At 32.5% G+C, this 144,179-nt stretch overlaps 7 protein-coding genes and 1 long non-coding RNA gene across 40 annotated transcripts; 3 read left to right on the plus strand and 5 right to left on the minus strand.

Annotated features, from left to right (window-relative positions):
* Window positions 1–27,243: 27,243 nt before the first annotated feature.
* On the minus strand, window positions 27,244–29,831 carry LOC107926096 (WAT1-related protein At3g28050). Its single transcript, XM_041091912.1, is given in 9 exon segments — window positions 27,244–27,729; window positions 27,826–27,977; window positions 28,063–28,221; window positions 28,325–28,589; window positions 29,037–29,067; window positions 29,070–29,102; window positions 29,105–29,134; window positions 29,269–29,369; window positions 29,480–29,831. Coding segments are annotated over 9 exon segments (1,125 nt in total). The 5' UTR covers window positions 29,677–29,831; the 3' UTR covers window positions 27,244–27,572.
* Window positions 29,832–36,442: 6,611 nt separating this feature from the next.
* LOC107926027 (WAT1-related protein At5g40240) lies at window positions 36,443–38,839 on the minus strand. Its single transcript, XM_041091911.1, has 7 exons — window positions 38,583–38,839; window positions 38,084–38,149; window positions 37,865–37,978; window positions 37,470–37,695; window positions 37,224–37,382; window positions 36,976–37,124; window positions 36,443–36,901 (listed from the first exon to the last, which is right to left on the minus strand). Exons 1-7 carry the CDS (start codon window positions 38,771–38,773, stop codon window positions 36,775–36,777), a joined length of 1,032 nt encoding a protein of 343 aa, XP_040947845.1. The 5' UTR covers window positions 38,774–38,839; the 3' UTR covers window positions 36,443–36,774.
* A 14,932-nt stretch (window positions 38,840–53,771) lies between these two features.
* Window positions 53,772–56,138, minus strand: LOC107925990 (WAT1-related protein At5g40240). Of its 3 annotated transcripts, XM_016856757.2 has the most exons (7): window positions 55,875–56,138; window positions 55,391–55,456; window positions 55,171–55,284; window positions 54,780–55,005; window positions 54,534–54,692; window positions 54,305–54,453; window positions 53,772–54,230 (listed from the first exon to the last, which is right to left on the minus strand). In XM_016856757.2, exons 1-7 carry the CDS (start codon window positions 56,063–56,065, stop codon window positions 54,104–54,106), a joined length of 1,032 nt encoding a protein of 343 aa, XP_016712246.1. In that variant the 5' UTR covers window positions 56,066–56,138; the 3' UTR covers window positions 53,772–54,103. The 3 variants fall into 3 exon arrangements, with proteins under 3 accessions (XP_016712246.1, XP_016712247.1, XP_016712248.1); XM_016856758.2 differs by lacking the exon at window positions 55,391–55,456; XM_016856759.2 differs by lacking the exon at window positions 54,534–54,692.
* A 6,386-nt stretch (window positions 56,139–62,524) lies between these two features.
* On the minus strand, window positions 62,525–64,505 carry LOC107926036 (WAT1-related protein At5g40240). Its single transcript, XM_016856804.2, has 7 exons — window positions 64,266–64,505; window positions 64,111–64,176; window positions 63,865–63,978; window positions 63,468–63,705; window positions 63,191–63,349; window positions 62,948–63,099; window positions 62,525–62,830 (listed from the first exon to the last, which is right to left on the minus strand). The coding sequence occupies exons 1-7, from the start codon at window positions 64,454–64,456 to the stop codon at window positions 62,692–62,694; spliced, it is 1,059 nt and encodes a 352-aa protein (XP_016712293.1). The 5' UTR covers window positions 64,457–64,505; the 3' UTR covers window positions 62,525–62,691.
* A 9,893-nt stretch (window positions 64,506–74,398) lies between these two features.
* LOC107926055 (uncharacterized) lies at window positions 74,399–97,731 on the plus strand. 26 transcript variants are annotated; one of them, XR_005912465.1, is made up of 9 exons: window positions 74,427–74,643; window positions 74,920–75,091; window positions 75,818–75,940; window positions 78,808–78,874; window positions 79,015–84,847; window positions 93,853–94,080; window positions 94,456–95,671; window positions 96,015–96,725; window positions 96,796–96,992. It is a non-coding gene; the product is annotated as an uncharacterized lncRNA (long non-coding RNA). The 26 variants fall into 26 exon arrangements; XR_005912448.1 differs by lacking the exons at window positions 74,427–74,643; window positions 74,920–75,091; window positions 75,818–75,940; window positions 78,808–78,874; window positions 79,015–84,847 and adding exons at window positions 88,396–90,238; window positions 90,748–90,958; window positions 97,513–97,731 and having other exon boundaries at window positions 94,456–94,496; window positions 95,537–95,671; window positions 96,015–96,048; window positions 96,530–96,725; window positions 96,796–96,892; XR_005912470.1 differs by lacking the exon at window positions 74,920–75,091 and having other exon boundaries at window positions 74,409–74,643.
* Window positions 97,732–100,807: 3,076 nt separating this feature from the next.
* Window positions 100,808–105,643, minus strand: LOC107926078 (potassium transporter 8-like). The gene is made up of 7 exons (NM_001398623.1): window positions 105,101–105,643; window positions 104,519–105,014; window positions 104,387–104,440; window positions 102,875–103,135; window positions 102,700–102,752; window positions 102,236–102,614; window positions 100,808–102,141 (listed from the first exon to the last, which is right to left on the minus strand). Exons 1-7 carry the CDS (start codon window positions 105,137–105,139, stop codon window positions 101,087–101,089), a joined length of 2,337 nt encoding a protein of 778 aa, NP_001385552.1. The 5' UTR covers window positions 105,140–105,643; the 3' UTR covers window positions 100,808–101,086.
* Window positions 105,644–129,810: 24,167 nt separating this feature from the next.
* Window positions 129,811–130,755, plus strand: LOC107925998 (uncharacterized). The gene has a single exon (XM_016856764.2). It carries the CDS (start codon window positions 129,811–129,813, stop codon window positions 130,753–130,755), a length of 945 nt encoding a protein of 314 aa, XP_016712253.1.
* Window positions 130,756–135,208: 4,453 nt separating this feature from the next.
* Window positions 135,209–138,624, plus strand: LOC107926098 (uncharacterized). Of its 6 annotated transcripts, none has more exons than XR_001692145.2 (4): window positions 135,209–135,456; window positions 136,334–136,650; window positions 137,625–137,683; window positions 138,230–138,624. XR_001692145.2 is itself a non-coding variant. In XM_016856896.2 (4 exons), the coding sequence occupies exons 2-4, from the start codon at window positions 137,514–137,516 to the stop codon at window positions 138,471–138,473; spliced, it is 336 nt and encodes a 111-aa protein (XP_016712385.1). In that variant the 5' UTR covers window positions 135,228–135,456; window positions 136,334–137,513; the 3' UTR covers window positions 138,474–138,624. The 6 variants fall into 6 exon arrangements, 5 of the variants coding, with proteins under 5 accessions (XP_016712385.1, XP_040947849.1, XP_040947850.1 ...); XM_016856896.2 differs by having other exon boundaries at window positions 135,228–135,456; window positions 136,334–137,546; XM_041091915.1 differs by having other exon boundaries at window positions 135,228–135,456; window positions 136,334–136,450.
* The last annotated feature ends 5,555 nt before the right edge of the window (window positions 138,625–144,179 follow it).

A 144,179-nucleotide genomic window follows, 5' to 3' on the forward strand; every position in this document is an offset into this window, starting at 1 on the left:
ATTAACCATAGCGTGTTTCGTGGACCATCTTGTCCAGGGTACATCATTCCCGCAGATGTAAATGTTTTTGACAAAGGAGGGTACTCTATTGGTTCCCATTCTGGTTCTCGGCCCAAAGTTCTTGCAATCCTTCTTTCCTGATCTTTTTTCCACTGTCTTCTTCTTTGACGCATGTCAGGCTAGAACCCCAAACCGTATTGGGCCCTGTGGTGCACTGGCTTTAAAGCCCTGACTATTCTTTGCAGATATCTCCCTAAACCTCTTCTCGCTCGAGCTCCCCTTCCTACGGTCAATTTGACACCCATTCTAGTATTTCTCGACAGTTTTGGCATCGGAATTCTGTTTTCCTCAACAACAAAAGTGGCATTGACGAATTCAAGGGATCGGAAGGAACATTCCAATGCGTCTTTGTTCGCTTCCAAGTACGGTGCATCGGCAGAGACAGATGCGACAATGTCTTCTTCTCCCTCGACAGTGACCAAACAGCCATCCATGATGAATTTCACCTTTTGATGAAGGGATGATGGGATCGCTCCAGCAGAATGAATCCAAGGTCTTCCCAAGAGACAATTGTATGATGGTGTAATGTCCATGACTTGAAACTCAACATCGTATATGTAGGGACCCACTTCTAAAGGGATCTCAATTTTTCCCATAACTTCTCGTCTTGTTCCATCGAATGCCCTTACTGTAGAATGGTAGGGCCTTAGATAGGACAAATCCATCGGAATCCTGGAAAGTGTGGCCAAATGCATGACATTGAGTGCCGATCCATTGTCGATGAGCACGTTCGGTATTATATAGCCCTTACAACGGGTTGTGATATGCAATGCTTTCACTGAGCCTCTACCATTGGGCAGTATTTCATCATCATTAAAAGAAATAAAATTATCCGTAATCAAGTTGTTCACCCACCTATCCAGTTTTTCAACGGATACATTGTTTGCCACATAAGCTTGATTTAACACTTTCAGCAGAGCGTTCCGGTGTGGTTCTGAATTCAACAGCAGAGATAATACCGAGATTTGCGCTGGCTGCTTACTCAATTGTTCTACCACGTTGTACTCACTGTGCTTGATAAATTTTAAAAATTCTTGTGCTTCTTCCTCGTCCACAGGCTTTTTAGCTTCTTGTTCAGGCACAGTTTCATACTTATCTTCAGTCACATATATCGGTGCTTTTCCTTTCTGTTTCAAGTTGTTGTTCTTTTTTACTGATTCGACCTCTTTCAAATAACATCTTCCGCTACGAGTGAAATGACCTACTTCCCCAACGCTTCCAGTCATGGCTTTGGGTTTTTCATCTTCAAGTGTGACGATATTAACGTCATATTTCCATGGTACTGCTTTATTGTCCTTGTAGGGGAAAGGAGATGGTACCTCGATTACCACTTTTGGTTTCACTGGTTCCTTCTTCGCGTCATAATAAATTATTAACGGTCGGTCGGTGCTATACGAACAACCTGACGATTGATTGTCGGAGGCACATACTTCTTTCTCATTGGCCTCTTCGCCTTTATAAAAAATCCCAATCTCCTTATTGTCCATCATATTTTGCAGTAATCTCTTGAACTCTTCACAGGATTGAATGTCGTGCCCCTCAATACCATGGAATTCGCAAAAACTTTGATCTTTTGTATTCCTTCCCTCGAATACTCTGTTAAGATGAAAAAACAAGCCCTTTTCAACTAGCACCTCCCAGATTTTCTGCAGAGGTGTTCTTATTTCAGAAACCCATCTTCTACTTTGTCGTTTGTCCTCCTCTCCTACTGCGCTCACATTCCTTTCGGCGTGGTTTGGGAATGGGTTCCCGGATGTACCGCCAGTACCATCAAATCACAAAATGCCCGCATCGATGAGCCCTTGAACTTTCATTTTGAAAGCAAGACAGTTCTCCGTAGAATGCCTCTGATTCCCAGCATGGTATGCACAACTAGCGTTTGGATCGTACCATTTCGGGTATGGAAGTTTAAGGGGGGCCATGTAATGGAGAGATATCAATTGTTTCTCCAAGAGTTTTGGGTACAATTTCCCATACTACACAGGGATAGGAGTAAATTGTGGCCTCTCGGGGTTGGGCCTTGTTGGTCTTGGTTCGTTTCTGGGTTGGTTTTGAACTGGTACAATGTTTTGTGAAAAAGTGGTGACGGGTCTTTGGTTGTTCATGGCATATACGGGGTAGGACGGATGTGGTGCTTGGTAGTAAGGGGTTTGAGGAGGATAATAGAAATTTGGAAGTGGATAATTTCGAGGTCGGGGTTGATTTGGATATGGATTAGGGGCATAATGGTTTTTCATTCCCACCATATGGGCTTCTGGTTCTTTCTTCTTCATAGGCGCTGCCCTTTTTGAACCTTCTGAACCTTCCATTCTACCGCTCTTGACGGCATTCTCTATGAGCTCACCAGATATTACAATATCCGCAAACTCCTTCGTGGCACTTCCCACTAGTTTGTCATAAAACGGCGCCTTTAAGGTGTTGATAAAGAGAACGGTTATCTCTGTTTTTGTTAGTGGGGGCTCCACTTGGGCCGAGACATCTCTCCATCTCTGCGCATACTGTCTGAAGGTCTCTGATGGCTTTTTCTCCATCATTTGCAAGGTCATCCGGTCTGGCACCATGCTTGTACTGCTCGCAGAATGCAGACGGCAAGTCCTTCCAGGATCGAATCTTTTCTCTACTAAGTTGGTTGTACCATCGAAGAGCTGACCCTGTTAGACTATCTTGAAAGTAATGTATGAGTAGTTTATCCTCGTTCACATAACCGGTCATTTTTCTACAGAACATAATGAGATATGCTTTTGGGCACATTGTCCCATCATACTTCTCAAAATCAGGCACTTTGAACTTCGGAGGCAAAATTAGATCAGGTACCAAACTGAGTTCCTTGGTACCTAGTGCGGAGAAGACTTCAGTGCCTTCTATTGCTTTGAGTCTTTCCTCTAGACTCTTATATTTTGCATCATGGTTATCCAATTTCAACTTGGCTACCTCTGCTGGGTCATCCAGATCTGGAACTAGTGGATCAGCAGGACTAGCCCCTGTGTTCGACGCGAATATTCCTTACCCTAAATTAGTGGGTAGAGCGGGTGGCATAGGTCGATGTTCCAAACCTGTGGGTTCCCCTTGAGTATACCCTCTTTGTGTTGTATACGCGGGCGGTGGAGTGAATCCCGGGGGATAGAGTGGATCCTGATCGTGGTGAATTCTTGACCGAGGTTCTATAACATCGGGGTTCTGCATGGGTCCTTTTCCTTTGACCAAAGTTGTCATCATCTCCATCATTTTAGCCATCTGATCTCTTTGCTCGAGTGATTCCTCTCGATATCTCACCATTAGGTCTCTCGTCTCTTGTTGCGATTTGGCCAGTTGCTCCTGTAATTCCTTTTGAGCCCTTTCCATCCTTTCAATTCTCTCATTGAATTCATCCTCCATTACTCTAGCTTGTCGGCGCATTTTATACAGATGACGTGGTTCCAGTCTTGTGGTATTACAACTGCGAATTATATATTTTATCTTCAGCGACCGAGTATGGGATATGCAATGAATGAATGGATGCATGAATGAATGCATGAATGTCAGTCATGAATGAATATGCAAAAATTTGGTGTTAATTTCAAGATAGCCCCTATTTAGGCATTTCCTTAATAAAGGAGTCTATTACACAACGTTTCGGTCACTCGTATAATTGACTCCTCCATTAGAAACCCGTTTTTGGCAACCAATCTCTAATCAACACATTTCTAACAAGATGCCTTCAATGCATGATGAAAATAGAAATACAGACAAATGACCTTGGTTAGCGCAACACATATAAACAGAGAAAAACTGTGGAAAATCTAACAAATTAAGCTACTTGGTCTAGTGGACTCGATTCCCTTGCTTAGAAAGCATAAATGTAAAAGAAATAGAAGGTAAGATGTGCTTTTCCCGTGTACTTATTTCGGTGACTACTAAACGAGCGGAGGTTCGGCATGGCTCTAGTTAGGTGGCTCGTATGGTTCATTATATGCGGTTTTGGTTCTAGATAGGTACTCGAATTGCCCGTACTATCATCTGCTAAGATTAACACGGAGCCTCGGCCATAGCCTATCACAGGCTCACGAGTTCAATTCGAGGGGTTACATTTACTTATGCCTATACGGAGGGACAAGTTAACTCACGAAAGTATAAGTCATATGTAACCCGAAAGTATTCACTAGCCTGTGCGGAGGGACGAGTTAACTCACGAAGGCGTAGCGTTTACTTTCACTTAAACGGACGGAGCCCAGGTAGAGAGCTCATGTTATGCGAAAATGCAAGTACACGATGTGTGGGGAACAACTCATAAACCTTTACGTTTCACTTAAAGAAACTAAGCCAAAATTAAAACCATAAAAATTGAAAACTGAAAAATAACCAAATAAGCAAGTTAGAAGAAATATTTACAGCACGATACAAATGCATGAATTTTGAAAACGAGATTTTCGGATCACGACCAAATATTTACTTTGAACAAGGAAATTTGAAAATTTTGACAAAACGTGTTTAATTCCAGACACGACTCTCAAAAAGGCTATCCCCAATGGAGTCGCCAGCTGTAGCGACGTAAAAATTTCTGCTTTCGGTCGCTAATTAAGGCGATTATTTGAAAATTTAAACCGACTTTTGATTTTATTAAAAAAGGGAGTCGCCACCAATCTTTTTTCTAGGTGTGACCGGACACCTAATAAATCATCCTTTTTTAGAAAAGAAAACTTATTCTTGCACAAAAATGAAGGCCGAATTTAGGTCTACGTCAAAAGCCAGAGTAACGTTGGGTTCAGGAGTCGGTTACGCGCGAGGAAGGTATTAGCACCCTCGTGACGCCCAAAATTGGTATATTATTAAACATGCGTTGTCTTTAATTCCAAAGAACGAATTCAATTTAATATTTAATCATGATCCAATTGAAAAATGAGGATTTTTAAAACACGAAAATTTTGAAAACACGAAAATTTTGAAACCTGAATTTTTTTAGAAAAACACGAAAAATTTTGGAAACACGAAAAGTTTACAACACTAGAATTTTGACAAATTACCTATCCTCATCTGCATTTTAAAAATAAAATTTGATCACTTACCAATAATCACAAAAATAAATATCCTATTTCAAAACATGAGAATTTTTAAAATTTTCGATTTTTTTTAAAAGGACGTCCCATTTTTAACACGAGCCAATGATATTCACTCAACATAGTGATGAAATCAACGACCTTATGTTAAATCGATACGTTGCCTTATTTATTGAAATTAATTAGAACATGAGAAAAAAAATATTCCTAAAGTGAAAAATTAAAAATAGATAAAGGACGCAAAAAATGATATCATTAATGAAAATATTAACATGGAATACTAGAATATTAGAATAACAATAATAATGATATTTACAAAAAATAAAAATAAAAACAAATCATGTACTAATAATAAAATTGGAAAAATGATATATTTGGTAATAATAATATAAAATAATAATATGTACAAAAAATATACATATATATAGGCATATAATAAAAGTATGTAATAATAATATCTATAATAAAAGAAAATATTAGGAAACGTACATAAAAAATATATACATAATATAAATATAATATATACAATATACACATATGATAAAAAAAACTATTAATATGTACATGTATATCTATATACACATTAAGTAAAAGTACTAATGGTAACAATTTAATAATAAATATAATAATAGATATATATGCATATAATTTTAAGAAACGAAACATAAAGAATATAGATATATAGCTAAATATAATATAATAATAACAATATATAAAAATAATAGTGATAACAATATTACATATATAACATGATTAATATTTAAAGCTGAATTAAATAGCAAAATAATATGAAATCCAAGGTAAATACGAAAAATAAATGAAAAAGGACCAAAATTGGATTAAAATCAAAAGTTTGGGGCTAATTTTTTAAAAAAATATAAAGGAGAAAGGACCTATTAGAATGCGCATAAAACTGTGGGGGACTAAAAACACAATTAATCCTCCCCTCAAAACATAACATAGCAAAAGGACTAAATCGCAAAGCGCTACATGCTTTAAGGCCAATTTTTGACAAAAAAATCATTTTGAAGAGAGAAAGAAAAAAATGAAAAAAACAGAAGGGAGAAAGAAGAGAGAAGGGAGGGCGGGAAAGGAAATCCGGCCAAGGGGGGCCGGTCACCTGTCGATCGTCGGCCACCGCCCGTCGCCGGCCACCGCCCACGGTGGGCAGAAAAGGTAAAATTTTTTTTAAAACAATATATGTATATATAAAGAAAGAAAAAAAACACAAAAAAGAAAGAAAAAAGATTCGAAAGAAGAGGAAAAAAAGAAAAATGCAACCTTTTTATTGATGTTTCTTTTGTGTTCAAAATTTGAAGGATTTTTGTGTTTGTCTCCTTTTTCAATCTTTGTAAAATCCCCCCCTTTACATGATTTTTGAATGGCTTTTTATAGCCATCTTTTACATGATTTTCTATTATTTCTTTTTCTATTTTGTAGGTGGTGGTGGTAGACAATGGATATCAAAAATGAGAGGAAAAATGGGGCAAGTGAAAAAGTGGGTAAGTGGCTAGGGTTTCTTGGTTTTTTTTGGGGGGGTTAGGTTTTTTTTTGGGGGTTAGGTTTTTTGGGGGGCTTAATGGGCTTTTGAATTGGGTTTAATATTTGGGTTTTGTAATGGGTTTGGGTAGATGTAAATGGGTCGTGGGTTAAGGGTTTTAGTGGGTTTAGAGGTTTGGTTGGGTTGTGATGAAATCGGGCCCGGCAATTTGGCTTCTACAATGTGAAATTGACAATATCTCCCTAATTCTAAATTTTGGAGAGGGAAGAAAGATTTCTCGGAATTAGTAACTTTCATTCACCGCTCTCAAACATTGGATAGATGCTTTAGCTTTGTTCTTCTAGCTATGTGCAGCACTTCAGTTAGTTAATGTAGGTGTTCGTAAAAATTAAGTATTCGATTTAAGTTTTAAAATATATTTGATAGTTTATTTAAAATTAAAATTTTAATATAATTAGTAGGGACGTCAGTGAGACAGATTTTGTAGGATCCCACCCCATTTTGCACCTAATTGGGTGGAAATGGGTACAGGCTTCACGAGTGATGGGACAAAGATAGGGAAAAAAATTAGATCAACCGTGGGTGATGGGACAGACATGGGTATAACCTTGTACTCACCTCATCCCCACTCGCCCGCCCCATATAATATAATAACCATATTTAAAAATTTAATTTTGATAACAGTAGTTAACTCATATTCACTACTCTTTTTTTTTTTTTTAAAAGAAGAGCATTTCACATTTTCTCACCAAATTTTTTTTAAAGAAAGGAGAGTACTCAACACAGTTTCTCATATGCAGGTTTAGGTAAAATTAAAGAGATATAATGCTCACAATTGATAGAAGAATTAGAAGATGAATGTGATACAGAAGCAACGGGAGTGACATGTATTGATTCATTTTTGGAATTTTTACACTTGTGTTGCATTTGAAGACATTTATGATGTATTTAAGACATTGTTTGTATTTGGACATTATGTAAAGACTTTATTTTCTGAATTTTTTAAACTCGTGTTGAAGTTATATTTTATTTACTAATTAAAGGGTCGCGACGACTTATTTTTTTTAAATGGTGACAGTTGGAATAATGTCACATATGTTATAGGAGTCCGGGGACAGATATTTCATACTTTTTTCATAAAAAATTGATTTATATTTATTTCACTAATACTTATAAATATATTATATGAAGTGGGTTGCAAGACGGGGTATAACGAGGATTAGGTGGGTCTAGGGACCCACATGGGTGATGGGGCAGGGATGGTTTTAGTCTCGTGGGTCATGGGGCGGGGATGGTTTTGGGTTTTGTATCCGTAGCGGGGTGCGGATGGGGATGAAAGGCCCAATTGACATCCTTAATAATTAGATTGTTTGATAACGAGTAATATAATCTTAAATGAAATAGAATAAAATAAAATAAAAATCATTGAATTATTCTCTATTAAGCTACCTACTTATCATTTTCTACACTTTTTTGTAGAAAAAAGATCTATCTAGTAGTTTTCATTGTGATTTATCAAACATATGTTTAAAAAATTAAGTTATTGAAAATATTAATTTTTAGTTGATTGAATTTTCTCTAACACTTTATCAAATAAACCCTTAGTTTTTCCAATTGCACAAGTTGATTGTTCATTCCTGTCATCGAAACTAGTAATTTGGTTATTTGTTAGTGCAAAATTATGGTATACAAATTTGAAAGTTAAAATATATTTTAATCCTACTTTTATTTTCAAAAATTTAGACCCTTCACTTTTTGGATTTAAACATTTAGGCCCAGTTGTTGCAACTATTAAAATTCATCTGTTAAATTTATCGATGTGGCTTTTTGAAATTTTTTAAAAAATTATTTGGTAGTCAGGTAATGATAAAAATAGCATTAATTGAAAATATTTATATAGATTTTTTCTTAAAAACATTCATTCGAACTCGTTATGATAAAATAATTTTTTTGTTGGAATAGTGTTCCTAAAAAAAATTCATATCAACATTTTGATTGAAATAGTTAACAGTACTAAATATTTAGACTAACTAAAAACATTGTAAAAGTAGAATAATCAAATTATGTAAAAGATAAGCTACATAGATTAGATCCAAGTTTCAGCATAATATAAAGGGCTAAAATTGAAGTTTAGTCACTCCCTTATAATATCAAAAAATAAAAAGCAAGGCAAACCTAAAAGTAATAAAAAGTTATATATTCATCTCTAAGACTCTTAGGGCATCAAATTATAGATAACCACATAATGTTTTAATTGAAAAATGAATGATATTAACTTTTAGACTGATTAATAACATTATAAAACTATAGGACAAATTGCATTAGAAATTAAGATGTGACATTTAAATTTCAAATTTAGGTATAATAGAGGAATCATAACTGAAATTTAATCATTTTTAAAACTGCAAAAAAAGGTTAAACACTTACGTAAACCTAAAAAAAAATGGGAAGTCACGTATCAGTCTCTAAGATTATTACGGTATTCAAATTATGCATAACAACATAATGTTTTAACCGAATTATTTGGATTAGTTAAGAATATTATAAGAATATAGGGACCCAATGTGTTAAAATTAAAGTATATAGATTAAATCTCAAATTTAAGCATATTAGAGGGAGCAGAGGTGAAATTTAACCATTTTCTAAAATGAAAAAAAGTAAGCATGTTGAGAGAGACGCGTGTCAGCATATCCTTTTATATATAGTCATGTAGATAAGAAATGACGTATTTTATTTAAAAAATAAAATTTTTATTAAATTAAATTAAATTATTCTTATTCTATTTTCGTATTTATTCATATATACATATAAATCAAAGTTTTAATATTTACCAATATTTATTTTTACATATGTTTTATTCTGTTATTAATATTTAATATTTAATATTTTTATTAAAATTATTATGATTTAAGAAGTATTTAAAAAACATATTCCCATCTGAAGCTGAAGTTGTTTTAATTTTCGATCTATCAGATAATAGTTTATAATTAACCAGGCCCTCTTCTTTAATGAAGTTAAATTCCCCACTGCTTAGTTAACAAACGGTTCAATTAATTGAATATCTAATTCAATTGAGGATGTTTATATATGTGTATATATATATATATTAAATGAGTACCAAATATAATAAATATTTTAGAGGTGAGCGTTCGGTTGGATTGAGTCGAATTGAGTGAAAATTTTCGAGTTAATTAAATTGATGTGTCTTATTTTATTATCCAAACTCGATTTAAAATTTTTTCGAACCGAATCGAGTAAAATGAAATTCGACCCAATTGGAGTCAAATAAATTTGCTCGAGTTAAATTAAAAAAATAAATTGGCCATGTTGAAATATTGTTAATAGTATAAATTAATTCCGAGTTAAAGAACATAGATACCACATATATTTGAAAATTTCTTTTAAAACAAAATAAGAGGAGGAAAAAAACAAGATAACTGATATGAGAAACTTAAATTGATAATTTACTTATTTAATGTCTCAAATTTTCATCTTGGATTTTTTAGAAAATATAAATTAACATTTTTAATAATTTTTAATTTTTTGAATTTATGTATATTTATAAATTTTGAAAAAAAATATTTTATAAATATTTTAAAATTTGTAAAATTATTATGATTCTTTAATTTCTTTTAAAAGTGATCAATTTGTAATAACACGACAGGTATTTACATGACTGTGTTAGTTAAAATCAAGTATTTGTTAAAATAAGTGCTTCTCCCATAATAAATGGCTAATTGAGCTAATCCGATGGAAGCAGTCTGATTTTTGTTCATTTGTCAGCTTAAAAGTAATATTGTATACCTTCTCTGTTTGATGAACAGGCATAGTGTTCCTGCCAAAGAAAGATCCTTGGCTGCCAGCTCCATCATTGAAAGGATCATTGTAACTTCCATCACCTGTTCTGTACGGATAATCCCTGGACTAAACCGAACACCGGATGGAGTTTTTCCTACATTGCTGGTGAAGATGCCAATGTACAACCAGATATATTAAACCTAAGATAACAGGTAACCGGTGCCATATCCCTATTTATCCACCAAAAGAACCATCTGATTAACCAAAAATAATTTTTAAGCTTAATAGCAGCCGGCAACATGATGTTATGACTTAAAAAAACGTTTGGGGTCGTAATTTAAATATAGGAGAAAAATGAGTTATTTTACGAGGAAGAGAAAAGCATCAGTTATGGTCATGGAAGAAACAGCTTCATGGAAATCTTGATGAGTGAAACGACGTAGTATGTTGTTGAAAAGGGTCTTTGTAACAAATGCTGTTGTTTCCCTAGAGAACCTAGGTTTTCCTTTTTTTTCTTTTGGGAGGGAAGGGGGTGGCGCGTAAAGCTATTCTTTGTAAGAACTGTGTATATGTTATAGTGCTAGATCTTTTGTCTCGCGATCCGTGCGGCCTTAGGAGATCCGTTCGTTCCAAACTTGTCTTAGTCAACCTAACCACCACAAGTGAGGATTCTTTTAGAATTTCTCCAAGGCACCAATTTATATAACGGAAGCAATTATACCAAAAGAAGCCACAAAAGAACAACAGAAAGCTGCAAAAAAGGATGCTCCAGAGATGTTTGAGTAAATGTTCTCCAAGAATTCTATTACTCTTAAGAATTCAAGATATAAGGTGTACAGCCCAATTTCAACAAGCAGAGACCCAAAAAAATCAAATTAATTAAACCCAAACTAAATCTACCCAAACAGCCCTTTACAAATCCAAAAACTAGCCCAAAACCATATTACACCCAAGCCCGGAGCCCAAAAATGAGGCCCAACCGGCCTAATCCCAAAACAAGGCCCAATTCTGAAACCAAAGTCAGCCTAGGGTTTCAGAAACCTAAAACCCTAAGCGCCGCATCTATGGTCTTTAGACCCTCGGCCTTCTGGCGCCGTCGTCGTACCCCGCACCCTTGGCCCTATCTGCCACCGCCGTTTGTCGTGTCACATCTGCCCCTACTCTCTGCCTCTATAGCCCATCATCAAGCGCTGCAAACAAGTAAAGAAAGGGCCATAACAACAGTAGAAAATAATAACTCAATCAGCTATAAAAACCAAAGCAAAATGTAACCTTTTTCTCGGCTGGATACAAACATATTTTTAAAGAAATAAAAAGAGAAAACAGTTCAAAGGTGATTCCTTTAGCATTTCCGATTCACATTTCTCTTCTTCTCTGTTTATCTTTTCCTTTTTTACTTCTTTACATACGAAATAAATAGAATAAAAGGGGAGAAGAAAAGTACCGGAGTCACCGTTGTTTATAATGTCGCCGGAGTCTTTCGGGTCACCAAAAATGGACGGGGAAGGTGACGTTTGGGGTTTCTTCCCTCAGCCTTAAGGCCGTGAAAGCCTGATCTCCGAATGGCTTTTGAAGTAGGGTAAAAAAAGCTGACTTTTCGGCTTCTGACCGCTGCCTACGGCGGCGTCGGTGCCAGTGAGCGGCGACCGGCACGGCGGCGATTGGCCGGATGATAAGGCCGGAGTCTGGGCCGAAAGAGAGGTGGGGAGAGAACTTTAAACCTTTTTTTTGAAATAACAAGGCAAAATGTTTTTTTTCTCTCTAAAAACTAGGCTTTTATAGGCCCCCAAAACGGTGTCGTTTTGGGGCAAGCCTCTCAGGCCAAAACGACACTGTTCTGTATGACCCGAGTCCGACCCGACTATTAGGCCCAGGATCCGCGTGTTTTTGGATAAAGGGGTTATTTACGCCTCCAGTCCTTCCGTGTTTGAGGCTTTTTGCAACCGGGTCTTTCTTCCTTTTTTATTATTATAATTTTTGCCATAAGATTTCACCTTTCTCATAACTTGGTCCTTAACGAAGCTGCGCGTTTTGGAGAGGGTGGGGATATTTCCTCCTTTAAGTCCCTCCTTGTTATTCGCGTACTCGATGGGGTTCCCTTTTTTATTTATTTTTGAATTGGCCACCAGATTTCTGTATTAAGTTCAAATTAGTCCCTTTTGTTATTGTTGCTATCAAATTAATTAATTTTAACAATATTGCCCTTATTTTCGCTATTATTATTATATCTGATATTGCTATTATTATTGTATTATTATTACTTATGTTATTATTATTATTACTATTATTTGCTCATTTATACATTTTTAAGTTTTAGATTTAATTATATATATACATACTTGTATTTTCTTCTATATTTTATAATCTATATATATATCTACATGCATACTTTACTTTCATATACATATATACTTATATAAATTTTTATCTAATATGTATATACACGTACATACTTTTTATTTATTGAATATTTTTTATATTCCATATTTTTATACACACATGTAGACGTATAAATATCTATGTTTTAATTCATATACATTTATATGTACATATACATATTTATGTGTTTTATGTATATATTATAATTTGTTTACATATCTATATATATATTTTATATTTCATGATAGTTATATGTATATATGTACATGTTTACTTATATATATTTTATATAATAATTTTAGAATACATATATATTTTTCATGTTTTTGTGAATTCATGTGCATATACTTGTTTTTACAACATACATACTTATAATTCATATATTTTTTGTACTCTATAATCTGCATACGTATACATGTAAATACTTATATTTTTATATCTTATAATTCATATATACATATTTTATATTTCCATAATTTTGTGTATATACATACATATTTCCTTATATGTACCTACCTTTTTATATTTTATAATTTTCATATATTTTCCTTTAATTTTATGTTCAATTATGTATTCATTTATATGTCCATCTTTATGCTTTAGTTTATTTATTTGTTTATTTGCTATGATATATGACATGATTGATTTATTTTATTATTCGTTTTCGTTCCTTTTTTTATTATTTCACACTATCATGTTTAATATTCCATTATGCATATAAAGATCATATTTCAAAAGGAAAAATATTTCTAATTGAGGCAATATTTAGCGTTTAGAAATTCGAGAAAACTTGCCCTAATGTGCTGGGTTTTGATTTTTCTTGTTCAACCAAATAGCTAAGTATCCTTTTAAAAATTTCAAAATAGGGCAATGTTTTGCATTTGGAAATCTGAGAAAACGTGCCCTAATGTGCTGGGTTTTGATTTCTCGTTTAATCAAATAGCTAAATATCCTTTTAAAAATTTCAAAATAAGGCAATGTTTTGCGTTTGGAAATTCGATGAGCGCGCCCTAATGTGCTGGGTTTCGATTTCTCGTTTAACCAAACAGCCAAACATCCTCTTGAATTTTAATCCATGCCATTCATTTTTTTTAGGATCGTATTTTAAATTTCTTTAAAGTTTTCAGTTTTTCGACACTAAGACATTAAGTAATCAACTAGGTACCAATTTTGGGCGTATCGAGGATGCCAATCCTTCCTCGTGCGTAACCGACTTCCGAACCTGTTTTTCTGAATTTCGTGGACCAAAACCGTTGTTTTAATAAAATCAAATCATTTATTAAAAACAACCTTTTTCAAGGTGACCCAATCACACCTTAAAAAGGATTGGTGGCGACTCCCGTTTTGATTTTCAAAATCCAAGTCGACCCCGTTTTCTATCAAAAAAAGGGTGTCAACACAAGGGATGATTTACAAGTGAGGGGGAGACTCTCTATTTATAGTTGAACTCCCCAAAACCTACGGTCTGGATTAAGTTACATCGATGGACGAGATTAGTCTATCCCTTAAATCATGAGATTTACAAGATACATAATATCAAATCTAATATAATCTTTACAAGATTTGATTCTTATCAGTCTTCTAAGATTAGTTCTCATATTTACCAAGGTAGCCTATGTTGTCATATCTTCATCGTTGGGCCACCCAAACTTCAATCTGACAGGTTTGTCCAATAGTTCTTTGAATCGGGCTAGTTCTTGTGGGTTAAATGATCCCCATCTAATCGATAGACTTCCATGGGGCGCATCTTGTGTCATGATCATGGGCTTTGCACTTTGGCTCGTGACACATACTTATAAACGAAATTATGAAGACAAGTAGGGTTGAAGAACAATAGAACACCACGTGAAAGTCGTTCTAAAATTGTTCGACCACAAAATTATTAAGATGTTATTTGATATCTGAATTTTATATATGTTGTTTAATGTGAGACTTTTGTTATTTTTTGGATTAATTTTTTATTTATATTTGACAAAAGTTATCTATTTTAGTATCAAAGGTAATGTGTTAAATTTTTAGTGTTCAATTTAGTTTTAAGGTTGATTTGATGAAAGTTAATTTCTAATATTATTAACTAATTATGAATTTTTATCAAATCAACCCTAAAACCCGAATTAACATTAAAAAATTAACATTGTTACTTCATGTACCAAAATGTATAACTTTTGTTAAATACGAGTTTCACATTGGATCAAAAACTAACAAAAGTACCACATTAAAGAAAAGTCTCAAACTCGTGTACCAATTATGCATTAAGTCAAATTATTAAAATGTAAAAGTTTATATAAAAAATTGCAAATACAAACACAAAAATGTTCTCTAAATTAAAATTCTATATATGAAAAATATGAAAGCAAATATATTCTCAAAACTAAATTTATATAGGTAAAAAATTTAAACAAAAATATATTTTGTAAACTATATATATATATATATTAAATATCATGAATGCAACCACAAATATTTTATAAATTGAATCAATTGGAATACATCATATTGATATTATTTTGTGGCAATTTTTTTAAGGAATTATCTAATTGTTTGTTTAAATCACAACTGGAATATCGTATAGTATATTTGTTGGAAAATTTGCATTTTATGGTAACTTTGTGGCATAATCTCAACAGGTAAAGGTGGAAAGTTGAATCATATTTTTATGGTTTCATATTATACTCCATGATACCTTTACAACGGAATATTATATGCTCGAAATGGTTGAGTGATGAATGAGAAATTGATGCTCAAAGTAAGCTATTTGGAAATATTATTGAGGAAAAATAAAAGGCTTAGATCTCACATTGGTTAAATACCAAGTGTGGGATGTGTTTATTTATGTGAACTCTCTTGAAAGATAATTAAATGACTAAGCTTGTAATTTTGCCTCGCGTGCAAGGGGGTGCAGGTCCAAACCCGACAGGGTTATAGGGTGCACTCGTACGACGTGGGCGATGCGAAATGTTTGGATCGGTCAGGCCTAAATAAGCATGTGAATATTGTAGTTCAACACGAATTTATTTTCCTTAGTAGACCAAATCTGCTTATATATGGAAACTTATCTTATTTATTTGATTCTAATAAATCTGTTTAAATTTTTTTATTTAATGGCAGATTTTGGGGATATTTTCTTTTCAAAATTCCAACACTCTCCATGCCTATAAAAGGCCATGATTCAGAAGGGTTTTTGTACACTTTCATACTTAGAATTTCTCTTGCCTAAATTCTGTTGCTCTCAAAAATCTCTTTTTGCATCATTTGTGTTTTATAAATATTCCGGTGATAGAAAAAAGTATTGTTCATTCGATTGATCATGGTAGAAGTGCTACTACTTTGATCACTGCTGTTGTATCCTGAGAGGCTTTCGACCAACGTTACTCCAAGTACCGTAGGAGCGGTCGAATCTGTCTTAAGGAAATCGTGTTTCACGGGCTTCAACGTTTCGTAAAATCTCAATTCTCCTTTGTTTCAATTGTTTATTATGGTTTTATTTGATTTTCATATTTGATAAATTAACTATAAATAATTTTGTTCATATTTTATTTTATATATGTTTATTTATAATTAATTATTATTATTCACTAACTCGTTTTGTCAGACAGTATTTAAAAGTTATTTAATAAAACGTTAACGAAAATGAAACAAAAGCGAACAATCATAGAAGTAAAGAAATGGAAATGAAAGTTTGATTAATTTAATGTCTAACATTATAAAATCAAAAATTAACTAAGTAAGAAAATGTGGATTCCATTGTTTAGAACAAGAACACCAATACGCAGAAGAAAAAAATTCAATTTTATTGTAAATTAAAACATAAAATCAACATCAACAATAAATATTAGAGATGAAAATAATCATAAGAGTGATGGGATTGCAACCGTTTAGAGAATGGTATCAAAAGAGAAGCCCTATGGAATTGATTATATCTTGCAATTTTTCTTTCTCTAACCTTATCATCTGTGTCGAAAACTTTTTTGAAATAGATTTTTATTTTAAAAATGAAAACGAGAGTCGCCACCAATTCCTTTTAAATAGGTGTAATCGGATCACCTCAAATTTTTGTCATTTTAATAAAATGTTCGATTTATTAAAATTATTTTCAGTCGACAAAAATCCGGGAAATGAGTTTAGGAGTCGGTTACGCATGTATAAAGAAGGATTAACACCCTCATAACGCCCAAAATTAGTAACTAATTGATTAATTGATATCTTAGTGTCGAGAATTGAAAATTTGAAGAGAATTTAAAACACGATCCCTCTTTGCATAATATTATTTAATTAAGACATCACTCAACTTAATTAAATTTTATGGAAAATGCCTTATTTCAAGTTAATCGAAAAGGAAAGATCATGCCCCGTAAGTTAGGACACGATCCCTCGAATTCTTGAAAAACCAGAACAATCGCCATTTGATCATTACCTAAATCTTTTTTTTTGTTATTTTAAATAGGATATTCAATTACTTTGGTTATAGGAAGATGTCATACTCCGTAGGTTAGGAGCACGACTTCCTCAAATCCTAAAAATAATAAACATTGTCTCGGTTTTAAATATTTTCTATACGTTACATAAAATGAAGATAACTTTTAAAACATGGCGGTTGACAAAATAAGGTAAAATAGTAGAAAGTAAAAAAAATGAAATGATAATATAAATTAATTAATTAATTAATAAATAAAATAAATAAAAAGGTAAAATAAAGTGTCATGCTAGTGAGTAATAATAACGCAAATATAATGAAAGTAAAAACATCAATTTATAACAACGATATCATGTCATGATTACTATCATAATATTAATGTGAATAATAAAATAATAATAATAATGAAGGCAAAAAATGCACAATAAAAAGGAAATATGAATAACATAAATATTAAATATTAAAAAGGTAAAGAAATAAAAAAAAACGGTTAATAAAAGGGTGAAATTAAATAAATGAAGGATTGAAGTAGAATTTAAATGACATTAAAAGCATAAATCGTAATAAAATAAATTAATTAATTAATAAGCCAGAGTAAAAGACTAAAATAAAACGCGCGAAAAGGAGCAGGGATCAAATGGGAAATTATTCCCAAGCCCATTAAACGCATCGTTTTCAAGAGGGACCAAACTAAAAAAACACAAAATTAAATGGTACAAATTTTTAAAAAGAAAAAAGATCAGAGATAGTATTGTATTGAAAAACATTTAAAAAGTGGAAGGACTAGGGCTGCAATTAGAACCTTGTGACGAAAACACGCGGATCTCAGGGGATCCGGATCAAGTTGATGGGTCTAGCTTGAAACGACGCCGTTTTGGCGTCTAAAAGTTAAGCCCAAAACAACGTCGTTTTATAGGGCTATATGAACCAAATAATAATAATAAATTCATTTGTACTAGTTTTTGAAAAAAAAATTGCTCTATTATTTTTCGCTCAAAACTTCCTTGGGCCGGCCATGGGGGCTGCCGTAGCTCCACTGCGACCACCGGTCATTAGCGACAGCGACCGGCGCCTTTGATGGTTGGAATACCAAAAAAAAATTCCTTTTGGGATCCTTCGACTGGTTGAAAGCGGATCTAGGATAAAAAAATCCCTAAAACACCGTCTTTCAAAAAGAAAAAAAAACTGGAACATCTTCCGACTAATCCCTCACCGAATCCCATTGGATTCGAAAGCCTTTCGAATCAGCGAAGGCCACCGCGACAATGGTAATCGAAAAACAGGTAAAGACCTTCTTTTTTTCTTTTTTCTTTTATGTTTTTTCTTTTTCATATTTTGCTTCAAAAGTAAATAAAAAACTACCTTTTTCAAACTTCTGTTCTCTTTTTTTGTATTATATTTGATTGCCTTGTTTGAATCTTACAATAGTTTGGTTTTATAGCCATTGCAGTATTTCGTTTTTTCTTTTCTTTTTGTTTCTGTTTTGTTTTCCGTTTCTGTGCTTTTCTTTCTCATTTTCAGGTACTCATGGCAGTCAACGACGATGGGAGTTGCACCCTTGCCATTTCGGTAAAATAATTGCAGGGGAGGTAGTCCTCGAGCAATGCAGCCGCTGACGTGGCTAGAAGCAATGACGCATAGGGATATAGGTTTTTTTTGAAAAAAGTTTAGGTCATAGGTTTGGGCTTTGATTTTTAGGGTTTTGTATTGGTTTGGGCTTCTAATTTGGGTTTTATTTATTTTATTTTTATTTTGTTTGGGTTTATGTGTTGGGATGAACATAATTGGGTTGCTACAGCTGCCCCTTTTTGCTTATTGTTGTGTAACGGAAAAAGAGCAAAGACTTTAAATAAGCACCAACTTTGTCTGGTCCCACTGAATCTCGACTTCTCTGGTGTTTTTCTTCTTCAAGTAGCCCATTATTTCAATCCTTGGTTACTTTACTTTATTGTATCCATTTGCTACCACTTCAAGAAGACAAGATTTTGTATAGCAGCTTCATCTTCCTCCATTGCAACTTCAAAGAGATAAGATTTGTTGTTGTAGCTTCATTCTAACCTACTGCAACCTTAGGGTATAGGAATTATAGTTTTAATCTAATCCACTAAAAATACAGGATATAGGAGTTGTAGTTTCATCTTCGTCCACTACAACTTCAGGAAAATAAGATTCTCTATAATAAATTTAATCCAACCCACTACAACTTCAGGGTATAGGATTTTTAGTTGTAGCCACATTTCAACTCATTGCAACTTTAGAGGTATAGGAATTGTAGCTTCGTCTTGTTCCACTGCAGCTTCAGGGAGATAAAATTTGTTGCTTCAATCTGCTCCACTATAACTTCAAAGAGATAAGATTTGTAGCTTCAATCTGCTCTACTACAACTTCAGGGAGATAAGATTCGTAACTCCAATCTGCTCCACTGCAACTCTAGGGAGATAAGATTCATAGCTCCAATCTGCTCTATCGTAACTTCAGAGAGATGAGATTCGTAGCTTCAATTTGCTCCACTACAACTTCTGGGAGATAAGGTTTGCTATGGTGACTTCAATTCGACCCATTACAACTCCAGGGGTATAGGATTTGTGGTTTCACTGATCTGTTACACCGTTCTCTGGAGAACATAACCTGTAGAATCCATTTCATAGTCCGATATTTATGCCAAACGATTAGGATGTTATAATGAGAATGAATGAAATGCTCCTAACTAGATGTATATGAATGATATTTGTATGAATGCATAATGTCATTTTCGAGAATGATCCTCTTTTTAGTGCTTGAGTTGACATTGCTCGTTGTTCGTCAAGGTTTTATCACTGATGTGTTACCATGCCTTATTGTTCAGATTTGGTATCTTTGACAGGAAACCCGAAGAAGTAATCACAATTTAAACTATTTTTTCCCAAAAATACCAAAATAGCAATCGATAGTGTGACGAATTTCTCTGACGATCCCCGAGCTCATAACTAGCTTCCAAAATCTATAAAACAACGAACAAACACACACACACGGTAAGCTTAAATAGCTTAGTAAGTCATAAGCAATTAAATGATTTCAATATCATACATAATTAAATTAAACTAGGCCAAATTAAGAAAACCTTAACCACATATACATTTATCATGCTTGCAAATTCATATATCATCACATGAACATTAACCTTATAATGTCATTTGGCCGAATAAGAATAATCACATGTACATATAAGTAGCCTTTTATAACATGCAAATTTCATATCTTCATCTCAAATACTATACTTACCTTACTTTCATAATCATTTAACTTCGTACGTACCTGAACCATTTAGCTCATTTTCACATTTGATCTTAACTCGATATTTCCGTTGAACCTTTTGGAATTAAATAGGATACTCGGATAACTCAAAAAGCTCGTACAATGCCAACATCCTAGACGTGGTCTTATATGTAATCGACTATCGATGCCACTATCCCCGACAGGGTCTTACACGAACTCATATACGATACCAATGTCCCAGACATAGTCTTACACGTAAATCACAAATCGATGCCAATGTCCCAGACGTGGTCTTACACGTAATTACATATTGGAATCCTATGTCATGACATATGTATCCTAACTATTCCTAAGGTTCGTACAGGGTTTTCGGGCGTTGTAATTCGATCGATTCAAACTCATAAGTAATACTCCCATGCTTAATTCAATTCGGCATATACACATGCATTTGTAATAATTCAATTCGACACTTATAAAATATATACATTCAAATTTAACGACATTTATTTACTTATGTACTTACCTCGGACGAAGACGAACAAACCGGGACGACTATTCGACAACTTTAGATTTCCCCCGATCCAATTTTGATTTCCTCTTTTCTTGATATAAATTAATACAAATTTGACTTTTTTATTAACATATTCAGTCAAATTCATCCATAAACACATAAATGAGTAAATTACACTTTTACCCTTAACATTTCACAATTTTCACAATTTAGTCCCTATTTCACAAAACACAAAATACACATAATTTCACTAAACTCTAGTATAGCCGAATTTTACTAAGGTTCATAGCAGCCCATTTATTTAATTTATTTCACATTTTGACCCCTCAATTTATAAAATTCACAATTTACTCCTTAATACACATTTTTACCAAAAATCACTTAATTAAACATAATAACCTAACAATATATTTTTATTTTTCATCATTGAACACAAAAATAATCAAGCTATCAACAATGGCAATTCATGAATACATCATCAAATTAAAAAATTCAACATGGGCTAGCTAGTATTCGAAGCAACGATCTCAAAAACATAAAAATTATAAAAAAAACGAGCAAAAACGAATCTTGAATCAAGCTTGAACCAAGGTTGAATGTTCAAAAGCTTTAAAACCCCTTTTTCTTTTCTTGTTTCGGTGAAAGAAAGATGAACTAATGCATTTTTTTATGTTTTACTATATTAACATATTTTACTAATTTTACAAAACTAACCTTTACAATTTAATATGAAAACCATATATTATAAACCCAAAACCGTCCACTCAAATAACCAAGGGTCAAATAACCACTTAAGGACTTCATAATTAATTAATCATATCAAATAAACACTTTTACATATATCATGCTAATTTTGCATCTTACGCAATTAAATCCTTTTAATTAAATCGAGCACACAAACAATAAAATTTTCACACGAAACTTTCATACACATAAATTAACATACTGTAGACTCCAAAAATAATATTAAAATATGTTTCTGACTCGGATTTGTGGTCCCGAAACCACTGTTCTGAATAGGGTATAAACCAGGCTGTTACATTGAAGATAGTGTTAGCTTCAAGACAATATGGCTTGATGCGCTCCGCAAAGTGACAATCTACAAGGAAAAGGACAAACAAATTGGGTAAGCATATAGTATGCTTAATGAAACTAAAGCTTACATTGATCATTAAGGTATAATCAATTATTATATTTGACTACCAGTTTAATTATCATTGGCACATTAAGACATATCTCTATATGCAGCATCACCATAAATCGAATGCATTAGTTACGTTCTCGAATCGTAAATACTATCAACATTGAAAATCGCTAGATGGAACTATAGTAAAATGGATTCAGATACACGGGAATGTAACAGAAGCTGAAAGTAATTCAAGGTTTCTCACACAAGCTGGCATTATACTAATATTACTCGTCCGGGCTAAATCCACGATACATATAGTTCGAGAATGACAACAAATGCTAGATCTCTAAATAACATATAAAATCCCTAATTAATCACTCGTATAACCCTAATTGTATGTCATACGTATCCTAACCTTTTACTGAGTTCACTCAGGCATCATTTCCGTAAAAATGACATTATCAATTCCTGTACACATTTTAATTTCTCATATGAGACATATATTTAGTCAATAATCTCATTTACATCTTATTATATTTCCATATAACCAATATTCTCATGTATTTACAATTCAATCTATTTCGAACCATTTGTGCCAATTCATTAATTCACTTCAATCTAAAGCACAAATGAAATAGAACACAAATCAGTATAGCATAAAATAAAGTAGTAAGCTCCATATGAACTTACCTGGTCAAAACACCAAACAAGCTAAAACTTCAATGATTAATCTACAATTTTTTCTTTTTCTAGATTATCTCCGGTTTGATCCAATTCTTGATCTATTCAATTATTTCATTCAATCCATCAATATAAAACATCTATACATTATATCTTAACATGAATGGACTTATGAAATCTTATTTTTTGATACCCCTAAAGTTTTACATTTTATTGAATTTAGTCCTTTAAACCGAAATAGCCATACCTTTAAATTTTGAGCTTCGACTTGAAAACCAAACTCAATTACATTCATTATAGACCCTCTACTATCTATTATTATTGAAATTTCACAATTTATTCACTTAAATCCTTATGTACAAAACTAACAATTTAAACATTATAATCTAGTCCTTTTTCATATCTACGCTTGAAATCTATCAATTTAACACCAATTTCTTTAAGAAATCAACAATGGAAACTTTCAAATACTTTAACATCTTTGCAAGTTGGTACATGGGCTAGCTAAATCAAGCTCCAGTGACTTAAAAAACATAAAAAAATATACAAAAAGGACTTGAAATCTCTTTCCAATTGAAGGACCTAATGTTGAAACCCTTAGAAAGTCTTTCTCCTTTCTTTTCTTTGTAGAAATCAAGTATGGAAAGATGGAGAAGATGAACCTTCTCTTTCTTTCCACTTAATTCTGGTTTTTATACATATTTTATACTTAATTAATTTAATTATAATATTAACATTAATCATGCTTAAGGAATTTTCACTTATCGTCAACTATAATCTCTCCAAGATGGTCTATTTTCCATTTTAGACCTTGGTTTAATTGCAATTTAAGCTATTAAGTCTTTGTTCAATTAAAAACCAATAGTGATAAGACTTTTACAATTTAGTCACTATACCCTAATTAAGCAATTAATAGACAAAATTGAAAGACCTAACTTTAATATACTTTTATACTAACTCTGTAAATATTTATAATTAATATTTACGAACCCAGTTTACGGAAATAAGGTTTCGAAATCGCCTTTTTCAGCACCATTGAAAATTGAGTTGTTACAAACAAATTTTTTAATTATTATATAACATGAAAATTATGTGTATTAAAAATAAATGTTAAAATACAAGTCATTAACTTAACAAGCCAATTGTTAAGTATTTAACGGTTTTAGACTTAAAAAATAAAAAGGTAAGTCGGGTGATTATTTTGTAACTATTTAAAGTCAGGTGACCTAATAAAAAAGTTTCCAATAGTCGAGTGATCATTTATGTAGTTTACCCTTTTTTACATTCGAAAAATAAATTAAAAAAGGCTTAACACATAAATTGGTACCTAGGTTGACACTTTTTCTAATGTGATACATGTGTTATTTTTTGGTCAAATAAGGTACATGTATTCGACAAAAGTTATATATTTTGGTACCTGAAGGTTAAGAGTATTTATTTTTTTAGTGTTTAATTCGGGTTTATAGTTTATTTGATCAAAATTCATAATTAGCTAATAGTATTAGCAATTAAATTTCATCAAATCAACCCTAAAACCCAAATTAAATCACATCTATCATAACGTAAAATTAAACGAATCCACAATTAACACTAAATTTATTCTATTAGAAAAATCATGAAAATTTCAAACCTAAAACTATTATTAATTAACTTTTATTAAATAAACCTAAAATCTGAATTAAACACTAAGAAATTAACATCGTTACTTTTGAGTGTCAACATATAAAACTTTTGTCAAATACAAATACTAGATTGGACCAAAACATAATACAAGTACCACATTAGAAAAAATGTTAAACTCATGTACTGAATTATATATTAAACCTTTTTAAAAAAAAAGTCAAACTTAAGTAACTTTAATGTTGTGACATATGTGTATTCAAAATCGAATCACTCGTGTTATATATTTGTATACTCATGCATGAGTTAATTATGTATATTAATATAATATTATTAAATTTTGTTAATCTTTCTTATTTAATTAGTTTTTTAAAATTAAAAATGCATGATTTACGTTGCTCTATCCATATATACCAAAAAAAAAACTAAAATCAATCTCAAGCAATTTGAACTAGAAATCCATATAGAAATGATTTAAGATAATTGGAAGTCGAATTAAAGTTGAATTGACATTGCCCCATAATTCGAAACAGGGCTAAAGTGGCCATATATTGTTCCACTGAAACGCCCAATTGTAATATGCCTAACTCTTCCTACCCATATAGTTGTCCGCTAAAACCCACAATCATAGGCCCAAATTAATGAATTACAACAGTTAAATCTTCGATATTTTAGTCAATGGAAGTCCAACTTTATGCTTATACCATTTGTCATTAAATTACAAATAAGTTCTCATTTTGACTACTTAATTAAAATAAGTTACAAATTGATCACTAAATTATTCAAATGTTTTATTTAAGCCATTGGGCTGTTAAGCTTTAAAAAAAAAGTTTCGCTAGCGGATTCCAAGTGATGATTCAACAATTAGTACAGTGAATCAGTACCTGATGGGCGTCAAAACCACCAAATATAATTCCCTATGCTCTAACTTAATTAAATAGTAGTATAGAGTAGTAAGGTTGATCCCATAGGGACTAGGACTCATAATTTTCTTGCTTACGTAATTAGATTCCTAATTCTAGGCAACTGTCATGCCCACAATTTGTGGGTTGTAGAGCTCAAAAAATAAAAGGGGGATTTTAGTTGATAAAGAAAATAAATAAAAGAACAAATATAAAATGAAAAGAAATAATAACAGAATTATGATTGAGAAATAAAATTAAGGAAATTAAATTAAATTGGTGAATCAAATATATTAATGCTTAGCCTCAGCTTCGGCACACTCCGACATCAAATTGATCCTTGAAAGTAGATTTCTTTTCCAAACGATAAGCTGGTTATAGCAATTAAGGATGCCCCAATCGCCAACTTTTCCTTGTGTAGTTGGTTCCGATACGACCTACAAACCAACCCTTACAGATTATTTAACCACGTAACAGCGTTCGCGATTCAAGATCTCCGCAGCCTTACGATCTAGAAAAGCCCAACTTGAATCAACAGCTTCAACCGCGTGGGTTGTTTAAATTCGATCACTACCCCCTTAACGGAACCCAACTAGCTTTTTTCAATTGGACACGCCAATTTGTTCGCAGGAACTCGAATACGGTAGACAACTGACCCGATTTCTCAACTTTACACCAATACAACTCCCACCCAACATACACTTTGAGCTGAAATTGGATCAATTTTAAAGGATGATTGGGACTATCTCATATACCGGAGAGATAGCGAATACCTTGTTGAAAGATTTTTTTAGTGTGGGCTCATATCTCACGATATTTTTGTTAAAATAATAGACGGGCTAAAGCTAAAAGGAAATTAGTTGAGCATGAGAGAGTACTTAGGAAGCGATTGAAATAAAATGTGAAGAAACAAGGAAAAGAAAATGAAATTGTAGAATGCTCACAAACTTTTGCTATGAAATAAAAGAAAGTAATTTTATTTTTATTCTAAGGAAAAGAAAATGAAATTGTAGAATGCTCACAAACTTTTGCTATGAAATAAAAGAAAGTAATTTTATTTTTATTCTATTCAAGTATGTTTTTTCATGCACCCAATACAAGGTATTTATGTACTTTCCACATGCTAAATTTAGCATGATTCATCCTAAGAATATATCAACTAAAAATCAGATTTTTTCTATTTATAGAATTTGACAACTTCAAAAATCTGATTTATTCAGCCACTAATTTTACAATCTTTTTAATTCGGCCCCTTTTCTTGCTTCTTATTCCAATTTAGCTCATTTTGCTTGATTTTGAATTTTGTTACTTCAATTTCAACCTTGATAAGGTTTAAGCAAGAAATCATAAGTTTAGTATTATTTTATTCAAAAATTAGCCAAAAATAGATACATTAAAATTATAAAATTAACTTGCTATCAGTACTCATCAATGAGTAGAAGAACATACCTTAGATCCAAGTTAATCTGATGGTCAATGTTAGAGATCGGAGAAAAAAGTTGTTTGAATTTTGGTTTACATATTCTTGACGTCCAAAGTTATTTTATGAAAAAAAAAACTGAACTATAGAGGAGAAAGAGAGAGAGCTTTCGATTGGTGTAAAGCAGTGCGAACAAAGAAAGCCATATAACAACTATTTTAACAGCCCAATAACTTAAATAAAAACTTTTGAATAGTTCAGTGACCAAATTATAATTTTTTTAGTTAAGTGACCAAAACAAAAACTTATATATAGTTTAGTGACTAATGGTGTAGTTTACCCTTATCTAAATTGGCCTTAAAACCCTAATATTGTAGTATAAGCCCAACATAGGCCGAAAATCATCTTCTCCAACTCCAATCCCTCTTACCGGGGAATGTTTGGATACTGCAACTGTTAACAATTTGGTATAATGTGTTTGGAACATTGTTTGATTATCTCAAAGACATTGTAAGAAGATTAAGGTGAAGCCATATCATATCAATTTAAAGGTAAAACGAAATGACATTAATATTGTATCATTTCGACTTTTGTACCATTCAATACATGTAGAAGTCTGAAGTTATAACAAACTACACCAATTTATACATATTTGGTACCCAAATCCATCTAGGGTTGGTTCTACTGTCTGTTTTCTATTCACATTAAGCCACAGTATCTCTATATCAGTACACCCTTTTGCAGGGAAATGGATTTGGCATTGAATTTCTAACTTTTCTGCACATCTCCAAAAGGTTGATTGCAGATTTTACCATATTTTGATTTGATTTTGCTTTCACAATTCATATGCATGTCCTTGAATTTGATTTCTACACTTGTTCGTTCTTATAGCTTTGAAGCAGGGGAGCCTTGTGGGAAGATGGTGAGTCCATGATGGTTTCATTGCCACATTCAGCCATCTCTTCTTTTGCTTTTCCCCACATAACTGTGTAAAATCCGATCGATATTATTGTTGCCCCGATGAGACTGTGAATGTACAAAGGAAAACCAGTCATTAGGGTAAAAAGAAAAGAGAAAAAAAAAACAGATAAAATTATGCACGATACTAATTTTTTTTGATACCTTCCAAGATACAGTGTGTCACCTAGGAACATGACACCCATGGCAACAGCGATGGCGATTGACAATGGCTTAAACATAGCCACAAAAACAGGTCCTTTCAAGCGCAGAGCCCATGTATGGACCGTGTTGTTCAAGCAAGAACCAAAGAGTCCCTAAACAGGATCATACAGGGTGAACAATAAGATAGGAAATTCAAAGAGTTTTGGGACTATTTTAACCATGGCACAAGTTTCTTACTGAGCAAACAACCGAGGCTAATGCAATATCTGGTTTTAATCTCCAAGCACTTGCGTTTCTCTCAGTAGCTAAACCAACAATTGCAGCTATGAAACTCACACATAAATTATAAAAGCAAACAACAGTCATCTCATCCGGGTACTCCTTCATGATTTGCGTCTGCAGAACCATAGAGAATCGATTACATTTCATCGTATTTCGACAAACTTACAATTGGAATGAAAGCATATAACTTGTAACCAATCTGGCAAACTCTTTATACCTGAACAATGTACCAGAGAGGAACTAGAATGTACTCAGCAGTGAGGAAAATGCCACCAATGACCCAATTAGTGTTTGAAGAGTTACGTCCAACGAAAAGCCGATTCGATGGATTAAGGTGTTGTTGAAGAGACGATGAAGGCGTTGAAGCAATGACTATGGCTGGACCCTTGTAAAGAGTCACCACAAATGCACCAGTGATTGATATTATGGTGCCTATGACTTTAGCTTGACTGCTTGTTCTTTTCCAAGCTAGCTTCTCCATTCTTTTTTCCAAGTTGCGAGAACAAAAGAAAAGGAATCAAAATTAAAGAGCGAGCAGCAATATTACATCAGAGAATATTTCACAAAAAAAAAAACATTTCTTAGCATTTAGCAACTGAAGTACACTGTTAAATGATGAAAATTAAGCCTGAAGTACACCAAATTGAGCAAATAGGTATTGGGTCAAAGAGTGTTGGGGCCCAAAGTAGCTTTGGTTACCAAAGTGAACCCCAAGTACCATCCAAAAGCAAAAAGAAAAGCATAATTGATAATCCAAGGGACAGAATTAACTGATGAAATTCTATCAAAAACTCTGACCAAAAGGGAGTTTAACTGTCAGTCCAACTTAACCAGAAACCAAACAGGGGTGGAACCAGTTTTTTTTCTTCTTTTTTTTTCCAGATGAATAATCCATCGAATTTTGTGCAGTAAAGCGTGCTTAAAACTACCTGAAAATGATAGCCAAGATGAAGGTGAAAGCGGTGTGAGGTTACTGATTGCAGAAGCAAGAGTTGAGAACTGTAATTGATGCCTGTATACCCATGATCTGAGATGAACTCCTGGAATCCAAAACAATAAAGAAATGGAAAACACAAGATTTTTCTGTGAAAATGAAGCAAAAGTCGTAAGGATAAAATCCTCTAAAAGAAAAAACAAAATCATGGGTTCTTGTTTTGAAACCATGTGAGGTGCATGAGTCGAAAAAAAAAAAGCTACCCTATAAGCCAAGCAGACCAATCTTGCATAGTATAGGGAAGGTCAGTGGAGGAAGCACTCTTGATCTGCAATAAAACCAAAGAGAAACATATCAGAAATGAACAATTTGAGCTTTAAAATACAAAAAAGAAACACTTAAAACTGGAGTTGGAGTTGGAGTAGTAATAGAAAGGACCTGTAAGAGAAGAAAGGAGCAGGAAGGAGAACAAGAGCAGCTATGGCATAAGCATAGATAACAAAAACATGGTAACTCATGCCCATCAAAGTAGCCGCTTTGAAAAGTGTGTTTAAACCCACGTTTATACACTCCATTGTCACCATAGCTGAAAATGGCAGAACATCCTTGTAACAGTGCCTCCATCTCCACACCATTTTTTCCCCTCTCAAAACGAAAACTGAAACCAACACACCAGAAAGAAAGAAAGAAAGAATACACAGTAAACTTCCAAAAGAATTAAAAAGAGTTTTTGTTGAAAAATGGAAGGTAGTGTAATTTGTGAGGGATGAGTAGACAAAAAACTTTGATGGGAATTGCTGATGAGTTACTTTATAAATACGTGATTTCCTATGTGGTATAATTATTGGTAAAATGGACCCTTGTGTTTTCTTTTTGGACAAAAGCATAAAAAAAAGAAAAAAAGGAACGGAGATCAGGCAAAATTAGGAAGGTGCAATTTGCAACGGTATACAGTGTATTGTAGGAGTGTTAACCCGAATTATTATTAATCGAATTAATCGATCCTTATAAATATTTAACTATTAATCGAATTAAAATTTATATGTTTTTTATTTTTAGTTAAAATAAATATAAAACATATAAAAAATTAATCGAATACTTCCAAAAAATTAACCAAATAGATCGACCCCGACCGAATACTTATATATTATAGTATTATTTATTAAGTTCGGTTAATTTAGTTAACCAACCGATTTTGAACCAAATTAATAGTTTGCCGAACTTTCAAAAAATTATTAACCAACCCCGACCGAATTAATTCGGTTAACTGACCGATTAATTGAATTCAGTCAGTTAACCGAATTAATTCGTTTTACTTTAAATTTACACACCCTTAGAGTATTGTTGTAGTTTTATGGTTTATTTATTTTATTATTTTGATTTTTATTAAATTTTGGGTTATTTTTGCCCCAATTTTTAAAATTAATCAAATTGTTTATTAACATGACAATTCATGTAGCATTATACATCTACTTCACTATTAACATGGATAAATTTTTAAAATTTTTTATAAACTTTTTTTTTAAAATTTATTAGATGTAAATAATTTTATTATTTTTTTATGAATTATACATAACAATAGTAGTCACATCAATGCCATCAAAATCTTAACAATTTAATAATTTTTCGTCCAAAAACAAACAATTTAACTAAATTCTAAAAGTTAAAAGGAGAAAATTACCAAAAAAAATAAAAACCAATATATTTAAATGAGTATATCTTTATGCTTTTATTATGAACCAATTAAACTAAAAATTGGGAATCTGACATTTTAACCATTAGCCCATTTCTTAAAACATTAGTTTTTAGATATAAGCTGTATTATTTATTAAAAAAAAAGATTATATTTGATACATACTTATAAAATATATATTTTAACATTCTCATTAAAAAAAACATGGATATAAAAAGTAAATTTGATAACAAAGTTGCATGATAATAAATTGGGTTTATAGTGTGAAAAGTATATTTTCTCTCATCAAATAATTTAGAGGTTATTATATCGTTTGACATGACCACACTTTATTATAAATAATTACATTATTTATGTCACAACAGTGTCCAAAAATTATGATCTTGTGCTTATATACTTTATTATTGCGTTTACCGCTCAAACCTATGTGACAAAACAAAATATTTAATATTACAAGATAGAGTGTGATTTTGTTCTACCAAATATAATAATATCTTAATATATCAACCATTCATTTAATTTTTAGGAATTTTTTTAGATTCCTTACGTCCTTGCTGGGGAAATTATGGGGAGTTCGTAATGGATTTGGGATTTCGATTTGTAGTTGTAGAAAGTGATTTAAGGTCAGTTAATACAAAAATCCAGTCAGTAGAAACGAAATATTCAGAAATTGGTTCATTCATCTGGGATGCGAAATTGTTGGCCCAAAACTTCATTTCCTGTCATTTCAACTTCAGCGGCGCATGCAATGACCCTAGTAGGCATGAGAAGATTCGACGATCGGTTTTGGGTGGAGATCACCTTGGAAAGTTTTCTTGACCCTCCTTTTGCCATCGAAAGTGGTGCTTCCCCTTTTTTACTTTCTTTGACTAGTGTTCTTTCAAAGGGTTGAAGAAGGACTGGTAATTTTTATTTTGTATTTTATCTTTATTTTAATAAATGAACCAATCGATTTTTATTCAATAAAATTTTTATAGGTATTTTTAGCCGAGAGAATGAATTAATGACACTAAAAAAAGCATAGGAGCATTGGAGGGGATGACTTTTCGAGGATAGAGTTGGCGAAATTGCGAAAGTAAAATTTGAATTTAACCTATACAGTTTGATTTTTTTTGAAATATTTATGTAAAATTATCGTTAATGCCATTGGCGTGCTTTACTGAAAACAATATGTGTGGTGCGCATCAGGATTCTTCGGCCCAACCACAATCAAGCATCTTATCATTGGAGTATTATATGTTAAATATAATGTATTATTATCGACGATTTTCGGGTTGGATTGGTAAAATATATGTATTCTAAATAAGATTTTATTAAAAAATTTAAAAAAAAAGGCAAGTTAGCATATTGTTTTTCTTTTAAAGAGTCCATCTAATTTAATTATTGAAATTTAATGTAATTTTTGAGATGAAATTTTTTTACATTAATCTCGTTATAAATTTTTATCAAACTTTTCAATAAGAGTATATTTAAATTCACGTCATCCACTTAAAATAATGAAAAATATTAATTAAACTATTACTTAGTTGACAGATGTAATTTTCTTTTTAAAAAATTACATATGGATGCTTTTGGGGTTACAATCACTTGCTTCTTTTATTGACGATTTCGTAAGATGGTTGCCAACAATTATATAATCTCTACAATAGACTTTTGATTAAATCAACAATTAGTGGGGTTTAAGTGAGTAGAAGGTAATAATAGAGTACCTAGGAAACAACAAAAAAATATTGACATTTGAAGGAAGAAGATTGAAGACAGCACCATAGCCTTGGGTATATCGTATAGTATTAGAATAAAGCTTTAAGTGTAGGAAAATAAAGCAACATAAATTGCGGAGTCCAATGGCAGTGGCGGATCCCAAACGCAAGTTGGGACTTCACTGTTGACAATCAAAAGCAATTTCAATTTCAATTCCCATTTCCATATTTCATAAGGGGAATGTGGCGTCCACACTCTCCCCCTCCCTCGCCCTTCACTAACCCATCAATATCTAAACAGAATCCATCCCCATCAAACTCATATTTTTAGGATCATAATGCTTTGGTTCAAACAATTTTGAATATAATTTAGGGTAAACTATAAAAATGATCACTTTTGTTTGTCTCAGATTACATTTTAGTCACTTACATTATCATTTTGTTACAAAGTGATCACTCTACCGTTAAACTCCGTTACCTCCCTAATGATAGTCTTACGTGGCAGTCCAAATGGATTTTAAATGTCAACTTGGATGCCCATTTTCTAATATGAAAATAGGTTTTTAATTAAATAAATTTAATTTGGACTGCCACGTAAAACATCCAAGTTGGCATTTAAAACCCATTTGGACTACCACGTAGGATTGTCGTTAGGGAGGTAACGGAGCTTAACGATAGAGTGACCACTTCGTAACAAAACAATAACGTAAGTGACTAAAACATAACATTTCAAACATAAATGACTAAAATGTAATCTAAGGCAAACAAAAGTGACTATTTTTGTAGTTTACCCTATAATTTATGGTTATTTTATAATATTCTGGTTTTTTAGAAAACAAAAATATCATACACATTTCAATCGAACCAAACTAATGCGTATCTATTTGGAAGATATGGGTTCGAGTGAGTTAAAACATATTTATCTTTTTATTTAAGGGTTGGGAAGATATTATAGATAATTCTAATCATTTGTGTAATAGGCCAATTTTGGCCTAGGCCCAAAACCAAAATAAACACAAGAAATAAACAAATACAAATCAACCCAAATAACTAAAACCCAGAACCAATAAATAACCCAAACCCAGTATGACCCAAAACAAAAATTTTCAGAAACAAAAAACCCTAACAGCCTAGGCCTCCAGCCGCCACAACAGTAGCCAAACAATTCGTCTGTACCTGGAAAATGAATTAGAACAATCCAAAAGTAAAAAAACAGTGTAAAAAATAGGGAAAATAGAAAAATAAAGTGGTATTTTCGGGCTATAAAAAGAACTCTGATTTTATGTTTTTTACTTACGAATGAATCAAAAGAAAACAGAGAAAAATCAATTCAAATACAGACCATTTTCAAAGGTAGTTGTGCCGTTTTTTATTTAATTATTTGTTTACATTTATTTTTTTAGGAAATAAAAAATGAGAAGAAAAAGATAAAAATCATACCTTTTTTGCGAAAGAGGTGTCGATTCCGATGAAAATTAGGGATTTTTGAGTCGGGAAGTCTAAAAGCCCCAAAAAATGGGCATTTTCGATTTTTCGGCCATCGCGAGCGGCGACGCCGTCGCTGGCGATCGGCGTGGTGGTTTGGCGTCGAAGTTGGGCCGAATTTTGGAAAATATTTTAGAGGAGGAGAGTTTTTTTTGTGTTTCTCTATTTTTTAAAAGAAGAGGAAGAATGAAATTTTTAAAAAAAATTTTGGGTTTTATAGGCAAGTGAAATTGTGCCGTTTAAGGCTAGTCTCTATAGCCCTAAAACAATGCCGTTTTGACCTTTACACTCCCCTAACCCGCGCGGTGACCCGACCCGGGGAAGGATTCGCGTGTTTTCTATTAATGGGTTATTTGCGTTTTAAGTCCTTCCACATTTTCGATATGTTTCAATTTAGTCCTTTTCGCACTTTTTCCTTTATTTTTAAATTGGGCTTCAAGTTTTTTTCAATTGGCAATTTAATCCCTAGCGCGCTAATCCTCTGGAGAAGTGACGCGTGTCCAGGATTCAGACTTATTGCCCATTTAGCCCTCCTTTCTTCGCTCGTGTTCCATTTTAATCCTATTTCGATTTTTAGTATTAAATTTGTTCACAAATCTTACCTTTAATTTTATTCTGATTATAATATAGTCCTTTAATTAATTTGTTTTATTGTTTGTTTATCAATCTGTCTAATTTTTTTTAAGTGGATATTATTTTTATTTTTTATATTATATTCATTATTATTTTTCATTTAAGCTTTATTTGTTAATTTATTTAACTATTTGTTATCTTATTATTTTTAATGAACTCAAACTTAATATTAAATACTTTTTTTTCATATTTTTCCTGTGTATACGTATTATTTAGTTTAAATCATTTTTTTATTTTATTTTAAAATTTGTTTTAATTTGTTTTCTTTTAAAATTTCACTTTTATATATATATATATATATATTGCATTAAGCTTTTATATGATTATTTTAACTTGCTTTGTAAATTATCTATGTTAAGTTGCTTTGTATATTATTTTAAGTTATTTTATATATTAATTATTTTAAGATTATCCTATACTATTTACTTCAAATCGATTTATATTAGTTATTTAAAAACTCATTTTCATATACTATTTTTTTATCACTTATTTAAATTATTTTACATATCCATTTTTAAACCCTATTTTATTATATACTTTGTTTATTTCAACTTTTTGTATATATTATTATTTATATTAAGATTATCATTTCATATTTATTACTTATTTAGACTAATATATATTATTTAGTATATTATTTACTTTGATTTTCTTCTTATGCAACATTTGCTTTAAAATTCATTTTTTAACCCTATTTTTTTTATCTATTTCAAGTTTTCATATTAATCACTTATTTTAAAAATTTTGTACATATAATTTATTGATTATAAATTGACGGTTTCAAATTTCCCTTCTTTCATGCCATTCATTTTTTTAGTTATTTTAAAATTTGTACATTTTGTTTGTGTTAATTTGTTTGGTATTTTTTTAATTAGCTTTTTCACTAGCTTTCAAATATTAATGTTAGTATTTATATAATATGTGATGTGAGGTTATCGCCCTTATGTGTATTGTATTGCTTATTTGTACTTATCGATTATTTGTCCTCCATTAGAGTACATTTTGGTTTACGAATTATTACTTTGCATTGTATATTATCATTTCCATCACGCTTTATTTGTTCAAAAATTACGTTTAATATGGCTTAAGTTTCGAAATCATTTTTATCCAAAAGTTTCCAAGATAGCGTAACACTCAGTATTTGAGATTTTCGAAAAGATCGTACCCTAACTTATCAGGTCTCAATTTTTTGATAATTTCAAATATATGAACCTTTTTCTTTAAAAAACACATTTCTTAAAAATTATCTTGGGAATCAGGAAAGGACCATGTTCCAACTTACGAGATATAATCTCTTTTCCGAAACCGGGATGATCAAAAATTTTAAAAGTAAATAAATTTTTGGTGTTCATTCTTGTTTTGGGATTTAAGATATTGTGTCCTAATTCACGGGATATAATTCTTTTTCTCGATTAACGAGAAATCACCCTTCTTGAAATTTTAAAAGTAATTTTAACAAAAGGATCATATTTTTAAATTTATTTTCAAATTTTCAATTTTTCGACATTAAGACATTAATTAATCAATTAGGTACTAATTTAGGCATAACGAATGTGCTAATCCTTCCTTGCATGTAACCGACTCCCGAACTCGTTTTTCTAGAATTCCGCAGACCAAAATCATTATTTTTATAAAATCAAAACGTTTTATCAAAACGATTGAATTGTAGGGTGATCGACCACACCTCAAAAAAAATGTCGGTGGCGACTCCCATTTTTTTCGTTTTTTAGAAATCCAAGTCGACTAATTTTTGCTTTCAAAAAGTGGTTTCGACAATTTGTATTTTTTAAAAAATCAATAATTAAATTTAACATGAAATCTAGATATTTTTTTATTCAATGATACAAAATTTTTTTATCTGAAATCCAATTTCGAAATTTAAATTTAAAGTGGTTACAAAATGGAATAATAGACTTTATAGAAAGGGAAAAGTAGGGGTTGAAACCAACCTAAATTTAGAAAGAGAACATGTCATCCACACTCTCATTTTGAACAAGACATTACACCCACCAAACTCATCTAACGCAAATCAAGGATGCGTTTCCTTGCTTCACGACATCAAATTTCATCTTCTACATTTTTATCCAAGTGTTTTTCCACCCCTAAAATTCTTGCCTTTTTGTCGTCGCCATTGTTCATCAGCTCAACATTGATAAAACAAAAACTAATTACAGATGATACGTTAAACTCCGATTTCATATACCATTAATGAATCATTTGAGCTATTCTACATTCTCTTCCACTTTCAACAGAGGAACCTTGCTGCTAGATGTAGTCCTTTCATCTTCTTTTGCTTTTCCCCATATCACAGCATAAAATGCTATTGATATAATAATTGCTCCAATAATACTGCAAAATTAAGATAGAATTTATATAGATTGCTTCTCAAATGATTCTAACATGAAAACTATGGAAAACAGTACCTTCCAAGATACAGGGAATCACCCAGGAAAATGGCACTCATAAAAGCAGCAATGGCGATTGATACTGGTTTGAATATTGCAATGTAGACAGGTCCTTTCAAATGCAGCCCCCATGCGATCACAAATGAGCTAAAGGCTTGCATTACACCCTACACAATTTTAAAAAGTTTTCAAAGGGTCTTAACGTGCCTATCCATGTCCAAATATATGTCATACACGGCTACTAAATTGTAGTTCTGACTTCTTACAGAGTATAGGACTGCAATAACCGCAACACTAGGCCTTAGCATCCAAGAACTTAACTCAGATTCTGCTATTAAGGAAACCGGTGCAGAGATAATTGCCGCACATATGTTGTAAAACAATGCAACAAGCAATTCAGCTGGGTAAATCTCCATAACTTGGGTCTGGGAGATTCCAAAATCCCAAGTTCAGTTCAGTTTATTCGAAAGTTTTCAACATTGTAGAGGAGTGCTTAGAGATGTATGATTTACCTGGATAATGTACCGAATCGAAAATAGAAGATAGGCAACAGCAAGTAGGATCCCACCAATGACCCAATTTGAATATGAAAGTTGAAGTAAAGTAGAAGATGGTGATGGAGAAGAAAAAACTTGGGGGCCTTTGTAAAGAACAACTAATAGTGCGCCTGAAATTGATGCTATGGTCCCCATGATTTTAGCTTGACTGGTTGAGCTTCTCAATGCTACTCTTTCCAATCTTGTTATTTTTAGCATCAAACCAAAGGTAGAAACAATAAAAATTATTGTTTAGTGCTTTTTTTTAAAAAAAATCTAATAAAATCCACTCAAAATTTATTTAACTATTACTCTGAATTGAATATTAGAATCAAAATCGGTGCTTGGTTTGATTAGGAAGAGGAAGAAACCTGAAAAGAACCGCCAGTATGAAGGTAAAAGCTGGTGAGAGATTACGAATAGTAGAAGCAAGAGTTGGGTTGCTATAATCTATACCCTTATATGCACATACTTGAGCAAAAAACCTGCCCCCAGAAAAGGGAAAAAAAAACACTCTTAGATAGAAATCTTTCCAAGAATCGAAAATATATATGATCACATGTGAGAAAATATTTACAGTGATTCAATACCCAATAAGGCCAAGTAGGAAAATTCTAAAGCCAAGGTGGAATTTCAATGAGGGAAGCACACGTCCACTGCACTACAAACAAGCAAATTTTCAATGGTGTTGAGTGGTCATAAATGTAAAAAATGCCTTGATAATATTAAGAGAACAAAATTATTAAATTCTTCTATTAGTTTTATGTATGGATTTAGTATTTGCATTTTAATTAAATTATTTTTAATTATTGAAATTTTATTTTTTCTCTAAATTATAGCTATTAAATTTATTAAGTTAAATTATTTTTTAAAATTTTATATTATCACTATATATATCATAATTATAATTTTAAAATATAAAAAGTAAAATATAAAATTAAAAAACAATAACTAAATTTACAACTTACTTATCATACAAACCTAATAACATAACTTGATCTAATAAATTTAATATCAAAATTAAAATTATAAAATTGGAAAAGTAGAGTAATAACCAAATCTGGGCAAAGAAAAAACGTAAAAGATGACCTGGGAAAGAGGAAGGATAAAGGGAGGAGAAGAAGAGCTCCAATAGCGTGACCATAAGTAATGGAGATGAAGTAGCTCATCCCCTTTGAAGTTGCTTTTTTGAATAGAACGGTTTGCCCTACATTAGTGCACTCTATTGCAACCATGGCTGTTAATGGCAGAACATCGTTGTAGCAGTACCTTCTTGCCATCTGAATCTCCTGCTTCTCAATGGTATTTCTCAAGAATAATATACAATAGTCAAAAGAACTACAAAAATGGGGAATCTTTTTCTTTCATGTTAAATTTGTCTTTTATAAATAACTTTAAATCATAAATTTATACTATTATTTACACTCCTATTTGATTTGGTATTATGAGTCAATCAAATACAACTCGGTTAGGAAAATTATTAAAATGTTTTTTTTATTTAAAATAAGTTATATTATCCGAGAGTATTTTAGTTTTTTTAAAATTTTAAAATAAACAATAAAAGATATACATCTTGCGAGATATGAACCCAAGCCAAGTGTATTAGAAATACCTTAAATTTACCTCTCAACCAAAACTTTGTTTTAATATTTTATACATTTTAATTTTATTATATAAACATTATTACCTCCGTAAATTGTATATATTAATAATATTGTCGATTGAGTTGATATCATAAGTTAACTCGTCACGGCGCCATCAACTCAAGATTGATGGCAACACCATCGCAAACATTTCTAGAACATTTAATATTTTTAATTTAATGTATTTATATGTTTAAATGTCGTTTACTTGCAATTTGATCTATATTTTTTCATTCGTATACATTGCATGTGTAATTATTAATTAGTTTCAAACTATACGTCTTATTATTTATTGTATGTTATTTTTAAATACACTCATATGTTCTAAATATGTAGTTTCCACACTTATGCACGTATGATAAATTTATAATGGTATAAAAGGCTGCTAACAATATCCCAAAATTCAATATAAGTGTGTGTCATTTTTTTTGTAAAAATTTCAAATTTCATCAAATAAATTCATTTAGCAATATTTTTTGTAAGTTAAACATATTCCTCGCTAACTAATCATTAGTAGTACACAAAATTCAACGAATAATTTAAAATTAAAAAATTATAAAAATTATTACAAAACATCAAATTGTTATTGTAATGCCCTCAAACCGACTCAATCGATCGGGTCCAGATTTCGGTGTTACTACACATGATACTTAACAAAATATCGAACAATTGACAAACAATCCTTACTTAAAACATTTTTCTTGTTAACTTTGTCGAAACCGTCTTTTTTGTAAAACAAAAATTTAGTTGTCGACTTTAAAAACAAAAGTTAGAGTAGCCACCAATCCTTGATTGAGGTGTGACCGGCTCACCTTAAAAACAATTTTGGTCTACGAAATTTGAGAAAATAGGTTCGGGAGTCAGTTAAGCACGAGGAAGGGTTAGCACCCTCGTAATGCCCAAAATCGGTAACAAATTGATTATTTAATGTCTTGGTGTCGAAAATTTGAAAAGATTTTAAAATGAGACTTTTTATTTCATGAATGAATCAAAATAATAAGACATTCTTATTTCAAAGAAATAAAACACCACACCCAGTGAGTTAGGGCACAATATTTTTAAATCTTCAAAATACCCGAATATTGCCTTTTGCTTTTGAAAATTCTTATTTCGAGAAGTCAAAATATCAGGACCAGTAAGTTAGGACCCAACATTTTTGAACTCCAAGAATAAGCTTTTATTTAAAATTTGCGAATTTAATGCAAAATGAATACTTAGCATTCTAAATTCATCGAAGAATAATTGCAATCTAGTAAGTTAGGACACGGTCTTTCTCGAGAATCATGAATGCCAAATACTTTGAAAATTTATAAAATATGATGATTTTAATGTTTTGACAAAACCAAAGTATATTTCCCGGAAGGTATGTTAAAAGTTAATGTATAATATGAAACAAACTTTAATTTAAGACCAATATGAATAAATATTTACAAATATATATACAAGTACGATATGCAAGTAAATTTGCAAACACGTGTACGCTTATATCTAACACGCATATACAAGTATACATGTAAAAAGAAGGAATGGAGTATATCAAACAAAAACAAATAAAATACATGTATTGAAAATAAAATAAAAATATAAAAATATGCATATGTATATATTTATAGGAAAAAAAAAGTATAAGTATACTTGTATTGGTAAAACATGAAAATACGCATTCGTATATCGATATAAAGAATGTTTGTATGTACAAAATCTATGTAAAAAATCTTTTAAAATATGTATGTATGTATATTTATATGTAACAATTATGAAAACAAAGTAATAATAAAATGTACATACAATAGGTATATATATTTAATATATTAAAATATATACATATTAACATGCACATGCGCATATAAGCATAATAATAATATATAATATTATAGTAAAATAATAAAGGAAAAAAAACTAATAATATAAATAACATAAACGAAAAAAAATCTAAAATACAAGATTAAAGGTTAAATTGCGAATAAGCAAATTTTAAATGCTGATTTCAAAAGTAAAAAGCAAGGGGGGAGCAAATTTAGAAGCGTGCAATAGGAGGAGGACCGATCGAGCAATTTTACCCAGTTTCCAAGACGCTGCGTAGCAAGGGACTAAATGGAAACGAAAATCAAATACGCGGCCCAATTTAAAAAAAAGGTACAATTGGTCTAATTAGGGTGCGCTGCAAAAGGTAGGGACCGTCTGCGCAATTTCCCCTTTAAAGCCAAACGCGCGGATCCTCCCCTTCGGGTCGGGTCACTGCGCGGGTCGCACCTGGCTAAAACGCCGCTGTTTTGTCTTTAATACTAAAACCAAAATTTTCTTTCTAAACAACAATTCTATTTCATTTTTTTTTCTTTAAAACAGCAGAGGGGAAAAAGGGAGGGGGCTGACTCTCTGCTAGGGTTCAACCCTAGCCCCTTCATGCCGCCGCCGTCGTGGAGCCACCGCGTACGGCACTCAAAACCAACGCCCGAACCCAGGTAAGCGGCCTTTTCCTTCCTTTTTATTTTAAATGAAAAATAAATAAGAAAAATCAAAAATAAAAAAACACAATTCACATTCGAAAAAAATTTGGAATCTCAGTCTTTCTCTCTATTTTCGTTTGTTTTTTACACTGCAAAAATTCCCCCAGATACAAATTTTCATCAGCTTTATATAGCCGATTAACACCAAAAATCTGAAAAAAAATCAAAAACCCATTTCTTTCAGTTATTTGCTGCGCTTGTGTCCCCCTTTTTCACAGGTTTGGTGACCGTGGAGTGCGCGCGATGAGCGCGGAGCGACAAGCGTGGCGTGCGGGTGCTATTGCGGCGTGCATGTGGGAGCTGCTGCGCCTAGGGTTTCTGCTGGTGTTTTGGGTGCTATTGCGGCGTGCTTGTGGGAGCAAGCTTGGTTTAGTAACTTGGGCCATTGGGTTTCAATTATTGGGTTTTAGTTTACATTTTTTTATTTGTATATGGGCTGAGTTTAGTAGGTTGGGTCTAGTATTTCGGCCTATTTATTTACTTGGGCCCGGGCATTATTGGGCTTGTACAGCTGTCCCTCTTTGCTCATTGCCGTGTAACGGGAATAGAGCAAAGACTAAAAGCCCAATTGTGCCCGGTCTTACTGAGCCTCGCCTTCTTCAGTGCTTTTCTTCTTCAAGTAACTACATTCCCTCTTACTGCATGTTCAGAGGTATAGGAACTGGTGCTTCGATCTACCCCATTGCATTTTCGGGGAGATAGGATTCATATGTTGTAGGTTCTTGAAAGAAAAAAAATTTGCTATCTTTAATCTGCTCCACTGCATATTCAAGGAGATAAGACTTATAACTTCAACTTGTTCTGCTACGACTTAAAGATAAATCGGATGCGATCTGCTCTACTGTAATTTCACAGAGATGAGATCTATGATTTTAATCCACTCCATTGCAACTCCAAGGAGATAGGACTGGTTATTTCTGTCTGGTCCACTGTAACTTCAGGAAGACAAGACTTGTATCTTCGATCTACTTCGCCACCAGTATGGGAAGACAAGATCTGCTCTCTTTGATCTACTTCATGCCAATACATGAAGACAAGATCTGCTTTCTTCGATCTACTCCACGCTAATACATGAAGGCAATATCTTCTTTCTTCGATCGATTCCACTACCGATCAGGGAGTTAGAATTACTGGCTTCAATATACTCCACTGTAACCTCAGGGAGGTAAAAACCACCATCTTTGATCTGCTCCACTACTGCTTAGGGAGATAAGATCTGTAATCTTCAATCTATTCCACTGTTGCCCATGGAGATGGAATTCAATGTACTCCACTGTAACCTCATGGAGGTAAAATTTGCCATCTTCGATCTGCTCCACTACTGCTTAGGGAGATAAGATCTGTAATCTTCAATCTATTCCACTGCTGCCCAGGGAGATAGAATTACTGGCTTCAATGTACTCCACTGTAACCTCAGGGAGGTAAAATCCGCCATCTTTGATCTGCTCCTCTACTGCTTAGGGAGATAAGATCTGTAATCTTCAATCTATTCCACTGCTGCTCAGGGAGATAGAATTACTGGCTTCAATGTACTCCACTGTAACCTCAGGGAGGTAAAATCCGCTATCCTTCATCTGCTCCACTACTGCTTAGGGAGATAAGATTTGTAATCTTCAATCTATTCCACTGCTGCCCAGGGAGATAGAATTACTGGCTTCAATGTACTCCACTATAACCTCAGGGAGGTAAAATCCGCCATCCTTGATCTGCTCCACTACTGCTTAGGGAGATAAGATCTGTAATCTTCAATCTATTCCACTGCTGCCCAAGGAGATAGAATTATTGGCTTCAATGTACTCCACTATAACCTCAGGGAGGTAAAGTCCGCCATCCTTGATCTACTCCACTACTACTTAGGGAGATAAGATCTGTAATCTTCAATCTATTCCACTGCTACCCAGGGAGATAGAATTACTGGCTTCAATGTACTCCACTGTAACCTCAAGGAGGTAAAATCCACTATATTTGATCTGCTCCACTACTGCTTAGGGAGATAAGATCTGTAATATTTAATTTATTCTACTACTGCCTAGGGAGATAGAATTACTGGCTTTAATGTACTCCACTGTAACCTCAGGGAGGTAAAATCCGCCATCAACCTGCTTCACTGCAATCGAGGGAGGTAAGGCTGGTATCTTCAATCTGCTTCGCTGTCAATGTAGGAAGGCAAGATTTGCTATCTTTAACTTGCTCTACTGTAACTGAGGGAGGTAAGGCTTTATTTTCGATCTGCTTCGCTGTCGATGCAGGAAGGCAAGATCTGCTATTTTCACTGATCTGTTCTCTGGAGAACATGACCTGTATAATAAACCTAATTATGCCTAATGATTAGGATGTCATGAACAGAATGAATCAAATGCTCCTAACTAGACATGTATGAATGGCATTTGAATAAATGTAGAATGTCATGAAAATGATATTTTAACGCTTAAGTTATCATTACTCTAAGTTTATTAAGGTCCTATCGCTTAATGTACTATAGCGCCTTTATGCTCGGTTGGCGAACCTAATAAGCACTTGACCAGATTGCCCCCTCACTGTAAACTTCCAAGTTTGATCCACTGGGATGCAAAATTTGTACCATCTTTTCCCGTTGTAACCCAAGAGTAAAAGATTTGGCATTTTCTCAATCCTCTGTTATCACAATTCAAGGATACAGGATGTGAAACTTTTTGGTCTCTTACACCATTCCCAAGGTGTTGTACCAAATGCTCATGCACAAATGAAGAAATCTTCTCCAAGAATAACTTCTTCTTATTACTCGGTGATAATTGCTTGCTTGTTCATTGAAGCTTTGTCACCAATACGGCATCCTGCCATTTTGTTCAATTAATACTTTAGACAAGAAAATTCAAAGGGATAGTCTTAATTTAGACTCTTCTTTATCAGATTTCTAACCTGGTGCGTTCTAAACAATAGTCCTGTTTGAGGTTCCTATATTATTCAGAAACTTCTAGAGTAATATGCAAAACTTCCCTTGTGAAAGTTTTATTAGTCCATTAATCATTATTCTAATACAACATGCTTGCAAAAAAGATCATGGATAAGAATTGAGTTGGTTCTAAGCATAGCTCGAAATGAATAAGTTGTCAAAGATAATAAAGATGGATAACAAAGAAATTGATTTAGGAATGCATATCTTGGAAATGAATGAAGTGTTCCAAGAATAACAAAAAATAATATAAGGATTAGGTGCCCCAGATATCGCAGCTTGAACTTCTCTGTACAGATTTTTTTAAGACCATTCTGAGTTTAACATGTGTTTAGGAGTACTTTGTCGATGCCTCAAGATGTCGCCTACCATTTCCTGTTGATTCCGGTATAGCAAGACCACTATATGCCCCCATTCTGATCAGTATTTGAGCTACTCTGAAAATTTCAAGCGCCCTTTTGATCAATATTTGAGCCTCCCTTTTTGGGTTTTCAACTCAAATCCCCTTTGGTCTAAGGCGCCCTTTGCGGGTTTTCACCTTAGCCTCTCCATTTTACTTTTTCATTTTTCATTTTCATCTTTTTATTTTTTCACATCGCTTTTTTTCTTTTTTCTTTTTGGGACTCAAACTGTCCTTTGCGGGTTTTTACCTTGGTCCTCTCCTTTTTTAAGCGAAGTATTTCCTGACTGAATCTGAGTTTACAGGACCTTGCAGGTTTATCATCCATCTCGCTCAAAATCAAAACTCATTTGGAAAAAAAACCTTCTCTATAATCATAAGGTTCCTCCCAATTTGGCATCTGTTTCCCTCATTATATTTTTTGTAGAGGGAGGATCTTCAACATTTGGTCACCCTTGTGGAATTCTCTAGGATGAACCTTTTGTTATAGGCTTACATCATTCATTTCTGGTACATCTGACCGTAATGAATAGCTTTTAATCTTCTTCCTTCTATCAAGTTCAATTGATCACATTACGATCTGATCTATTCTGCTTCATCCAACTTGCTCAGCCAATACCCAGAGAGAAAAAATTTCAACTTCAATAGAAAAAACCGTGATAAACAGAAAAAAGTGGCACTGCTCCAGTAGAGTTTTCACTGCATCATTCATGATATTAACCTCGAACATACTGCAAATTTCTGATATCGTGCTGTTGTTCAGATTGCAATGACAGCGCTTAACCTAGGCATATCCTGGTATGACCATGCGTAGACATCTTTGAATTCTTGAAGTAACTCAACAATGTATTGCTTTGTCTTTGAAGTCATATCAATTCCAATCTTCAACAAGCTCACAACTTTTAATGATTCTTTATGAGGTAAGATCTGTCTATCCTCTTATTCTACCATCCTCAATAAGTCTGGAGATAAGCTACGATCCATGTCATCTTCAAAGTTATGAGATCCCTCTGAACACATGTCTCACTCAAAAGGAGATTCTGAGTCTGTAGCAGCGTTACTCATGTCATTGATATTTGGGGACCCATGGTGGGTACTGAAGAATATACAAAAGAATGTATGAATAATATGAATGAATGAATGAATAATTTGGCAGAAAAAAATCTGAAAGAATGAACAAAATTGTAAAGAATGAAAGAACATTTGCTCAAAGATGATTGCAATAATGTATTTCATTAAAATAATAATGTTCAGACGTGAGCCTATTTCACAAAGAAATTCCTATTACTTCTAGGCTGAAAGCAACAAGTGTGTTCTGAACATTACTCTAACAGACTCTAAATACTTCAGGAGTTTCCTCTGCAGTCCCATTATTTAAAACACCTCTAAGACGAATATCTAACAAGGACCCTTTTAATTGTGTCTGCATCTATGGCATCGATATGCAAACTTCTCACCACTTCTTCATACATTGCAGTCCCTCTATCCTCAATCATGATTGGGTAACGGATTTTCTGCACTTGATGAGTCACCCAACTTGACAATACCCATGTTGATGAATTTTTCAACTAGCTTTTTAAAGGTAATGCAATTCTCTATTGAGTGCCCCGTAATTCCCGCGTGGTAGTCATATTGCGCGTTCGCATCATACCACTTAGGATAAGGAGGTTGTGGAGGTTTTAAGTAATGAGGAGTAACAACATGCGCATCAAACAAGATTTGATACAGATCCTTATATGACATCGGAATTGGTGTGAACTGGAGCTTCTCAGTACCTGGTTTCACTCTAGATTCTTGTCTTAATAAACCTTGTTGGTTAGTGCCACCTTTCTTGGCTGACTCACAATAACTGGTTTAGAGTAACTCGTGTTGTGCACCTCACTTTCTCTATTCTTTGAGATTGACCTCTTGTTACTCTCCTCTGCATCAATTTTCCCGCTCCTTACGGCGCTTTCAATCATTTCACCATTCATGACTATGTCAGAAAAGCTTTTTGTGGCACTTCCTAACATATGTGTGATGAACGGGGCTTTCAATGTCTTTATAAAAAGTATCGTCATTTCTTTCTATAAGAGCGGTGGTTGAACTTGGACTGCGACTTCCCTCCATCTTTGTGCGTACTGCCTAAAGCTTTCGCTCGGCTTCTTCTCCATGTTTTGAAGGGTAATTCTATCAGGAGCCATGTTTGTCATATGACTATACTGTTTCATGAATGCTTGTGCCAAGTCCCTCCATGAACCAATCGTGGTACGGCTCAGCTGATTGTACCACTTAGATGCTGCCCCTGCTACCCTATCTTGGAAACAATGTATTAATAACTGGTCATTGTTAACATATCCAGCCATTCACCTGTAGAACATGGTGATATGAGCCTCTGGGTAAGTCGTCCCATTGTACTTCTCGAATTCTGGCATCTTAAACTTATGAGGGAGTACCAAATCAGGAACTAAGCTCAGCTCTTTAGCGTCAATCCCACGACATCTTTCAGTGACTTCCATCGCCTTGAATTTCTCCTCGAGCCATTTGCACATTTCCTCTAGCTACTTTGGTAACTCCTCCTTTATTCTTTCCTGTTCAACCACTTCATCGAAGTTAGGAATGACAGAGTTAACAGGGTAGTTTTCAGGGTTAGAACCCAATCTAGCTTGAAAGTTCGAAGCACTGGCCTGGGATTGCTGAGGCCTGATTGTGACAGTGGGTTTGTGCGAATATTCAGCTTGAGTTCGAACATGCGGAGGAGTAAAGTCTGGAGGATAGAGTGGTTCATTACCCTCTTCGACATCAGTCATGGGACCCTTTCTCTTATCACCTCCTCCAGTCAACAGTTTGGTCAGCTTCGCCATCATATCATCTTGGGATTCTCGCATCTTCTCAGACATATCCTGTTGCATCTTATCTAACCGCTCCTGCACCTGTAGCTGAAGCCGGTCTTGCATCTCCTTCTGACACTGTTCTAGTTTATGTCCTTAATCTTTGCTCGAGTGCCATAACGGTGCTTGGTCAGTTGGTTGGTTTCCAGGTTAGCTGAGCAATTATTTTAGTTAATTAGGATCCTTTAACTGTGTTTAATGCATATGATGTAATGAAATGCAAAAGCATGAAATGAATGCAAAAAGAGACGTTGATTCATTTTCAATTTTTTTACTAGAAAACAGATCTCTTCACATAAAGCGGACATATATATACGGCTTTACCCTCATACTCCAAGTGAAGACATCGACCCTTCAGATATTAAGATATATCTCACGAATTTGATCTCCTTTTTGTTTGATCTAGGTCGTAAATCCTTACTCATTCACGTTCATTAGCTTCTTTATGATATTGGAACATTTGATGACTTTTGAATAAACTTTGACAATTTGGATCCTCAGGTCATGCAGCAAAGTCGTATACTCCTCTTGTTAGGCTTTTCGTGCCATGTTTTCTTTGGACCACCGTATTATCTTCCACATTATCAAGAAACCCGTATTCTATAACAAGCTTTCTAATCTGGTAATCAAACTCAAATCAACATCTCTTTTGTAAGATGCAAATGCAATGCAATCATGATGTCATGCAATCAAAACAAAATAAACCCAAGTCAGTATCACACCAAAAATATATAATTTAACACAAATATGAAATAGCAAGAACATTTATTCAGGAATCCACTAGGGTTTGGTATAGCTCTACCTAGGGCAAGTTCCTAAAGCTCATTATATGAGGCTTAGTTTCTAGAGTAAAGGTACCCAAACCAGCAGATTCCTCGATCCTCACCCATTATAGGCTCATGTGGATCGAGTTCAGTTTAGGGAGATACATTTCCCTATGGCTGCACGGATATGAAAATCTCACGAAGACATAGGTACGGATGTATCTCGGAAGCGGTCCACTACCCTGCACGGAGGTGAAACTCCTTACGAAGGACTAGTTTCTCGCTCCTACTTAAGGGGGTAAAACGGACCATGCAATGCAAAATGCAAAATTGCCAACATACCAATATGAAAAAACAATGAATGCGAAGAGAACTCATGATTTTTTTAAAAACTTTTGACTTTCGACAAAAAGATAAAGCATAATCAATTCATGGCTCGACTCTCAAATTCTCCAGTGGAGTCGTCAAGCTGTCGAAACTGTCTTTTTTGTAAAACAAAAATTTAGTTGTCGACTTTAAAAACAAAAGTTGGAGTCGCCACCGATCCTTGATTGAGGTGTGAGCGGCTCACCTTAAAAATAATTTTAGTCTACGAAATTTGAGAAAATAGGTTCGGGAGTCAGTTAAGCACGAGGAAGGGTTAGCACCCTCGTAACGCCCAAAATCGGTACCAAATTGATTATTTAATGTCTTGGTGTCGAAAATTTGAAAAGATTTTAAAAGGAGACTTTTTATTTCATGAATGAATCAAAATAATAAGACATTCTTATTTCAAAGAAATAAAACACCACACCTAGTGAGTTAGGGCACAATATTTTTAAATCTTCAAAATACCCGAATATTGCCTTTTGCTTTTGAAAATTCTTATTTCGAGTAGTCAAAATATCAGGACCAGTAAGTTAGGACCCAATATTTTTGAACTCCAAGAATAAGCTTTTATTTAAAATTTGCGAATTTAATGCAAAATGAATACTTAGCATTCTAAATTTATCGAAGAATAATCGCAATCCAGTAAGTTAGGACACGGTCTTTCTCGAGAATCATGAATGCCAAATACTTTGAAAATTTATAAAATATGATGATTTTAATGTTTTGACAAAACCAAAGTATATTTCCCGGAAGGTATGTTAAAAGTTAATGTATAATATGAAACAAACTTTAATTTAAGACCAATATGAATAAATATTTACAAATATATATACAAGTACGATATACAAGTAAATTTGCAAACACGTGTACGCATATATCTAACACGCATATACAAGTATACATGTAAAAAGAAGAAATGGAGTATATCAAACAAAAACAAATAAAATACATGTATTGAAAATAAAATAAAAATATAAAAATATGCATATGTATATATTTACAGGGAAAAAAAGTATAAGTATACATGTATTGGTAAAACATGAAAATACGCATTCGTATATCGATATAAAGAATGTTTGTATGTACAAAATCTATATAAAAAATCTTTTAAAATATGTATGTATGTATATTTATATGTAACAATTATGAAAACAAAGTAATAATAAAATGTACATACAATAGGTATATATATTTAATATATTAAAATATATATATTAACATGCACATGCGCATATAAGCATAATAATATATAACATTATAGTAAAAATAATAAAGGAAAAAAAAACTAATAATATAAATAACATAAAAGAAAAAAAAATCTAAAATACAAGATTAAAGGTTAAATTGCGAATAAGCAAAATTTAAATGTTGATTTCAAAAGTAAAAAGCAAGGGGGAGCAAATTTAGAAGCGCGCAATAGGAGGAGGACCGATCGAGCAATTTTACCCAGTTTCCAAGACTCTGCGTAGCAAGGGACTAAATTGAAACGAAAATCAAATACGCGGCCCAATTTAAAAAACGGTACAGTGGGTCTAATTGGGGTGCGCTGCAAAAGGTAGGGACCGTCTGTGCAATTTCCCTTTTAAAGCCAAAGGCGCGGATCCTCCCCTTCGGGTCGGGTCACCGTGCGGGTCGCACTTGGCTAAAACGGCGCCGTTTTGTCTTTAATACTAAAACCAAAATTTTCTTTCTAAACAACAATTCTATTTCATTTTTTCTTTTTCTTTAAAACAGCAAAGCGGAAAAAGGGAGGGGGCTGACTCTCTCCTAGGGTTCAACCCTAGCCCCTTCATGCCGCCGCCGCCGTGGAGCCACCGCGTACGGCGCTCGAAACCAACGCCCGAACCCAGGTAAGCGCCCTTTCCCTTCCTTTTTATTTTAAATGAAAAATAAATAAGAAAAATCAAAAATAAAAAAACACAATTCACCTTCGAAAAAAATTTGGAATCTCAGTCTTTCTCTCTATTTTCGTCTGTTTTTTACACTGCAAAAATTCCCCCAGATACAAATTTTCATCGGCTTTATATAGCCGATTAACACCAAAAATCCGAAAAAAAATAAAAAAAACCACTTCTTTCCGTCATTTGCTGCGCTTGTGTCCCCCTTTTCGCAGGTTTGGTGACCGTGGAGTGCGCACGACGAGCGCAGAGCAACAAGCGTGGCGTGTGGGCGCTGTTGCGGTGTGCGTGTGGGAGCTGCTGCCCCTAGGGTTCCTGCTGGTGTTTTGGGCTAGCAAGCTTGGTTTAGTAACTTGGGCCATTGGGTTTCAATTATTGGGTTTTAGTTTACATTTTTTTATTTGTATATGGGCTGGGTTTAGTAGGTTGGGTCTAGTATTTGGGCCTATTTATTTACTTGGGCCCGGGCATTATTGGGCTTGTACAAACTTAATTGAGAGACTTAATATTTGAGAACAAAAAAAGTATTAAATATAAAATTTTACACTAAACTTGTTACAACTCATTACAGTATCAAAGTTTGTTAAAGATAGACTCTTAGGGGGTAACTCCAATCTACGCCACTTTTTCACTGTATGCATAATAACCCACTTCGTCTCTATCCTGGTGTCATCCCTCCTGGCGCATTCTCTTACCACAATACCTGAAACAATAACAGATATTGTAAGTTCAAGAGAACTTAGTGAGCTTTACTACAAAATACCTTGGCGGGTTCTATAATATTTGAAGATAATTTGTGTGCCAACATTCCCTTTGAACACTTACTTCTATATCGGCAGATAACATAACAGCCAATACGGCACGGGTCACAGCCACCTCTGGGTCGGGTCATCGGGTATGGACCAATACGGCACCGTTTTGGAGCCACTGATCAAACTCCAAACGGCGTCGTTTCATATGTCGCATAAGGGCCAAAGATAAAACCCTAATCTGATAGGCACCCTTTCATTCTTTCAAAACGAAAGGAAAAAAAGAAAAAAAACAAAAAAAACAAAAAAAAACAGAGAGCTCAAAAGCTCTCCTCTCTGCGCCGCTCTTGCGCCCTCGACCTCCGCCAAGACTCCGATTGCAACAGAGGTGGTCAGAGATCCGACGGCCAGGTAAGTGCCCCCTCTTTCTTTGCCTTTCGTTTTACACTACTAATGAACAACGCAGTAGAAAAGCAAGGAAAAACAGAGAAAGATTTAAAAGAAAACAACCCCTAAACAGAAGTCAAATTCGAAATCACCTCCAAGACTTTTTTTTTCCGAAACTTGTTTTTGATTTCTTTTTGTATTCAATCTCGGTGTGTGGGTGTTTTTACATTCGATCTTCCTTTAAAAAAAAAGGGAACCCCTTTTACAATTTCGAAAACGGCTTTATAGCCAAAAAAATCATAGAAACTTTACAGGTAATTTTTCTAAAAAACCTGCTATTTCTCTGCTATTCTCTTTTTTACGTTCGTTGCGTTTTCTGCTTTTGTTGTCTATTGTTGTGTGCGTGTTGTTGCAGGTATACGGGCGTATAAGGACGTGGTGCGGTGCAATACGTGAAGGCGTGGTCCCTGGCGGTGGCGTGGCTCGGCTCGGAGGCTTGCTGTAGCGGCGGCTGAGGCGTGCGAGGCTTGTGGGGCCAAAGGAAAGCCCTAGTGGCTGCGGCGCTGGCTGCTCACCCTAGCTGCTAGGGTTTCGCTTGTGGCTTTGGGCTTAGGTGATTTGGGCCATTGGGTTTAGTGGGTTAAGCTGGTATTGGGTTAACAGTTTAGGCTTGGGACTTTGGATTTTGTAATCGGGTTTGGGCTTAATCTACTTGGTTTGTAATTTGGACTGTTAATAATTTAATTTTTTATATTATTATTATTTTTATTTGGTTTATTTTGTTGGTTTATGGGCCGGGAAAAAATGGGTTCTTACAGCCCTTATGTGTATTGTATTGCTTATTTGTACTTATCGATTATTTGTCATCCATTAGAGTACATTTTGGTTTACGAATTATCACTTCGCATTGTATATTATCATTTTCACCACGCTTTATTTGCTCAAAAATTATGTTTAATATGACTTAAGTTTCGAAATCATTTTTATCCAAAAGTTTCCAAGATAATGTAACACTCAGTATTTGAGATTTTTGAAAAGATCGTACCCTAACTTATCGGGTCTCAATTTTTTGATAATTTCAAATATATGAACCTTTTTCTTTAAAAGGCACATTTCTTAAAAATTATATCGGGAATCAAGAAAGGACCATGTTCCAACTTACGGGATATAATCTCTTTTCCGAAACCAGGACGATCAAAACTTTTAAAAGTAAATAAATTTTTGGTGTTCATTCTTGTTTCGGAATTTAAGATATTGTGTCCTAATTCACAGGATATAATTCTTTTTCTCGATTAACGAGAAATCACCCTTCTTGAAATTTTAAAAGTAATTTTAACTAAAGGATCATATTTTTAAATTTTTAATTTTTCGACATTAAGACATTAATTAATCAATTAGGTACCAATTTGGGCATAACGAGGGTGCTAATCCTTCCTTGCATGTAACCGACTCCCGAACCCGTTTTTCTAGAATTTCGCAGAACAAAATCATTATTTTAATAAAATCAAAACGTTTTATCAAAACGATTGAATTGTAGGGTGATCCGACCACACCTCAAAAAAAATGTCGGTGGTGACTCCCATTTTTTTCGTTTTTTAAAAATCCAAGTCGACTAATTTTTGCTTTCAAAAAGTGGTTTCGACAATTTGTATTTTTTAAAAAATCAATAATTAAATTTAACATGTAAATCGAGATTTTTTTATTCAATGATACAAAATTTTTTTTATCTGAAATCCAATTTCAAAATTTAAATTTAAAGTGGTTACAAAATGGAATAATAGACTTTATAGAAAGGGAAAAGTAGGGGTTGAAACCAACCTAAATTTAGAAAGAGAACATGTCATCCACACTCTCATTTTGAACAAGACATTACACCCACCAAACTCATCTAACGCAAATCAAGGATGCGTTTCCTTGCTTCACGACATCAAATTTCATCTTCTACATTTTTATCCAAGTGTTTTTCCACCCCTAAAATTCTTGCCTTTTTGTCGTCGCCATTGTTCATCAGCTCAACATTGATAAAACAAAAACTAATTACAGATGATTCCTTAAACTCTGATTTCCTATACCATTAATGAATCATTTGAGCTATTCTACATTCTCTTCCACTTTCAACAGAGGAACCTTGCTGCTAGATGTAGTCCTTTCATCTTCTTTTGCTTTTCCCCATATCACAGCATAAAATCCTATTGATATAATAATTGCTCCAATAATACTGCAAAATTAAGATAGAATTTATATAGATTGCTTCTCAAATGATTCTAACATGAAAACTATGGAAAACAGTACCTTCCAAGATACAGGGAATCACCCAGGAAAATGGCACTCATAAAAGCAGCAATGGCGATTGATACTGGTTTGAATATTGCAATGTAGACAGGTCCTTTCAAATGCAGCCCCCATGAGATCGCAAATGTGCTAAAGGCTTGGAGTACACCCTACACAATTTTAAAAAGTTTTCAAACATGTCCAAATATATGTCATACATGGCTACTAAATTGTAGCTCTGACTTCTTACAGAGTATAGGACTGCAATAACCGCAACACTAGGCCTTAGCATCCAAGAACTTAACTCAGATTCTGCTATTAAGGAAACCGGTGCAGAGATAATTGCCCCACATATGTTGTAAAACAATGCAACAAGCAATTCAGCTGGGTAAATCTCCATAACTTGGGTCTGGGAGATTCCGAAATCCCAAGTTCAGTTCAGTTTATTCGAAAGTTTTCAACATTGTAGAGGAGTGCTTAGAGATGTATGATTTACCTGGATAATGTACCGAATCGAAAATAGAAGATAGGCAACAGCAAGTAGGATCCCACCAATGACCCAATTTGAATATGAAGGTTGAAGTAAAGTAGAAGATGGTGATGGAGAGGAAAAAACTTGGGGGCCTTTGTAAAGAACAACTAATAATGCGCCTGAAATTGATGCTATGGTCCCCATGATTTTAGCTTGACTGGTTGAGCTTCTCAATGCTACTCTTTCCAATCTTGTTATTTTTAGCATCAAATCAAAGGTAGAAACAATAAAAATTAATGTTTAGTGCTTTTTTTTTAAATCTAATAAAATCCACTCAAAATTTATTTAACTATTACTCTGAATTGAATATTAGAATCAGAATCGGTGTTTGGTTTGATTAGAAAGAGGAAGAAACCTGAAAAGAACCGCAAGTATGAAGGTAAAAGCTGGTGAGAGATTACTGATAGTAGAAGCAAGAGTTGGGTTGCTATAATCTATACCCGTATATGCACATACTTGAGCAAAAAACCTGCCCCCAGAAAAGGAAAAAAAAAACCACTCTTAGATAGAAATCTTTCCAAGAATCGAAAATATATATGATCACATGTGAGAAAATATTTACAGTGATTCAATACCCAATAAGGCCAAGTAGGAAAATTCTAAAGCCAAGGTGGAATTTCAATGAGGGAAGCACCTGTCCACTGCACTACAAACAAGCTAATTTTCAATGGTGTTGAGTGGTCATAACTGTAAAAAATGCCTTGATAATATTAAGAAAACAAAATTATTAAATTCTTCTATTAGTTTTATGTATGGATTTAGTATTTTTATTTTAATTAAATTATTTTTAATTATTAAAATTTTATTTTTCTCTAAATTATAGTTATTAAATTTATTAAGTTAAATTATTTTTTTAAAATTTTATATTATCACTATAAATATCATAATTATAATTTTAAAATATAAAATTAAAAAAAATAACTAAATTTACAACTTAGGTATCATACAAACCTAATAACATAACTTGATCTAATAAATTTAATACCAAAATTAAAATTATAAAATTGGAAAAGTAGAGTAATAACCAAATCTGGGCAAAGAAAAAACGTAAAAGATGACCTGGGAAAGAGGAAGGATAAAGGGAGGAGAAGAAGAGCTCCAATAGCGTAAGTGTAAGTAATGAAGATGAAGTAGCTCATCCCCTTTGAAGTTGCTTTTTTGAATAGAACGTTTAGCCCTACATTAGTGCACTCTATTGCAACCATGGCTGTTAATGGCAGAACATCGTTGTAGCAGTACCTTCTTGCCATCTGAATCTCCTGCTTCTCAATGGTATTTCTCAAGAATAATATACAATAGTCAAAAGGACTACAAAAATGGGAATCTTTTTCTTTCATGTTAAATTTGTCTTTTATAAATAACATTAGGTTATAATTAAATAATGATTATGGTAGCAATGATTGTGACATATGATAAATATCTCCACTAATATGTTCAGCCATTCAACTTGCACCAATAATTAATGGCAGTTGGCCCAAAAAAATATCTTAAGTAATATTTATTTCAATTTATTTATTTGATTAAATCATAAATTTATACTATTATTTACACTCCTGTTTGATTTGGTGCTATGAGTCAATCAAATACAACTCGATTAAGAAAATTACTAAAATGTCTTTTTTTAATTTAAAGTAAATTATATCATCCGAGAGTATTTTAATTTTTTTTAATTTTAAAATAAACAATAAAAGATATACATCTTGCGAGATATGAACCCAAGCCAAGTGTATTAGAAATACCTTAAATTTACCCCTCAACTAAAAGTTTGTTTTAATATTTTATACATTTTAATTTTATTATGTAAACATTATTACCTCCGTAAATTGTATATATTAATAATATTGTCGATTGAGTTGATGTCATAAGTTGACTCGTCATCAACTCAAGATTGATGACAACATCATCACAAACATTTCTAGAACATTTAATATTCTCAATTTAATGTATTTATATGTTTAAATTTCGTTTACTTGCAATTTGATCTATATTTTTTCATTCGTATACATTGCATGTGTAATTATTAATTAGTTTCAAGCTATACACCTTATTATTTATTGTATGTTATTTTTAAATACACTCATATGTTCTAAATATGTAGTTTCCACACTTATGCACGTATGATAAATTTATAATGGTATAAAAGGCTCCTAACAATATCCCAAAATTCAATATAAGTGTGTGTCATTTTTTTTGTAAAAATTTCAAATTTCATCAAATAAATTCATTTAGCAATATTTTTTGTAAGTTAAACATATTCCTCGCTAACTAATCATTAGTAGTACACAATATTCAACGAATAATTTAAAATTAAAAAATTATAAAAATTATTACAAAACATCAAATTGTTATTGTAATGCCCTCAAACTGACTCAATCGATCGGGTCCAGATTTCGGTGTTACTACACATGATACTTAACAAAATATCGAACAATTGACAAACAATCATTACTTAAAACATTTTTCTTATTAACTTAATTGAGAGACTTAAGATTTGAGAACAAAGAAAAGTATTAAATATAAAATTTTACACTAAACTTGTTACAACTCATTACAGTATAAAAGTTTATTAAAGATAGACTCTTAAGGTGTAACCCCAATCTACGCCACTTTTCTACTGTATACATAATAACCCACTTCGTCGCTATCCTGGTGTCGTCCCTCATGGCGCATTCTCTTACCACAATACTTGAAACAATAATAGATATTGTAAGTTCAAGAGAACTTAGTGAGCTTTACTACAAAATACCTTGGCGGGTTCTATAATATTTAAAGATAATTTGTGTGCCAACTTTCCCTCTGAACACTTCTATATCGACGGATAACATTACAGTTTTGGCTTACACTTACTCGCCAACAACCATACTCTTAACGTACAAATTTATTCTAAACTGACTAACTTAAGGTCCTTCCAGACTTTTCACTGATCTATTCATTCTTTTAACCATAAAAGTACCATTTAAAAGAATATCTCTTTAGAGCCCACTTGATACAAACTATCTCTCCACACATACACTCATTCCAGAACAGTTGTCCACAAATACTAAACACTGACGGTTACATACACATTTGGCAAATACTTATGCAGATCTGAATACCATTGGTCTACTAATCAAATCATACATTGGTTAGATACCATACCAACTCATACTGATAATGTACTACACAAATCATTCAGATGAATTCCTTACCACTTTATTACAGAACCCAAGATACCCATAATAAAAAAAGACTTAGATTCCATAATATTTCAGAAGAAGACATGCATTATTCAGATATGGCGGATATCTCTTTAACATACTAATACACACTTCTTTTTAAAACTTCCTATATCTAATTCAAACAAAATAACCTTAGAAGTTTCATAACCTTATCATAACAGTATCTATCATAGAACAATCAGAATTTATCTAGAACTTATCATAAGGGCGAATAGCACATTTTACCAGACAGAATTAGTAGAGCACGCCACAAAGGAAAGATGGAATCCTTAATTGATGCAATGATTTCTCAAGGTGATGTTGATACTGTTCTTGACAAAACACTTGTAAATGTTACTCTAAATGTTGATGTTAATATCTTCGCTATTATTATTGATAAGTTTGATTTTGTGACTAATATTGTAGAGCACGAGGCTCGTGTGATTGAGAATGTGCCTAACGATATTCTAAAGGAGATTCTTGATAAAGTTGTGGTCACAAAAATGACTAAACTAGTGGTCACATCCTCTGCCCCCTTAAGGAGAAGGACCAAATCTGTGGAAAATCAATAGTTTAAGGCTCTGGTTAAGAGTAAAAAGAAGAAGAAGAAGAAGAAGAAGAAGAAGAAGAAGAAGAAAGGAATACTCATGTTGCCCCCAAGCTATCCCAGAAAAGATAAAAGGAAGATGAAAGTTCGAGTGAAGAAGATTCTGACTCGTCTGATGAGTTGTTCACTGGTTCTGGTTCAAGTTCCAATTTAGATACAAGTTTTGAGGAAAATGTTCCTCTAAAAAAATTATTTCATCAAAGGTTAAGTCTAAGAAGCATATGATAACAAAGTCTACCATCCAAAGAAATAAGAAGCTAAGAAAGAGCGGTGTTCTAACAATGCTGCTAATATAGTGGCAAAGACAAAAGTAGAGGAATAAATGCTTTTGGCCAAGAAGGATTTGGTATTTCTAACACCAGATTGCCTAAACAGATACATGACCTTTAGAACAAAGGGATTCATGAAGGAGCAAAAAATCGAAGATGCAAGTTTGGCTGAACAAGACATTGAAACCTTTTTTTTAAAAACAATGGCCTAATTGCCACTACTTCATTTATGAAGCCATATGTGAGAGTGCTTGTTTTGGAGTTCTATTCAAATTTGCAGCTCTCAATCACTGATTCAAGGAGCAAATTACACCAAAAGGTGCATATCAAAAGCTATTGGTATGAGTTCAATTGAGAGTTAATCCAGAGGGTGCTTAAATGCTTCAATAGAAACATGGTTAAACTGGATAAATCCTTGGATGCCACTATTATTGACATTACCAACAACATCTACCAGTCTTGGCTTAAAAGAAAAAGTATTAGAGATTCTTTATTGTTCATTATATATGCTTCATTGTTTGCTATTGAAATAAGAAATTAGGTCATAAACACACGAAGAGATTTAGTGATTCGTAAGGCAGCCTGTTAATAAAGAAAAGCAGTGGAGATGATTGAGTTTGATGTGGCACAATTGATATTTGATCAAGTGGTAAGTCATGCTGATAATATACATGCTAGAAACCTCTTACCACTTCCATATTTTATTTTTCAAGTACTAACATTGCAAAATTCAAAGATTGTAAAAATCACTAAAAAAATGTTAGAGGACAGTTCTTAAGCTAAAGTTATCTCTTAACTAGCTAGAAGGTAAGCATGCTAGTGTAGAGCCAGCAGAGTAGGTAGGTAAAGAAGCTGTTAAGCAAAAAAGACAAGTAAACCATGAAGCAACAAGTATTACAAGGGAGGCAGAAATGCCCACTTCTACTAGCTTTTCGGGCAATGAGGAAGGATTCAACAGAAGGATGATTGATCATTTGACATCCACTATTGAATCTCATAATTGAGATATAGTCAGGATAAAGGCTGAGATAAGGATCATTCAACATATTAGGGACAAAAAGGTTGCTCTAAAGAATGATCTACAAAGCAAGTGGTCCTTGCATAATTGTTCACTCAATTTAGTGATCTTGTACTCCTGATTCAATGAATCGACTCACTCTTACTTGTTTGTATTAGTTTAATCCCCATATTCTTCAACATTCGTTTTTCCTTGGTCTAATCAAGAGATTATAATTGGTAAGCTTGTTGAATAAAAAGGGAAGTAGAGTATAGAATAGATGAAGAGTAGAGTGGATATGGAAGCTATTGGTTTGAGTGTTGGTTTCTATGATGTGTTGGGATTGTTGTTGTTATGCTATATAGATATATGTCCGTTTGCTATTTGATGAAGTTGTTTACGTTTCTAGAAGATGTTGTTGACATTGAAGATGTATCAAACCTTGTGGTGGTGAATTCTTTTTCTTTTGAACTTATATTTGATTTGGCCTATATAATTGAGATGATGATACTTATTCGATGATGCTATTATAACTGACTTGGAACTATGATGATATTTTGCTATGGTGGTTGTTTACTTTGATGCACTTTACCTATTTGCTACTTAGATATAATTTAGCATTTCGATTGTTAGTGTTAATTCTAGACACAACATTGATGGTTCAAAATTATTGTGTTATGTTCTAAGTTGAGTTTAGTAGAGTGAGGTTTGTGCCGAGAGGGAGCTATTGGTGACTACTATGTTTAGTTTCCTATATATTTTTATTTTGTTCAACAAATTGTCAAAAGGGGAGATTGTTGAGGCAAAATGAGCTGAGAGTTGCTGAGTGGCACTTGGTAGTGCCAACAGTAGACTACCACTAAGGTGGTTAAAAACTTGTCTTATTTGGTTTGGCAATTTAATGAAGAAAATCTTTGGACTTGTTAATATGCTATGTTATTGAAGATACTTTGGTCCATCTATGGAAACCAATCCTTGGTATTTGAAGATTGAATTGGATTGGATTTGTGTGAATTAATTAATTCCTTAGAATGTAGAGATTTGATCGAGATAGTGTTGTTGATTTTGGAGAGCATATCTTTGATTGATTGTGCTTTGATTGTTATTAATGTAATAGCTAGTTTCAAGGAGTTACCTTATATTCACTTAGATTCTATGTTAGCAAGCTGAAATTGATATATGCTTTAAGGCTTGTCTAGGTTATATATGAGAATTTATTGAGTGCATTCTAATATGTTCATTTTGAGAAATTGTTTTTGTGAAAGAGTACAAACTGTTATTGTAATCATTATAGAGTGTTTATTCCACAAGTTCTAAGGGGTATGATTTGGAGGTACGTTCTCTAGTCTTTAGGTGCAAATGTGAGATCTCTATACTTAGAGAGTGATAGAGTGTGAATCACTTATTGTGTCATGGATTAAATATAGTGAAATTACTCACTAAGTTAAGGTTTGCAAACGTAGTGAAACTGAATTGCGTAAACAAACCTTTTGTGTTGTTTATTTATTATTATTGTTATTTTATATAGTTTTTGCAATGACAAGCCATAGTAGCCACTTCAATCTAGCACCTCCATTGTAGTTTTCATTTTAAGCAAATAAGTCACTTAAGATAGCAACAAAAACAAACTTATGAATAACTTGTCCATGGTAGGTCTGCCCGAAAAGTGGAAAAGTTTGGGTAAAAATATAGGCCCGAAAAATGAGATTGAGCAAAAAATTGGGTAAGGCTTTTTTTGGCTTGAGCCCAACTAGAATATGCAAAACTATTTTGTTGCTATTTTCTTCTTTTTTTTTCACTATTTTTCTATTATTTCACTATTATGTTCCTACTATTTTGTTGCTCTTGTTTGGATATTGTTTAACTCTTGTTTTATTGGTAATTTTGTTACTGTTTTAGAGGAATTTGCTTGTTAAGTTGCACCTATCTTAGTGTTATTGAAGTATGCATGTTTTTTTTAATTTATTTTCAATTTGTTGAGAAACATTTATTTTAATGTTTTTAGTATTTTTGATGTAATATATATATTTTTAAAAATTTATATAAAAAATAATATAAAAATTAATACGGGTGGGCCAAACCGGGCCCGAATTTTAGCATTTTTATTTGGATTAGGCTTGGAAAAAATTTTAGGCCCATTTTTCGGGCCGAGCCGAGCCTAACAAACAGACCTAAAATTTTGGTTGGATCCAACCTGAACCTGACTCGACCTATGAACACCTCTATTTATGAATAGTATATTTAAAATATGTAATGTTTAAGCTTTAATTAAAATTATCTAAATTCCTACATTCGATTAGAGATGCTTTTAGTTGGTCATGTATAATGTAGACTTTTGACAAATTGTTGGTAAAAAAAAAACCAAATTATACAAAAAAAATATTTACATCTAATTCATTTTAGTTCCAATTAAAATGAAAGACGATTATTTAAAAAATAAAATTTATTCCCTAAAAGTTGAAATGAAATTTATTCTAACTAATTGCTAGTTCCATTAGTTTATAAAGCTTAACGTAAATCAAATGGTTAATTTAATATTTTTTAGGTTGAGGGTTGAATTTGAAATAATTAAATAATAATAATATGAGCATCATAATTATAATCATAATAATTGCCAAAAACCTGAAATTCAAATAATCTGGTGATAGAAGTGATGATGATCATCATTCTCAAATCTGATCCAGCAAATTAAGCCTTTTTAGGTAATGAAAGACTATATCATTTGATGAGCTACATTTTGCTTCCCAATATGGAAGCATTGAACTACATTAACCAGCTACCTTTTTTCTTTTTGAGAACATTTATTCTAATTTTCTTCCACATTTTGGGATTTCAGCAGAGGGGCTTTGGTGCTTAAACCAGAGCCATCATCTTTCATTTCTTCTTTTGCTTTTCCCCATAGTACAGCATAAAGACCAATAGTTAAGATCACCCCTCCAATGACACTGCAAAACCAAGTTTGATTAAATTGTAAAACCAAACAAAGTAGAAATGTAAATTTACATTACAATAGGTTTTAGCGGCATTTTTAGCCGCGTTTGCACAAAAAACTTTTTTATTACCTTCCAAGATACACTGCTTCACCAAGGAAAATGGCACTCATAATAACTGCAATGACAATGGAAGTTGGTCGGAAAATTGCAACGAAAACAGGCCCCTTCACGCGTACGCCCCATGTATGAACACCGGAGCTGAATGGGAACCCGAAAAGTCCCTAAACAAGTTATTAACAACAAACTTAACATTCAGATCCTGCAAATTATTGTGCTTCACTGTTGCAATTTTATCATTAACTATGTTCTTACCGAGTATAGGACCGAAACAACTGATATGCTAGGATGTAATGTCCAAGAACTCAAGTTCTGTTCTTTTATTAAGCATGCTGCTAGAGCTATAATGGCCACTGACATGTTGTAATACACATTCACAGTAATCTCTTCTGGGTATATCTTCATTACTTTGGACTGTACAGGACAAAACAAGATCATACAAACATGCCAAAACCTTACAAATATATCACTAACATGATATGAATATAGAGATTTCTGGGTTGGGGGGGGGGGCTTGGATATATCGATTTACCTGAACAATATACCAGAATGAAAAGAAAAGATATGCAAGAGCTTCAAGGAGACCACCAATGACCCAATTTGATTGAGTTGACTCAAGAGGCCATTGAAGTGAAACAGATGAAGATGTTGAAGATGGAATAACTTTGGGGCCTTTGTAGAGAACGATCAGCAAAGCACCAGATATTGAAGTTATGGTGCCAATTATTTTAGCTTGAGTTGTTGAACTTGTAAATGATACTTTTTCTATCCTTGTTATGCAAAAAATAAAAGTGGGGAGAAAAGTTAAGGGACCATTCAGGAAATAGGTTAAGCATGGAAAGATCATAAACATGAAACAATTTGCTTGGAGCTGGTGCAATCTTATTTATTAACTTTATAATGACAAAAAAATAGAATAAATGAAAAACCTGAAGAGGACAGCAAGTATGAAGGTAAAAGCTGGTGCAAGATTGCTGATGGCTGAAGCAAGAGTTGGGGACCCAAGTTCTAAACCTTTATAAGCACATACTTGACCTGAAAACCTGTCTCCAAAACATGAACAATCATGGTTTTATTTTTCTTCCTTTCATAAGCACATTGTAATCTTTGACAATCACAAGAAAAACCCAGAAATTTACAGATTTATATACATAATGGAGTACTTCCATACATACCCAAGAAGCCCAAGAAGGCAAATTCTGGAGATAAGAGGGAATTCCAATGGAATAAGCAATTTTTTCCTGCATAAACAAACAAGATATGTTAGAAAAAAAGAAAACAATTTCTATCAAAAGATTTGATGAGAGTTGAAAGAGCAAAAAAGAAATACCTGTTTGATAGGAAGGCTAAAGGGACGAAAACAAGGGTAGCTAAAACATAACAATAGGCAATGTAGACGAAATAGCTCATTCCTTTCAAAGAAGCAGCTTTGAATAGAATGCTTAAGACTACATCAGAGCATTCCACTGCGACCATGGCTGTTATTGGTACAACATCCCTGTACCCCCACTTTCCTGCCATTTCCCTTTCTTGTATCTAAAATACCATTATTTAGTTTTGCTGCCTCCATTATATATATACACTCCCACTCCTTAGTATCTTCGAGAGCGTAATTTGAAAATAGAAAAAAAATACCTTAAATACAAAGGTTCAGATTCATTATTTCTCACATCTTTTTTTTTTGGTTGTTTAATTATTTCTCACTTCTTAAATGTAACTATATGAACCAAATAAATTCCCATTTAACGAGTAGCCATAATGAAATGTTTCATTCTTATCCCTTTCATTTTTAGGGTAAATTACACCCAAAGTTATTAAACTATTAATAATTTTATGTTATGGTCACTCAACTTCAAAAAGTTATAAAGTGGTTACTGAACGATTTGAAAGTTTTCATTTTAATCACTGGGTTGTTAAAATCACTATTGTATGGCCTTCTCTATTCACACCGTTTACACCAATCAAAAGTTCTCTTTCCTCTTCCCTTTTCTCTCTTCCCTTCTACAGTTATTTTTCACGAAACAGCTTTAAACACCACGAACTTGTGAACCAAAATAATACAACTTTCTTCTCCAATCTCTGAGATTAATTGTTGGACTGATTTGGATCTAAGATATGTTTTTCTACTCATCAATAAATGTTAATCTATTGTACTGGTCATCGAATAATCATTTGGAACTTACTAACCGAACTTTCTAATAGCAAACAATTTCATAACTTTTTGAAATTAAATGATAAAAATATAAATTTCCTAATACTTACTGGAATTGAATGTCATAGAAGAAGTAAAAGAGTTTTATCTTTCTTGTTAATGGAGAGTCAAATCTTTGAACAAAATCATCATTTATTGGCTTATTTAATTAGCTGGTGCAGGGTTGGACTATATCTTATTTTCAATGTCATTCATGCACGTTCTTTGTTTGTTGTTTTTATTCATTTATTGATCATAAATTAGGAAAGGAAAATTTTCTTCAATGTACATACAGATTTTCTATACCAAAGGAGTTTATGATGGATGATTATTTATCTTTTTCTTTAAATTTTCATAGTTTAGCTCTACCCGAATTCATGTAGAATATAATTATATATTTAATTTTCTTTTTTAAAGTCAGAATATGAAAGTAAAACTTGATTCAATCTGAGATAGAAATAAAAGAAAATATCTCAATCTTGCATTGCATGTGGTGGCTTTAAAGGCTGCTTATTTCAATGGTCAAAACTTGTGATGCATGACAACTCTGATTGATTTATTTTAATGATTTAGTTCATTCAGTATTGTATTAAAAATTCTTAATTCCAGTAATTGGCTTTGATTATTCAAGTGTGACATCAAACTGAATAACTACCGTAGTCTAAACTTTAAAATATGTATGGAGAGAACATGTGGTGCATTTATGGATTTCTTTAGAACCAATGTGCAATTAGTTTAGAAAAAGGGTGTATCATGTGACACGATTATAAAATTAGTTGAATTAAACTACAAGATTTCATAAACTAAAATCCACCTACAATATTGTTGTAGGTGGATGTAGAATCCAATAATTAAAAGTAAAATTTTGTAAATAATGATTAAAAATAAGTAAACAAGTTTATAGAAAAGATAAAAAGAGAGCTGTGATTTATTGTTTAAATGAGTACATGTTTATAAACAAGCTATTAATAAAATTCTTAGATAAAATGAGTTAAATCAAATAAATTTCAAATAAGAAATATTTGTTTTTAAATGATTTGGTCAATTGATACGCCCGTCTCAAAGTTGGAGTTTGTGGAGTGATGCCTAACTTGTTGAGGTTACGCATGAAAGTTATTTTGGGTAGTGCTTTTATAAATGTATCAACAATTTGGTCAGTAGCAGAAATGTGAGTGATATTCAATTTTTTTTTTTTGAACATGATCACAAAAGAAATGTAAATCCACCTCAAGATACTTCATTTTGCTATGCAAAATTGGATGTTGATTGTGAGATATTGCACCGTGATTGTCAAAAAAGGTTTTCAGGGGATGAGATAGTGGAGGAGCGGGCAATAGTAAGTTGTTTCTTTGAGAATCATCTTATTGGATTTTGACAAAAAAAAATTAAAACCAATTATCGAACTATGATTGGTGTGGTCACTTGCTTTGAGTACATATAAAGACTTGAATCCATATGACGAGTGAACCAAAGATCATAGCTAAAGGGTTTTTTCCAATTACCGAAGAATTCATTTCACTCCCTTCCAATGTATGGAGAATAGAGCATGCTTAAATTAAGAAAGTCTGTTCACAACAAACAAAATATCAAGTCTTGTAAATGAAGTATATTGGAGTTTCCCAATATTTATTCAATATATAGTAGTATCAGTAGGGTTAGACTTATCTTGAAGCTTGTAATGGTGAGAGGAGATCATTTGAGTAAGTACTCCTTTATTGCCTTGCATCGCTATATCATTAGTATATTCTAAATGTATTTGCTTTATGACAGAATAGATCATCCGTAGTTGATATTATGTCAACCCCAAGAAAAATTATTAATGAAACAAGTTTTTAAGTGCAAATTTCTATGAAATAGAAATAATTTGTTGAACAATTGTTGAATTATTTTCGGTCACGATAAAATTATCTTCATAGACGAGTAGATAAACTAAAATACCAAAGTCATTGATAGGCTGTCGAGACTTATAAAAATAAATTCTACTTGAAAAAATGAAATTAGTAAAAAGCAGTAAATAGGGTCATTTCCACAAAGATTGGTAATAATTTTATTTTTTAAGAAAAATAGAAAAGAAAATAAAAAAGTGTTTTAAAAAAACCAATTTTAAATTAAAAACTAAAACAAAGAAAGAAATAATCAAACGTTTTAGAAAAATCAATGGTAAAAAATTCTACCCAAAGGTAAAATTTCCTTTTGATTCATAGATTAAACCATTGATGCAATGATGTTTTTAATGCCTTTAGTAAATTAGTTCTAGTTGCTGACTAAGTGTCGGGCAACCAATCTCTCCTTACTTGTTCAGTAACTAAGAGGTAACTCGTTTGAAATTACTTCTCTAACCGATAAATAACCTTGTAACTCAACGCCCGAAGTTTAACTTACTAACAACATTAAGAACTAGAGAGACCTAATTCTAACCAGCAAACTCACCAATAGGGTTTTTTTTAAGATAGCTCACACATCCATACCACATAATCATAAACTACAACATAAACAATTTATGTAGTTCATCACTAGTATTATAATGAATTAAACAATTACGAACAGTTATTTTATATGACAAAGTAAGCGTTCTAAGCAATTAATACTAGTTGAATATTTAACAAACCTAAACAATTATAATTAAAATAGAATATGCGTGAATACCAAAGAACAAAGAATGATTAAAACACAAATTAAGTCTTACGAATTTATTGAATCAAACTTTGATTAACCTTTAGCTAGAAAACAAGTGTTTATTGTTGACACCATTTTTTTTGTGAAAACGGGGTCGACTTAGATTTTAAAATGAAAAACGAATATGGGAGTCGCCACCAATCTTTTTTGATGAGGTGTGACCGGGTCACCTCGAAAAGTGGTTGTTTTTAATAAATGATTTAATTTTATTAAAACAACGATTTTGGTCCACGAATTTTAGAAAAACGAGTTCGGGAGTCGGTTACATATGAGGAAGGATTAGCACCCTCATGACGCCCAGAATTGGTACCTAGTTGATTAATTAGTGTCTTAGTGCCGAAGATTGAAAACTTTGAAGAATTTTAAACATACGATCCTTTGTCAAAATATTGAAAATTTTTGAGATAGAGACATATTTTCACGTTAATCGAGAAAGAATTACATCTCGTAAGTTAAGACACAATGTCTTGAATTCCCGATACGAGAATACATGCCGAAAACTTATTTATTTGAGAGACATTCGATTATCTCGGGTTTAGAAGATAAATCATGACCTGTAAGTTAGAACGTGATCTTTTGTTAAATCCCGAGATCATAAAAATTGCTTGAAGAGATTCGTATATTTAGTTTTATCGGGAAAATCGAAACCCCGTAAGTTAGGATACGACTTTTTTGAATATCAAAATACGAAATGTTATTTATTTGAAACAGATTTTGATATATCGAGTAAAAGATAAAACACGAGGTCCTAGTAAAAAATGCGAAAACAAATTACGTCGTTGGTATGCATAACGAAACAATAATGTATACAATGGTGTAAAAATGATACGAGCAATAGCAACGAAAATAAGATAAGTAAATAGCATACAAAATAACAAGTACATAAGCAAATAAAAGTAAAACATAATAATGAAAACGTAAATAAATAAGTAAATAAATAAAATGAATAAAATTATAAAAATGTAAAAAATATATCTACATGTACATATATATATAAATTATAAGATATAATAAGAAAATATATATAAGTATGTATATATATTTATGAAAATTCAAAAAATACGTATATAGATATATATAGATATGTATATAAATTATAAATTATATAAGTATGTAAGTATGTACATATATATAAATTATAAAAATATGCATATATATTGTAAAAACGTGTGCATGTATATATATAACAAAATTTGAAATTTAAAAGGGTATAAATAAGTAAATAATAATACAAGATTAATGGTATAATATAATAATGATAATAATATTAAAATAATTAAATAAATAATAAAATAGTTAAAATTGTAACACCCCTAACCCGTATTCGACGCCGGAATAGGGTACGAGGCATTACCGAAACATACACTTGTAAACGTATTAAATCGAGTCATAAAATTTCATCCAAATTAAAACTCTTCAAATTTTTAACATGCTTTTATAATTCTTCACAATGTATCTTCAAAATATTATATTCATAATAACTAGGGCCTACGAGACCCGATACATATTCATGCAATTCACAAATCTTAACAATTCAATGCTTCATTTTCATTTCATTAAATTCACAAATTCTCACGTTCACAATTCAAATCAATTTCACTAGCAATGGAAATTTTTATATAATTCACATATAATCCAATATCATTAAATTCAATACTAATTCGTATTTACCATTTAACTCAACGTTTATCGATTATGATCGAGCATGTGACCGATTTATACACAATTCATTCATTTTTTTAATTTAATTTTATTTTATTTCATTCCATTCCATTCCATTCCATACCATTTCATTCCATTCCATTCCATTCCATTCCATACCATTTCATTCCATGAAGCATTCATATTTATAACCAATCAAAATCAAAACATTTATGAGCTAACATTAACCCATTTAACTTATACAAGTCATTATAACCAGAATCAAATCATCCAAAATTACCGATAGAACCAATGGATAATGTGATATATCTCCAACAAGCTTCCAACTCAATCGAGCTTCCGATAATCATTTCAAAACATCTAATAATTATACATATTACCAATAATAATTCAATTCCAATAATAAAACACACATATATATATAATATTCATTACCAAATAGCATTCAATTCAATTAAAATTACACAAAATATGGTTCATACAAACTTACCAGGCTAAATTGCAGAAATACCAAAATTCAGGTACATTTTGAAAAATTTCTATTTTTTTCTCGAATTTCCACCCAATCTTGATCTAAATTAATATTTCATTCAATTTAGTAATTTAAATAATAAAACAATTCATTTCATGCAATTTGGTCACTTTTTGACATTTTTACAAATTTACCCTTAAAGTTTCACATTTGTTCAATTTAGTCCCTGAACCTAAAACATGTAAATTGGCCATTTTTAATGAAAACTCATGCTAGTTGAGTAATCATATATTTTCCTCCTCCTCCTCTCCATTCCACATCCTTAATGTATATAACATGCTTATAGGTAACATTATCTATAATTTCACCATTTACTTATATATTCATTCAAAGCTGTCCACTTGAGTCGTAGCCACTAAATTATTTATATCTTGATCTACAGAACTCAAAATTAAGATCCATTAATTTTCCCTGAAACTAGACTCACATATCTTCTTATCATAAAATTTTTAGAATTTTTGGTTTAGCCAATAAGTACAGTTTATTCTTTAAAGTCATCCCTGTTCTGCTGTTTGACAGTTCCGACCCTTATTCACTAAAAATTAACTATCTCCTCGTACAGAATTCGAATTATGTTACCATTTATTTATATTAAAAATAGACTCAGTAAGGATTTAAACATATAAATTTAAGCCTCTAATTATTTTTATCCAATTTTTTATGATTTTCCAAAGTCAGTACAGGGGAACCCGAAATCATTCTAACCTTATCTCACAAAACCTATTATATCTCATAATTTACAATTCCATTGCTTACACCGTTTCTTCTATGAGAAACTAGACTCAACAATTATTTAATTTCATATTTTGTTCATCCTCTAATTCAATTTATACGGTTTTTGGTAGATTTTCAAAGTCACACTACTGCTGCTGTTTCAAAACTATTTTAGTGTAAAATGTTGATAACTAAATTTCTAACACTTTCCTTTCCTTTCTCTTCAATATTTTCCATCACTTTCTCTTATTTCCCTTTACTAACATAACAAGAATATAGAACCTTATACAAAGAAACTTTACCTTAACATTAATTTCCTACTTTTTCAATAATATCAAACTCAAAAGTATGTAAAAATCTTGATGTTCTTACCTTATGCCATTGATTTCAATCTTTAACTTGATTTTCTCCCTCCTCCAGCTTCTATTTCTTGAATCTAACTTGATATTCTAGCTCCCCATAGTCTCCTTGTTATCTTTCTCTCTTGATGGATATGGAAATTCTTTTGATTTCTAAGTGAAAATGGTGGATTTTTGGTGAAAGGACCAAATTGTAAAGAAAGCAAAGCTTTCTTTCTTCCCCTGTTCTTCTCACGTTAATGCATGCAAAAATGGTGGGGGATGGATGCTTTTCATCCTTCTTTCCACATATACATATACTAAGTAAATTAATAATAATAAAATAATATCATTTAAAAAAAATCAAATTAAAATATTAATAAACTAATATTTATTTATTAATCTAAAATATCTCCAACATCATCATTATCTTCTAGATTTCTCTCTCTTCTAATTGACCATTTTTCCGTTTATGATCTTTTAAAATTCTATCATTGAGTCATCACTTAATTTGGTAAAATTGTGATTTAGTCCCTCAAACTTCTTCACCTTTTTCAATTTGGTCCTAATCCATCCATTTTTCTTAGTTTCTAGATTATTCCACCCTTAAAATATTTACACCATTGATCCTTCAACTTTTTCATATTTACACTTTAACCCCTCAACTTTTGAGTATTTACTCTTGGGTAACAAAACTTTTCTCACTTTTGCAATTTAATCCTTTCTTGAATTAATATGTTATAATATACTTCCCAATATTGCCATAACTCAAAATTACCCCTTTTTAGCACTTTATTTCCTTATTTTACTATATCAGAGATATTATCTTACTTTCTTACTAGAGTAATTTTCGGGGTATTACAATTTCATAGCTAGTTAACCCTTCTAGCTTCTAGAATTCAAATTCTACATTTTATACAAATAGGTCCTTTCCTTAATTAATCACTAATTCGATAAAATTTTCATATCAGTATTTTCATGCAACCTTCCTATCATAATGCAACCCATGTCATAATTTTAAAATAAAATTTTCCTCATCGGATTTGTGGTCCCAAAACTACTGTTCCATCTAGACCCAAAATCGGGCTGTTACAAAAATAACAAGAAAATGGACTAAATTGAACTAAAAACGAAAAATTTGAGGCGGATTCGAAATAAATAAAAGGAAAAGGACTAATTTGAATGCACGAATAACAGGGAAGGACTGAAAGGGTAATAACTCCTTCTCTTACAAAACGACGCAGTTCAAATAGGGGCTGAATTGTAAACGTAACAAATTCTGGGGTAAAATTTTTAAAAAATAAAACCTAATTGAAAAGGCATTTAAAAACGGAAGGGCTAGAAGTGAAATTAGCCTTTCCGACAAAACACGCAGATCCTCCTTGCAGGCAGGGTTAACATGCGGATCCTAAGGCCAAAACGACGATGTTTCAAGCTCAAGGATGCCAACCAAAACGGCGTCGTTTTACTGGGGTATAAAAGCTAATTTTTGAGGGAAAAAAATCATTCCCTACAGTCTGAAAAGAAAGAAAGGAAAGAAGGTGTCCCCTTTTCTCTGGATGAAGTCCAGATTCTGGCCAAAGGGCTACCTTGGCTCCTCTACGCCGTCATCGCGTCGTCACCGCACCGGCTGCCATCGCGTCGTCACCGCACCGGCCGCCGTACGCGGTGGCCGAAAAGTTCAAAGGTAAGATTTTTTTTATTTTTGTATATTTATGTATGTATATACACTGTTATTTTTGAGAAAAAAAATATGTATATGTATTTCGAAAGAGGAAAAGAAAAACTAAAAAAAAAGTAAAAAAAATAAAAACTCAAGAACAAAGTAATAGGAACGGGAATCACCTTTGAAGTAAATCTATTTGTTTTTTTTTTCGAATCTATTTGTATATAAAAAAATGAGAGAGACTACAATCGGTTCAAAATGGCTCCTTTTATAGCCATCTTTTTACATATTTCTTTTATTTTTTGCTTGCTATCATTTCTTTCTCTTGATTTTGCAGGCACTCGATGGGCGTGGCGATGGGTGATGTGACGATGGCGGTGGGTCGGTGGTAAGTAGGGTGGCAGAGGCAGCTAGGGCTAGCTAGGGTTTCAAAAAAGCTGAAACCCTAATTTGTTTAATGGGTTTTGGGCCTGGTTGGGCTATTTTGGGTCTATTTTAGGGTATTGAGTTTAGGTGGGTTTTTGGGCTTGCATTTGGGCTAGTCTGTTTATTATTTTTGGTTTCTTTTCTTGTCTGTTTTGAGTGTGTTGGGCCTGGGCTAAATTGGGCTTGTACATTTATAAATTCATAAAGAAAATAAAACGCAAAAATAAAATCTATTATTTTTATTATATATATGTTTATGTATATATATAAAGACATGAGTTTGGAAAAACTTTTCAACTGACAACAATACCCTTTATTTTTTTATCATATTACTAAATTAACTTTATAAATAATTATAATTTAACTTAGAATTATTAGTTTAAAATAATTATAATTTAACTTAGAATTATTAGTTTAAAATGTTATGCTAATTTTAAAATAGAGTTAGTACTTGAATATAATTATAATTTACAATTATTTATTAAAAAATTTTACGTAAAAATGGTTATGTTTATTTTTTTAAAAGAATTGTGCTAATTTTATTGTTGTAAAATAGAGTAACTACTTGAATAGAATTTTAAGCATATGAATTATCACTTAATTAATATTAGAGTTATATACCTATTGAATTTTAAGTTAGCTTTATAAATAACATTCAATAGTTAGACATATTCAATCAAGTAGCATCAAAGAAAAATTACTAATAAAAAATGAAGATTTTTAGAATTAACAAGTTAAAATAATATAAAAAGGAATGGAGAATTAAAGCAATGGCTCTTCGAAGAGACAACATTGAATCATATTCGAACAACAATGGCACTTGAGAATTATCAAAGATTATTTTAATTGATGATGAGGTAATATAATATGATGATATTATTTTTAAAATTTTTCTATAAGTTTATATTGTGTGAAGCAAGCACTTTTAAAATCGTTTCTTTTTTGTTTGATCACTATTATTAAATATGTTTATTAATTTAGTTTAAATATAATTCCTATTTACCTTGAACTAATATTATAATTATTGCATGTTGTTTTGCCTTTATTTTTTTAAATTTAATATTATAGTTTTTTTTAATAAATTGACTGGGGCATTATTATTTGAATGGAAAAACTAATACTGCAACCCGAAAAGCATTGGGCTCAGTTATGCTGGAATGGACAGAAAATTAAAACATGGACTACACTTTTATCTTAAGTGAGAAGCCCACTGAAATTTAACTAAGAAAATAAACAGAAAATAAATACTAAAGAAAATAAGAGAAAGTAAACCAACGGTCATTTCCCAACCAAATCAAAACAGCCTGGACGCCATTATTATTTCCGACTTTTCATGTCAAAATGTCAGTTCTGTTCAAAGAATAGCAACTTCCAAAAAAAAATCTATCTTTATTTGTTATCTTTGTCGTTTCATTTCACCTTCAACATCTTTCTTCAGTTTGGGTTTTGTGGCCATCTTTCTTCTGGAGTAGTTTCATTATAGTTCAGCGTCTCCCCCACAAGGTATAGCTCTTTCTCTTTCTTTAACGCATCCTTTGCTAGTTTGTGAGCCTAAAGATTCTCTGTTCTTTGAATAAACCTAAAGGCAATTTCTTGAAAGCGATATTTATTACTCTGGATATCTTTAATAATCGCTCCAATAATCGATTTATCTCGAATTGTTGTTTGCCATCTATTGATAACTATTTTCGAATCCCCCATAATCGTAACTAAGCCTAAACCCATTTCGATGCCTAACTTGGTTGCTTCTAAACATGCACATGCCTCTGCAACAAACAGAGATGAGACATTGTAATGAAGAATCAATTTTGAGGCTTTAATCACACCTTTCTAATCTCGAACTACTAATCCTAACGCCGATCTGGAATTTCTAATATCAAAAGCTGCGTCGAACTATATTATCTCCCCCATTGACTCCCCTCCTTGTCCTTGAGTTCTAGCGGACGTAAAGGTAAGCTTTTTTTCATGCACTCCTTCAAGTTCCAATAAGTAGCTCTGTATTTTGTGTGAAAGGTCCCATCCTGATGTGATTTTCCTCTCATGAACCATCTAATTCCGTGAGCCCCAAATAACCCATAAGACACTGTAGAACATTCGGATCTGCTCCTTTCTACCCTTCCAAAAACCCAAGTGAGCCATGTCCATGTATTTTGATCTATGTTTGCTGTTACCCAAGTCATATTAAGACTATTCCAAACATCAATGCTTGTAGGACATTGTCGAAACACGTGGTAGCTGTCTTCTTTTTCGGAGCAGCATCGAGGACAACTAGCATTTATAATCACTCTCTTGTATCTAAGATTAACTAGCGTAGGGATATAGTTCCAAGAAATTCGCCATATAAGAATTAACATTTTTTATGGTAGTTGTAAATTCCACAACTTCCTGTAGAATTCTTTAGTTTCAGCCTGTACTACATAACTACTAGGATCCAAGCTAGCATCTTGTAATAGTTTGTAGGCACTTCGTACTGAAAACTCACCAGAGTGTTCACCTTTCCACACTTGCATGTCTTTATAGTCTGTTATCGCAAGAGGAATCTGCAATATTCTTTGAGCAATGTCCATTTGGAAGGTAGTTGTAATTATCTCCATTTTCCACATCTTAGTTGTACTGTCAATTAGATCTGATACTAGTTCTAGCTCACCATTGCCTCCTCTGTTGTGCCATGACTTAGGTTCAATCCCTGGTATCCATCAGTCAGTCCAAATAGAGATTGCATTTCCTCTCCCAACTCTCCAGCTTAGTCCTTTAAGAAGGAGACCCTTCGCTGCCCAAATACTCTTCTAGGTAAGAGATGGTAAGTTTCCCAACTGTACATTTAGAAAGTCAAAACGTGGATAATATTTAGCTTTAAGAACTCTGGCTAAAAGAGAATTTGGATAATTAAAAATTTTCCAGCCCTGTTTGGCTAACATCGCAATATTAAACTGGCTAAGATTTCGAAAACCCAACCCTCCGTTTTCTTTCAAAATGCAAAGATTTTTCCAAGTACACCAGTGAATTCCCCCTTTTCACGACCCTTTTGCCACTAATATTTCACAACAATGCCCTCCATTTCATCGCATAGTGACTTTTGGAGTAAAAAGCAAGCCATTAAATATGTCGGTATGGCTTATAAGACAGCCTTAATGAATACCTCTTTTCCACCTTGCGATAGAAATCGAATACTCCAGTTTTTAATACACTGCTTTAATCTATCTTTTAGAGCTCGAAAAGACTCATTCTTTCTTCGACCTACTGTGTTCGGCAAACCTAGATATTGTTCTGGCTCATCTGAACTCCAAACTCCCAACAAGTTGACGACTAATTGTTTTTCTTCCTCCAGCGTGTTTTTACTAAAGAAGGCAGTTGATTTATCAAAATTCACACACTGACCCGGACATCGTTTATACTCGCTTAGGATCTCCTTGAATACTAAAGCTCTTTTTCTTGACGCTTCTCCAAATAAAATATAGTCGTCTACAAATAATAAATGTGACACCTGTGGACCGCTTATACTTGCCTTGACTCCTTTTAAAATTCCTTCTTTTGTAGCTATTCTCATAAGACTAGATAATCCCTCTCCATATATTAGAAAAAGAAACGGACTCAATAGGTCACCTTGTCGAAGCCCTCTGGTTGGACGAAAAGTTTCTCCAATACTTCCATTGAGCACAACTTGATAAGAAATAGTAGACATGCAGTTCATGATACAATCGACCCAGTTTTGAGTAAATCCCATCCGCAACATTCCCTAATAAATTTCCATTCAACCCTGTCATAAGCTTTACTCATGTCTAGTTTTACTGCCATATAACCCTTTTTCCCCATTCTCTTCTGTTTTAGTGTATGTAGTAATTCATATGCTAGCAGTACATTATCTGAGATTAATCTTCCTGGCACAAAGGCACTTTGCGCGCTATCAATGCATTTATCAATAACACCTCTAAATCTGTTTGCTATAGCCTTAGCCATGATTTTATAAATAACATTACATAAACTAATAGGCAGAAAATGTGTCATATTAGAAAGATTATTAATTTTTGGGATAAGCACAATATGTGTTGAGTTAACTGAATTGACCTCCATTTTTCCATTCAAGAGTTGTAAACAAAAAGTAACGACTTCCTCTCCAATAAAGTGCCAACATTTCTGATAAAAAAACCTAAAAATCCATCTTCACTAGGTGCCTTCATGGGTTGCATTTCAAACAACGCCTCTCGAACCTCTTCTTTTGTATATTGCACTGTAAGCTTTCTGTTATCCTCCTCAAAAACATATTGATCAATACCCGAGAGCAAATGATCATAGTTTTCCTAATAACCTGAAGTGAATAAAGTCTAAAAGTAAGATCGTGCAATACACTCCATTTCCTGACGATCTTCCGTTTCCTATCCACTATCGTTTTATAGCTTGTTAATCAGATTCTTCCTCCTCCTCTGCGTTACTTGGCTATGGAAAAACGTTGTATTTCTATCACCTAGTTTTAGCCAGTTCAGTCTAGCCCTTTGTTCCCAATATCTTTCATCTTTTTCGATTTCAAAGTTTAGCTGAATCTTCGTATCAATCATTTCAGCCAAGTTAATATCGTCCCTTTCAGCTTCAATCAGTTTTGATAACTTTGCTGTTAAAAATTCCTTTTCCATTGTTTATTTCTTCGCATTTGTCTCGCCCAATTTTCTAGGCCTTTTTTTAAAATTTCCAGCTTCTTCAAAAAATCTCCTGATGCCGTCTTCCATATGTGTTTTGTAACAGCCCAAAATAGGGCCTAGTCGAAACAGTAGTTTCAAGACCCAAAAAAAAAACTCGAAGTAGAAATATTTAATTTATAATTATTTTAGAGTCTATGATATGTTTGGGTGATGGTGTGCAAATTTTGTTAAGAAATTTTATCGATAAAGTGGCCAATTTTATTATTGGGATTCAATTGTATTAATTGCAAAATATGAGTTCTAGAACATAAGTAATTGTTTTAAATGGGGGTTTAAATTAGAGGTCTTTAAATGATAAATAGACCATCATATTTTGTTATGGACAAAACTAGTCATGGAAGGGTGAAAATTGAAGGTATAGTAAAAAGGGCATTTTTGTCATTTGGGTGTTTTAAGGCATAAAAGACAAAATTGAAACCCAAAAATCTACTCATTCTCTTCTCCATACTGCCGAAACTTTCAGAAAGCCATGACTAGGGTTTCAAGCTTTTTCAAAGTTCAATTGTAAGTGCATTTGAGCCCCGTTTTTAATGTTCTTCGTATTTTTGAGATCCTAGAAGCTTAACCTTTCTATTTTTACTATTTATTTGCATGAAAAATGAAGTTTAAAAATTTACCCATGCTAGATATTTGTGCATTTTGATGTTTAAAGATAGAATAAGGGTGCACTAGTTTAGGAGAACGATTTTTGCTAAGTGATTTTCGTTGAAAATGCTTAAAACGGGTTAATTAGTAAAAGTTGTAAATGCTCCTAAAAGTTGTAAATAATAAGAATTTGAGGTTGCTTTAGAAGAGAAAAAGGTTTGGCTGACCTTGAATGTTATGGAAATTGAATAAAAATCATATTACGAGCCTAGGGGCAAAATTGTAATCATGAGAAAGTTTAGGGGCAAAATTGTAAATTTTTTGTAGTATGATTTTTGTATTAAAATGAGTAATGTGAGTGATAATTAAGTGAAATGTGACATTTTAGATCGAAGAAATCGAGATTTGGACTAAGTACGGGGAAATATAAATCAAAATGATCGATTCGCGTTGAGGTAAGTTCATATGGTTAGTCTAAGTGATCGATTATTAAATTTGAATTGAGATGATGTTTTATTTTATATATATTTGTTATTTAATCATGACTTTATGCAAGTACAAGATTAGATTGAAGGATCAATCGTGAGAAATGCAGGGTCAAGCACATTCGTACTACAACTCATGATGAATTGATGGAAAAGACCATGGTTGGACCATGGCAGTGAGTGTGCCAGTGTAAGACCATGTCTGGGACGTGGCATCGGCACGGACATAGGAGAGCCAGTGTAAGACCATGTCTGGGACATGGCATCGGCATCGATATGTGATCCCATGTAAGACCATATCTGGGATATGGCATTGGCGTCCTACTAGGTGTACGAAATATCCCGAACATCCCTAATATTACAAGTAGTTCAACAGGAAATTTAAGGAGTATGCTCAAGATAAGTAAGAGTAGGATATGTGAGTATTATGACTAGGCACAGGTATGTATACGAGACTCATAAATAATGTGCTCAGATTATGATGCATTATTAATAAGGATGCAAACGAGTAAGTTTGTATGTGATTAATTCCTTGTTTTTACTTACGTTTTAACATTTTTTATGAGATATGATTGAATATGGAATAATTACTTGAGGTGAATAATGAATTACGGTTGAATATGGAAGAGTTGGAAAAAGGTTTAAATATATATATATATGAGAATTTATGGTTGAACCTTCGGAATGGATCAGATATCGTTGGAAATATAGGTGAATGCTATTTGCTGATTCCACCGGATATTAATGAAAATAAAGGTGATTGCTATGTGCTGATTTCACTGGATACCAATGGTTATATAAGTGATTGCTATGTGCTGAATTCACCCTGTACCATTAAGTATAAAGGTAGTTGCTATGTGCTGATTTCACTGAGTACTATTGATTATAAGGGTGGTGTTGTGTGCTGATCCACCGTGTAACTGAGATTATTTCAAAGTGTTTATTGGGAAACTAATTAAGTGAAAACATATGTTACGAACAATGTGTTCGATCTTTAATCAACCCTTTGGCATGATGAAATGAGGCATTGAAATTAAGAATGAGTAAATTTAACAACCAAAACAGTTTAGGACAGAAACAATTGTGTGACTTTGAAAAATCACCAAAAATGGTGGAAATTGAATTAGAGGTTGTATGAGATATGAAATTAAATCTGAATGAGTCTATTTTCATATAAATGAAATAGAGTAAGCAAAAGAGATATATATTTTGAGATATTTGAATTCTAGTGAGACAGGGATAGAATGAATTCGAAATCCCGTGTTCCAACTTTGGAAAATTACTAAAAATTTTAAAAAAATAATTATAGTTTGTAATTTATATGCTTAAATTTATAAATGAGTCTAATTTCAAGAGAAACAAACGGGGACATCATTTGAATTTTTTGCAATGAGATAATTAATTTTTAGTGAAGAGGGGTCAGAGTTGTCAAACAGTGAAATAGGGGAATATTTAATGAATAAACTGTATTAATTGGATAGACAAAAAATTCTGAAATTTCTATGGTAAGAAATTATGTGAGTCTAGTTTCAGGGAAAATTTACGGTTTTTCATTTGGAGTTCTGTAGCTCGAGAAATAAATAATTTAGTGACAGTGACTCAAGTAGACAGATTAATGTGAATATTAGTAATAAAGTGTAAGCATGTGATATAATGACTATATCATCATAAGAAATTATTGCGAGGATTTGTCCACACAAGTTTAATAATTTCTCATTATTTTCATATGAACTTACTAAGCATTTATGCTTACTTCCTCTCTCTTTTCCTTTACCTTATAGTATCGCCAAGTTAGCTCGGGGATCGGTGGACGTCGGAGATTCGCTCACACTATCAATTAGAACACTTGGTATATCTAGATACATAAATTTTTGGGTTATGGCATGTATAGTAGGTTTGGTCGCTTTGTCATATATGTCATATTTCTTATGGCCAATATTGACGGTTGTTATACGCCTATGATATGGTTATTCATGTATGTGGTAATTGCATAATTGGATGTTATGGAGGTGGTTTACAAATGATTTCATGAATGACGATGTGTATGGGAATGTGAATCTAAAATTGGATATTCGGATGTCCAATTATAGTGTGATACATGTTGACGAAATTTTATGACCCAGTTTTATATGTTTAAGAAATTTTAAGTCCGGTAACACCTCGTACCCTATTCCTGCATTGGATACGGGTAAGGGGTGTTACATTTAGTGGTATCAGAGCATGGTTTAGTCGATTCTAAGGCTAATCTAGCAGGAGCACGGGTCTAGCTATACATGCCATATTGAACTGTGATAGTGTGACAACTCCCGACCCTGACCAGAATTATTTTAGTAGGCAGATGGGCTTCCAACTGAGCTAAGTCTAATAGTATAGAAAGTGTGTTTTGATGAGCTAAACTTGGGAAAGTATGGAGGATAATTCATGATGTGTATGTGATAATGAATAAAGTGTGATAATTGCAAATCGAAAGTTAAGCATAAATTGTTATGAATGTTATGAAAAAGGATTTAGCCTGGAAAGGCAATTCGAATATATCATAGACGACTTTATAGTATGTCCTGAGAATTTTATATCAAAAAGGACACTTACGAACATGAATTGGATGAAACCTTGATATGCTTACTTTGGTCATAATATTTGAATAAACTAAATTGAAATAGTTCAATAAGAATTATGCTTGAAACATGGAAAAGTACAATGAAATAAGAGTTATAAAGTGTTAAACACCCATGCTTGATTGTGTCGGTATGAGATTATATGTTTATTTAGTAGATAAAGTGAATGTGATGAGTAAACTTACTCAAGATTTATTGAATATATTTATAAGTGCGCTTGTTTGCCTAATATAATTAGAAAGTTTTTGAGACATGAGTATATAAGTTAAATTACTTGAAGAAAAAAAACTGTGATAAAATTTTGATGATAATATGTGTCAAATCTGTTGATTAAGTGAATGAATTCAATATTAATAGACTGCATGAATAAGTACGTTCATTTGCATAAGGTGAGCAGAAGGTTATTATGAGATGAACATTCATGTCAATTTGCTTAAAGTAAATTACATGAATGTAATAGTGTGTTAAAAGCTGATAAGTGTTAAGTTATGTACATGTGTATATGAGAATAGAGTTAGAGGCCTTACAACCTCACCCCATTGCTAATGAGGTAAATCATAATTGATTTCATGAGATTCATGTCAAATGTGTTCATAAGTGAGAGGTCAAAGAGTTCAAGGACAGGTTGATTGAAAATGTGATTGAAGTTAAAAAAAATGATTTGACGATTAATTACAGTCACAGAAGGAATGCCGGGTTATTATGAAAATTATCCGAGTTTCGCAATGTTACAGTTAAGAAAAAAGTTAATGTTGACTAATCGACTCGTTAGGGGTTCTTATCATATGAGAATGCTAGTTGATTTCAGTGATAAATGAAAGTAGTGTTAATCTGTCTGGGCCGTGATCGGCATTATTCTATCTTTTCTGGTATTCTATTAAAATGAGTTGATAGAAAAGTGACAGTAAAGTTCATATGATGTTGAAATTCAGTTTCCACTGATTGTTATTCTGTGAAATGTGTATATGAAGACTATGATGCTTCTGTTATTGTTCAATGCTTATAAATATTATTTTCCTGCTGGAAATTTTCTGAGAATTGTTGAAGTCAATATTATTTCTCTTATGAACTATATTCTCAGGCTTCTAGTATAGTATCGAATCTTGGATATCTTTATCTTAGATTTCTTATCCACTTTATTTTATGAATTGTGCAAGAGATATTCTTTTACTGGAAGTAATCATACTTTTGTGGTTATGAAATCTAGTTTGATAGTGAATGTATAGTGTTACTGTTGTCAAATGTGTAAAGATTGTGCTTTTGCATTAGTTAAAATATTGTTTATTGGTGTGACTGAGATGTTAGACTTGAGATGACGCTACGATTTCAATAGTCAAAGAAATGCAATTCCAATGTGGTTCAGTATTTTGAGAATTAATAGTAAAATAAATTTTATTAGATGTGATCTATCTTTAGATTTTGGGAAAGGAATCAACATTGATAAAAGAGTAAACAGTGAAGGATTGAGCTGGAATCCGCGCTATGGTTGTTATTTCTGAGTAATTTGATATATCTCAAAGAGTTAAAACGAGATTGTTATGTATCATTGAAACTATATAGTTCATTTAAGGATTATTGATTCGTATCCAGAAAGAATTGCAATAGGATACATGTCTGAGTTATCATGGCAACCAGATGAAAACGGTTCCTTTAGAAGGGTACTGTGAAACAGTCAAGACCAATTCAATTATTCAGTCTGAATAGTTTATTGGTTTAAAGTGTATTTTGATACAAGAACGTGAAAATAATAGCTTATGCTTGCACTCAGTTAATACTGCATGAAAAGAATCTTATGATGTGAATTAGAAATTGATTATTATTCAGAAATAATGATGCTTATTCCATGATTTTGTGAAACTTAGAATTTTGTCAGTAAATAGTAAGCTAGAAGTGATCGATAGGAACTAACTTTTGATTTAGAACTCCAAGTAAGAAACCGACCATTTATTTGTTATTTCAAGACAAATACAGAATCGAAAGGTAAGAGTATTGAAACTTAGATAAGTGACAGGTGCTTCTGAAAGTATGCTAGTGACAGAATTTTTTTTATTTGGTAAGTAAAGAAAAGTGAGTTACGGTTCATCGAAGAGTATCAGACTATTGATAGGATGAGGCCAGTTACTTATCAGTGTGTATTTCATCAGAACTTGAGAAAATTCAGTGATGTGGTTCTTTTGTCCAGGATAAGAAAGTACAGTTCAGAATCTTGGTTTAAGAAGTGAGATGCCAAAGCTGTCTGAGAATTTGACAGTGTTTTGCGAAATAAATCCTAAGTTTATCTTTTGGTAAGATTTTCGGGGACGAAAATCCCTCTGGGGGGAGAAATGTAACAGCCCAAAATAGGGCCTAGTCGGAACAGTAGTTTCAAGACCCAAAAAAAAACTCGAAGTAGAAATATTTAATTTATAATTATTTTAGAGTCTATGATATGTTTGGGTGATGGTGTGCAAATTTTGTTAAGAAATTTTATCGATAAAGTGACCAATTTTATTATTGGGATTCAATTGTATTAATTGCAAAATATGAGTTCTAGAACATAAGTACTTGTTTTAAATGGGGGTTTAAATTAGAGGTCTTTAAATGACAAATAGACCATCATATTTTGTTATAGACAAAACTAGTCATGGAAGGGTAAAAATTGAAGGTATAGTAAAAAGGGCATTTTTGTCATTTGGGTGTTTTAAGGCATAAAAGACAAAATTGAAACCCAAAAATCTACTCATTCTCTTCTCCGTACTGCCGAAACTTTTAGAAAGCCATGGCTAGGGTTTCAAGCTTTTTCAAAGTTCAATTGTAAGTGCATTTGAGCCCCGTTTTTAATGTTCTTCGTATTTTTGAGATCCTAGAAGCTTAACCTTTCTATTTTTACTATTTATTTGCAAGAAAAATGAAGTTTAAAAATTTACCCATGCTAGATATTTGTGCATTTTGATGTTTAAAGATAGATAAGGGTGCACGAGGTTAGGAGAACAATTTTTGCTAAGTGATTTTCGTTGAAAATGCTTAAAACGGGTTAATTAGTAAAAGTTGTAAATGCTCCTAAAAGTTGTAAATAATAAGAATTTGAGGTTGCTTTAGCAGATAAAAAGGTTTGGCTGACCTTGAATGTTATGGAAATTGAATAAAAATCATATTACGAGCCTAGGGGCAAAATTGTAATCATGAGAAAGTTTAGGGGCAAAATTGTAAATTTTCCGTAGTATGATTTTTGTATTAAAATGAGTAATGTGAGTGATAATTAAGTGAAATGTGATATTTTAGATCGAAGAAATCGAGATTTGGACTAAGTACGGGGAAATATAAATCAAAATGATCGATTCGCGTTGAGGTAAGTTCATATGGTTAGTCTAAGTGATCGATTATTAAATTTGAATTGAGATGATGTTTTATTTTATATATATTTGTTATTTAATCATGACTTTATGCAAGTACAAGATTAGATTGAAGGATCAATCGTGAGAAATGCAGGGTCAAGCACATTCGTACTACAACTCATGATGAATTGATGGAAAAGACCATGGTTGGACCATGGCAGTGAGTGTGCCAGTGTAAGACCATGTCTGGGACATGGCATCGGCACGGACATAGGAGAGCCAGTGTAAGACCATGTCTGGGACATGGCATCGGCTCGAGATGAGGGCCAGAGTAAGGCCATGTCTGGGACATGGCATCGGCATCGATATGTGATCCCATGTAAGACCATATCTGGGATATGGCATTGGCGTCCTACTAGGTGTACGAAATATCCCGAACATCCCTAATATTACAAGTAGTTCAACGGGAAATTTAAGGAGTATGTTCAAGATAAGTAAGAGTATGATATGTGAGTATTATGACTAGGCACAGGTAGAATTACAGTCCACACCTTCTCGTTGAGTGTACCTTTTGCAACAAGTTGAGCTTTATAATGCTATATTAATTTATCTAATTTTCGTTTGATTCTGAAAATCCACTTGTAGTTAATTACATTGGTGTATTTGGGTCTCGAGGAACAAGGGTTTAAGTCTCATTAGTTTTTAAGGCATCAAACTCCTCTTGCATGGATGCTTTTTAGTGTGGATATTTGGTAGTTAGTTTGAAAAAGGTGGGTATGTGAGAGGCAATTAAGATGATCAAAAAAATTTTGGGCTCAAAAATTTGGTTTTTAGAGTGAATGATGACATGGTTTGGCTGATCGGAGAGGAATGACTAGTGGAGATGGTTCAGATTGGGAGATATTTTGAGTTGGTGGGTTAGTTAACAGCATGGTATGAATTTGGTGTTTGTCAGCTGAGATAAGATTAAAGGTAGAAGGTAAAGAAGTTTGAGTGGTGGAAATGGGGTGAGAGCTAGTACCTTTGTTAAAACCTACAATTAATAATTACTTAAGAAAAACAAAGTGCGTAAGTAGTGACTGAAGCGGCAATGGGAGTGGGCACTTCAGATGGCATTACAATAAACAATAGAAAAACAATGGACAAGAATTGTTTACACAGTTCTATTTTCTCTAATTCTATGGAGCGTAGCTTAATGAGTAATTTTATTATCTCCACTACACCAAAACAGGCTTTTAGCGGTGTTTTTAGCAGCGTTTGGATAAAAAACGCCGCTAACGATCGATCATTAGCGGCACATTACGGAAAATGCCGCTGAAAATAAGCATTAGCGGCGTTTTTGAGAAAGCGCAACAAAAAACCTAAGCCCAACAACGCCGTTTCCCGAGCTTTCGGGGATTTAGCGACGTTTCCAAGAAAGCGTCGCAAAAAAACCTAAGCCTAACGACGCCGTTTTCTGAGCTTTCGGGGATTTAGCGGCGTTTTTGGGAAAGTGCCGCAAAAAAATCTAAGCCCAACAACGCCGTTTTCTAAGCTTTCGGGGATTTAGCGGCGTTTTTAAGAAAGCGCCGCTAATGCTCAGGGCTTTAGCGGCGCTTTTAGGAAAGCACCGCAAAAAAACATAAGCCCAACGACGCCATTTTCTAAGCTTTCGGGGATTTAGCGGCGTTTTTAAGAAAGCGCCGCTAATGCTCAGGGCTTTAGCGGTGTTTTTAGGGAAGCGCCGCAAAAAAACCTAAGCCCAACGACGCCATTTTTTGAGCTTTCGGGGATTTAGTGGCGTTTTTAAGAAAGCGCCGCTAATGCTCAGGGCTTTAGCAGCGTTTTTGGGAAAGCGCCGCAAAAAATCCTAAGCCCAACGACGCCGTTTTCTGAGCTTTCGGGGATCTAGCGGCGTTTTTAAGAAAGCGCCGCTAATGCTCAGGGCTTTAGCGGCGTTTTTGAGAAAACACCGCAAAAAACCTAAGCCCAACGACGCCGTTTTCTGAGCTTTTGAGGATTTAGCGGCGTTTTTAAAAAAGCGCCGCTAAAAATATTTTATCTTAATTGGTTTATTCATATTAAATAAAATTCAATTTATTTCTAATTGAATATTTAAAATCTTCAGAAAAAAATAATGACACGTAGAAATAATTTGAAATAAAACACATGGAAAAATTAAAATACTATTATTTAAAATAATTGTAAAAGAGATAATAATAAATTTGTTTAGGGTTTTTGGTTTAGAGTATATGATTTTTTTAAGATTTAAGGCCAGTTTAGGAGTTCATATTTTAAGGTTTAAGGAGTATGGGTTTAGGGATTATGGATTAAGGGTTGGGATTTAAGGTTTAAGGGTTAGAGGGTTAGGGGTTTAGGGATTAAAAGTTAGGAATTTAGGGGTCGAGTTAGGGTTTTGGGTTTAAATTAATTATTTTTAATTTATATTTTAAATATGTTCTTATATAATTGTAAAAGAGATAATAATAAATTTGTTTAGGGTATATGATTAATTTAAGATTTAAGGCCAGTTTAGGAGTTCATATTTTAAGGTTTAGGGAGTACGGATTTAGGGATTATGAATTAGGGATTATGGTTTAAGAGTTGGGATTTAAGGTTTAGGGGTTAGGGGTTAGATGTTATGGGTTAAGAGTTAAGGATTTAAGGTTTAGGGATTCAGGGGTCGAGTTAAGGTTTGGAGTTTAGATTAATTATTTTTTTAATTTATATTTTAAATATGTTCTTATATAATTGTAAAATAGATAATAATAAATCAAATATATGGAAATTATGAGTATAGTTTAAATTATTTAAGAGATATATAATAGATAGATTTTATATGTATTGAATGGTCAATTTAGAGGGTTTAAGGTTAAGGTTTACTTGAGATTTGTTAAATGATAAAATTTTATACAATTAATTAATGCTTTTATATTTAAAAAAATGTAATCTAAACCATTTGATATATTTAAATATTAGTTTAAATAGAATTAATAAATAAGTTAAAAAAGTAATAGATTGATATGGATATTTATGTATAATTATTTATTTTGGAGAGGACCAAATTATAATAAAAAATAAAAAAATAAAAATGAAATAAAAATGATATGGATATATAGGTAATTACTTAGTTTAGATAATTCTAACTTAATAATTAATTACAACCATTTTATCATTTGTTTTCTTATTAAAATATACAATATTTATTTTGAGAGTACTTTTTATTTTATTTTATAAAAAATCAATTTATAAAAAACAAAATAAAAAAATTTTAGCATAGCAAAACGTCGTCATTTAATATTTTGCGGCGTTTTTCATAAAACGCCGCAAATAATAAATCAATTAATAAAAACTAAAATAGCAAAACGACGTCATTTTGTTCAAAATGAAACAATTTTTGTGGAATTTTTATAAAACGCCGCAAAAATAAATAAATTTATAAAAAATAAAATAAAAAATTTTTAGTATAGTAAAACAGCGTCATTTTGCTCAAAATGAAATAGTGGCGGTTTTATAAAAAACGCCGCAAAAAATAAATTAATTTATAAAAAACAAAATAAAAAATTTGTAGAATAACAAAATGGCATTATTTTGTTCAAAAAGAAAAAAAAACTAAAGGTAAACAATAACGACATTTTTATAAAAAAACATCACAAAAATAATTTCACTTTAAAAAAATAGCGCCATTTTATAAAACTCCCCACTCCGAAATCCCCAACTTTCTCCCCTAAAATCCCTAATTTCCCACATCCAGTAAAAAAAACCCAAAAGCTTATTCAACTCAGTTTCTTCCCAACTGAAGCCAAGCCAATTCTTATTTGCTATTCGTCTTAAAACTCTCAAATGGATAAAAGAGGTACAAAATCAAAGAACCCAGAACCAGGAAACCAAGGAAACGATGAGAAAAAGAGCAAAAAGGGATTGCGACTATTAGCTCGAGTTAAACCATCTGAGATTTTCTTGAAATCTATAACCAAGGATGTTACCAATGTTCAGATTACATACCCTTGCAGGTTCTTTTTCTTGTTCCTTACTAATGCAACATATTTTGTTTTTTATATGATTAATTTTTTCGAAAACACTATCATGGCTATGCAAACTGGAGTAGGTTTGTCGAAGATCTTGATCTTAGCCGGCGCCGGTACCATTCCAACTGAATTTTTTACTTCAATTCTTCTTTTTTATTTTTCTTACTGTTTTAATTTTGACTTCAACTTGTTAATTTCGTTTTCAAGTTATACGGGTATTGTCCTCCTGAAAAACGGTAAATTATCGGACATATTAGGCGAATTGCAGGTTAGTTTTGATCGTTTTGTTTGTTTTGATTTGCTAGTTTCTCCCTGCCGTATGATTCAAATATTTGTCCTTTGGATTTTGTGTTGATTGACTAGGTTTCTACTTTTCATTCTTTTTCGTCTATTAATTTTAGCTTTTGACTCCTTTTTTCCTGATTTTCTTAATTAGAAACGGCAAGGAGTTGCCAATTTTTAAACCAAAGTGGTGTATCCATAGCCACTGCTCATGGAATAGCTAAGAATATATTATTTATAACTACTCCTTATATTTACATACAAGTGCTCACAGGATTCACACCCCAGATTGAAATTAGCTAATGGCGAGGGGTATTAACCCTTTTTTTTAATGATATAATAATATAATACACATACACCCCTCGGGAGGTTTACAACCTCTAAAGGTGTCAAGGGTTCATGAACCCTCGGGGGTTATACCTCTTTTTTTGCTCTGGTTTTTCTTTTATATGTAATATGTATACATGCATAAAATTGCCCTCGGGGGCAATACTTATACTTGGTTTTAATATAATATATATGCATAAAATTGCCAAGGGGTTAAACCGTTCGGGGGCCATGCTTATACTTTTTTTTAAATATAAAATACAAATATGCGATGGGACACGTATATTTTTAGCAAAATGGGCGAGGGGTTGGGTGAGGAGTTTGGGGAGGTGCTAACTATCAAACTAAAAATATATATTATATATTTAACGCCGCCAAACACATATAAATATATATTTTTACTACTCAATCAATCTAAAACGTATAAATATCTAGATGGTGAGGGATTAACAGGGTGTCAATTGCCAATTAAAAATATATTATATCCATGCAATGGACGAAAGGATAGTGTCCTGGCGGTATTTTCTTAATTATATTTGCTTCAATAGTAGTTCTTTTAGGTATGTGAAACCAGTTTATAATTGCATTAACGGGATTAGATGAACCATTTTCTAAGAGGATTTGCTTTGGTTGTATTAGTAATACAGAGACCTCGCAGGTAATTTAACCAAATAATTTTTAAGGGAAGTGAGAAGCTCCTTCAGCTAGTCTCAAATTACTCCATGGTTTCAAACTTGAAGGAGAATGAATCTGAAGTACGGAACCAAGGATTCTTCATGTCACCAATAGGTAAGCTCATATATACAACCTTGAAAACAATGGACATAACATGGGCATGTTCGGTTCTTCCAACTATGGGTACTTCAATGATGCTTTTATGGTTTGGCAGCTTCACATGCATTAATATTTTTTTTTAGGCATAATTTGGAAATAACCCATCATTTTTTTTCTTGGAAAACTGGAAAAAAAAAAGAAACAAATTGATAATTTTGTATGTTTTACATTTATGTTTTTCGATAGCTTGTTCTTATCAATGGTTTTTTTTTTTGGGATGTTAACTTTCAAGAAAAATCAATTATTTGGTTTTTCCTGCTTCATGTCTCGTTTTTGTTTGAGAGGAGTTAACGAAATCGAAAATACCCTATAAATTGTATTTTATAAATATTCTTAACCATTATTGATTGTCTTGTCTCTTTGTTGTAATCTATGATGTTAGGGCCTTCACTAATTTTCTATTTGCCTATTAATGTGCACGAGCTGCGACAATATATTTTTTGATGCATTTAGTTGGTTTGCAGTTTATGGTTATATAGTAGAAGAGATAAGCATAGAGAAATGGTCGATCACCCACACTAATTTCCTATCCTGAACAGTCTTCTTCATCTGTTAGTAGCCATTGTTTTGACAATCATGGTATAAGAGGATCACCCACATCAACAGTCATTGGACCTTCCAAGCATCGGCATTCAACTCTTGGGGATCCCAATTTTGTGGAGAATTACTTCCAAGGTATTGAATAGATTAAAGATTTCCTTTTCTCACATTGTTGTGCGATATTTGATTAGTTCTCTATAATCCTTTGCGATATTTGCTTCAAGCCAATTGTTCTGCCCCCCTAAATTACTAGGAATGTTAAACCTTTATGTGGCTAATTGTTTGAGTATGCCTTATTGAGTTAATTACCTTTATGTGGTGATAGTGGGTATGTTTTATTTTATTTTATTTTTGCAGTCTTAATTTGTTTGTAATTGTCGTATCCTTAATTCCTTTTGATATTTTTCTTGTATTTCAGAGTGGGAAAGACATCTTTGATGAATCAGTATCCTTTATTTTGAGATACATGCTTTGTTTTAGCACATTATATTTGATTGTTAGTTGCATTGAAAGACACACAATGACAATTACTAATTTGTTAAGAAAGATGTGATTACTTTGCAAAATTCAATTGTTTAAATTATTTTCATAGCCTACTTTAATTGCTGTTAGTTGTGGGAAAATTAGTCTACACACTACACCAAAACAGACTTTTAGCGGCGTTTGGATAAAAAACGCCGCTAACGATCGAGCATTAGCGGCACTTTCTGGAAAACGCCGCTAACAATAAGCATTAGCAGCGTTTTTTAAAAAGCGCCACAAAAAACCTAAGCCCAACGACGCCGTTTTCTGAGCTTTTGGGGATTTAGCGGCGTTTTTGAGAAAGCGACGCAAATAACCTGAGCCAAAATGACGCCGTTTTGTGAGCTTTCGAGGATTTAGCGACGTTTTTAAGGAAGCGCCGCTAATGCTCGGGGATTTAGCGGCGTTTTTGAGAAAGCGCCGCAAATAACTTGAGCCAAAACGACTCCGTTTTGTGAGCTTTCGGGGATTTAGCGGCGTTTTTAAAGAAGCGCCGCTAATGTTAAGGGCTTTAGCGGCGTTTTTGGGAAAGCGCCGCAAAAAACCTAAGCCAAAACGACGCCGTTTTGTGAGCTTTCAAGGATTTAGTGGCGTTTTTAAGGAAGCGCCGCTAATGCTCAGGGCTTTAGCGGCGTTTTTAAGAAAGCGCCGCAAAAAACTTAAGCCGAAAAGATGCCGTTTTGTGAGCTTTTGGGGATTTAGTGGCATTTTCAGTAAAACGCCGCTAATGCTCGGGGCTTTAGCTGCGTTTTTTAGAAAGCGCCGCAAATAACCTGAGCCAAAACGACGCCGTTTTGTGAGCTTTCGGGGATTTAGCGGTGTTTTTGGGAAAGCGCTGCAAAAAACCTAAGCCAAAACGACGCCGTTTTGTGAGCTTTCGGGGATCTAGTGGCGTTTTTAAGGAAGCGCCGCTAATGCTCAGGGCTTTAGCGGCGTTTTTAAGAAAGCGCCGCAAAAAACCTAAGCACTTTCGGGGATTTAGCGGCGCTTTTAGGAAAGCACCGCTAATGCTCAGGGATTTAAAATAATTTAAAATAATTGTTAAAAATGGAAAAATTAAAATACTATTATTTAAAATAATTTTAAAGGTTTTTGGATACATTATTGATTTTTTTAATTTATATATTAAATAATTTCTTATATAATCCTAAAAAAGATAGTATTAATTTTAAAATATAAAATTAATTATCACTATAGTTAGGGTTTTTGGTTTAGGGTATATGGTTTAGAGTTTAAGGTTTAGGTGTTACCATTTTAAGGTTTATGGATTATGGGTTTAGGGGTTATGGTTTATGGTTTAAAGGCTGAGGTTTAAGGTTTAGAGGTTAAACAATGTTTAAGGGTTAGTAATTAGGGGTTAGAGGTTTAGGATTAGGGATTAGAGGTTAAGAGTTAGTGATTTAGGGTTTAGAGATTCGGGGTCGAGTTAGGGTTCAAGGCTTAGATTAATTAGTATTTTTTAATTTATATATTAATTAAGTTCTTATATAATTGTAAAAGAGGGGTTAGGGGTTAAGAGTTAGGGATTCTAGGGTCAGATCAGGGTTTTGGGTTTAAATTAATTAGTTTTTTTAAAAATATATTTTAAAAATTTAATCTAAACCATTTGATATATTTAAATATTATTTTAAATAGAATTAATAAATAAGTTAAAAAAAGTATTGGTATATATATATGGATGGATATATATTTAGGTACGTATAATTAATTATTTTGGATATATAGGACTAAATTATAAGAAATGAAATAAAAATACAGAAAAAAGACAAAAAACCTAAAATTTATAATTTTATATAATTCTTATAAATATTACTTAAAAATTTTAGAATTATTTATTTAAAACGTCACCGTTTGGCTTAAGTAAATTAATTTTTTGTGGCGTTTTTTGTATGCATTAAAGCTTAATAAAACGGCGTTGTTTATGATTAGAACTTTAATTTTTAGTGGCGTTTTTATAAAAAACGCCACAAAAAATTATTATATTTTTAAAAAACGCGTCTTTTATCCTAATTTTCCCCCGCTGAAACCCCTAATTTTTTCCCCTCTTCTTCGCGGTCTATGAGCATTTCGCTTATTCACCCTTTTCAAACTCTTTTCTTTCTCCTCTTCTTTCTTTTTCTCGGATCTTCTTTCTCCCTCTCTCCAAAGTTCTTCGATCCTTTCCGTCTCCAAAGTTCTCCAAAGTTAGCTGTATACGATTAGCAACTTTGTGGAAAGGAGGATTTTGTTTTTGTTTTTCTTCCTTTAATTGCTGATTATTTCTAGGTTTCCAGAATAGATTTAAAATTAGCTCAAGTTGGATATTGCAAGGTTCAGTCGAAGTTTAGTGTTGGAAACTGCAATTATTGACTTAATTCGCTGATTCGATTAGAAACTGCATGTCCAGTGAAACGATTACCAAGTTAATTTTGTCATTATTTTGGGTTGAGGGGTGGGGGAACGGGTTTGTATCTTCTCTCTGTACAAGTCCTGTATCTTAATTATAAAATTTTTGTTTGTGTTTTTAGGTGACATACATGTGCAATATAGTGACTTACTAAGGCTGTTCGAGTATGGGGTTTTCCTCCTCATGCTAATTACCTATTTCTAGGCGACTATGTTGATCGTGGCAAGCAGAGTTTGGAAACTTTTGGAGATAACCGAGAAGTGGAACATGGTTTGTCTGTAAAATTGCAAGTTCAAAAGTTAATTCTCCAAGCTACATCACATGAAAATTTGTGCCAGAACTATGTTGGGTATGATGCTTTGCTATTTCACTGCTTTCCTTGTTTATATTTGTGGTGCATGTCTGTCTTTATATGTGTTCTAGAATTTTGTTGAAGGGTATATATTGGATTTTTATTTACATAGTAGGATATTAAAATGACAAACAGGAAGGCACCTCAACATATTTTGAGTGTGTTCCTATTCTTCTCTTTTTCTTTTTTAGGTTTGATATTCTGTTCAATCTTTGTCAAGTATCGGGCAAGTCCAGTTGGTGTCCATTAGACTTATTCACATATGATATATAAATTTTATGCTTGCTGTGGATGGGTAGTGCCCATTGATAAAGTTAATGAACTCACTCACTCACTAACTATTCTTGACATCTCCATGCTCATTTGCTGCAGGTGGTGTCCTTTTTGGTGATCTCAAGAACAAAAAAGAAATGGTATATTTGTGCATAACATTTTGTATACATCTATAATTTATGTGTATATAAAGTATATATTACAGATATCTCGTCTCTTTCTGGCCTTGTGTTGCATACGCATTATTTTAAATTAATAATTTTTTACAGTTTTCTCACGTTTATTCTCATCAACTACATACGACCTTGTGAGGTTAATCAAAATTTACTTATTTCGATAAAGGATTTTTTTTGATACATTTTTAGTTGGTTCATAGATAAAAAGATTTTACATTTTACAAAGGTTACATTTAGATTTTTAATTTTGTTTATAAAATTTTTACATTTTACAAAGCTTCAGCATAGGGTGTAACTTAATTTTTCTGCAAATGAAAGTTTATGGTTGTATGTTTTTTGCAAAAAAGACTGGTATAATTTTTACTCTGATTAGCTGTAGTTATTTTTGTGTTATATGTACAGTCTTTAAAATTATTAGAATATGTAGTAGGTACTGCATATTATGCATAAAATTTATAACCAACATTGATAACAAGATGGGAAATGTTCGAGTTACTGTCTCTCTCCAAATATTTCACTGTAAAAATTGTTTTACTGCAGTTTGAAAGGTGCCAAAGTCGGCCTTTGCATTGTGGTGTCCATTAGACATCACGAAATAGAATTTAGTAAAAGCATTGAATCATATTTCACTTAGCATTTCAAGGAGTTTGAGTAATAGGAGTTGAATGGTGGCATTGCTTATAGAAAATTATGAGTGCCAGAAGATTGATATACTTTTTTAAGCCAAATTGAATGTGACACTGCCTAGACCCCTAAATACACATGTAAACATATTGTTTAATTAGAGTTTTGTCAACAGTAAAAAAGGCCCTTACATCTCTAAACTCCCTCTCCCCCTCCCCCTCCCTTAAGAGGAATATATTGTGTCCTCATTTTCCGAAGCTGCACAAGGTCAAAGGTGAAAGTATCATGATAACCAAGCATTAACGGTGTAGCTTTTCTTTGGTACTGTTGTCTGACTCACATTTCTCTTTGAAATCCTTGGGTTGAATTTTATCCTGCAGGCTGATTATGCATGCACACTTGAAGAAGTGCAGTAGCATTAATTCTCTGCAGGAAGATTCCTAGATTCAGGCTTATATGCAAAATGTGAGTTATATATCTGGAGAAGGGAATGATAGGCTGCTTATATGCAAAATGTGAGTTATGGTGTTGGTTTTCCTTTTAAACATTACTTTGAATACATTGCAGGTTGTTCCAACACAATATAAAGTAATGGAAAAAAACAAAGAAATAACATGATGCATAAGAAATATATAAAATATATTAGTGAGGATTAGGTAGATAGAAATGCCATCAAGAAGTATGCTGCTTGTGTTGACCATTTGTGATTTGAACTTGCCTAATGCCTTATAGGTTTAGCATTCTGTTTCTTCTACTGAAATTTTAATGTTTTCTTTATATTTCCTTGTTGGTTAAATCTGTTTATAATGTTTTTTATTTTATTTTATGTATTTACATTTCTTTTTTGACTTGTTACAGATATGGTTGATGAATTGCTGCGCATATCAACCCTGTATGTCTAGAATCTATTTATTTTCTTCTTTTCTTATATTATACAGCTTTCTGTTCCAATTTAGAAATTTTCTGACTATTTCAAACCAGTGCAACAAATTAAATAAAATGATGGTTATCAAGTAAGACATTTTCCATAACCTGTAATAGTTTGTTATAGTTATACAATGTAGGAATTAAGCTTTTCATTTAAAATGTGTCTTTTTGGTTTTCCACTGAAGTGTCACCACAGCATATGGTAGGGTTTAAGGCTTTATGAACTTATGCTTTTAGGTACTGCACGTTCATTTTGATTGGTTTGTTTGATTTTGAGGCAAATCAAAGAATTAAAAACTCTAATGAGATGAATGTTTAGATTTTTTTAAAAAAAAAGTTATATTGTGAATTAAACTCCAATGAGATCAATGTTTAGATGAATGTTTGGATTGGGGGCATAATTAAACTTTATGGTTGAGGCTGACATGATTTTCTCTTTGTAACAGGTCAATGAGTTCAAGTCTATAGAAAAGTTTAAAATTTTCAATACAAACAATTTGTAAGTCATATTGCCTTAACATGTTAGAATTGTCTATTTGGCTTAGTACTAACAGTCAATGTTACAAGTGGGTCAACCTGAATGCTATCAAGAGGCTTGTGGAAGTTGATGCACTCAAGATGGAGATCATTCCAAACCCGAAGGTTTGTATCACTTTCTTACCATGTCGTCTCTGGTGGATTTCTAATTTCTAAATTATAAAATTGGTTGCAGGTGGTCAATGGAATCAAGGTTCTTCAACTGGAAACTGCAGTTGGTGCAGCAATTAGGGTAGAAAATTGTACCAGTTATGGTTATGATGTATTAAAATGTAAAAAGTTCTGTCTAACCATGTGTTTTCCGTACGTGATTAAGTTTTTTGATCATGCTATTGGTATCAATGTACCTCGATTGTGATTCCTTATGTCTTATTCATGAATTTTCATTTTAATACGTTTTCAAATTAAATTATACATTTTTAAATTGGATTTGTGACATTTCTATAATATTTTTTTTATTTTTTATGATCTTTAGCGGCGTTTTTGGGAAAAGCGCCGCTAAAGGTGAGGTTCTTTAGCGGCGTTAATAGGAAAAAGGCCGCTAAAGGTCAAGTTCTTTAGCGGCGTTTGTAGGAAAAGTGCCGCTAAAGAACCTGACCTTTAGCGGCGTTTGTGGGTAAAGCGCCGCTAAAGATCATGTTTTTTAGCGGCGTTTGTGGAAAAAGCGCCGCTAAAGGTCATGTTCTTTAGCGGCGTTTTTTCAAATAAACGCCGCAAAAGTTAGCGACGTTGTCAATAGCGGCATTTTTTGTGGCGTTAGTGAAAGAGCCGCAAATACTTTTAGCGGCGCTAAAAAACGCCGTTAAAGGCCTAAAAAAACGCCGCTAAAAGCCTGTTTTGGTGTAGTGACATTCTTTAAGCTGATCTTAAACTGCTTCCTACATTGTTTCAGCCTTGGGAAGAAAGTTTGCGGGATGCACACGAGTTTGGAAAACTTGGGAAGAAAGTTTGGAATGCCTTCAATGAAACTTGCAGAGCAAAGATAGTGCAGTAGACTGTATTGTATTTTTTATTACCTTGCAATGTGTATAGTCATAGGCAAGTTTAACTAGTCAGTCTGTTTCTCATATGTATTATTTATTTTAGTTTTGATTCTAAATTTTTATTTTTACTTTAATATTCACGACAACTTGAGTTCTAACTTTTGGATTTTAATTGTGTTATTAATTTATTATTTTAAATTCTAAAACTAAATTCATTAATTTTTATATTTAGTTTTAAAGTTAAAATTTTCATAGAAAATTTAATTTAAATAATATTTTTTTATTTATTCTTGAAAGTATATTTAAAGTTCAAATTTAAAAAATAAAATAAAATAAAATATTTATCATAAAAATAAAATTTATTTCATTAAAATAATATTTTTAAATGTTATGTTTTTAGTGGCGTTTTTGCAAGAAGCGTCGCTAAAGGTTTGTTCTATAGCGGCGTTTGTAAAAAAAGCGCCGCTAAAGATCCTGATCTATAGCGGCGTTTGCGAGGAAAGTGCCGCTAAAGGTCATTGTCTATTGCGGCGTTTATTTCCAAAAATGCCGCAAATGTTTGCGGCGTTGACGACAGCGGCATTTTTTAGCGGCGCTCATAAAAAAACGCCGCTAAAAACCTGTTTTGGTGTAGCGCTTTAATTCATAATACAACAAATTCAAATTCTATCGTATGAAGAGCAGAGTTTGAAGGATTACCTCACAATTAAAAAGCTTGTCGAATAGCTCTTCATATGAAATGGCTTCATTTTGAGCCTGAATAGTTGTCTTGATAAAATCATACTTAATATTGAAACCATTCAGGAATTTTAGAATCAATTCTTCATCAGTTATTGGAGCGTCGGCAATTGCAAGTTCGTCTGCAATTTTACGGATCTCTTAAAGATATTTTGTTATGGTCTTTGAGCCTTTTATAATGACTTGCAGATGGTTGCGAAGACTAAAAAAGCATGTATGCAATTTGTTTGCTTACAAAGTGTGTAGTTCATACCAGGCTTGCTACAGGTATTGGTTTTTTCAATGGTGGAAGTTATACTGAGGCTAGTAAGGCATTGAGTATTAGTTGATCTTGCCTGAAACAAAGTTTGTATTGAGTTGGGGATAGCTTCGTTTTGACAGTAATGGTTTGTGATTGTGGTTCAATAGTGCCATCGAGAAAAGGCATGAGATCATGGTCATACATCAGACTTGCAACTTGAGCAATTCAGTTGAAGAAGTTTGTTGGTCTTGTATATTTTTTAGGTAGTTGTGATGCATGATTAAACTGGATTAATTGAGAGGTATCATTGGCTGGGACATTTGGATTTGTTGGGTTAACCATAGTTGGGTTGGAGGTGTTGTCTGCCACTGATGAAGCTTGGAGGTGGGAGAAAATCGTAATTTTTGTAGGAGAATTCCAAATTCATCATACCATAACAAAGTAATAGTTAATGAAAAAGATAAAAGTGAGTTGTGATTTATCGAGCATTTACTTAATACAATTAAACTACCAACAAAACTCTTAGATAAAGGAGCTAATTCAAATAAGAAATTTTAGTTGCCAAAGACTAGGTTAGCTAAGATGATTAACATTCTATTCGTAGAGATTGGTAAAAGATCGCAAATAAAAATTATAAAGTCAATACAATAAAAATTTAGTCAAAGATGAACTCTTAGCTTTGATTAATGAGTTTAATTATCCATGTAAAGATAAATTCAATATTGTTAAATAAACTATTTATAATTACCATCGTTGCGTCTCATAACCATCTCTTATTTCCTTTTCAATAACCAAAAGAAAGTTGGTCGAATTATTTTCCTTATAAATAAATACTTCTAAAACAATTCACATAAGAATTAATTCATTAATAGCATTAGGAAATAAAAAAACTTAATTCTAGCCAACAAACCTACAAGCAAAATTTATTTAAACTAAATTACATATCTACCCAACATGAATTGCATACATATCCAATTTACAAGGCACATGTTAAATAAATTTTCTTTTCTATCTTTTGAGAGAAAACATGAGATCCATCTAAAAAAAAACCCTAGTACTATACATGTTTGAGTGGAAGGGTTTGAATTCCAAGTTGGAAACATGTGGTGATTTGGCAATGCGTGTGTTGTGTGATGTGCTCGTGAACCATGGTTTTCCCTTGAACCCTGTTTGTTGGTTTTTTCATTTATCACAAGTCTTTATTTTGATAGTTTAAGTATTTGCATTTTGTTTGTGTATATTGTTATAGAAAGAATATTTATTTGATTATTTTGTGAATAATGAATACAACTCACCATGCTTGCTTGACAAAATGAAATTTAGATCACAATTTTATTCATAAACAAGAAAGAAAAAAGTGGTGAATTGGTAAAACTTGTGAAAACATTAATTTCAAACAAAAAGAACTTCTCAAAGTTTGACCCTCTAAATTTCCAGTCACTCCAGCTGAATCTCGTTTCTTGCTTCCTTAACATCACCCCCATTTCTCATACTTGTTTCAACCTGAGATTTCCCCACTATTTCTAGTCAAAACCACGCTGTTATTACCTTTCCTATATAAACCACACTCATGCAATAACATATCCAAACTACAAGTATACATTCTTTTTCTTACACCCTTTGAATATATATACACACAAAACATAAATCCTTCATTCATGGCCATGAAACTCAAATCCACCCTCCCTTTCGTTCCCCTTATTGTTTTCTTGAGCTTCGCGTTACTGGTTTTCACCCTGGAAGCTCGTACTTTATCTCCGAATCATTTTCCCCATGCCGGTCAAGGAGGCCATGGACTTCGACTCGATGAAGTTTTCAAAGTTCTTGATCTTTTGGGAATCAAGAATTCTTCGGGGCCAAGTCACGGCGGAGAAGGGCATTGAAATATATAATTGTCCATGGTGTATTGAAAGTTTGCAATGGTTGAAAATAAACACCTTTACTTTGGAGGCGATTTGTAGTTTGTAATAGGATCATATTCTTAGAGGAATTATATCTAACACATAATTCATAAGAAAAGAATCATAGTGGTTGTTTATTTGTTCTTTCATATTCGAGTGTTATCCAACTTTTATCTTATGAATTTATGATATAATGTGAAAATGGGATTCAAAAATGGATTTAATACATTAATATTAAAAAATTTAGATTTATTATTTAGAGGATTATATTATATCATATGAATTTATACCACACACAAGTAATGTAGAAAAAAAGGAAAAATCCGAGTAAAATAGCTTTAAAAGCTGAGAGTAGTCGCATATTGAACTATGATCTGCAATCGAATTACCATCTCTAGAAAGCTATGTTATGTTCTATCATATACAATAAGAGCGGAAGAAAGAAAATGATGGAATGCAAAGATCCAAGTGTAAACATCCGCACCCAATCTGAAAGGTATTGTCCCCTTTTTCACGGCATCAATTGTGAAGCTTTGGAGTCAAAATGGACAATATCCTGCAAGTTGAGTGCGGGCTTCGGTTCAAGTACTTAATAGAATTATTCTATACCTGGTAGACCATCCCAACCTCTAGTGTAGATGCATGAGCAATGCTTAGGGCGTAAGTTGGTCCTCTAGAGTTTCTTCTTAAGAAATCATATCCCAAATTTATCACAATTTTCTTTATCAAACTTGATCCTTTCTTTGCTCTTACATATGAATGGCCAAGTATGAATGCCATTCCTGCCTCCCTTGCTTCCATCAGTTCTCGTAATTCCTCCTTCATGCCGTTATCGATCTGTGAACTTTCCGGGACAATGAACCGCACTCTCTTCCTCACCTTCTCCGGGGACTTTGCCACCCTTGGCTCTGAAGTGCCTACAATTTCAGACGAATCCACATCACCATCTTCATGCATTCTTATACCTTCTAAATTAGATGATGATGTCCCGATAACTGTCATTCTTTCATCATTTTCAGAGTCTAGTATCGGAATACTACATTCAGGTCTCTCTGATCTGATAAATTCCGCAATACTACAAATAAGATCTTTTTCAAACTCGAGATCATCTTTGTGAACGTCTCGATATCCATATCGTGCTATACATCGATAGAGCCTGTATTCCTTCGGACCGACTCTTCCTACTAGGAACCTTTCCTTGGGACTCACATGTGGTACTGGAACTGATTTTATGCAAAGAAATACTACAACTTGGTGGAATGCAGGGAGGTTGGTGACAAAGTGAGAAAAAATAGCTGGGATACCGGAAACAAGCTCAGTATGTATAAGCCCAATGCCTCGGACCCGAACAATACCGAGAGTCGGACCTAGAGCAAGGAGCCAGTTGATTGAGACCTTATTCTGAACATCAAACTCATATTTCTTGAGTGTGCCATAGTGCCAAACATACATTATGGCTGAAAATATTAAAGCAAGGGCAATAGGAACCCAAGCCCCTTCAAGGAACTTGATAAGAGATGCTGAGAAATACAGTGCTTCAATGGAGCCAAAGAAGAATATAAACAAAATAGCCAGAAAAACACTTTTATGCCAGCATAAGACAATAACCAGAGACATTAAACATGTTGTAACCAGCATAACTGTTATAACTGCCAAACCTGTAGGATGTAATAAGAAAAATGCTGTAAGAATGATGATCATCACACAATTATGAACTCTCAAGAGCAAATAAAAATCCGGAGAAGATGATACCTGATGCATTTCCCATGCGTTTTGTGTCTCGAAAACCAACAGTCACTGCCAAGCATAACAGCATTAGAGTCCAGTTGATCTCCGGGATGTAAATCTGGCCATGCATTTTGGATGAAGTGTGGATAATTTTGACCCTTGGGAAGCAACCCAAAGCAGAACATTGTTTGATGATGGAGAATGTTCCAGTAATTATGGCTTGACTTCCCACAACTGCTGCAAATATGGCTATAACCAGAACAGGCCATCTTATTTTCTCTGGTACAGAGACATAGAATCCAATCCGGTAGTCGGTTTCGAGAATATGATGCTTCGAAAGATATGCAGCTTGTCCCATATATGCAAGGATTAGAGATGGATAAACCACAAAGGTGAAAGCAATCTGCAGGAAAGTTGCATTTTGTCAGGCAAAAACAATAAATATGAGCATTTTATGCAACTAAAACATGAAATAATATATAAGTTACCTTGATGGACAACTGTGAAAAGTGTCCAAGATCAGCAAACATAGCTTCTGAGCCTGAAACAATAAGATCAGCATTAGTACTCGTGTGCGAACCCATATTTGAGACATATTTGGACACGAGTATACTCATATCCGACACCCACACTCCAAGATGCAGTTTTCATAGAATTCTGTACCTGTTATACAGAGCAGGATCCCACCAAGTGACATCCAACCACCCTTTTGGGTCTTCTTCAAGAACTTGTACATGTAAAACGGGGACAGAGCTTGGTAAACCTTGGGGTTCCAATAGAAGATATTGTAAACCCCAATGGCACTGATGCATAAAAGCCATGTTATCACCACTGGTGCAAATAAGAACCCTACTCGATGTGTCCCATAATGTTGGAGCGCAAACAAGAATATGAGAATGGCACAAGCTGCTGGGACTTCAACATCTGCAGAATGATATAAACTCTGAGGAAACAGAATATTAAAGCACATAAGCAGTGTTTTGAGTTTGAGCTTTTGAAATAAATTACATTAACCATATATGATGCTGTTAAATTGATGGACAATTTAGATACCATCTCATCTATCTTATCCGATGTTATTCCAACTCGAGTGGTGAGTATTGGACTTAAGAGGTATTTGTCCATCATGATTATATTCAAAATTTTTTTTCTTAAAAGTTTTTCACGTGCTTAGAAGACTTTTGGAGAGTGGTATGCATATACTTATATTCAAATATGCATTGAATATGAGTGTCAAATACGATAACCTTAAAAATGAAAAATGCAACATATAAGATATGCTTAGATAGTTGTAAAATTATCATTGAATGAAATCTTAGATCTACTTAGGATATTTTATTAGAACTGTGATGCCATGATAGAAAGCTCAAATGAGTGCATGTCAGCCATAAATAGAAAATGCTAGCAAACAACGGATGCAAGGAGACAGATGAAAGCCCAGTTGTAGAAAGAATAAGCTAACGTGAACAAAGAATCAAACATGATAAAAAGGAATATAAGAATAATATTATGCAATTTCATTGGAAATCAAAGTAAAAAAAGAAATCATTAAAAAGGGGATGAGTTTACCACATTTTCAGGGGTGGCAGTCAATCAAAAAATCATTCAAAAGTGATTCAAGCTTAGCTGAAGCCATGATGACTCTTATGGGGGCTTTTCAGTCATGGTTTCCAGGTTGACCATTCTAACAAAAGTAGGTTTGCCAAATAAAGTAAATAATGAAATTTGGATATAAAAAATTATTTTTAATTCGAATACTGTTAATGTAGTTCTGTTTATCCCAACTTTTATCCTTCACCAAACATACCTTTTTCTAGCCTTATAACGACAGATTAACATATGAAAATTGAAACTTTCCCATCATCTTTCTGATTTATGAAATTTAGAAAACTTATTTTCTTAGCCACATGTTTCACCTTTACTTCAATTACATACAAAATAGCTAATCAACTTGACTTTCCACATTATGCATCAAAGCGTAATTTTATGAAGTTGGTGAATTGAGTTTTATTAAAACAAGGAAGCTTATGAGGGACCCCACACTAATGCAACACCTTCCACGATTTTGATAACCTATAGATCAAATACTAGGATTTGGATGAGTGTGGGATACGGTAAAACAAGGTTTCTGCAAACCAAAAATATGAAAGTTAGGCTTCTAATTTAAGGACTTACATCGATGTTGTTCTTTGGACATTGAAAGCTCCAACCCTGAAACTGCTGAAAAAACTGCAGAAACCCAGAAATTTTGAGTATAAACCCAAGGAAAAATAAATGAAACCCAGATTTTATGTTTGAAAAATATACCAGAAATTGCAGGTGTGAGAACCCCATCTCCAATGACCATGCAAGTTCCAATCAAAGCCAATACAAGCAATAGCCTTTGCAATATTTTGTGTTTTTCTAAAGTTGATTTCAAACTTGAACCCCAAAAGCTCCTATTATTATTTGATGCCATCCCATCTTTTTTGTACTCTGATAATTCCTCATCTGCAAGCTGACAATTAGGCAAAGAACACACCCTGGCATGCCTGCAGAGCAATGAATATAATGCAAAAGTTCCACCTTCCCCATTATCATCAGCTTTGAGCACAATAAACACATATTTCAGCAATGGCATCAATGTCAATGTCCAGAACACAAATGATAAAACCCCAAATATCTCTTCATTTGTATCAGAGTGTTGAATATCCTCAGCAAAAGCACTTTTGTATACATATAAAGGGGAAGTACTTAAATCTCCATAAACAACACCTAAACTCTGATAAGCTAAACTTAACACTGTCTTCCATGATTCCTTCTTCTGCAACCAAAAAGAAAAACAAAAACAAGTTGAGATTTTGAAGAGAGTAACCATTCAAAACAACTACTTACTGCCACTTTTCTTACTTTGATTGGACTCGTGGGGATAGCACCTTCAAGATCCATTATAAACTTGTCTACAATCACTCAAAATCCATTCTTTCAACAAGTAAACCAATTCTTAAAAGTTGAAGAGAAACACACAAAAGGGTTGGTTTGGCTTGGTAAGAGACTATGTATATACTGTATAGAAAATAAGCAGGTGATGAAGAACCAGACAATGTAGATAAGTTGAAAACAAATTAACATGAAACACCAAAACGAAGAAGATATGTTTAGAGAGAACGGTATTGAAACATGGAAAGGTGACTGGATTTAGAGCTATAAGAATAAAAGAATATTGTGAATTCTAATTTTATAGAGAGAAAAAGTAAAACAAGATGGATTGGAAAAATAAAGAAGTGGTTTTTGAAGATTACAGAATTTGGGTAGTCTTTTTAAGCATTTTCTTTTAGCAGTATTTGAGATTCTAGATTACATGGATTTTGTTAATGCTATCAAATTTCATCCTAGAGGGAAAAGAAAAACCAAAATCGAAAAAAGGAAGAAAAGCATGCTTAAAGGTTTTTTGTTTGTTTAGTGGGAAAATGTAGTGCCCTTATAAACTGGGCAATGGCCATTCACTAACTGAAAATTGAAATATTTTCCCTTTTCCTTTTCATTTTTTATTTGGTGAAACCTAACACAGACCACTCACTGAAACGTCCCTCTTTTCAAGTTTTTCTATTGTTTTTGTCTGGTTTATTTGATTTACTGCTAATTTAGCAGCAGAAAACGGGACCATCTGATTCCACGAGTATGATTGGATAAAATTACGAGGTGTAAAATTTATCCAGTTATAATTACCCCTAAGATTACATCCTTTTGAAAATAACGGAATAATAGCTATACTATCATTTAGATATATTTATATTTAATATATATTTGGATAATAAGTGAAAATTAAAAAAAGCAAGTATATAATAAAAAGGGTAAACTATTAAAATAGTCAATTTTATTTACCTCAGGTTACATTTTAGTTACTTACATTAACGTATTGTAATATTTTAGTCATTGAGCCATTAATTGTTGTTAACGGTGTGACGGTAAGCCGACGTGGCACGTTAAATCATCATTTCAAATAAAAAATTTAGGTTAAATTATGCAATTGGTCTTCATATTTTTTCGTTTTGAGCAATTTAATTTTTTTTTCTTTTAACTTTCTTTATTTTTCTTTATTTTTCATTCTCTTCTGCTTCTCCCTCTATTTTCCTCCATTCTCCATCTCTTTTAACATAGTTTTTTTTTCTATGTTTTCCATTTATTAAAACCTTTTTATGTTTATGAAAAAAGAAAAGGCAAAAGCTAAAATCAAAATAAATCTTACTTCACATATTCTCACCCCACAATTACAAATCCTCATCGTTCATCATCACTTTAACGAACCAATTTGGATCTCTCAATGACCTAGTCCAGAAGCTCGCCTCACTCGAAGACCTCGCCAACCGTGACTTATGGCAATCCACCCTCAACAAAATTTTCCGAGTCCATTCCCTTAACCTCCTAACCAACCCTCACGACCACCTTATTTATCTTACCTACAACATTCTCGCCCTCTTAAAACTTCGTTGTTTCACGAATTCTTCAAACAAGCTCTACACTCTCAATAACTAAAATGACCACCATACGAAATTTACCCTTAACTTTACCCAAACCAATTTGGTTCCATGCTCCCTTTCTCTCTTCAGTTCATCCATGCTTAGCTTCCAATCAAGCTTGCTTGGGAATATCCAAGAAGGTTTAGATCAATTTTATCATTTGGTTAATTTTATTCGTCAAAAAATAGAAGAAAAGGAAATGAATAATCTACACGGTTCTGTAAAATTTTGTAAACGGAAAAAAATTGTTTTGAATATAAAGAATTCAATTTATGATTAAGCATATGATTTTTATATTAATTAGTTAGATCCAATTTTAGTTTCAAAATTAGGTTATATTTAAATCGAGATTTAATTAAGAATGATTGATATTTGGTTTTGAGTGAAATTCAATTTAGGAATCATGTGAAAGAAACAAGGACGTGGTTTATTTGGTGGACAAAGATTATGTTTATGTGGTGAATAATATGAGAAGAAAGAAAAAATAAAAAGGGAAGAAGAAAAGGAAAATAAAAAAATAAAAAGTATAAGGATTGGTTTTAATAAATGGAAAACATAGAAAAACTACGTTTAAAAAATAGAGATAGGAGGAAAAGATAGAGGGAAGGAGAAGAAAATGAAAAAAAAAAGAAGGAAAGTTCAAAGAATATAAAAAATTGTTTAAAATGAAAAAAAATACAGAAATCAATTGTATAATTTAACCTAAAATTTTCGTTTAAAATGATAATTTAACGTGCCACGTCAGCTTACCGTTACAACACGATAATGCAAATGACTAAAATGTAACATTTCAAGTATAAGTGAATAAAACGTAATAAAAAAATTGTAATACTCTCCATTAATTGTAAATACATAAATGATTTTGATTCACAAAGCAAATTGTATGAGATCAAAAGTGTAGCTTAAGAACCTTTGAATTGTAGGAAAGAATAAAAAATGAAAATATGTTTGGTAAAACACAAAATTTGTCGGCCAACTTGTTTTATTCTTTCATTGTTTTATGTTTGGAAATATTGGAATAGGAAAACCATACATTAGTCTCACATCCAAATACCTTGTATTCTCATTTTGTGATTTGTAACCAAATTCAGTGCCCATTGGATTGATCAATATTTCTAAAAATTCTCCATAAATATTTGCATCTAAGAATATAATACTCACTAAGTAATTCTTTAACCTCTTTTTTTTTTTTACATATAGAATAAATCCTTCAAGAATGTGATGCTTTTGAAAAAGCATTAACTAGGATCACTTCACTGAATATTTGCTTATATTATTATTCTAACATTCTTCAGGATTCCAACTTTTGATTATTACATTGGTTTTTAATATTTTGTATTCTTTATTAATTTAATAATTACTTTTTAAAGTTAAATTTAGTAATTCACATTAATTAAACCATCTTTTTAAAAATAAAAATATTAACTAAAACATGATTTTTTTAACGATGTTAGCGTGAAAACCTACGTGGAAAATTAGGATCTTGAATCCTTCACCAATTTTAATTTCTGAACAAAATTCATTGGAAATATTACTTAGGGCTGAAAATGGTATTTCCAACGAAATTTTCATGAAATAATTTTTTTTAATCAAAATCATTTTAGCGACTAAGGATTAGCATCAGAAACAGTGGTCCCCTTGGAACCCCACATTTTGTTAGTTTCTTGCTCCATAATTTGAATGAAAATGGTTTTATTTAGTATCTTACCAATCTTTAATATATCTTTTGCAATAACAGAAAAAGAGAAAGAAAAAATTTGGATCCCAGTTTGAGTTAATGGAGTACTCAGCACCAAGTGCTACAGTTGACCTTATCTTTGCACTATTATTTGATAATAAAAAGGGAGAAGAAGATGATTATCAAAAGGGATCGGGAATGAGACAAGAAAATCCACCAAATTATGTCATTTTTTTTGCATGATTTCATATCAATATATTAAACAATTAAATTTTATATAATATGAAATTCTAAATGCAATAAAATTTATATAAATAAGAGGTAGTTAAATAGGTTAAATAAGGCATACATGTCATTTTTTTATTGGGTCTTTTAGGTCATTTTTTTAAATTAAGAAAATATACCTTTTTTTTAAAGAGAATGTGAAAGCGCGACCAACTAGGCAGCTTTCCTATCACCTGAGCTAGGCGTGTTTTCATACTCTCCCCTATTTTTTTTAATTTTGTTAGGGTGTTAGAATTTTTTTAAAAATTAGGGTTAGGATTTTAGGGGTGAAACCGCGAAAGTTTATAGGTAGATTTGAAGGGTTGGGAATGCGATAACATGCCTCAGAACACATACATTTCATATGTCATGTCGAGATAGGATCATTTCATATGGAAGTCAGGTTTCAGGGTGATAGTGCTTGATATAGTCATGGACCGAAGTCTAAGTGGAGGTCCCAGTCGACAGTCGTGCTGCAGTCACGAGTTCAAGTATAACTGGGGGTCAATTAACGGTTGTTATCCGATCACTAGTTCAAGCTTTTTGGATATCTACAAATGATGCCTTATATCTACCATACATAAGATTGAGGCCATAATCATAGGGAAAAATAAAAGGGCTTTTTAGTGTAATCAACGTAATTTTTTTTTCTCTATTTCTAAGTAGTTAGTATCTTTAACCTCTCATTTTTTATCCGAAGCTGACACCGAGTTGGACACAAAAGGGCTCTCAAGCGGAGAGTGGATGTTTTAGCACAGTAGAGGTCAAACTCGAGTCAGGGCAACAATGATTGTAGTTATTAATGGGTTGTTTAATAACGACAATCGTTGTCACCCTGAAAGGAGCATCACCTTTACTGCATTGCAACAACCGCTGTCCACTTGAAAGTCTTCCTACGTTCATAGCGATGCTGGCATTCAAATAAGAAGTAAGGTTAAAGATACTGGTTGCATGGAAATAGAGAAAAAAATTATAACGGGCACCCGAAAAGTTTAAGCTCGTGCCCACGTAATGACCTTCAATTGGCTCCCCTGTTATACTCTGACCCATGACTGTATAATGGCTGTCGATTGAAACCTCTATGTACAAAGCAAAATAGCCTCGAAACCTGACTTTGATAGGATAGGTCTCAAAGGTAATGGTCTCATCTCGGAAGGATATATTAAATGTGTGCATCTCGAAGTAATATCACATCATTGATGACTTAAGAATACCTCGAACAGGGAATTTTATTAACAACGGGAATTTTTAACATTGAAGTGAGGAAGAAAACAGAGAGAGAGAGAGAGAAAGAGAGAAATATTGTAAAGTAAAGGGATGGAGGTCGGGAGAGATGATAGAGTATGGTGGGAGAGCCCCCTTTTATAGGCGCAAAAGAAAGGTAAGATTACAAAGAAAAAAATCTTTATGGTCGAAAATGCATCGCAGGACCATCATTTTCATCGAATATCTTCAAAACGTGCTTCAAATTTGCAAAAAAAATTCCTAGGTTCAGGTACTTTTTTTATTACAAACTTTATGAAAATGGTAATGAAAACTCGTCCAGCTGGGCGAGCTTTCCTGCTGACATGACACTTCAATCAATGATGTACGACTGTATAAATTAAATACACACCTTATATCAATGATGTGTATAGATTGGAACGCATGTACAATGTACGAAGACTTAAATTCCCACCCATCCTAGATGAGAGTATGTGGCTGACAGTGTCCAACACGCCGTTCGATTTCGCCCTAAACATAAACTTGCAATGCATCTCGAAAGGTCACCCGAATTCCACTCGGATATGCACCAATATGGATGTTCGGGAGAGGGGCAATCAACAAAGGTTATACGGGTACTGTAGAAACCTAGAGCATACGAAGGCAACATGTTCTGTATTGAGGGGTACATTGGGGCGTCAACATGGCTAGCATTCATTTTTTTCGACAATAGGAAATTGATTATAATGCTTCCTTTTTTGTGAAAAAAATATTCTTTCTTTTTAACTTGCATTTCAACTGTATTTGTCACTGCCTAGTAACATTTACTACTTTAAGCGTATCTTCAAGTACCAATTACAATTTCTCGAGGAATTAATTTTTTCTATTTTTACGAGTTAGTCCCTATACCTTTAGTAATCACTAGTTCGATAAAAGTGTCTATCCAAAGTTACATGTTTCATATCATATATTAAATATATGAAAATTTATGTATAATTTACGTTAGAATTTAACAAAGACAAATATGAGTTGCAATAGAAATATAAAAAAATTTATCGTTTCTTTATTTGTGTCATCTATATTTACATCACAATAGGTAAATAAAAAATACATCATCGACATCGTCGAGTCGAATGTGTACTGCCAGACTGTGGCTAACGGGTGCGCGTAGGATTTCTACGCACAAATAGTGGTACCGGCTCCTTGACTTGATCGTGGTTATCGTCATTATCTTCTTCATTTTCACCTCTACCCTCAGGCTTATCTTCATCTCCACCGTCATCTTCATCTTCATCTCCATCATTGGCTTCATTTTCGTCTTTGTTTCCATCACCTTCTTCCATGCTTGAGTACGGTGTTATTCTAGGCTCCCATCGTGTGTCATCTACTCCACGAGAAGGTGGTTACGTCAATGACCCACCTTGAAAAATAATGATACAATGGATGTTTGTCACACTATCAGTGAATAATCATATGATGTTGCAAAACCCGGATACATCGACATTGACTTGGGCATTAATATTGGATCGATGATGATATCGATGTCAGTATCGATGTCGCCATCGGTGACAGTACTAGCGTCGACATTTGGCTCAACGTTTACGTCAGTATTGGGGTGTAGAATGTTGAGGACGGAAGTGCCTTAAAATATGTACCTACAAAAGGGGTAGAAGTAGGGTATTGTAGTGGTGCATAGTGTGGTGCTTGTCAAAAACCACGAGGCTAGTGAAATGAACAGGAATAGGTGAAGTAAATTGACCTGGATGTGACGTAGACATCGATGGTGCTTGTTAGGTTAGGGTCGATGATGAACCGTCACAACACCTCTTCAGACCTACACTACTAGGCTACTCTCATTTCCTCTTTTGATAAAGTTACCTACTCATCGCTCCCTCAGATAGTAGATATAACTTACCGGCAACTCTGAACCGGGGCATGTAGTCCAAACAGGACGTCGTGTCTGATGAGAAAAATGGTTCGCGAATGGGTAAGAATTTCATCCTACGATCCCAAATGTTGATGTACTCGTTGTGATAATCTTGTCAATTCTCGTCGATCTTTTCCCTGTAGATCCAACATTTGTAGTACTTCCATGTCTCGCAATGGCAGCTAAATTTGTTACCTCTACTCGAACTGCCACATTACGCGATTCGATTTGTGCATTTTTGTCGTCACTTACACTATCAAAGGCACTTTCACGTCCCACATACTCCGAGTGGCCAAAAATTTTGACGAGACGCATTCTGTGATATCCGGCTCGACGTATGACATCCATTCAAACTGCAGTGCACAATTGTAAATTATGTTTTGTATGAAATTTTATTTTACAAATCATTGTGTAATTATTATAGGTTTAAAAAAAATAAGTAACTAACATTGTCTTTCGAGTGTTGATCTAATAGTAGCCGAATATGTTCAAGCTGCTTGAGTAGTCCCATACAACTCTGCCCATGGTTCCACCTATACAAGCGATATGTTAGTTCAAACATATAGTAAATAAACAACATTTACCATACAAACTACATATTTATTAACAAATGATTTTTACCTTGTCACCAATGGAAACATATATGGGGTCGTTCACTCGGAGACGTAAAATTGGTAGCCGCCACCAGGCCTATGACTGCAACAAGAGCAAACAACCACCGATTGTCAACTTATCCGATTCTGTTGCCCGACACAACTCCCAATACAACGTGGCCAACACGGCTGATCCTCAAATCAGTCGCCTGCTTTCTTTGAAGTCGACTAGGTGTAGTAGCCACCTTATGTGTACCAAATTTCACGATTTATCGGGCATTAGAATGCCCCCGGTTAGCTTCAGGATGAATGCTTGGGCGTATTGTTCTTTGACAATATCAGGTGCATCTTTAGGAAGATACTTGAAATTGGTTTCCAACCACTTCATACCTATCCGATCACTGTAAAAATTTTTCAGTACCTTCCTTAAAAATTCCTCACAAGTGTCATCTTTACAGGGAATGACCTCTAACCTCGTGGCAACTGACCCATCCACCGGAAAACTGAGTTGTAAAGCTACGTCCTCAAGTGTGATTGTACACTCACTGTATGGAAGATGGAAAGTGTGTCTTGAGCCTTCATTTTTCCACCAATGCGCTGATGAGTGTCGGATCGAGTTTGCAGCCCACGAGCATACGAGACACATGCAAGAATCTCGTATCTTGCAAGTAACCACGAATTTCGATATCTGGGTTTTGTGACAGATTATGTATGAACCCTTCCAAAACATGATCATTCACTTATTTATATCGAATAAATTTAATTAAAATACTTTTAAAAATAAAAAACTTTAAAATTAACTTAATTGAAAATAACGAAATTTAAATTTTTGTCTTACCATTATCGCTTGGGTTGCGGAAATGTGCTTGTCGTCAAAACGAATCCAAGAGGTTATCATTTGTGAAAATTTAATCGAAACGAATAATATACGAAATGATTAAATAAAATTATAATATTTTTAAACAAGAATATCAGAAAATTTAGAACAAAACTTGAGCAAAATTGAGAGAATTGAGAGACTTGAGAGTTTAGAAATAATTTAGAGAGTTGAATTTAAGTGAAAAGAATAAAAAATGACCTAATATTTATAGGAAAAAACTAACCGTTAGGGCCCTTAAAATTTTTACCATTGCCAACGTTCAAAAAGCCGTTAGGGAAATGACCGTTGGTGGAAAGCGTGTCCCGTTGAGCTCGCTTTCACACACTCTCCAAAACAACTTATTTTCTTAATTAAAAAAAATCCTAAAAGACCAATTAAATAAAAAAAACCGTATATATGCCTTATTTAGCCTCTTAACTAATTAAATCAAGTGTCTCAACCACTTGTAAATTAATAAAAGCTAGTAATAATTAAAAATATAAAGAATTAAGAAATAGATATTTGTAAACAGAAAAAAAGACAAAGATAATAGTGAATGAAAACATATAAAAGTTCAATTTTTCTAAAAATAATTAAAATAATAAGAATTTTGGTTTTTTATGAAAAATGTTTTTGACTTTTTTATATTAAATATTAATGATTGGACCTTCTATTCTAGATTTAGCCAACTCATTTAGTTCCATTTTGACGATATCATATAAAATCTTTCATTTGATTTTTATTTTTATTTTATATTTCATAAAACATGTAGTACTCTACCAACTTCGTTTTTGGAGTTTTAGATTTCACTCCCAAAATAAAAGAAGAAGAATCCCATATTATCTTTAACATGATGAAAGAATAACAATATAATATAAATATAAATTTGTGTACTAAAAATACAAATAAAAAATATTAAAGTTATTTTAATTTAAAAAATCCGAGAAACTAGCATTGATATTTAAATATTGAGGAAGAGAAAAATTAAGTTGTCATATTTTCTTTTGGTATAAACTTTTAGGGACTAAGTGTTATCCTTCAGGCTGGAATAGTATTCAAGTAAAGCCTTTCTAACAATTTCAATTTTAGGATTCGAACTTGGTTCAAATATTTAAGAAGTCCACTTCCATTTCTTCCAACTACTTGTTGGTAGTTGTCATTTTTTTAATGTAATAGATTTTAATATTATGCTCCATTTATAAGTATCCTTCAAACTTTTTTTTAGAATGAAAAAGCTTTGGTTTACACTTCGTTCCAACTTTGATATTTGAACTATTGTTGGAACAAATAACTTGTTTTGCAGTTGAAAAACAATTTCGTTCTAACTTCTGTTAGAACAAAGGTTGGAAAAGAATAGATTTTTAACAAGACAAGACAAGATGTAAAGTAAGGAGAGATAACACGCAATATTTGTTAATGCAATTTGAATTCAGCAATCCTACTTTGCGGACCCTTTTCTCAAAGAATGATTTTATTCCACAATTTGTCCGAATCAACATTGGTTAAAACCCAAACTACCCAAATTGAACCTAAATTGTTACAGATCACTTTTTCACAAAATACCTCATTTACATTCAATAAAATAAACTCTCCAAACAATACCTAAAAGAGTGTCACAAAATAACCCAATAAAATAGAAAAATACAAAAGCCAAAGACACTCAACCACTACCACTTAAGGGCTCCACTAGCTAACTATTTATAGTTATTCTCCAACGTTGATCAACAACCAAAAGATAAGACTTTATCATGACTATAAACATTGATTTTTTTAATACTTATCTTGGCAAATAATCCTATAAAAAACTTTATCAAGTATTCCAAAGTTTATTTCAACTAGCCTTATCGAATAAGATAAGGATTGACTTTAGTAACACAAAAGTACTTTTACTCCATCAAAAAAATCGAGTAGGAGTTGATACTTTTTCCCTAAAGCACCCTCGCCAAATTGGTACAATGACTATTGTTGTCTTAAATAGTAAGCAGCATTTGAATGCAAATGAAGGACGACCTGAAGAGGTTTAGGGAAACAAACGAGTGAGGGAGGAGGTGTCGATAAGATCATTGACAATAGATGCATTCTTACGAGTTCGATATTGCTATTGTCAACTACAATAATTATTGGAAATGGGTGGGCCAGGTTAGGTCAATTATGGGACAGACTTGTCATTAAATGTCGTGCGTGCCTGTGCTCAATCCTATTGATTCCATATTTGATGGTTACTCGATGATAATGCCTTTAAGATAACTGGATATTTTTCATTAATCTACCACAAATTGATGTTGCAAATTAGGCTTTTCTGGCGCACTTAAGGAGCTTTATCTCGAGCAAAATAGTCTTTAACATAGTTTTTCGTTATTTTTGTATTTTCAGTTAATAAGTGAAAATGTCTCGTTTTTGTCTATTTTTTAACCTAAATTGGTCGATAATGCCATTGAGAGGTCTGATATGTGTTTGAGTGATGTAAGGAAGTTTCAGAGGTCGAAAACGAGTAAGAACGACACCAAGGGCAAGTATATCATGATATCCATCCCTTGAAATCACGATACCTCCAACAATATAGAAGATTGAAGACACCTTTTAGTGGTATTGTGATATCCACCTTCCAAGGAGAACCCCAAGTTTCAATACTACCCGAGATATCGTGATATCCTCTTTAGGGTATCACAATATCACTTTCGTCAAGTGTATAAACTTGGACAAAATTGGTAGTCTTTGTCTACCTAACCCACCTATCACACAAGGCATGTGTAGGGGCATTTTTGGTAATGAAAAGTCATTAGAATACACTTCAAAATAGCCAAAAATTGTTGAGGAGGAAAGAGACACACATTAGCTTAGTTTTAGGTTTAGTTTTCTCTAGGTTTTCTTTAGTTTTTCTTTGCATTTTTCTAGGGTTTTTATTTTTCTCTTTTTCTACCTTAGATTAGAGTTTATTTTTTTGCATTTACTTCTTGTTCTTGTTACTCTTAGTGTTAGTTAAGTTAGTTATTACTGTAGCTAAAGTTTATTTACATTTTCAGTTATTGTACCTAGTTTTCAAAACTCTTTAAGCTTTAGTTTATTGTATTTCAATTTATTTTACTTTAAATCTATTACAACTTGATCCTTTTATGTTATTTGCTTTAGATTTTCTAGTTAAATGCTTTTGAGTTTCATGCTATTTGAGTTTTCTTGTATAAAAATCTCAACTTTCACATTTTGCTTAAGCTTTACTTTCATGGCTGCCTTGTTTTCTATTTTTTATGTTTATTTCTTTTACTTTGAGCATGAGTAGCTAAACCTCAAAGGAGGTTGGTTGATGGAGATTTGGGTAAACTAAAATATTTAGACAAAGGACTAAATCGTAATAAATTGTACTAAATCGAATAAAACTAAGAACTTAGGTAGTGTCACCCCTAAGAGAATATCAAGATAAAGTGAGACCGGAAGGTAATCTTATCGCGTACCCATTCATTAGTCCTAGATTAACAGGTGAGATCGAAAGATAAACCAAACCTAATTCGTTTAAGTCGGTAAAATTGAGATCAGAAGATAAAATGGAGCCACTTGGTAATTTACGCATTCATGTCCTTCGTCTGAGGTTCAGTGAACCACATCAAAGTCAACCAACCCTCATTAGTTATTTATTAGATAGTCCTTTTAGTTTTACACTATTTGCAATTTAGTCCCTAGAATAGAATATTTAATTTTCTTGCAAACTTATCTTGTTATGAATTGTCGTACTATAGCTGCTCAGACTCTATTGTGTAGGCTAGTTATTGCTCAATTTCCACTTTCTTTGGGTTCAACCCCTTGGAATACTTTGTGTTCCATTGGAAATATTACAACTGACACTGTACGCTTGCAGTAAAACTAGGCTTGAAAAATTGTTATATAAATTCATTGTTTCAATGCGCATGCGCGCAGCTGGTTAGTCGTTTGGATAAAGAGCAGTAACCTACTGGCCTTAAGCCAAAGCATGTAATGTGGATCCATGTCGACTTGATACTCGTGGATCAATTGTCTAGTGATGACAAATTCGTGACGCATGTACCACTATCTGGTCCACTTTCAATGTTCATGAGTTCAATTTTTCCACCCCAGCCTTTATGTTACCATCTCGAACTTTCCTCATGCTTTTCAGCTCCATCGGGAATGGTTGCCACAAGCCAAATTGGTTCAACACCTGATAATTGTGCTACCATTCGACAATGTGAAAGCATATAACAGTCGTGTAAGCCTTCCCTAATATGTGCGCCTCCTCAACTACAGTCTTAGAAGTACAACTTGAATGTCCTTAACTTAGTATGGTGTCTACCAAAACCATAAAAAAACATTTACAGATAACAAAAAAAAAATTATGACAATAAATTCAATAAATAGTAAAACAAAATAAAAACTAACCCCCTCATTGATATATTTATCAATTTCAATAGAGATTTGTGAAAGCTCCAGATAATAAATTATGTGATCCAAATTGACATCAAATCTACAAACATATCGAATTTTTAACAAACATATTATAAAAACTTATAACCTGAAATACATTCTAAATGTTACATATAAATATCTAATTACCTTCTCACTAATGGAAAAAAATGGATGAGAAGGGATCAATGTTATAAATGGCATTCGCATCCAGGCTCATACTTGTCAGAGGGTGCAACAATCGTTTACTTGTTTTTTTTATCTACAGTCGTATTGTTAAGGGCTTGGTATAGAATGGCAATATATCAAACCCCAACTGTATGTGTATGCACAAGCAGTGTTCTCCAACAACAACAAATACATTAAGTGGTAGAGATTCTCAAACTTATCTTCCATAAGCAATCCACTGATGATGTACATTATGTACACTTTAACATTTTGATCAAAATTTTCATCGATCACATTGTTGATTGATAGATGTTGGACTAATATATTTATCCATGTGAACTTCACTTGCCCCTTCCTCTTGAACTCATCACCATTTTCTTGGTAATGTCTAATTAGCCTCTTTATTTCTGGCTCAATATCAAATTCAACCACCCTAATGACAATGACTTATTCAATTGAAATGTCCATTATTAGGACTACATCTTCTAACATGACTGTTACTTCACCGCAGGGAAATTAGAAGGTAAAAGTTTCCTGTGTTCACCTTTCCACCAAGGCTGTGAGCAACAACGATTGCAATAAAATATGATGTACTTCAATCACCATTAAAAAACTTGCTACATCTAAATGGTCTCCAAGTTGAACGTGTTCTTCATCTAACATTGGATAATACGTTACTTCGAATTCAAAAGTTTTGTTCCTCAACCTAGTAAGTAAACAAAAACAAAAAGGAATTCAATGGTTAGGGTTCAATATAAAAAATAATACTAAGATTAAATTTAAAGGACAAATTTAACTAACTAGTTAATAAAAAATTACTATATTAATGACTATTAGAGTTATTTGATTAGCTTCCCTTAAAGAGATCCATAGTTGGGTTTAAAAAGTCTATTTTAAGGTGAAAAATGAAGAATTTAGAAAGATTTTTGACTTAAGAAATCGAAAATGGTGGAAGGCAACTTTAGCTTAGGTGGAAAACCCAAATGAGGAGAGGGTGTATTTATAAGCATGGTGAAAAAATTCCTGAAGAAGCCAACATCTGTGGGTATCACCATTAATTCTTGAGGGTTAGATTTAAGCAATAGATTGAAATTAAATTAGAAAAAAAAATTGACATCTAGGAGTATTAGATCCCTATTAAAGTATTTATGAGGATTAAGTTTACATTAAATAATAAAAAGTTAAATAAATACAAACTCAATACCTATAAATATTGAGTTTAATATAATACTTTCATTAAGCTTAAATTCAATAAATGGAAAATATTAAATGCATAATAATTTAACATATCGGAGGAACATTTATATATTTTGGGTTTAATTCTTACTTGCAGAAAGTTAATCGTCTATATATTAAAAGAAATACGACAATCGTTAATTGAGTATTAATTCGATTAGTATGTAACACTAATTTTATAATAAAATTTGATACTGATAGATATTGAGACATCCTATTTAAAAAAAATCTTGAAGTAAAAAAAAGCAGTTGCCATATGTAATATATATGGTTTCAAAGATCCTATATAAGCCGGTATTTGTCACGTCAATTTACTTAGTGGGTGACCACTTTCCACTATTGTCTCAATTTGGCTCTTTTGCTTTGCTATTTTGATTTCTGAATTGGATTTTTGTCACTTTTTCTTTTATCAAGTTGGACCCTAGTTTTGAGATCATCATACAAATAAATAAATAAAATTAAAATTTTAAAAGCCTAGCTTTTGTTTTGATTTTACTCCATGTTTTGCAGAAAAGGAAAGTGGAAGACTTGAGAGGCGATTGATATTGCTTTGACAGCATTAGCTTGATTAAATAACTTTAATTTGATGTTATCTTTTCAATATATCAAAGATTTGGTTGAATCACACATATATTTGTTATTTAATGATTCAGATTAAATTGCTACTTAATTTATAATCACCCGTAATTCTCTCACCTCTTATTATAATACCAATTAAATTAAAACTCAATCATATATTAAACATTTTTTATAAACCAATTCACAAACTAAACTCCATGAATCACTTGTACAAATAGGCGTTTGTAAAAATAATAATTTCATAATTTGAACTAAGTTTCTCCAACAGAACATTCATGCGCCCAGCTATACCCGAAGCAAGAAAATCAGAGAAGTAAAAAGAGAGAGTTAAAATGGTTAATAAAACTGACAAATGGACCCACTCAAACCCTGTTAGAGGAGCAAAAACAGGTGGGATCACATCAAGCACATCACAAAAAACAATTTTAATGGGATCTCTCCATCTTAATAAAATATGGTGAATAAGATGAAATAGAAGTTTCGTTTGCCGATGGAGCGAGTCCTTTGAATCCGGGTTTTATTCTGCTATTGTTAACATAACAGGGCCAGCTATAAGTTTAATTATTTTTTGCATGACAGAAGTGTGAAATTATTATTTCTTTGAATCTTGATCTCTGCCATTCCATTGTTTTCCTTTTTAAATATTTACTTTTATGTCTTTGTATGCAACCATTTTTTTTAATATTTTCAAGTATATTCGTAATGGTTATCTTGGAGACATGATTCATCTTTTAATGGAGGTCGAAAAATGTTTAAGTTTGTGTTTTGGGATTTATTATTTGCTTAAAAATAGGTATTTGTGCTACTCTTAGACCATTGCCAACTACTCCTAACATCTGTTAATTCATTAAAAGTCGATTTAGTGGTTAAGGGATCCAATGCTTGAAAATATCCTGTTAGCCTGACATCAGGTTTAGATGCAGCTCACATCACAGGTACGAAGGCTGTGTTATAGAAATATTTATTTATTAGGAGAGAGTTATTCCCGAGACAGGAAACATGTGGCGAAGTGCTCAATTTTCAAGTTTCCAGAGGGTCTAATCACAGCATGAAACATAAGTTATTTGGATGGAAATGGTAAAGAAGTCATACCTAATACTCATTTGACATCCACACCGAGAAAAACCCTAGGAATCCAAACCCTCTAAATTAGTATTAAAAAATAATCATTTCTACTACCATAAGAGAATATTGACGTGATGGTTAACAGCGGCTAAATTAATCATAAATACTGACATTGAATTCTCATGCACGATATCAAAAATGAAAATCCAAAAAATAAGAACAATATTTAACATTTATAATGAATGTAGACAAATGGTTATCTAAATTTTATTTAGAATCATTTTGTTCGTTTTTCTAAAGTTTTAAAGAATATTAAAAATATAAAATAATTAAAAATTATAATTATTTTCAAAGTTATTTTTTGAAAAGTATTCTAAATGTATTAATAATAATAAATTGGAAAGATCTGATTTATATTTTTTTGGTTTAATTATATACTAACTTATTCATTAACAGATCATTATTAAAAATCTTCAAGTGGATAATCTTGTAAAAATAAACACAATAATTAAATTAATTGTAAAGGTCAATTTTTAAAGGGTTTATGTTCTAAGCAATGCTTGATTATGCAAAGATATAAAGATATAATAGATAAATATGTTGTTTTGACTTGTAAAAAAAGATGATTTAAAACTTTTGTTAAATATTTAGTTTAAATCGTATGAATTCATCTTTTATCTTTAATATTGTATTAAGAAAAAGATAAACATACTTAAAATTATATCTTAAAAACACACCGCTCAAGAAAACTAAAAATATATATATTCATAAATAATAGAGTGTATAGTTTAAATAAAAAAAATTAACATAACATTATTTATTTTATGAATTTGGTTCTGTATATATCTTATAAATAAAATAAATTCTATTTTATAATTAAAATTCTCAATTTCTTTTTTTTTACAATTTACATATTAATATCACTTATTAATTTTAAATTTTTTTGATCTATGAAATATTATGTATAATTTTTATCATATTTAAAAAAAAAACTCATTATAATAAAAGAACTCAATTGGTATTTGCTAAAATAAGGGAGTAGTGATACATGTAATGGGCGCTGAGAGTGTTATTGTGATAGAAACAAAGAAGAATAAAACTAAGTTGTTTATACAATTCGATTTCCCTATGTCTCTTATGGCCTTACTTGATTTACAATCTCACTTTTGCACATAAATTTTAAATCTCTCTCCAGCAAATTTTCCCCTTGAAAACTTAGTTGGTAAATCAAGTGGTTCACTCATTTATTTACAAAATGAACTCACAATAATGAATTCTTAATGAATAAATTAAGTGCTCAGCTCTCCTCACTTCTAACTTACACAAACCTCTAATATATAAAATATTTGTAAAGCCTTTACAAATATAAAAGATCAATTACACTAAAATAACTTAAAAAGGCTTTACAAATATCCTCATAAAATTTAGAATAAATCATATATCTCCAAGATAAGTCTTCAAATCAATCAAGTCAATCCCCATAAAATAAGAGATTCGACTTACTTGATTCGGATCGATCCAATCTTCAAAAATTTGCTGTTCCACAAGATTGATCTTATGGACCAACATGAATCTATAATATCATCTAACTCATTACTTAATAATTTTGGTACAACGGATTGTCAATTCTAAATAAAGCAAGTTATGATACTTGCACAAAGTTAAGCGTAGTGGTACTGCTTACATAATTACTTTAACAATGACATGTTTTAAGGTTGAATAAGGCTATTATATTTAGGGTATAAATCTGTCTTCACAAAGTAATATTTAATCAATCTTGACCTGCCCAAATCTCATCAAATCAAATACTTAGGATATAAAGGATTGAAACAAATCTTCGTCAAATTAACCCGTATTTTAATACAATCACAAATTTAATTACATAAAATTCACAAAAAAAAATACAAGCAAATAACTAAAATACTTTAATCGAACATGTCAACAATTAAATTAAGTTGTGAACTAGTTACAAATATAATGATGATTGTTAAAATCACTATGGTGAAAACTTGCCTTAACATATAATAATTTAATATATATATATAATAATAAGCACGAAAAAAACTGATTTATTACATAAAACCAAAACCATAATCTTATTAAGCCCCCACTTCTGAGATTTTTAAAGTCTTAAATTGCTCCAATAAATTTAAATTAAAGTCAAGGTTTGTTAGCTTGCCTTACCAAGGACTTGAACCGCTTAACTAGTAAAAGTTTTTATTATTAGAGTTTAAGAGTTTTATATGAAAAACAAATAATAAATTGTTTGAACTAGACTAACTTATCTAATAAAAAATAAGTTTGATTGGTATGTTTGAATTAAATATTTTTCAGTACTAATTAGTCTCTTCAGCTACTCATATCGGCCACTATTAACGAGCCAGACTCATTATTTATTAGATATATATAAAAAAAATAGTTTTCTAGAAAAAAAAAAGGTATCTACCTTAAATTCTTGTAGAGTTTTTGTTTGAGAGAGTTAAGTCCAGAATATTCATAAAAGATAAGAAGCCTTTATTTGGGGGGATGAAATATAGCCATTGTTGAACACGTTTGGTTCCTTTCCGTTGTCTTTTCCCATCATCTGAAAGTAGCCTTAGCAGGCGGTTTATTTGTAGCCACCCACTTGCCAAGCCTGTGGTCCGGTCTGAATGACATTTATGAGTATATAATTCACACCAAAATAATCCAACGATCTTAATTAACAAATTATTATTTTCAAGTGTTTGGTTGTGTTTGAAGTTGGGAGGAATTAGATTTCACATCTAAATGGGGTATCTTTGAAACTACAAGGCATACGCAGCTACACCTTGTACTCTACTCACGTGTTTTGCAACTTATTCGGATTTGCTTAAAAAAGAATTCCGATTCATTTGGTGATTGTCAACTTTAGCCAAATTCAACTACTTATTGTTTTGAATTGGAATAAAATTTTTGGGCCTGAATATTGTTAATATTTTGGATGTATGTAAGCTCGACTTTGAAGATTGGATCAAGCAATCAAATTGTGGAGATTAGATCAGAACAGCATAGAAGATACTATTAAAGAATGAATCTCCAACAATTCAATTTACATGGGTCTTTATTAGTATATTATATTTTGCTATTTTATAATTGTTGTTTAATAAGGACTGGATTGTAATTAATCTCTAGTATGTCAACAAGTCTTGAAAACTCTTATATATTGAGGGACTTGTATAGCTTTTGCATATAGAATTGCGTGCACTAATCTATTCATTGTGGAACGCTTGTTGATTGCATTTGAGAGAGTAATCACGTTTTGTTTACTGCTTAAGTTCTTCGGGGAAGAACTTAGAGCTGAATGATTTAGGTCTTCAGATACAAAATTTAGGTTGCTATATCGAGAGTGTGATAGAACTTAAATCACTTTTTGTATTGGGGACTAAAGATAATTGATTTACTCACCGAGCTAGGCTTTGTAGACGTAGAGAAACTAAACTGCGCAAATAATCCTGTATGTTATTTGTTTACTTTGTTTTTTAGTTTATTCATTACAATGGCAATCAAAGTGGCCACTACAGTTCAACACTTATTTTCTAAGCAATTGGCAACTATTCCATTTAAAAATTGATATTAGAGCCCACTTAATGTATTTGGTGGTGTTTCATGGTGTTGTTGATTGCTAGATATGGAAAGATCTTTGACGACTCGTCCCCCCTATGTTAGACAGTGGCAACTAAGCCTATTAGAAGATAATGGTGAAAGCCTACATCAAGTAAATTGAAGAAAAGACATGGTGCTCTATTCTCATTGGATGTCAAGCACCTATGATTGAAACTAAAACTAGAAAAAATCCTAAATCTAAGTTGGAATGAACTACTGATGAGGTTTAGCCTGGACAGGTAACCTGACATATATATATTCAGCTTGTACAAACAATCAAATGTGTTGTTATAAAGGTTTAGCCTGGACTAGTAAACTAACACGAATATATATTCAAGTCGGATGAGCAATTGGTGAATTGAAGATACATGTCAGACATGTTTAACCTAGACTAGTAACCTAATGTCATTTTAAAGGTTTAGCTCGGACGAGTAACCTGACATGTATATTTTCAGCTGTGACAAGCAATTAGACGTGTCGTTATAAAGATTTAGCCTGGACTAATAACCTGACAAGAGTATACTTAGCTTGGACGAGCAATTGGTGTAATGGAGATACATGCGTATCCGAGTCCGTTTACTATGGTTCATAAGGTGAAACAAATTACATGAATTGAGAAATTGAAACAAGACATAATGATCTTGATATTCACTTGTGAAATGTTGAATTTGAACTTGAACAATGTATTGAATAAATGACATTAGCATGTATACAAATGTTTCATTCCATGATTGAATATGTTTTGGTATTGTTAATCAAAATGACATAAATTGACATGACATGTGATTATGGAATTATATGTTTTATTTACAAGATAAAACTCACCTTATTGATATGTGGTTTTCCATGTATAGTGAACTATACCAAGCTTAATAACTTATTATGTTTGATTGAAAGATAATGTAAGTTTTTGTTCAATGCTTATGAACTTACTAAGCATCTTATATACTTACCCCATTGTTTTCTCCTTTTTCTTACGAATCGTCACCTTGTAGAACATGTCAAGCTGGATTGACTCGAATTTCACATTATCCTATCACCAAATCGATAACTATTTGATTATTTTGAACTTAAGGTTGCGGCATGTATATAGGTGTCTTGATACATACTTAAATGTATACAAGTCTTGATGACTTTGGTAACTTTTTATGGATTTGGTATATAATGATTCTCATGTTGTTCGTGGAAAGTGAATTGGTTAATGCATGAATTAGCAATGCTTGATGAATGTGGGAAGTTAAAACAAGAGTTTACTTAAGTTTGATTTATATGTTTGAGATATGTATTGGTTGATTTGATTCAGTTTTAATGCCATTAAATCAATAAGGTATATAATGTTCACATATGTATAAAATGGTAAGTTTTAATGCATTATAACAAAGGTAAGATTGGTATTTGAAGAGTTACATTGATTTGTTTGAATGACATTTGATTGATTGTATGGGAATGGTTAGCTTGGTAATAGGTTGAACCTATATTGAATTAGTTTGATTTGAAATGATTAATTGACTTGTTTTTATATGTTTTTTTGTATGATTTTGGGCATGTTTTGAATCAGGTGAAGTTAATATTTTGTGCACAAATTAATTAGGTTTGGTGGAATGCTTGAAATAGGTATTAAATGGTTCATTTTTACAAAAACGGAGTCCACGTCCTGACGAGTAACCTTCCTCATTGCAACGTCGGTCGACAGTAAGTCACGTCATGATGTCGAGTGGCCTAAGGTCACAATGCGAGAAACTATTTAGCGACGTCACGACGTGGAGGATGAGATGTCATGACATTGACCCTAAACTTTTAAAACTTTGCAATTTGGTCCTATTTCACACTCGAGTCAACAAAAGAGCTTTTGTAAGCTCGATTTTGATTGTTTAGCAATAAATGAATATGTTTGGCATTGAATTACTTATGCATGTGAATATTTTACTGTAAATTAATTGTAGTTGTTCCGGAAATGAATGTAGCATCTTGTAGTTTGGACTCGACGATCGGGTCGAGAGTGGGGTGTTACACCATATTTGAAGTTGGCAATTTATTGAGACAAAATCTTTCGTCTTTGAATAATATTGATATTCTGGAGGTATGCAAGCCTGACCTTCAAGACCAATCCATTTAAATCAAATTTCCTTAAAGATTAGATTGAATTGGATCAAGCAATTAGATCCCTGATATTATGAAAATTGGATTGGAATAGCATTGAAGATACCATTAAAGAATGAATCTCCAACAATCCACTTTACATTAGTCTTTATTAGTATATTGTATATTTCTATTTTATAGTTATTATTTAGTAGGGATTTAATTACAATTGATCTTTAGTACGTTAGTAAGCCTTGAAAACACTTATATATTGAGAAACTTATATAGGTTTTGCATGGAGAATTGAGAGCACTAATCTATTCATTGTGGAACACTTGTTGAGTGCATTTGAGAAAGTACGCATGTTTTGTTTACTACCTAAGTTCTTAGGGAAAAACTTAAGAGGTGAGTAATATAGGTCTTTAGATACAAAAGTGAGGTTGCTATATCGAGAGTGTAATAGAACTTAAAGGGTAAGTTCTTCTATTATACCCTACTTTGCATAAGTTAAGCATCTAGTACCTATACTTTAATTTGGTTATTTTCAGTCCTTGTTCTTATATAATTTGAAAATTTTAGTCCTAACCAAATGATAATTATTAAATTTATTAAGTTATGTTCTATTATTTTTAAAATTTGATGTGTCAAAGATATTATGACATATGTAATGCTATGTTTTTTTTTTGTTATTTTCACGTATTACTCACAAAAAATCAATTGATAGATTTAATGGTTGTCATTTGCATTAAGACTAAAGTTTTAAAATTAAAAAATATAGCCACTAAGAATGATCCAATTGGTGAATGTGGACTAAATCTATAACTTTATGCATAATACAAGACTAATTACATAATTTAACCAAACAAATTTAATTGTTACACTTCGGTCATGATTAAAATTTCAAAATTCAAAAAGTACAAGTATTAAAATTGATCAAATTAAAGTACATGAACTAAATTCATAATTTACACAAAGTATAAGGTCTAATAGCAAAATTTGACCAAACTTAAATCACTTGTTGCATTGGGGATTAATGATAGTGGATTTACTCATTGAGCTAGGCTACACGATCGTAGGGAAACCAAACTGTGTAAACAATCTTGTGAGTTATTTGTTTACTCTATTTTTCGGTTTCTTCAACACAGTGGTAACTGAAGTGGCCATTGGAACCAAACACTTCCATTCAACACTCTATTTTCTATCGAATTGGCAATTGTTAGATTCAACAAAAACAACTAAAACTGGAAATATAAAAAGGAACACAACAAATTGGTTGCAGTTTGAATCTAGTCCTACCTCTGTATAGCCTAGTCCAAAGAGTATTACACTATAATTCAATCGTACAAGACACTTTCTATTATGAAAACTTAGAATAAATTGATAAAATAATTTATTAAAAAATGAATAGATTTGATCTCTCTAATTTGCACAAGTAAACATTAAATAAATCTATATTGTACAGATTTTTATAGACTTATAAATCAAGCTAGTTTGATTGCAAAATTAATGACTTTTCGTTTAAAATAAACTCTTTCTTTTGAAATGAGGTAAGATAGAGATCTTCATCACTTGAACTTCTTTGATTGTATCTCTTAAAATTAAATAAATTAATCATACTAGATCACTTCATATATCCTTACTTTGAGTGATAATAATAGTGAAGTTGGTTGCATAATAACCCTTAGAAAGAATAGATTAAACAACTAAAATTTTCAAAGTAAACTATACCAACAAAATAGACAACTTATCACTAGTTTAGTTGCATGGCCAATTGCATAATTTATTTATTTTTTAATTAGTACCAGTAATCAAAGATGGCCCATCTTTAATTTTGTCTATAGTTTGGCATTATCCCATAATTACTATGAACCACCAAACATTAAACATGAATCTATTCTTTAAATTTGTGATGGGAGATATTAGAAGTTAGGAATTTTCAAGTTTCAACTTACAATCTTTTAACTTATGCTTTTATTGCTGATATTAAATACAAAGAAGATTTCATGAATGAAATCAATCAAAATTAAACCCCGAAATCCTAAAACAATTCCAAAAACGTGAACCGCAAGTCTGGTGAAGCAACTCTCAACTTCACAAGTAATTGGCTTGTCATTTCATGTCCCTTTCATTTCGTATTCTTGTAAAGTTTAAACCACCACCCACTATCCAGCCGGATTCAAATTTCTATAATTGGACTAACCCATTTTTTATTATTACTTATTTTATATCGGAGATATTCAATTCAACTCTATCTACAACATAAGCAAAACATGAGAAGTGAGCTATATTTTTCACTCCTCTAATTCAACTTAATCTTCAACCTACAAATTAAACTAATTCAAAGTTTAAGTTCCAAATTTCAAGTTTATTGTTTAGAGATCCATTTGAAAAAAAATTTCAAAGTGTCATCCGCTAGGCAGTCGGCGCTGTACTCAACAACCAAAAGTATTGAAAAGTTGTGTATGGTTAACAGAGGGAGGTGCCTCGATTAGAGAAGACTGCTACCTGCAAGACTTGAGATAAATGTTAGTATTGGACATGTGAATACTTATAATAGTACTTAAGGGTGTAGTATATTAAACCACCGACCAATACATTATATAAGACTTATAAATAAATATGATACCGCTTGAGTCACTTAAACTCGACTTGCATGGGGTAATTATTAATTTTACCTTATAACAGTAATTAACTTAATATATTTACATGAATTTTTAATATATTAATAAGTTGAGTTAAATATGTAATATCTTATGTAAAAAAAAGAACACTATACATTTCCCAAGTTTCCTGAAGTGGATCTCAAATGGGTCCAAATTTAATTTAGCAAGCTTGCTGAATTGCAGGCCTAGTTCTTAACATTGGGCATATAAATATCCATATGCAAATGAACTTATACCAAATCAAGATAATCAATACTCAATATGAAACATATGGGTCTACATAATGACCCAACAATGATAATAAACCTTTTAGTTATTGAATTAATGTCCAATACATTTCAAACTTAAGTTTCACCCTTAGCCCTTTTTTTCCCACTTACAGCAGATGGTAAAAGAAATTGTAAATATTTATATTTAAACTTGAACTTATGAAACATTATATTTAAGTCTGCTATTAGTACCAATTTTGTATTTCGCCTTTTTATCTCTTATAAAAACAATACATTTCAATTTAAGACAGCTCCTTTTTTTTGACAAAAAGATAAAAGGAAAAGAAAAGATAAGTCTCCTCTTAAGTCAAAGAAGATGTGAACCAAACCAACCAACTAGCATTTCCTTTAACTTTCCACCAATATGACAAACCATGGAAAGTCAATCCCTTGGAAAGACTTCCACTTTGTAGTCTTCACCTTCATATTGAGTCATTGAGTGTGAGGATAAGGTATTACAATACAGTTGCTTAGATCACTACGATGGAAAGCTCATCAAGGTTGATGAAAGACAGACTTGGGTTCTTTGAGATAATCCAACAATCTCTGAAAATCCCATTGAATAATCCCAACTTCATTTTATTAACCTTCCTCACTTCCTTCCCTCTTTTTTGTTTCCTCGTTTTCTACGAGATCATCCTTCAGCATACCCTGATTGAATCCGCACAAATCTTTCAGAAAACATTTGATAACTATGAAAGACTAACCAAAATTGGGTACTTGTTAGAGAAAGTTTCTCCTATGGATCTTTTCGTGTGTGTCCTATTTATGGGAACCCTCCATTTCGTAGACCTCTTCAACACCATTGCAATCGTGGATATTGCATCAATGATATATGCAGGAGAAAAACCCATCAGCCTCAAACACATGATTTGTAGATCTATCAACGAAACAAGGTTCAAAGGGCCTCTGATCACATCAATTTGTTCTCTCTCTTTAGCTGCCCTTGTTCTCCTTGGACTGATCTCCTTTGCAACAAGCATATACATATTAGCATCATTAGCTGTCTTCTTCATGGTGATATTTATGGTGCCTTTTATAGCTTTATTGGTGAAGTACCTCGAATGGAGTGCGATTTGGAACATGGGGATTGTGGTTTCGATCCTGGAAGATAATAAACAAGGCGATGTAGCATTATTGCTCTCATCGTATCTCAGTAGATGTAATAGGGGTGGTGGATTCTTCTTAATGCTTGGATTCTTTGTTTGGAGATTTGGGTTACGATTTGCTTTCCTTTATAGAACGTGGTACAATGGAGACAGTAGCATTGGGGAAACGACTCTACATATTAGCCTAGTTTGCTTGGGGAATTTGGTAAAATGGGTGGCCCTCATGCTTTACTTTTATGATTTTAAGAAGCAAACTTCCTCTAGGATTAGTGATGTTGAAGACGCAAAAATTCAGGAACGAAGATCTGCAGCTACATAATAAATTTTCATGTTTAACTTTGGCATTTTACCAAATCTGTATAATTGTCTTGTTTTTACATGGAATTGTTATTACTAAAGCTTGATCTTGCAGTTCGTGTTCTAGTTCAATTGATCTAATAATCTGTGTTTGTAAATATTAAGAAACTGAAAATTATTTTTATTGATTCTTAAGGATCATTTTTTTTATATAACTGCTAAGTTTTAAGTTCAAATCTTACTCATTTCTAATTAAACACTTTCTTATTTGGTTGATGGAGGTCTTTATACTAAAAGTTAGATTGAATTTAGACCCTTATATTAAAAAAAATAAACAAATTAGTCCATGTATGTTAGATTATATAGCAACCTAATCCTTCTATTAAAAAATCATCCATTTTTTATTAAAAATTGGTCATTGTTCATCAGAATGAGGTACACGTAGCATGTCATATATTATTGTCTGGCTATTCTGTCGGCCACGCCTATTTTTAATAGTACAATGGAATGAAATTTTTAAAAGAAATGATTAATTTGCTATTTGAAATAACGTACAGGGTCTAATTAGATCAATTTTTGAGTAGAGAAAATAAAATGTAACTTGACTCCTAGTACAGGGTGGCTTCTATAGTAACTTAAGCTTTATTAGGTGGCAGTAAAATTAAATATTGAAGTGAAAATCCAAAAGGATGCCTTCGAGATTTTGTGAATGCGTTGAAATCATAATTCCTCTTTTGGTCCCCTAATCTTTATTTTTAAACTTAAATGTAAAATTGGCCTCAAACTATATCTCATTTCTCATTTAGGTACTTGAAGAATTTTTAGTAACCCTAAAGAAGAATATAAGTTAATACCTTGAAGATGATATTATTGGAAGGAGTAACCACGAGCCCAAACAAAGATCATAAAATATATTGGAGAATAAAAAAAAACAATCATAGAATTTTTTACTAAAATAAAAATTAAAGAAAAAGTTAAATTAAATTTAAATTTAAAAATTAATTATATTTTTATAATTACATATAACTTATTATTTATTTACTTTCATCATCTTTCTTTCCTTCCTCCCTACCTTCCATTTCGTCATTTCTTTCTTCTTTTTTACTTCTTCTATTGTTATTCCCTAAATTGAGTATAACAAACACCTCAAATCAATGAGATAGAGTTTTACAAATATAAAAGGTTACAACTCACCAACTAAAACAAATAAGCTAATGATATATATTTAAAAAGAAGGTTTATATCACGATTCGACCTTGAGCTATACTCATTTTTTTCATTTTGATGTCAAAATTTTTTTTTCCGCTTTAACACCTTAACTATCATTCTATAATATGTTTGTTTCAAAAAGTTAATGATGTTAAAAATGATAATTAGCATGTCTAGCCTATAGTGCCAAGTAGTGTTTATTTTTTCAAATAATCAATTTATGTGCTAACACTCTATACCCGATTCGATTTACTGAATTCAAATATAAGATGTCACAATAATTACATACTCACTACACCAAAATAGGCTTTTAGCGGCATTTTTAGCGGCGTTTGGATAAAAAACGCCACTAAATATTGATTATTAGCGGCGCTTTATGGAAAACGCCGCTGAAAATAAGCATTAGCGGCGTTTTCCAAAAAGCGCCGCAAACAACCTAAGCCCAACGACGCCGTTTTCTTAGCTTTTGGGGATTTAGCGGCGTTTTTAATAAAGCGCCGCTAATGGTCAGGGCTTTAGCGGCGTTTTTGAGGAAGCGCCGCAAAAAAAAACATAAGCCCAACGACGCCGTTTTGTGGGCTTTTGGGGGTTTAGCGGCGTTTTTAAGAAAGCGCCACTAATAGTCAGGGCTTTAGCGGCGTTTTTGAGAAAGCGCCGCAAAAAAACATAAGCCCAACAACGCCGTTTTTTGGGCTGTTGGGGATTTAGCAGCGTTTTTAAGAAAGTGCCGCTAATGGTCAGGGATTCAGCGGCGTTTTTGAAAAAGCGCCAAAAAAAAACATAAGCCCAACGACGCCGTTTTGTGGGCTTTTGGTGATTTAGCGGCGTTTTTAAGAAAGCGTCGCCAATGGTCAGGGCTTTAGCGGCGTTTTTGAAAAAGCGCCGCAAAAAAAAAGTCCAACGACTCCGTTTTGTGGGCTTTTGGGGATTTAGCGACGTTTTTAAGAAAGCACCGCTAATGCTTAGGGCTTTAACGGCGTTTTTGAGAAAGTGCTGCAAAAAACATAAGCCCAACGACGCCGTTTTGTGGGCTTTCAGGGATTTAGCGGCGTTTTTAAGAAAGCGCAGTAAAAAAACATAAGCCAAATGACACCATTTTGTGAGCTTTCGGGGATTTAGAGGCCAAAAAAATAATGACACGTAGAAATAATTTGAAATAAAACACATGAAAAAATTAAAATACTATTATTTAAAATAATTGTAAAAGAGATAATAATAAATTTGTTTAGGGTTTTTGGTTTAGGGTATATGATTTATCTAAGATTTAAGGCTGGTTTAGGGAGTATGTGTTTAGGGATTATGGATTAGGGATTATGGATTAGGGGTTGGGATTTAAGGGTTAGGGGTTTAGGGGTTAGACGTGCTAGAGGTTAAAAGTTAGGGATTTAGGGGTCGAGTTAGGGTTTTGAGTTTAGATTAATTATTTTTAATTTATATTTTAAATATATTCTTATATAATTGTAAAAGAGATAATAATAAATCAAATATATTGAAATTATGAGTATAGTTTAAATTATTTAAGAGATATATAATAGATAGACTTTATATGTATTGAATGATTAATTTAGGGTTTACTTGAGATTTTTTAAATGATAAAAATTTTATACAATTAATTAATGCTTTTATATTTAAAAAAATTTAATCTAAACCATTTGATATATTTAAGTATTAGTTTAAATAGAATTAATAAATAAGTTAAAAAAAAGTAATAGATTGATATGGATATTTAGGTATAATTATTTATTTTGGAGAGGACCAAATTATAAGAAAAAAATACAAAAATAAAAATGAAATAAAAATGATATGGATATATAGGTAATTATTTAATTTAGATAATTCTAACTTAATAATTAATTACAACTATTTTATCATTTGTTTTCTTATTAAAATATACAATATATATTTATTTTGAGATTACTTATTTTTTTTATTTTATAAAAAATCAATTTATAAAAAACAAAATAAAAAAAATTAGCAGAGCAAAACGGCGTCATTTTGTTCAAAATGAAATAATATTTTGCGGCGTTTTTATGGAAAACGCCGCAAAAAATAAATCAATTTTAAAAAAATAAAAAAATTTGGCATAGAAAAACGGTGTCATTTTGTTCAAAATGAAATAGCGGCACCGCTAAAATAAATCAATTTAGTAAAAAATAAAAAAAAAATTTGTATAGCAAAACGGCGTCATTTTGTTCAAAATGAAATCGCGGCGTTTTTATAAAAAAACACCGCAAAAATAAATCAAATTATAAAAAACAAAATAAAAAATTTTTAGAATAGCAAAACGGCGTAGTTTTGTTCAAAATGAAATTTTTTTGCGGCGTTTTTGCAATAGTGGCGTTTTTGTAAAAAACGCCACAAAATAATTTTACTTTAAAAAAATAGCCCCCTTTTAGCATAGCATAGCAAAACAACGTAGTTTTATTCAAAATGAAATTTTTTTGCGGCGTTTTTATGAAAAACGCCGCTAAAGGTAAGCAATAGCGGCGTTTTTGTAAAAAACGCCACAAAATAATTTTACTTTAAAAAAATAGCTCCCTTTTAGCATAGCATAGCAAAACGGCGTAGTTTTGTTCAAAATGAAATTTCTTTGCGGCGTTTGCGTAAAAATGCCGCTAAAGGTAAGCAATAGCGGCGTTTTTGTAAAAAACGCCACAAAATAATTTTACTTTTAAAAAATAGCCCTCTTTTAGCATAGCATAGCAAAACGGCGTAGTTTTATTCAAAATGAAATTTTTTTGCAGCGTTTTTATGAAAAACGCCGCTAAAGGTAAGCAATAGCGGCGTTTTTGTAAAAAACGCCACAAAATAATTTTACTTTAAAAAAATAGCCCCCTTTTAGCATAACATAGCAAAACGGCGTAGTTTTGTTCAAAATGAAATTTTTTGCGACGTTTGCGTAAAAACGCCGCTAAAGGTAAGCAATAGCAGCGTTTTTGTAAAAAACGGCACAAAATAATTTTATTTTAAAAAAATAGCCCCCTTTTAGCATAGCATAGCAAAATGGCGTAGTTTTGTTCAAAATGAATTTTTTTTGCGGCGTTTGCGTAAAAACGCCGCTAAAGGTAAGCAATAGCAGCGTTTTTGTAAAAAACGCCACAAAATAATTTTACTTTTAAAAAATAACCCCTTTTAGCATAGCATAGCAAAACGGCGTAATTTTATTCAAAATAAAATTTTTTTGCGGCATTTTAAATAATAGCGGCGTTTTTAGAGAAAACACCACAAAAATAATTTCACTTTAAAAAATACCGCCATTTTATAAAATCCCGATTCCGAAATTCCCTTTCCCCCCAAAAATCCCTAATTTCCCACATCCAAGAAAAAAACCCAAAAGCTTATTCTACTGATCTGTGTTTCTTCCCAACTAAAGCCAAGCCAGTTCTTGTTTGTTCTTCTTCTTAAAACTCTCAAATGGATAAAAGTGGTCCAAAATCAAAGCACCCAGAACCAGGAAACCAAGGAAACGATGAGAAAAAGAGCAAAAAGGGATTGCGACTATTAGCTCGAGCAGGTTCTTTTTCTTGTTCCTTACTAATGCAACATATTCTGTTTTTAATATCTCACAAAAGTAACATTACAGACACTATTTTACAGTTGTCTAGTGTCTGAAAATATGGATATTTGCAGGGATTGAACTATGTTGGTTCAATGTGCTTTTCAGATTACGCATTTGTTCCTGTTGCTTCTAACGTTTTGCTGTTTAAATGCATGGCTTGTGCCTTTCCTTTCAATTTCCAAAAACCAAAAATTGAACTCCACTCCGACAACACACACAAACGCCTCTTACATTTCTGCTTATTTTTAGGGTTAATTTTTTCTTTTATTAACCTAAATTTCATTTCTCCATCCCAAAAATTCTTGGATCAGGTAACTTGAAGAGATAAGCATATTCAGTTTTTTCCTTTAAATGTTTTTGCGGGTTAAAAATCAAATTTTTTTACCGTCCATTTGTTCATCTAAAACTTTTTTGATCCTGGGTTTTGTCTAATATTAATAAAAATCTTTATATTTGCTTCAAATTAAAATCTCTTCTGCATGGAGAAAAGCAGCAAAATTATGATTGTTATTTTTCCGGGAATCTTGTTGTTCATTCCTGTTTGAAGATTAAATTAGATTGAAAATATTAATCTAAAATTCTGATTCTTTCCTTGTTTGGTTGGTTTGATAATGTGGTGCTTAGAATTAATAATAATGATGTTTTTGGAATGAAGTTGTAGCTAATGTTAATAGTTACAAGCCTTTGTGGGGGTAAAATATTCATCAGCCTTGAGGTAATCGATATTCAAGTTACATACATATGATTAGAAATATTCATAAGCTTATATAATTCATCAGCATACAATATTGGCATCTGCTCACCCATTGTTTTGGGTTTGTTGTTGTTGCAGGGAAGTGAGAAGCTCCTTCAGCTAGTCTCAAATTACTCTATGGTTTCAAACTTGAAAAGATAAGCATAGAGAAATGTCGATCACCCACACTAATTTCCTGTCCTGAACAGTTCTATGGTGATGATAAATAATTTGTTTGTGGGATGAACTTGCCTAATGTCTTATAGGTTTAATAGAAAGCTCATCTGTGAAGTTGGTTTGCGTAACCTCCCTTACTTTTACATAATTAAGTAAACTCTATTTTGTCACCCTATCTTTTCCAGCTGTAGTTACAGTCGAAGTCGCAGCGTATCCAGTTTAATAGTCCTACCGTAAAGGTTTCAATATCTTAATTATCTCTTTCTTTTATCATCTGGCATCTACGTTTTGAATTAAAAAAAAAAGCAGTTAAATTTATTTCATATCTGTCATTCTAATTGCATATCTCTTATTTTTTAATTTATCAATGTCATTCTAATTTGTTTATCATTAGTATTGTGTAAAAAAGCTTATCTTTCATATTCCTTTCATCTGCCAAAGGTTTATGTTTGTTTGTTTAAATTTTTAGCTTAGTTTATACTTTATGCTTTAACTATTAAATACAATTACAGTAAGTAAATTAGGGCCAGTGATATTTTTTTATATATTGTTCTAAAGTATTTATATTTCTTTAAATTTGCATTGTCTATTTTTGTTTTCACCCTTTTTTTTCCCTTGATTTTTTACATACAAAAATAAAACTAAAAGAGTAGTGTTAGTCGATCCTCTAAAAGAGTTCCATGTCTAACATGCAAAGGAATGGGTCATACAGCTGAATATTGCCTAGTCTGTCAGGCATCTGGTGCTGATTAGTCTGCTCCTAGAACTTCTAGAGAATAGGTAAATAAAGGCAATAAGTTGAAAGCTACAATTGAGGTAGCTATGCGTTTGAAGCCTGGAATATGTGAAAGAAAATTGAGGGGTTAATAATGCGATTTTTTTTAATGGCAGAATGATGGTTAGGTTTAGCTTAGTTTATTTTAGTATGTACGAAGGTTAGGTTTAGCTTCTAGATGCTTAGTTTATTTTAGTATCAGTAGCTTAGTTTATTTATTGTGATTTGAGCTTCTGGCATTTTATATTATTGATTCTGAATAGGTCTGGTGCCAGCTCCTGCTGTAGTGGTGTTATTATTTTGAACAATCTATACTCTATAAATAGGATGCTGTTATCTGCCGTTGTGCATAATTGCAGAGTATGTTCAGATTCCATGGACGTTTTACAATGATACTATGAATGAGTTTTACAATTTTTCTACTTATTTTTTGTGCAGGGTAGTGATGCCTTGTCAATGGCTGAAGGACAAAATGAAATGCAAAAGCTTTTCAAGGAGTAAGCCACTTTTTTATTAGAACAAGCCTGTATGTCTGTTGAGAGTACTTGTCATAATAAATTGTTTGCACGCCCTTTGGTTCCATGATTGAATCATAAAAATCAGTTAATTGGCTTTTTATGCTATTATCTCTTTAACTTTCTGAATGGCCCTTCCACTTTGATATTTCGTTGATGTAAAAGATGCTGGGAGCTCCACATTGATTTAAATGTGTTTTTAATTTATTTATTTATAGTGCTATTATCCCTTTCAGTAACAGCCAAACTCCAGTTTTCTGTCTTAGTCTGAAGTTATGGTAAGTTCTTAATGTTAGCATCTCCCTTAAAATCTGTCTTGGAGGATACTAAATGGATTTATTCTATATACTGAGGTTAGAAGCACATGTATATTAGACTTGAATTGTTTTAGATAATAATTCATTTGGTAGTATTCTCTAGTTTTTTGGATGATCAGAAATGTGCTTGATATAGTCGTTCACTTAAATGTCTTTCTAACTGTTTCTTTTTTAACCTGACAATTTCATTGTTTGTCTTAAATAATTACAGATATGGCGTGACTCCATTTACTCTGCTGAAAGGGATTTTTATTCAGGGTCCCATCTTTGTGTCTGAGTCACAAAAAAGACTACCTACAGAAGATAAAAGTGGTGCTGGTATCAGAATTCATGATAACAATGAAGGAGAGGAATCCGCGGCAAGGGGAAGTGTCACTGGGAGATTTAATATGGCTCAAACTCCTTGGGGAAACATGGTGGCCTGCAGTGGTATGCCTATTGCTGTGGTTGTTTGATCTAGCAACTAGTTCTCTTTTTCGGCCTTTTAAAGATTAATTAGCATTTGGAGCAGAATTATGTAGTTCTGTGGATTTTATTTGTCGATATTGTTTCAGGTTGTATTATTAATTGTGTTATTAATTTATTATTTTAAATTCTAAAACTAAATTCATTAATTTTTATATATAGTTTTAAAGTTTAAAATTTTCATAGAAAATTTAATTTAAATAATATTTTTTATTTATTCTAAAAAGTATATTTAAAGTTCAAATATAAAAAACAAAATAAAATATAATATTTATCATAAAAATAAATATTATTTGATTAAAATATTTTTTTAAAAGTTATATTTTTAGTGTCGTTTTTGTTAGAAACGTCGCTAAAGGTTTGTTTTTTAGGTCATATTTTTAGTGGCATTTGTGACAAAAGCGTCGCTAAAGCTCATGGTCTTTAGTGGCGTTTGTGATAGACGCGCCGCTAAAGGTCATGGTCTTTAGCGGCGTTTTTTTGCATAAACGCCGCTAAAGTTAGTGGCGTCTTCTGTAGTGGCACTTTTTGCGGCGCTTTCTTTTAGTGGCGTTTAAAAGTGCCGCTAAATGCCTAAAAAAACGCCGCTAAAAGCCTGTTTTGATGTAGTGACTTGTCAAAATTTTACAATCTATAAAAGCCTTATTGAATGCACCCCTTATTTATTTAAAATCTTTTCTAGGACAATAAGTTTGAATAAAACATTTATAGTTTGTTACACACTTTCCAAGGTAGTTTAAACCTTACAACCTAGATGTTTGATTTAACAAACATATTCGCAGCGTATATTACTAATTGTCATTTAAAAACATATTTCTAATAATGTCCATCTGTATGCATAATATTTCCCTCGGTCTACCACCATGACACATCCCTAGCTTGGCCCCTTTCGATTCACTGGTTCGATTATCAGACCTGCATACCAAAAGATGCATATAAGTTCAAAGGAACTTAGTGGGCCTCACTCATTATTACCTTTTAACGGTGTTGTATAAATTATCAACTCAAGGGTTCGATTTCCTTCTCATACATCAATATTTGCACTTAACCGTCTTATACTCATTCTACACGACTGGCGGATCACAAACCTCACACCATATTTCGAATCTCATTACACAATTTCTTTACAAATAGTAGTTGGTTACACTTCCTAGAATGATACTCAGCGGATGCTACTCTTAATGTATTCCTTCATAGAATCTAGTAATTACCAAAACACCAGATACATCGTATTTTCAAATTAGTCCAGATAACCAGACTTGCTTTGAAGAATGTAATGTTTAATTCAAGCGGTAGAATCTTAGATGACTTCAATATTGAACCTAAGAAGTTCCAAGTTTGGCGGACCCTTGCACCACCAACATTCTAAATACCCCAAATTCTCTGTTATGGCGGTCACTTATGCAGAATCATTAAACGAGTTCTTGTCGAGAACTCTTTCAGATAATGCCTCATAGGCATCCCCAGGTTTTACTACAAGTATGAAATAACAACTCACCACAACGGCTTTCCAGAGAATTTGCCATAAAGGATTTCCAAAAGATACGCCACAAAGGCTTTCCAAAGAATTTGCCACAAAGGCTTTCCGGAGAATTCGCCACAAAGGCTTTCTAGAGAATTCTTGAGTTTACAGTGTCGATGGACCTTGTGTTTAACGTCTCAGTGGACCAACACAATGGATGGCATGGAGCGTCACTAACATGGTCTTACACCGTCTCGCAATCTTGGCGTGTTATCAAATGATGCCATGGGGCCTCACCCACATGGTCTTACACATATTGTATTCGCCTGCAAGGTTGGACCGTGATCTGTCAGTCTAGTTTGCAAGGTTGGGCCTCACCCACGTGTTATCAAATAAAGTTTTTTTCTACATTTTCATCTGACACAAATCTGTCAGTATTAGAATAGTATAACAAAAAGCTATTAGACAATGACCATACTCACGCCTACAACACAACTTATCACACTTACCCAGACTCCATGAGTCAACTTATCACGACAAAGACACTTATGTAAATCTCATTCATATCTATAACGAAATCATACTTTCTAACACATATTTCCCCATTTACATATATCACACATTGTTCACTTCATTTATGTACTTGTAAATAGTTCTCAGAAAACACACGTACACATATTTGCATCACTCTACAAAAATACATAATCATTCACAGGAACATCAACCATAACATAATCAACATAAAATGACATGCATGAATCAAGTTTAGAGGCTTACCAAAGACCTACCTTTACTTCGACCTAGAGTTTTTGTTTTGATTGTTTTTCTTAATCTAGTAGTAGAAATTCTTAAAAGATCATAAGATTTCCATTAGAATCCTTATTACGAATATTTTACTAACATTTCAACTACATGCGACCCTTATGTAATGTCTTATTATAACACTCATTCCATCTATAATTATAATGTGCAAAGCTGTAAGACTTACCAAAAGGCAAAATCATCTACTTATTAGACTAGATCTTAGTTTGATCTTAACAAAGAAGAAGAAGAAGAAGAAGAAGAAGAAGAAGAAGAAGAAGAAGAAGAAGAAGAAGAAGAAGAAGAAGAAGAAGAAGAAGAGAATGTTGAGGTTAAAAAAAAGAACTTGAACCTTAAACAGATAGAAGAACTATTTAAAATGTCCCCTTCCGATAAATATACTTTCGGTCCCCCAGATTTTCCTACCAAACCCAAGGTAGGTAAAAGAAAATTCGGTAAAAGTTAACCTTACTATTGACCAGTCATGGGGAGGGTCAAATCAATCTAATTGACACTTGTTGAGAAATGGCCAGCCATGTCGCTTGTGATGATTTGTTTAGTTTACTTGTTATTGTGTACAAGTAATCTTTCACACATCTTGTTACTCTACTCTTTATTTTGATATTTGTTTCTATTGCTGCAGAATTCCAACAACTCTCAACAGAATCCGATACAAGATTCAATTGAATAGTACTCATGTAAATCAGGCGTACTATTACTTAGTAGAGACTTGCGTTTGGCGTGGTCCTAAGGACAATTAAGTTTCCTACAATTTCCTTATACATTTGACAGGCTCTTAGCGCTCAAACAAAACTCTGGGGCATACTCCTTAATAAGCGTGCACTTTCATTGGCGTAATCTCTCTTCACTTGAAAACACCATGTGATTAATTTCTTAGATATCGCCAATGGGCGAATACTTTAACACTAGTATGCGTCAATACTTTAACTCGCCATTAGGCCAGCAGGGTCACGGATTATGTCACCACAGTACACTCATTAGTTTACCTACCTACCTACCTTACTTCTCTTCTCGAGTCTGCTGATTTTCGGGGTGTGGCACTTTAAGTACTAAAGGCTCATTCCTACGCAAGAGCTAGCATTATTATGAAAAAAAAATTATCATTGAGCTTTCTCACTTAAACAAAATCACATGAAAAAGTCGATTCCAATAAAAAACCATAATCTTAAAACAACCTAAAACCTAAGAAAATAAGAGAAATTAACAAATAAAACAACAACTTAAACATATTCCCCCCGCCCAACTTAAAGGAAAGCAATTCCCTCATTGGTAGACAAACAAAAAAAAATAACAAAATAAACATTAACATAACAACAAACCACTACTAAGTAAAAACAACGAAATAACTCAAAATAATGAAAAAGAAAAAGAAAAATCCCTCCACTTTTACTGATGACTATCGTTGTTGATATTGGTGTCAGGCTCTTCTTGCTCTTCTTTAGTAACAGGGCTCCATGGTTGAAATATTTGCTGTAAAAAGTGAGGTGAGAAATAAAAGGGCCATCTATCGAATTAATAATACTTATCTAAGAAGTAATAATACTCTCGCCCAACAAGTCTGTCCAACATCTGATCAATGAAAAGGACGCGGGAAATGATTTTTCTTGGTATAGTCTATGTAAATCCTCCAACCTGTAACTATTCTAGTAGGAATCAACTCATTGTCATTATTATTTATTCCTATAAATCTATCCTTTTTCGATACACACAGATTATGTAACACCCCTTACCCGTATCTGTCGCCAGATTAGGGTTACGAGGCATTACCGACAGAATATAGCTCAAAATAGGCATTCATTACATTTCATGCTTCGTATTACAATCACATCAATACACATGATTTTATATTTAAATAAAAAATATCATACGGCTTATAAATCGAAACACATTCATATAAATCATTATACATAGAAAATCAATTGATCAACTAAAACCCAACCATGCTAGATTTCCATTAATACATGAACTATTCATGCTTCACAATAAAAACTACTTTACTTTATAAGTATAATATTCAAAACATACTAACATTACATATATGATATTCAAATACCTAGTTTATAATCAAACCTATTTCGTTTTATAAACCAAGTGCGCATATTACAACATTTATTCATAATACATTTTTAATGTTCACTTGACTTTTATTAGCCAATTTTCATGTACTTAGCCAAATCAAAATATAACACTTCCATATGCTTTTAATCATGCCCAATTTCATTCACACAACCAAACTAACATATCTCATATTTGGTCAATTAATAAAACTTTCATTGATATGTATTATTATGACATTTGTATATCTAACCACAGCAAAGCATATCATTGATATGTATATAAATATTTTACTTAGCATATGCCGAATATATCATCAACTTACATTTTCGTACCTAATTACTTAACTACAAACCAAACAATTGAATACATATTTCATCAATCATGACAACATTCAATACATAATGTGATTATGAAATTATGATACAAACCAAATCACATACTTATCATTATGAATCCAAAGCCTTAGCCAAATATACATATACGTATTAAATATCACTTAATGACATGATTTCAATACCATTGTCGAATCATAAATAACTTATGACCATCACTTATAATTCATCACATGACCAAATGCTTAATTTACATTATTAACAACATTCAATTTGAATCATGTTTCAATTTATGCATCTCTATAATAAGTTATTAACAATCCATAACCCAAACACATTCAAGAATCACATGTATCAAGCTTTCCAAATGAACTAATCATAGGCAATATATAATTACTTCATGCCAAAACATATATATATATATCATGACCAAAACTATATAACTCAAGCATTAAAATATATCCATTATATCAAAAGTATAGAAACTACGCTTAACCAAAATAGTAAGCCATTTTCGCATGGCTCATATTTACATATCCCAAAATCAAAAATTTTAACTAAACTATACATGCCATAAGTTCAAATTCAAACTTAATAAAATACCAAAAACAATCGGTAGTGTGATGAACTTCTCTGATGATCCCTGAGCTCGTAACCGACAACCAAAATCTATAAAACAAAGAGCAAACATGCACACACATTAAGCTTTCACAGCTTAGTAAGTCATAAGCAAATATTAATCAAATGAACATTAACACTAAATCAACTAACTGAACCAATCCAAACCTTAACTAAATATACACATATCGCACTCACAAGTGTATATATTATCAAATATACATTAGCATTTTAACATCATATGACAGAATGCACAAGTACTCAAGAACATATATAATTCTCACTTTTAATATCACATATACATCATTTGGCCGAATGTATATATTCATATATGCATACACATAGTTCACATTAATATATATAACATTTATATCATCAATTCAAACATCCAACTTGCCATATTT

Source organism: Gossypium hirsutum, chromosome D04 (genome assembly GCF_007990345.1).
Source record: "Gossypium hirsutum isolate 1008001.06 chromosome D04, Gossypium_hirsutum_v2.1, whole genome shotgun sequence".
In the NCBI taxonomy this organism is placed as follows: domain Eukaryota; kingdom Viridiplantae; phylum Streptophyta; class Magnoliopsida; order Malvales; family Malvaceae; genus Gossypium; species Gossypium hirsutum.

Bases quoted from the DNA above. Each gene is read 5' to 3' on its own strand.
- LOC107926027 (XM_041091911.1), bottom strand. From the start codon at position 38,773: ATGGCAAGAAGGTACTGCTACAACGATGTTCTGCCATTAACAGCCATG. The intron at 37,696-37,864 runs GTTTCTTCCTCT...AAAAATAACAAG, and splicing joins ATACTGGCGGTTCTTTTCAG to ATTGGAAAGAGTAGCATTGA. The intron at 37,125-37,223 runs GTAAGAAGTCAG...AAAATTGTGTAG, and splicing joins TTATTGCAGTCCTATACTCT to GGTGTAATGCAAGCCTTTAG.
- LOC107925990 (XM_016856757.2), bottom strand. From the start codon at position 56,065: ATGGCAAGAAGGTACTGCTACAACGATGTTCTGCCATTAACAGCCATG. The intron at 55,457-55,874 runs GTCATCTTTTAC...TTTGTAGTGCAG, and splicing joins TTATCCTTCCTCTTTCCCAG to TGGACAGGTGCTTCCCTCAT. The intron at 55,006-55,170 runs GTTTCTTCCTCT...AAAAATAACAAG, and splicing joins ATACTTGCGGTTCTTTTCAG to ATTGGAAAGAGTAGCATTGA.
- LOC107926036 (XM_016856804.2), bottom strand. From the start codon at position 64,456: ATGGCAGGAAAGTGGGGGTACAGGGATGTTGTACCAATAACAGCCATG. The intron at 64,177-64,265 runs GTATTTCTTTTT...TTGTTTATGCAG, and splicing joins TTAGCCTTCCTATCAAACAG to GAAAAAATTGCTTATTCCAT. The intron at 62,831-62,947 runs GTAATAAAAAAG...TTGGTTTTGCAG, and splicing joins GAAGCAGTGTATCTTGGAAG to TGTCATTGGAGGGGTGATCT.
- LOC107926078 (NM_001398623.1), bottom strand. From the start codon at position 105,139: ATGGATCTTGAAGGTGCTATCCCCACGAGTCCAATCAAA. The intron at 102,753-102,874 runs GTACAGAATTCT...TTATTGTTTCAG, and splicing joins GATCCTGCTCTGTATAACAG to GCTCAGAAGCTATGTTTGCT. The intron at 102,142-102,235 runs GTATCATCTTCT...TACATCCTACAG, and splicing joins ACGCATGGGAAATGCATCAG to GTTTGGCAGTTATAACAGTT.
- LOC107925998 (XM_016856764.2), top strand. From the start codon at position 129,811: ATGGAAAGCTCATCAAGGTTGATGAAAGACAGACTTGGGTTCTTTGAG.
- LOC107926098 (XM_016856896.2), top strand. From the start codon at position 137,514: ATGCTGTTATCTGCCGTTGTGCATAATTGCAGA. The intron at 137,547-137,624 runs GTATGTTCAGAT...TTTTTTGTGCAG, and splicing joins CCGTTGTGCATAATTGCAGA to GGTAGTGATGCCTTGTCAAT. The intron at 137,684-138,229 runs GTAAGCCACTTT...AAATAATTACAG, and splicing joins ATGCAAAAGCTTTTCAAGGA to ATATGGCGTGACTCCATTTA.